Here is a 144,179-nt window from a genome sequence, read left to right as displayed (position 1 = left end):
GACAGCTCCCGCAGCTCTGCCAGTCCATTGAAAGCGCCGGGGGAGATATAGCCAATCTGGTTGCGGCTAAGGACCAGGACCTGCAACTGGCGGAGGTTGCTGAAGACGTTGTCAGGTAGAGAAGTGAGGTGGTTGTCATAGAGCCAAAGCTCTCGAAGGTTGTGCATGGGCCCAAAGATCCCTGGAGAGAGCTCCTTCAGGGAATTTCCAAAGAGAGTGAGACGATTAAGCTGGGGCAGCTGCATGAAGATGCCGGGGGGCAGCTGGGAGATGTGGTTGTTGGACAGATAAATCTTCTGGAGGTTACGGTTGTTGTGGAAGAGGCCAGGGGAGAGCACACCAATCTGGTTTTGCTGCAGGGCTAGCTCTTCGAGGTTGCCTAGCCCATCAAAAGTGCCCATTGGGATATCTGAGAGTCTGTTCTCACACAGCCGGAGGACCTGGAGGTTGCCTAGGCGCTGGAAGACCCTGGGAGAGAGGTAGGTGAGGCTATTCTTGCACAGATTGAGCTTGTTGAGGACCACCAGGTGGTCAAAGACGCCATCAGGGATGTATTCCAAGTAGTTGCCATGCAACTGCAGCTCCTTGAGGTTGCTGAACTGGGAGAAGTGTGCTGGCTGGATCTGCACCAGCTGATTGCTGGACAGAAGGAGTGACTCAAGGTTGTCCAGGCCCTGGAAGAGGTCGATAGGCAGAACCTGAAGCTTGTTGTTGGCAAGGCTGAGATAACGCAGTGAGCCCAGGTTGCGGAAGGCACCAGGCATGATTTGGGACAGCTCATTCTTCTCAATCCTCAAGGCGATGAGGGCCGAGATGTTGAGGAAGGGGGACTCATTGAGTTCGGTGATGTGTGTGTTGAGGATCTGCAGGCTCATGGCATTCCAGGGCAGAGGGGTGGGCACTGCCACAATACGTGCCCCAGTACACTCCACCTGGGAGGCCCTGGAGCAGGTACACTCGCTAGGGCAGCCATAGTAGGCCAACCCTACACCCCAGACTTGGCAGCCCACCAACAAAAGGAGATAATGTTTCAGTGGCATGGCCTGTGCAAGGAGAGAGAGCATACGAGTCAGGGTCATCTCACCGACACTGCAGCTGTTTTTAAACCAACGTCAATCTTTGATACCAAAAACCAGCTTGCCTTTGAACCCCATCACCACATACCCAACTTACGCTCCTATGGTCTGGTCAGCAAGCCTCTCTGCCTTCCCCCATGCCTTCCTACTTCCATGCCTTTGCCCAAGCAATTCCCCCCACCCGGAGCACTCCTCATCCTAGTCTTTCCCACACTTCCAAGTCTGGCTCAAATGCGGTCACCTCTCCAGATTCCAGGGGTCAGCATCAGCTACCCTCCCACACAGGTGGTCTTCCCAGCCTCCACTGCGGCCCACACCACAGCCGGCTCTGTTTAACACTTGTTCCCATCTGTCTCCTTCACTAGTTGATAAGCATTTCAAGGGCAAGGATATTCACTTTCATCTCCATAGGTTCCTTAAGGCAGGTACAGTTTTTTATCCATTTCTATCCCGCATAGCACCTGAACTTGCTATTTGAACATAGCTTCTTCAGAAGGGACAGAGAGGAAATAAGAACAAATAAATAAAGCCTGAGCCTGGGAAAGATGTTAAGGCCACAAACATGGTTGCCTGCTGGGAGGATCCATAGCAGCCAGCAGAGGCAGGACCAGGCTGCTGATCTGGTGGAAAAGACCACAGGAAGCTTGGCTTTTCCTCTCCCTGGACCCCATCCCCACCCCACCCCACCCAACCCGCCTCCACCCCAACACCACTAACAAACCTGTCTCTTTGTTAACCTTTGTTAACATGTTTCACATGTGCTTTATCTCGGTTTATTTCAAACAGCTTTCTCAATAAAAGGAAATTATCTGCACCACTTCCTGTCTTGCTGGAAGGGGCTGCTACCACTCAACCAATGCCTGGAGTCTCCCTTCTGGGGACTAGTCCACAAAGAAACATTGAGTGGCCTTGAGTAAGTCCCAGAAAACTTAGGATGCACTTTGAGCTAAAAGGTGATAGGTCCAGATACTCCTGTAGGCATGGTGGTGATCTTGAAATGGAACTATATTCACAAAGGTTTGGTGTTGGGGTCGGGGGTGATGATAATGATATGTATAATGTATAATGAACGTGGAAACATGAGATATGAAGACTGGTCCTAGCGCTGAATATCTAAGGCCCACTAATCAGCTGTTTGAATGAAATGTGAGGCCTCCTAGCTCAGCTCCGTCATCTGTTAAATGGGGATGGTAATCTCTGCCCCTTTTTGAGGCTGTTGTGAGGGGGAAATGAGAGAATGGGTGTGAGGTTGTCCTGTGCAAATGTGTGCAGTTGTTCTAAGCTCATCCACAACATGACCTTTACAGACAGAAAGGCCTCAAAGTGCTTCTAAGCTTGGCATTCTTAGACAAGGCACTAAGGATTTCTGTGTATATGTAGAGCCCTTGTCCTTTCTATCTGAGGTTTGAAGGGGTCTCTAACTCACAAAGGGTTAAGAACTGCTGATTATACATCCCCATCATTTTATGGGGAATGTAGGAAGCAGAGAAACTGAGGCTAGATGCTTAAAGCCCAGAGCTCCAGGTTCCTGGTTGAGTGTTAAGGCAGTGCCTCTCCTTTTAATGAGCAAAAATCCTGAGTCAGAGGAAGGAATTTCAGATGAAAGTATATAAAGTATAAACTGGCTGGGTAGAGAAGGTATTTCTCTCGTCTCTGTTTGTTACTCTGAACTCATAGAGTCCAGAGCCTGGCCCATAACTCAGAATGATCCAGGCTTCCCAACCTGGCCTCAGCTCAATGTGCCTCTCCCCTGCCCCTCAACAAGCTTAATCTGAGGATAAAACCCAAGTTCATCTCTCACCCACCCAGACCTTGATTTTTTATTTAATCACAGCCCATCCAAGCCCTGACCTGCTGTATTTTTGCATTAAGGGCTCGACTAAGTATGTAGAATAGTGGAGAAAAGAAAGAATAATAACTTGTCCAATGAAGTTCAGTACAAAGAAATGGGGCCAGATTAAGCCATGGAACACATCTATAAAGATGAACTTACATAGACAAATGTCAGGTCCAGACTTGAGAACAGAAAATAAACAGTCTAAACAGGGGGCAGGGAAAAAGTGACTCAACATCCATCCCAAGAGAATGACTTATTGATGGTAACAAAGAATGGAGACTGTCTACAAAAGGTAGTGTGATCTTAGACTGCATTAATAGAAGTATTAAATATAGGAAAAAGGAGGTTATGGTCTTACTCTACACTGCCATGATCAGGCCACCCTGATCAGTTCCACCCTGAACTTCAAGAAGGGCAATGACAAACTGCTCTCTTGAGGCCTTCGATGATAAGGGGACCTAGAAACCAGAACATCCCCTTGGAGTGACTTACAAAAGGTGAAGCTCTAATTGCTCCTGGTGACATGCTAGGTAGCACTTATTTATTTATAATGTATACTCCTATACTCGGTGTGCCTCAAAATGGTGCCACAGCCCAAATGTCAGAGACAGGCACTAAATTAAATGTTCACAACTTGGCAAGCCACGACATTCTCTGTTGAATTTACCATCTGTCAATGAGGGTGTGGGTGAGACTCCCTCTGAGGACCCATCTAAGTCTGCATTGCCCATCTAGGGAGGGGGCATCAGCCAGCCCCAGAAAGGGCCCAGGGCCAAGGCAGGGTGCCTCGTGGCTTGGGAGAAGGAGGGAAAAGATAATTCCTTTATGGGAACAGAGCCACTGTTGTTGGAAATGGACCACACTCAGCTTGACAAATATTGCAAGAATTTGCAGATTTTCCTTTTTATAAATCCTCATGAATGCAGAGCCCACCCCAGCACCACATGCAGTGGTTTCCTGTTTTCCAGTGTTTGTTACCGCACAGCTGGCACTGACTGCTCCAAAGGACCCCCAAAGAGCCCACCTCAAACCCAGCTGCAGAGCCCTCAGGGGAGGGAGGGGCTGCAGAAACCGGGCTGGAGAGCCAGCTGGGGCCTGGCATTTTCAGCAAGTGTTGCAGGCACAGGCGGCAGCCCTTGGCCCTCGAGCTCAGCACACAGCAGCCTAATAGCCCACGCTGCCCAGTGCCGCTTGGCAGCCATGACAAATGCCAGTTAAAGACCCACAAAGCTGCTCTAATTACACCCTCCTCTCCCAGGAGGCAGAGTGCGTCCTCAGTCACTGCAGCAACTCGGTCCAGGCCCTGTTCTGGGAGGGGGCACAACCTGGCGTCTGTCGCTGGCCTGGGAATTCAGTGAGCTGAGCAGACAGACAGCTCACCTGGACACTGTGACGCAGTCCCTCCCCAGGAGTAGAAGCACTTGGAGCAGGCGCTCAGGCTGTGGGTCTCTTCAGCAAGAACAGCCTGTGATTCATGAACAAACACATAATTAGCCTCAAAGTCCTGGGCTCTGTTGGTTGGTGGGTTGGGACTGTTAGGGTTTAATACCATCATTCACATTCTCTAAGCATGAGGTTCCCTGGGAGGAGACGGCCTCTTCTATCAATGCCACAGAGCAAAGCCTTTGGAAAGAGCCTGAGAGATAAATGTGCTACGCTGGTCTTGATACTAAGCTTGAATGAGTGTGAGTTTAGGCAAATTCTCCAGGTCTCAGTTTCCCCTCCTGTAAAGGCTTCCAAGGGTTCTGGGCGGCTCTGATATCTTCTAACTTGAGACAAAAGGGAGATTTGGCCCAAAGCCCCACCATTCTCTCCATCTTCTCCTCCTTACAGGTCACCCCGAACTGCCAGCAGTGCGATCTGCCCAGCCCCACCTTCAGGCCAAGTGGAGCTTGTACCCATCTTCCAGGCCCACCTTATGCCAGGCAGGGCAGTCCCACTTGTTAATTGGTGTATCTTCACACAGCTAATAGCCATTTCATGGTATCCGGGAGCTGAGAGAGGCCTTAGGGAGCCTCTGGTCCTGCCCCCTCCCAATGCACATGGGGAAACTGAGGCCCAGGGAGGAAATCTCCCACCCTGGCCAGTACCCTCTTCCCAGCAAAGTCTCCCTAAACATGTCCTCATCTGCAGTAAGATGTTGCTTGATCAGCTGACTGGGACAACAGGTTTAGGATGGTTGAGGGGTGTCTCCTCCCCTCACCCTGCCAGCCAGTGTCGGCCTCCATCAAGCTCTCACAGGTGCTCGGTCCTAAGGGTCTGAAGGCACTAAATGTCTAACTGGGAGGCTCAGGGCACCCAGACCGCCCCACCTCACTAAACAGGGGTAACTGCCCCCTCCAGGTCAGTACATAAAAATCACCTGGAAGTGCCTGGGAAGCTTGCTTATAGAACTGACCTCATGGCGTTGTAGCTGTGAGGATTAAATGAGTTAATACCTGTAAATCCCTTAGATTTATTCTTGGCACAAAGTGAGGACCCAATAAATGTTGCTTACAATTATTCATTCTGCTGTGGAGGAAAAGCAAGGTTTCTGGAGACTCCACCCTCAGAGATCCTGATTCCCAAGTCTGAAGGGCCCAAGACCTTGCACATTTAACAAATTCCTCAAATGACTGTAACATAGGTCTCCACAACCCACACTCAGAAGCTCCACTCAAGGCCCAGACAAGCTGGGCCCCCATGCTCTTGAACTGGATCATTTACTGCCAAGAACAGAAAGATGGACCTGGGATGGGAAAGGCTGAAGGTCAGGCCACAGGCCTGGTCAGCTCCCTGTATCATTATTTCCCCCAGTGACCTTTTCTGCATCCCTGTCAGGAATCAAGGTTTGTGCTAAGCTAAACCCAGACCTCTGCTTCCAGAAGCAGAGCTTAGAGCCCAGGGTATTAGAGGTGTAAGGGTCTTTGAGATCATCTGGTCAACCCATATGGTCATTTTGTACATGGGAAAACTAAGGGACCCAGAGGGAGGATGGGACTTGCCCAAGGTCACACAGTCACTTGAAGATTTCTTACACCTAGATCTACCTATCCATAGAGCTTGGTGAACCTCTGAACCTTGTCACAAGCCTTTTGGAACTTGTTAGATATCTGTCTGGCAGAGCTTGGAAGAGGAGAAGAGATGGCTTTGCTCCCTCCATCCTAAAATGACCTCAGGCTCATATACAATCCACCCTCCAGCTGCCCAGCATTATGAGCAAAGGTCAAGTCACTCTCCCAACTCCCAGGCTATATGTTTTGAGGAATGTTCTTCCTTGGCGTTGTTCTGATGCTTGTGTTTGCTGAATTTCACCTGAGTGGCCTGGGGCTGGAGGGAAGGAACAGATGGGGTCACCAGAAGAGTTGATCTCAATATACAGCCCCATTGAGGGGGGTACCCAATTAAGAATGCTCTACCCCAAACACAAAGCATCTCAGAGCCCAAGGGAAGACTGGCCACACCCTCATCCCCCACCTGGATCAATTGTTGACCCCATCTCTCATGACCCTTCAAAACCAAAATATTTTTCATTTGTTTAAAAAAGAAAATGAGGAAGAAAAAGCTAGTCCTTTCCAGCCCCGAAGTTAGAGAGATAGAGCTCCCTGCAGAGGCCTGAGTACGGCCGTACTTAGCTTGGCAAAAGCAGCAGGAGATACTGGCAAACTTGCCAGCGGAGCAGGGAGAAACTCCCACTCGGGGCTTTTGTTAAAGAAACCATGGGTAACAGCCCCTTCTCAGGGTAACACCTGGGGGCTCAGATTAGGTACAAATGGATCAGCCCCTCATCAAAGCATCTTGGAAATGGTTTCTAAATCCTGTGTCCCAGAAGCCAAGGGAGGCAGTGAAACCAGAAGCTGCAGCCCATCTTTCGTGGTCAGGGTTTAGGGAAGCAAATTGCCATGTGTAATCACAGCCTCAGAGTGCTTGCTGGCAGGATCGAGCTGGGACAACTTCTCTCCCATATCTTCTTATTTCTCCACATCTGGATCTATTCCCACCTATGTGCCACCCCACCCCTTCTGTTTATTGAGCAAGCCCAGATAGTATCCCCCGGACCTGGGAAAAACCTCCCATGGGCACCCTGACTTCCTGCAGCATCCGTTCAGAACCCTTTCCCATGGCCTGACCTCTCTCACATGCTAATGTCATCAAGGCAGAGCCCGCCCAGCTGACTCAGGACCACAGGCAAATGGGACCGTCTGGCCCTGAATGTATCCCAGATGTTTAGCTGATGCACAGTAAAAGAAATGACAGCCGTTAGAGAATTCTAAATTAGGAGCCAGTGGCACCAAAGTGCCATCTGAAAGCCGCCTGAGATACAGTGATATAATCCCAGAAAATCATAAAGGAGAAGCCAGAGTGTGATGGACAGGTATCTAGCACCTTCAGTCTGGATCATGTGTCATCCATGAGAGAGTCCCAGCCTGCCCTTAGTGACATACTTGGCCCTCGAGGTAGACTGGCTCTCTCACACGTTGACACAGGTAGACTCTGGAAGGTTCTGGTTTTCCACAATTAGTTCCTTGCCCAGCTCTTGCTTCTACATTTGAGCAGAGATGCTGGTAGAGGTACAACAGTCACAATTTTAAGTGCACTCCAGGCTTATCACAAGTCCATCTCCAGCCCTGACTCTCCCTGCTCAAAGCCACCGCCGAACACTGGCTGGTAAGAGGGGAAAGCTGCCGGAGTGGGGCCGCCTAAGCCACACACAAACTTAGAACCTGGAACGATTCTGAGCCCACAGATGAAATCCAAACTGGAAAGCCAGGCACCAGCACATCTGCTGAAGTCGCTTTTGTAGCAGGTGTGAGTGTGAAAAGAGCACAGATCCTCACCTGGGAAAATCCCCTGAGCCAAGGCCTCAGTGGTCCTGTACGGACTCAAATGCAGGGCAGGCCGCTGGCGGACACCCCAGTAAGTGCCAGGGACAAAGACACAGGTTTGATCAAGTAACCTGAATCTTAAGAAGAGAAACTCCTTGCCAGTGGAGCTAGAATCCGAGGGAGGTAACTCTTTGGCTAACTGGTGTGATAACTTGGTCCACTTTCAGTGCGTCCTGCATCTTAGAACATCTTCTCTGCACCCCAAGTTGACATCATGGGGCAGTGAGGGCAACTGAAGGCTAGTCACAGGTTCGCAGAGGAGGCTGGTGGCCCCGGGCGCCTGGGCAATGTGTGGACAGCCACGCATCCCTCCAGGGAGGGTTCTTTTTGGCAGCGCTCTGAGCTCATCCCCAGGCACCACGCCAGCCCTGCCCTTTCTGGAGTCTCTCCCCGGGGAGCAGGGTCGGCGGAGACGGGGTGGGGTATGATAACGGAGCTTTCCACGCGGGTAGAAGGGAGGGGTAGAGATGGGGCCGGCCGCCTACTTACCAGCAGCTCGGGCCTGCCCGCCCGCCGTCGACCAGAGGCGAGCCGTAGAGGACGTGGGACGGCTCACGGCTGCAGCATGAGTGCGGCTGGCCGCTCGCTCCCGGTATTTAAACGGTCCCGGCGTGAGTCACCGCAGGGGGCGGTGTCGGCGCGGTGGCGGGGAGGGGCGACTGAGCCACGCAGCGCCCCCCGACGTGCAAGGACGGCCAGCGCCTCCAGGGGAGCCACAGCCTGCGCGCTCAAGTGGAAGGGGTTTTCCACATTTATTTTTAGGAACATATCTTTGTCTTTTCTCTTTTCCTGCAGTGTTTCTTTTGGACTCACTCGCTGCATTGGCCATTGTGGCTCTAGAAAGGGCATGCATTCTTTTCTTTTTCTTTAAACTATACTCGAGAGTAATTTCAAATTTACAAAAAAGCGTGCAAGAATAGTACAAGGAGCACTCTTATTTGCCTAACCTATTGTTAACATTTTGGAAAAATTCTTTAATTCCAAAGAATAAGTTAGACCCGTGGTGTCCCTTCTAAAAACGATGTTTCAGTTCCCTCCTGACATCATCCAATGTCCCCTCACTGCCCCCTCATACGCAAAGAAGTCAAGGGACATATCTGAGATGAGGGGCTCCCTAGGCCCTTGCCTCGGTGTGGGAGCCCCTCACAGGCACCCCTGTGAGGGAGAATTAACCATTTCTATTCACGGTGTCACCAAGAGGGCTGGAAAAGAGGACTGAGCCATGTTTGGAGGGGACAGGCTGCCATACCCCTGCTTCTACTCCAGGAAGGAGCTTCAACTTGGTCTGAGCTGTGTTTGTTAAGCCACCTGCCCCTGGCTCAGTTTACCCTCTCAGCCAAGTGGGGAGAGTGATATTTACACGCAGGGCCTCATGGAATGCCAAGAGCCTAATTAATGTTTGCACCGTGCTTTGAGATCCGTGATGAAAGGAAAACATAAAAGTGCATAGTGTTATTACCGAAATAGTCATTTGGGTGGCTTCCCATGGTCAAGCCCTACCACCCGAGTCATGACACATGCCTCCTCACCATAGCACCGTGAGTCAGAGCCAGAAACAAAAAGTGCCCTGTCCATGAGCCCAAGTGACACGTGCCTGAGAGGGGTGGGCACTGCTTAGAGCAGGTCTCCACATGGCTTCCAGCCCAAGCTCTTCAAGCCAGTGTCGCTTTCAAATGATACTCCACATGGAGAACTCTTACTACCCTAGGGCTTCCACATCCCAATACTGGAGTCTTCAACTGCATTTGCATAGAACCTTCGAGAATAAGAATGTCCTCTCTTTACCATCTTTCTTTTCTCTCGAATCCTAACATTCAGACACTCTATGCCACACCCTGTGCTGGGAGCTGTGGACAACACAGGGATGAATCAGGTACATTTCTTGCCCATAAAGAGCTGACACTCAGTGGGGAGGGAGGAAGAATTTACATTAAAGAAGCACCTACTGTGAACCAGAGAGCCCACAGGTTCCTTATTACATTTATACATTATTTTATCTATACCAAGTTTCTCAGCCTCACCACTATTGACATTTGGGGCCAGAGAAGTTTTTGTTGTGAGGAACTTTCCTGTGTATTGTAAAATGCTTAGAGCATCCCTAGTCTCTACCCACCAGATACCAGTAGCATCCCTCCCAAGTTGTGACAATCAAAAATGTCTCTACACATTGCCAAATGTCCCCTGGGGAATCAACACACACACACACACACACACACACACACACACACACACCAGGTCTGGTCTACCAAATAATCCTGTGAGTGGGAGTAATTGCTCCCATTTTACAGATAGGAAAACTGAGGCCCAGGGCAGTGAACTAATTTCCCCAAAGCCACACACTAAGTGACACCACCAGCCTATGCATTGATTGTATGCTATTTACACCACTGTTGTTGGGTTGTGTGCTCCGATGCATGTAACTGCTGTCGATGGAAGTGAGACTGTGTAGATTAAGGATTGTGAGATGATGCAGGGAGCAAGCTCACTGATAGAACCTTCCTCAGGGTCAGGTTGATAATGTGGGTGCATCTGAAGGGATGGGGCTTAAGTTTCATGTAGAAGGTGGCCTCAAAAGGTGAGTGGGACCTGGAAATGTGGGGAGTGTGAGTTAAGGAAAATCATCAAATCAGAGCAAGGAGAGAGCGCTCTGGACCAAAGACTGAGTTTGGCTGGAGCCCAAGTGTGTGGCAGGCTTCATTGGGGAGGTCTAAGATATCCCCCTCAGGAGTTCAATATCCTTCTGCAGGTGATAGGGAGACAATAAAGGTTTTAGAGGAGGGGAGAGGCATGGTCAGAGCTACACTGCAGGAAATGTAGTATGGCAGGTTTTCCAGCTTGGAGGACCCTTGGGTGTCCACAGAGCACCAGTTTTCAAAGCACTCCTTTCATCCTCTTTGGTCCTCATGATAGAACGTAGGTTTCAATACAGTAACCAGACCATGAAGGAAGGGCCATTTTCCAAGATTAAGGGTGGCTATAGGGTTCCAACTGTAGGACTTCTGAGTTTCAGTCCACTGAGAACCCCTCTTTCATCAAGAAGGAGTTTCTCTCCCACAGAGAAAACAAAATGGCCCCAGTCTGCCCCCAGAAGTGTGATCTATTATTGGTGAAAGTAAAAGCCTGATTCACCACCCACAGGCCCTGAAAACCTCAGGGCTCACTCACTTCCCAGTCCCCCTAGGAGATCCAGAAGGGCCAGGATTCCCTCACGGCGTCAGGGAACTCTGATCCTTCCCACCCACACATGCTTCTCTAGTCTAGTTAATAAGCATAGAATCCACGGAACTGGAGGTCATGTGATCTAGCCTCCCCACTGGGGAGGAAGTCCTTCCATAGCACCCTCGAGAGATGGAGTTATGACCCTGCTAGGTTCACTTCAAGGATGGGGTGGGCAGTGCCACACAATGAGGTCCCCTTGGTAGGCTGGCGGAATAAAAAAGATGGAGAACACCTGGGGTTGGCAAGGATATGGGTGGTCTTTATTGGTGGGAATACAAATTTCTAGAGCCATAGTTATCAAAATTCAAAATGTGTAAACCCACTCACCAGGGTCAGAGCCTATAAGCAGACATGACCATGTGTATGTTTACAAAGCTGTATGTTCAAGAAAGCTCATTACAACACTGTTTGTAATAACAGATCATTGTAAATAATGCAAATGTCCATCCATAAGACAATGATTCCATGCATCGTGAAAATCCTTACCCAGTAACCAATTTGAAAAGATAGGGTACATCTTTATTTACTGAGGAAGGAAAGTATATGCATTATATTAAACAGGTTAATATATAGGGTGGGTAAAAGTAGGTTTACAGTTGTGAGTGCATGAAACACAGTTTATTCTTGTATTTTTATCAATTATTGTATTATTTTCCATATGAACAACTATAGACCTACTTTTGCCCCACCCTGTATATATAATAGAATTGTGCTTATTGGTTTTAGAGGGAAAAAACATAAATGTGTAACTTCTCAGTTGTATATCAACATATGGGAAACGTAGTGAAGAAAACAATTTCACTCTTTATCAGTCATAATCACACAAAAAGCCAGAAGATGGTACAAAACATTAGTTTTCCCATCAAATGGCCCTCCATTGCCCACGGAGATGGCTGCAGGTGGGCATCCAGGGTTCTTCTGTCTGCCTGTGCCCCCACCTCTCTCCTTCCCCAGGTCACCTTCTCTGCTCTCACCTTCTGCTCCCCTTGCAGTGGCACAGCCATGTTGGATGCAGAGATGGCCATGGGGTCCTCGAGCTCCCAATGGGCAGCTGTGGTTCCATCTCATTCCCACTGACTGTTCTCTGAAGGAGGAATTGTAGGTTGTTCCTCAGAGCTGTGAGTCTCAAAGACCAACAGGCATCCCCTGTGTTGATGTGGACAGCCTTTCACAGGGAACCTGAAGGAGTCCACCACCAAGGTCTCTGTCAAAACCTTCCCCAACACAGGTGAGGAGGAACAAAACAGAACTGTGCAGGCGGACATTTCACCCAGCTGTATGTCTATATTGATGTGCATGGATGTTTATACACACACATAACACATGTATCTGGGTATTTCTATCACATGTGCATATATACATAAGCACAAATGCATGTATAGACATACATGTATGTATATATACACAGGCATGTATATATGCATACACATATATACACACTTATCTACCTATATCTCAGTATTTAAAAAGAATGTGGAAGGATACACTCAAAACTGCTACAATAGTAGGGGGAAGCAACAGCGATAAATGAGGATTTTTTATAACTGTGTTGTTTATGTTCCATTAAAAAAAAATTGGATGCATCACTGAATTGCATCTAATTGACAACTAGAACAACCATTTCAAAAGACAAAAAACAAAGTTCTATTTTTTTAAATGTTTCTTTTTATGACACTGAAACTGCCTCCCTAAAACCTCCACCAAGTGGTTCCCTTCCCCACTCGGGCCCCATGGTGCCTGCTTCACCCCTGGGCCAGCCCCTCAGACGTTTGGGATCCACAAACAGGCTCACCCCATTCCAAAGCCTCGTCCTCTCCTGCACCGTCGGACACATCATGCAGTCCCTTCCTTCAACAGTCCTGGTTGGTCACTATGGAGGCCCAGCATCCACTCAGGGAACTGAGAGCTCATTAAGTGGCAGGCCCTGGGCTAGGTATCAGTACAGAGAAGTGAATTCATTCTGAGAGGGATTCAAACCCATGAATAGTCATATTCAACAGTAAGGCATGATGGGATGGGGCCACACGGGGAGCCACGGAGCCTGCCGGGGCTGTGGGAAGGAGGCTTCTCCGAGGGGGTAAGTAACCCTTGGACTGGTAAGATGAGCAGGTGCTTGGTAATCTGGGAAGAACAAACATTCGCACAGACTCAAAGGCATGAAAGACCACAGCACATTCAGCATGTGGCAAATAGTTCAAGGTAACCAGAGAGCAGGGTGCACATGAGAGCTAAGTGGAAACACTATCCTGGGGAGACTGCAGGAGGCAATGTAGGAAGGGTCTTACCAACTGGGACCCATTCGGTAAGCCGTGGAGGGCCACAGAAGGACTTAGCCAGGAAAAGATATGGTCAGATTGGTTAGGGCAGTGGATTTCGACCAGGGATTATTCTGTCTCCCTCCCAGGGGAAATTTGGCAATGTCTAAAGACATTTTCAGTCGCCACAACTTGGACAATGCAGGTGGCATCGAGTGAGTACAGGCTAGGGATGCTGCTGAAGAGCCCCCAGCATATAGGACAGCTGTTCACAACAAAGAATTTTCTGGGCTGAGACGTCAATAGTGCTGAGGCTGAGAAATGCTGGTATAGGGAAGATAGTTAGTTCTGGCAGCACTGTAGAGGATGGGTTCAGGGCAGGGGGAGGGGCAGAGAATGAGAAGGGGTAGTGATGGGGACAGGAAGATCTATTAAAAAATTCTAGTGACAGCTCAGGTGGGAGATGATGAAAGCCTGAACTAACACAGAGCCGTGGGAATGGAGAGAGGGGACTGAACCAAGAGGTAATATAGAAAGTGAAAATGGTAAAATGTGGTGATGGATGGTTATGGTGGTAAGTGGGATAGTCCAGTGGGGCTGTTATGATATGGATTAGGCCACCATAACAAAATGAGCCCAAAATAGCAAGTGCTTAACAAGGTGGGTGTCTGTTTCTCATCTAGGGCTGGATGGTGGCTTGACTCTATCAGGGACCAATATCCCATCTCTCTACTCACTCTGACATCCTAAATCCATGATTGCCATCTCATGTCCAAATGGCTGCTCCAGCTTCTGCCTTCATATTCACATTCCAGCCAAAGGAAAAGAAGGAAACGGGAAGTAAAGGTCTCAGCTCTTCCACTTAAAGGCATGGCCTAAAAACTATCATATCACTTCTGCTCACATTCCATTGGGCAGGACTTAGTCGTGTGGCTGCCCCTACCTGCAAAAGAAATGTAGTCTTGAGCTGAGCTCCATGTACAAAATTAAAACTCTTACAACTATGGGAGTAGGCCAAGTAGCCATTGGGGGACTATTAAGAGTCCACGCCAGAGATGATAAAGAGAAAAAATCATCAAGGGAAATGGTGAGTTTTTCAACATGGGTGACTGAGTGGATGAATGGTAGATACCACTAAGAGGCCTAGAGAGCAAAGTGGCAAACTCATTTTGAGCAGGCTGCATTTAAGCCCTGTGAAGCCACAATGTAGACTTCAGGCTGAGTCTGAAATCAGATCTGAGCTCGGGGGAAGGTTCTGGGTGCGAACAGAGATCTAAGCAGCCACAGATAAGAGGGGATTGTCCAGAAATGGGACTTAATCTGAAGTCGACAGACCGCAGCCATTAAAGCAGGCTCTATAGCTAAAGGACTGAAAGGAGAGATCAGCCTATGGATTTCCTGAAGTTGTATGTCAAAATATATGGAAATGTGCTGTGCACGTGCCCTTTTCTGGGGACACAGCTCGTGACTGTCATTAGATTCTCAAGGGATCTAGGTGTAGAGTGAGGTAAGAACAGGGGCCCCGGATATTACTGAGGCAGGGAGAGAAAGAGGAGCCAACTGACAAAAAAAAGAGCACTGAGGGGGTTATAAGTACAGCAGGATACGGAATTTGGAGAGTTGGGAGGGCAGAGATTTAAGAAGACTGCAGTGGCCTGTGGATGAGGTCCACAGGGTATTGGCAAGCCCGTGGGAAGGGCGCCATCAGTAGTGTGAGGGGTGATGGGGGGGGGTAGAAGGAGCGGGTGGAAGAGGAATCCCGGAGCAGACATGGGACTTTCCAGTTGACAGAGGGTTAAATATGCCTCTAATGAGTAGAAATGTCCAAGGGAAACAGAGGGATTGGGATGAGCAGAGACAGAGCAAAAGGGCTCAGGCTTCTGGGATGGTTTCCAAATCCCGGCTCTGCCTGCCGCTGGCTGGGACTTCAGAAAATGAATGCACCTCTCTGAACCTCCTCACCCCCGTGTGGACTCAGATATCAGTGCCTTGTGTGAGGGATAAAAGGCGCAGAAGAAAATCACGTGTGACACACCAATCTCAGGTCCGGATCACAGCAAGTGCTCAGCAAGTGGGGATGCCCTTCTCCCCTCTCCACCCTTCCCTTCTCACAGGCTAGTGTCTTTCAGGAAAAGGGCAGTCTTGGAGGAAATGATTTAGAATCTTCCTACTTGTCCCAAAGGGGCAGAATTTGGTCTATTTAAAGTATTACATAGCATCCTCACATGGGAAGAATGAAGCCAGAAACACTAAAAATATATAAAATAATAATCATGGGACAAACAAGCAGACAGTCACCTTCTTAAAATTCCCAGTGACAGCTCCCAGACTCATGTCCATTCACACCTGGTTATTAGTGGTGTTTCTCCTAATACAGGTGTTATGAGATTGCTCTTCGTCCCCAGCGTTCTGTTTCTGATGATGATGTGTTTAGAGTCATGCGTGTCCCAAGGAGGCTGTTTGTTCAGAGGTTGTCAAGCCTGGGAGCTGTGGGTGGAGGAGAGAGGATTTCACACGTGAAAAAGCAATCCTCAAACAAACAACCCTATTAAAACGCAGGCAGAAGACCTGAGTAGACATTTCTCCAAAGAAGATATACAAATGGCCAATAAGCACATAAAAAGGTGCCTAACATCACTAGTCATCAGAGAATGCAAATCAGAACCATCATAAGACACCACTTCATGCCATGGTGACCGGCTACTCAGAGCCAGAACACGCCTGTGCAGACTGCTACTTTTCCACATTTGAATATTCAATGAAAGCATCTGAATAAACTTACATGTACTTTATTTTGTCATATTTTATATTTATAGGTACAGCCAAAATAAGTACCGAGCAGGGAAGTGGCTTGTATCTCGCACCTCTTATAATCTGAGCCTAAACAAAGATATATAAGAAAACAGTCTGGAGTGCTCTTCTAAAACTCTGCATTGCTTTCAGACATTAAAATTACTTAAATTAATGTAAGTGCAGACATGACTTAACTTGTGACCGGTCAGCAATGTTCGGACATGGAAACATGAGTACACTCATGGATGGTCAGTAAGGTGTTTAAGATAGCTACCATCCAAAAAGTATAAAATAGTAAGTATTGAAAAGGATGTGGGGAAATTGGAGCCCCTTGTGCACTGCTGATGGGAGTATAAAATGGTGCAGCTGCTGTGGAAAACAGCATGGTGTTTCCTAAAAAAATAAATAAAATAAGTAGAATTACCATATGATCCAACAATTCTACTTCTGGTTATATACCCAAAAGGATTGGAAGCAGGGTCTCAAAGAAATACTTGTGTACACGTGTTCATAGCAGCGTTATTCACAGTAGCCAAAGGCAACCCAAGTGTTTATCGGCAGATGAAAGCATAAACAAAACGTGGTGCATACATACAATGGAACGTTATTCAGCCTGAAAAAGAAAGGACATTCTCACCCTGGACGGTGTTGCTCACTGGTTAGAGCTTCGGCCCACGCACAGAAGGGTCTCAGGTTTTATTCGTGGTCAAATCTCTCCCTCTCCCCCTCCTCCTCCCCACCATTCCACTCTCTCTAAAAATCAATGGAAAAAATATCCTCAGGTGAGGATTAATAAAAGACACATGCTACAACATGGATTAACCTTGAAGTCAATATATAAATGTAATAAGCCAATCACAAAAGGACAGATACTGTATGACTCCACTTATTCAAGGTCCCTAAAGTAGTCAAATTCATAGAGATAGAAAGTAGAGTGGTGGTTGCTGGAGGCTGTGGGGAGGAGGAATGGGAAGTTAATGCTCAATGTTTGGGACAATGAAAAAGTTCTGAAGATAGATGGAGATGACGGTTGCACAACAATATAAATATACTTAATATCAGTAAACTGTACATTTAAAAACAGTTAAAATGGTAAATTTTATGTTATGTATATTATACCACAATAAAAGCAATCCTCACATCATGTTATACTGGAGAATTGAGGACTATTATTTAACTGGTGAAATGTCTTTCTATGAAATTAGAAATTAGGTCTTTCTTAAAACATCAAAACTAAAGAGCACAGGGAGAAGAAGGTGGAGGGGGTGGAAGAGGGCATAGAGGGCATAAATGGTGATGGAAAAGTAAAATAAAATTTTAAATTAAATTAAATTTAAAATAAATAAAAATAAAGAATACAAAACCCCATTATGAGTGAGCTGGTCCCAGTCCACCTGGACGTGGGCAGGTTATTGAGCCCACCCCTCGGCTCAAGGCTGAACTCACTCCCATTGGTCAGTAGGCATGTCTGAGCTTTTAAGGAAGGCTGCCCTGTCTGGGTGATGGAAATATAAACCATTTTCCCTTCCTCTATAATTTTGTCTTTTATATATTCTCCACCTTTTCTGTAATTGACTTGGTGATTTTATAATGAAGAAAACATTCCTTAAATTCTCTGTATTTTAAAGGCCTTGTCTTCCACTCTTGGCCCTGTGAGCAAGAGCTCAGTGCTTCTCAAGAGGGACCTCCACTCCCAGCATTGGCTGCCTGGTGAAATCTCTTTTCTCAGGTGAATCACCCTGGTAGATCAGATGAATGGGCTAGGTTCACAGTCTACATGAACAGATGTCCCAGCAAACCCTGTGGCCAGCAGCTGGGCTCCAAGCAGATACTCTGTAGGAGTCTGCAGGGACAGATTGGGCTGCTTCAGCTCCCTCCCTCAAGGTGCAGTCTCAGGGGATTGAGATGAGTAAACAACTAACTTGAAGCTCCCCAAACTAAAACCAGTCCTAACCTCATGCAAGCAATGTGTCCTAAAGGGACAGAGGAGGGAAAGGCTTGTCCAGCCGGGAGAGATCACAGAAAGCATGGTGGGATGGATGCAAGGCTTTGGAGGCTGCATGGGATTCTGAAAGGGTTCAAAGGGGCGGGTGAGTGTTCCAGGCCAGGGCCATGGGGTGAGCAAAGGCTCAAAGGCAAGAAAGGGTGCTGTATTGGGGAGAGTGCGTTCTTACAGGGAACTGGATTATGAAGCCCTTGTCTGCCAGGCTTAGAAATTTGGACTTTTTTCCATAGGTGATTGGGAACCAGGAAGGGTGGTGGTCATTATTTTTTTCATTTATTTTATCAAGATACTAGTTCACCTGGATCTAATGACCTCAGAGTCTGCCTTCTCCTTCCACCAGCCTCGAGGACAGTCTGATACCAATTCAGGCAAGCTTGCCAAGTGTCTATTTAAACATCGTTCTTCAAAGAGTCCACCCATCTCTTTTCCTCAAAGGGATTTAGTTTTTGAAAATAGACAGTTAACAACAGGGGGTGGCTAAGGGGACAGGGCTAGTTTCAGGAAGAGGAAGGGAAAAGTTCTCTTTGGCCTGAAGCAATTTATTCGAGTTACATTTCATTGTACATTTTAATATGAGACTTCCAAATTTTATGCCACAGTAAAACAGAGCAACCTTTGAAATGATTAAACTAGCAACTTCGTAGTCCTCCTGGCCAGCGCAGCTTCCAGCGCGTCACCGCACCTAATTAAAGGTCAGGGATGGGTGCTGTGAGAGCTGCTGTGTTTTTCTTAATTATTACATGAATGAACAGGTCTGTTTTGAATGCCCTACATGACTGAAGACTGCAAAGAACTCTACACAGGGGCACGTGGACTCAACCCAGGGAGCCCCATTCTTCCCCTGCTCCCCACTTTGACAAGCCTGTCTTGCACATCACTCCTACAAATTCCTCTGTCTACAACCCAAAAAGGAACAGGTAAATGCTGTTATCTAGGTAAACAGGTTCAAGAACCCCTGGAAGAAGAGGAGCCTAGAAAATGGACCTTAGCCAGTCACTTCCTCCTTCGGGTATGAGCATTTTCCATCCATAAAGTGGGGACATTGCATGAGATAACCATTTATGACGGTTTATTATTCTATGAAAAACATCATAACTTGTCACCTTATCTCATCTGATAAAGGAAAAGAAAGGAAATGCAGGAAGAGAGGGAGGGAGGAGGCAAGATCTGTCCACGGTTCCCTTTGGCATCCACCTGGACTGATTTCAGAGCCGCTCGCCTTCTCGCGCCGCCCGCCCACTCGTCCGCGCCGACCAACTGGCTGTTCCAGAAACGCGGACTCCCCGCTCCTTCCGGCCTCCTCTCACTGCGCAGGCGCGCAAGGGAACCAAGATGGCGGCCCCCGAGCGCGCAGAAGCTTCTCTCGGGAAGCTGAGGGACTGTGGACAGAACTTGCGGATGAGGCCGGAGACCTGCAGAAGGAAAGAGACTGCAGGGGTCTGAGGAATGGTTTCACGGAGTCCCGAGGTGCGCCGGGCGCCCTAAGGCTGGTGGGGGCTTCCGGGACAGGAGCCGGCAGGGCTGGCCCAGGTAAGTGCGCAGGACGGCCGGCCCGCCCCTCTCTGACCTGCGGAGCCATTTTCACCGTGCGCGGGGCCTGCCGGGCCTCCGCTCCAGGTAAGACCCGAAGACTAGGTTTCCAACTGGAGCCCCTTCAGACGGCTGCCCGAGCCGAGGCCTCTGTGGTTCTGCCTCCTCACTTGCTTTGAAAAACTCCAAGTCCGGCAGAGGACTTTGAAGACAGGAGTGCCGCGTGCTGGTTACGCCTGGGAACCTAGAGGAAGGTGGGAATGAACAAGCGGTTAACAGTGGGGGTGGAGACCCAGATGACAAGTGCGAGGAGGAGAAGGCTGCTGTCAAGGCCAGACAGGGGTGACCCCTGGGCTCCCCCCGCTCGGACCCGCCGCCCTGTCCCTCCTGCCGGGTGTTGCCTCACACTGAGACAGGGTCTCGGCCCTCAGAGCTGGTGCCTCTGGTTAGATCAGCTTCCCGGTCATGTCAGAGTGAGACAGGCTGAGCGTCTCTTAGAGGGATGGGAGTCTTTCAGTTACTTTTTGAACCTCTCCTACAAAAGGTTCAAGTTTCTCGTGAGGCACTCCCCAAACCTATGAGTCTGCGCCTGCGCCAGGCAGTGCCCACCCACGGCGGGAACCTGGAGAACAAAGAAATCCGTTCTGCGCCGGCTCCAATCAAATCTGGAGAGCAAAGAAATTTACTCTGTACTCCTGCGTGAAGAACCCGGCGCTGTATCAGCGAGGCGCATCAAGCTCTCTCCCTGTCTCCTTTCCCCCACTCTTGTATGCAGTAAGCCTTCTTTTGAATCTTTCTCCTCCCCTCTTGATTTGTGTCCTAAGTGGGGGCGAGAACCCCTCTGCCAGTGACAAAACTGCATCCATCCACCCACCACCATCTATTTGTGTATGTATTCTTACCATTCTTTGTTCCAGAAAGAATTTGTGGAAGCTCAAATAAAATGTAACAGAATGACATAAGTTAAAAGTAGGAAGGAAAGTAGGAAGAAAAACAAAAGTGAAAGACAAGAAGAGATCCAGGAATGAAACAAAGCAGACACCTCAAAATTCTCTCTCTGATAACTCAGTCAGCCACACATCAGTGATTTATGTACTTTTCTTATGGATATACAGATAGCAATTTAAAAACCCGTTTTTTAAAAGGAGAAGACTAGGCTGGCATGCAGTTTTACCCTACTCTTCTCCCTTCTCCCCACCTGAAAGGCACATGAGGCAGAAGTGCTGTGGCCACCGGCCCGATTCCACAGGCCACAGATGGTGGAGTGGAAGAGGAGACAGGCCCGAGACATCGCTGACACTGTAGTTGCTACATGGCCCCTGGATGGCCTGCATCTGTGCTCACTGGCATGTGAACTAAGCCATCTCCTACTTGTCTAGATCAGTTTCATCAGCGATTCTGTTACGTGTCAACTGCAGTTCTGATGCAGAAGGCAACAGAAGCCAAGGCCTTCATGAAACTGCCCAGGCAGCAAGCATGGACTGAGAAGGGAGGAGGGCGTGGTCTTGGGGAGTGGGGGTTGTCTCTCAGCATTTAATGGCTGAGGTGAGGGGGCCAAGCCTGAAGGGGAAACCAAGGCAAAACAACCAGAGAGGTAGGAAGGGGGAGGGGAACCTTGCCAAAGTGGGCCTTATATTTGCCTCAAAACTTTCTAGCAGGCCATGAGAAAAAGGAAACCAAGTCTGCTTATATCACCAGATACAAAAACCAGTAACTGAGGAGGCATTTAATAGACCAGATGAGCATTTCTTATACAGTGGGCACTTTGTCACCTAGTCCAAACATCCTCAGCATCAAGCATCCTAACAGCAGTTGGAGCCATGAGCTCTTAGGGCTTGTTTCTGACCACATCCCTCCATGTGAGGCTGTCAGGAGGAGTGCATGAGCCACATGTCTCTGCAGCAACTCTGAGTGTTGTTCCTCTCACCTAAGCTTTTAAGCAACCTCAGTGGCCAGGAGGCCAACCCTGCTCTTTCCGCCAAGTCTCTCCAGAAAATACAGACCCAGCCACACTGGAGTTGACCTCCTATGAGATCAAGTTGCCTAAAAAGGGAGAGTCTCTCAATGCCCAACAAAAGGACCTGAGCAAAAGCAGGAATTCCTTGGGGAGAAAGGAAGATGCAGACATTGGGTTTCAAGTGAACATTTAAGTGACATCCTATAACTCAATCTATAAACCAAGCCCAAGGGCTGGGCTCTGTTTAAGAGGCTAGCACTGCAGGCCTGTCAGGAGGATGGCATGCTTGGGAAGCTGTGTCACCCATGATGGGGATGGGTCCCTGTGAATCAGCCCCACTTCTACCACAGGTACCTTCTCAATAAGGGAGGCCCTGGAGAGAGGCAGCCCAGGCAAGGATCTCCGCTGTCCCGCTGGCTCCCTCATTCAATCACTGAGCTGCCCAGGCCACTCTGGCCTCCCTGCTGTGTCAGCCTTGGTGACAGCCCAGGGGCTATGTGGCCCAGGAGTCACAGGAAAGTAGAAAAGATCCTTGAGTTCACAGGATGTCTGTGGCCTTGAGAGGAACCTTCTGACTTGACAGTTAAGGGAACTGAGTTCAGAGAAGAGGAGAACTTGCCCAAGGTCATGGAGTGAGGGGCACAGCCAAGTGAGGAGTTCATATTCATTCTCTCACTATCTCTCTCCATTCCTCCCTCCCTCCCTCTCTCTGTCTCTTCTCTCCCTCTCTCCCTTCTCCCCTCTTTTCTCTCATCAGGAAGCACTTGAACTCAATACATCTGACCCCAGGAGCAATAGTACCTGCTAACTGGACATGCCTCCCAGATGCTTCCGAGGAGAGACCAAGTCCCAGGAGAACCTGCCCCCTGGACCATGGGTGCCCAGTGGACCTTCCAAATATAGTGATTCCTCACACAAAGCTCTGCAAGTCACAGTGCACTTTCTCACCCACGTCTCATCATGGTTGTCCCAAGAACGCTTGTTTGCAGCCATCCGCAGAGTTAGGGCAGGACTACAATAGCCCAGGGACCTCTTGCTGTTGCACTAGGAAAAGTGAGATTCCATGCTTGTTGCCAGAGGATGAGCTTTCTCTTTGTGGAAAGAGGGACTGGGCAGTGGGTAGCTGCTGTGGAACACAAACAGTGTTCCCAGTTAGCCGGGAGCCTTGGGCCCAGCCAGGGCATGGACTGAACCAGGGACTCGGAGAGGACCTCACCAGGGTTCCCTCCAACCAGGAGTCATGAGGACAACTAGCCAAAATGCGTTTCTGCAAAGCGTGGTGCAGGCAGTAGGAACACACATGGGGACAAGAACACCAGGGCAGGCACACTGATTCTCCACCCAATCTGGGAAAGGGCTCTTTCTGTAGCCACTTCAGTGTTAGGAGGGAGATAAGCAGGGCCAGCCATTCGAATGCAGCCTGGGGTTAGGCGGAGGGACAGGTGACAGGGATTTTCTTTGAAAGGATATAGGTCCATGGACAAGGGAGGGAAAGTGATTTGACCTAGACTCTTGTGTTCCTGTAGCATCAAAGTGGGAAGGACCTTCTGATTCAGATCCCTTACTTTACAGATGGGAATACTAAGGCCCAGCGAGAGAAAGAATTCACTTGAACTTACCCAGCTGGTCAGTAGTGGGGATCCTGGGCATCTAGAGGGGGAGGTGGGAGAAAATCAGACACACCCTCTGGCCAGGGCACATGAACCTGGGAATGAGGTTTTCTAAAGCAATCTGGAGGCTTCTGTGGGCCAGTGAGAGGCACTTTCCTGGAAACAGCAAGCTGCAAAAAAGCCTGTTGTTGGGACGGCTAGTTTTGTGTGTCTGTGTTTGAGGATGTAGACTGACCCTGGGGCAGTAAGCACCCACGCCAACACAACATCTGCACGGGGCTGCTCAACAAGGCAGTGGCCAATGTCTCTAGGGCCAATGCCTGAGCAGCTGCTTATACCCATATCCATCCAGTTGAACCCAGGGCAGGGTGGATTAATCACAGATGGTGTGAAGTAGAAGGGAATCTTAAAAGAGTAGTTAAAAGCTTCACACCTGCCACCATCAGACACCAGAATTCCTTCCATCTGGGGGTTGCTGGCCACAGCCTTAACTCCTTCAGAGACAGCTCACAGCCCACATGCTGGCCACTCCAACCCCGGGTGACCCTAACCAAGTTCTTCTTGGACTCAGCCAAAATCTCCACCCCTGCTCACCCTGTGTTTCCTACATATTGGTCTTCATTCTGTCCCTCAAAAACCACAGGACACAAATCCCTTCCTCTTGCACATATCAACCTTGTTTACACACAGTGACCAACACCCCCAAATCCTTTCTGTTCCTGTAACAACTTACCACAAACCCAAAGTGAGTGCCACTGAGCACCCCCGACACTCAACCAGCTTCCTTGTGACTGGGTTCTACTCCTTCACCCAGCTTCCCTCTCCCCTCCCTCCTAGTTATTTTCTACTACACTCTCTCCACTTGGTTAATTGTGGCTCTCCGGGATTGAACATAACATTCAAGTTCAAAGACAACATCTCAAGTCACCCTCCTTCTAGAGACCTAAGAATGTGTTTTATCCACATGCTCCTTCTCTCCTGTTATCTAGTGTTTGGACTCCCAAATCCAAGCTTCAGGTGGGAAGGCCACATTTGCTCAGAGAGAGCAAAGTTATGGGCTCCTGTGCCCATAATTAAATATGTGTGGCAAATCCTGACATTCCAAAGCCTTAATAAGGAAGAGCATTTAAGGACAATGGGGTCAAAGGTGAAATTCCTCAGTAGTGCAGCACGTGTTGGAGCTAACCTCTGTCAGGTCTGGTTCTGAAGGCTGCTGACGCATTATATGTTCATTCAAGTGAGCACTGAAGTCTGTCTACTGAGCCCCGCAACGCCATGGTAGAAAGGCTGCTTAATATATAGCTTTTACCCCAAGGAGCCCAGTTAAGGAGGCCAGGTCGTAGAGAATTACAGTACAGTGTGCTAGATGCTATAAGTGAGGCATGGAAATGGGACCAGTTAGTTTCCTACTGCAGCTGTAACAAATTACCGCAAACCCAAAACGAGTCTCACTGGGCTAAAATCAGCGTCAGTGGGAATGGAAGCTCTAGGAGAGACTCGGATTCCTTGCCTTTTCCAGCTTCGGGAGGCTGCCCACAGCCCTTGGCCACCGTCAGCACTGTTGCATCTTCAGATCTCGCTAATCTCCTGCCTCTTTCTCTCATGTTAGAGGACTCCTGTGATTACATTGGGTCTGCCTGGATAATCCAGGGTAATCTTCCCATCTCAAGGTCCTTAACCTAATCACATCTGCAAAATTCCTTTTGCAAGTAAGATACTATATTTACATATTCATAGGTTCTGGGGCCTAAAACAGGAACATTTTTGGTGGCCATTACTCTGCCTACCACGGGAACAACTAACTTCCTAAGGGAAGGGGCATTACATTTGAATGGATCCTTTAAGGCTTTGCAGGAGTTTTATGCAGGACACCCTGGCAAGAAAGGGAAAAGAGATTTATCAAAAAAATTTACAAAGCGTGGAGACAAAAAATCCCGACTAGTTTTTGTTCTTGATTATTATTTGCTTGCTTTTCTTTCTTGCTTTTTCAAGGAAGAGCCAGTCTCTGCCAGAGTACCCCTACGGTTATGAGGCTCACTGCCTTTCAAGGCAGCTTGTTTCTTCCTGTTGACAGATACAAACAGAGAAGAATATTCCTTAAACTGAACCCTGATGTTTTCATCATCACTGGGAATGTTAAAGATCTCACCATGCCCAGGAGTTTCTTTTGTTGGACCAGAAGGGGGTGCTGGGTCATGAGAGGATCATGGCCCACAGGGACTGATCCATCCAGAAGGTTCTCTGACACAGGCCCTCCTATAGACTGAATGCCCCTGGGCAGGTCTCTAGGCCCATAACTTATTGGAGCAATATATTCAGAAGACTGGACAGTCTGCAGAACTTCATAGATGCCATCTTCTCTGTTCCTGTCCTGCAAATCAACTGAAAACTTGAATGGAGGCTGAATTTGAACTTGAGCTTCAAGAGGCAAAAACTCAGCACTACTAACATTTTTCCATTTCTCTTTTGATGTCACTGTGAACATAAGTTGCTGGTGGTTTGGAACCAGGGCACAGGCCCAACTCTCTGCCCTCTGCCCCGGTGAGCTGGGGTCTGGCAGGTCTCAGTTGGTGGTCCCTGCTGGGTCAGTCAGGAGGAGAGGGTGGGGGCTCTGGGCTGTGGGGCCAGTGCAGGGAGGTCAGTGCCACAGGAGGGACTTGCCGAGAAGACACATCCTGCAACCCTGTTGTCTTCCTGCATCTTCTGTTGACACTCTTTGTTCCTGGTTCTCCTCTGTGCCAGGTGGCACTGTTCTTGGTTCCACTCCAGTGTGTGGAGGCAATGGAGTGGACACCACCCTGCCCTCATGTTGTGCCAACAAGGGGACCCTTCACTGCTGACCAGGGCTTCAGTTCACAGCACACTTTTACATGCATTATCATCTTGGACTCTGTAACACCCAGCAAAGATGGGAAAACTGAGGCATGGCAGAGCTGAGACCCACCTCTGAGAGCAATGCTGCCCTTATCACCACAGGGGGACACCGCCCATAAGCTCTGGGCAGTTCCTGCTGGGGCCAGGCCCACACTTAGATTTCCACCTCTTTTCTCTCATGTCCTCTCCCTGTCAATTACCTCTCTCTCCACCCTTTTTTCTTCTGTATTCCACTCTCTTATTCTCCTCTAATCTCCTTCTCACCAGCCAAGGCCCCCACAAGTAGTGCTCAGCTCTCAGGGAGCCTCCGCTAGGCCTGAGGGACTAGAACCCCTGGATCAGATGTCACAAACCACAGACATGCGTGTGTCCTCCTGAGGCTTGCATCTCCCTGATCAGTGGTCCAGGGTTGAGCACTGACTCCATCCACATCAGAGGAAGCAGTTGGAGAGGGTCTTGACTAGCTCTAGACCAGAAGCCAGGAGACTTGGGCTCACATGATAGGTCTGCAGATCATACCTTAGGTACGTTCCTGCCTTGGTTCTCTCATTGGTAAAATAAAAGAATAACTTACCTCCCAGGGCAGTTGGGAGGGTTGGGACAATTGAATTCATGGTGCCAGCCACAGCCAGATGTTTAGTAAGGGTTGATTGAATGTAGTAGCAGCTGGAACACAGACCCCTCCCAAGGGTTGGACGCGGAAATAGTAGTGTCTGTGCTGGGGTAATAAACGCATCTGGAAGCATGGGCAGAGAGCTGGAAGGGGAGGGAGGAAGGTGTCACTGAGCAGAGGCTGTTCATTGTTTTTTTCCCCTGGGCATCTCAGGCTCCAGTACTCTGGATCCAGTCATTGGACTCAATTAATGCTTGTCTCTTCATGATGTTGATGAAATCACCTTTGTAACATTCCAGATGCCTAATGAGGGCGTGCACAGCAACTGGGCACCGAGTCCTGGAATCTCCCTGCCTTCGGCACACCCTGGTAGTAATGGTGATCTATAAAAGCTGGGAAGCCCAGAGTGACTTCTCCCCAAAATAGCCTTAGTCAGTCCCAGTCTCAGCAAAGATTCAGAGCCCAACCTACAGTGGTTCTAGAAAAATAAGCCAATTACAACATGAAGTAGGGTGGGGGGATGAGGGAGAGGCCCAAAGTGCAGGAGGAACCCAGGACTCAGGACAGGGCAGACCCAGTTTTGTCCAGAGGAAGTCAAGGAAACTTCCAAAACTGGAAACTTAGAGAATGGAAATGGACTTTCAGTTATACATGCAAATCATTTGTACCCAGTTGTTGTCTTTCCTTCCCTGAATCCAACTTAGATGGTACAAAAGGAATTGAAATGGTATAAACCCACAATATCACAGGGAGGTGGAAGGGATTACCAATGGACTGGAGATTTCAGCAAGTTTATAGAACAGAACAGTAGAAGGTAGCGAGGAAGCGGAAGCCATAGGCAGCTCTCCAGCTCATTCACACGGCTGGATACACGCAGAGCCCCATGAACAGAGATCTCGTTTTCTTTCTTTTTTAAAAAAATATATCTTTATTGATTTCAGAGAGAAGAAGAGAGATGGAGAGAGAGAGAGAAACATCAATGGTGAGAGAGTCATTGATCAGTTGCCTCCTGCACGCCCCCCACCAGGGATCGAGCCGACAACCCAGGCATGTGCCCTGACGAGAACTGAACCACAATCTCCTGGATCCTAGGTCGATGCCCAGCTGCTGAGCCACACTGGTTGGGTGAGATCTCATTTTCTTAACAAAGCCCCAAAGAGGCTTGAAAATTCATTACACTGGGTACAATGCAGAACAGGTCTGAAATCCAGGAGTGAAAAAACAGATCTGTGAACAGTTGCCTCTGCTTTGTTTCCCTAGGAAAACAAACAAACAATAAAGTTATTTAAAGAAATTTCAAGGTCCTGGAAAAAACAACCCTCCACAAACATCCTGGCATGTAGAGGTTCCCAGTAAATACTCAGTTCACTACCCCACAACCTTAAAACACCACCTGCCAGTCAGTAACCCTTGCTCATGTGCACAAAGCTCCCAAAGCTGTTTATTTTTATTGCCTCATTTTTAAAATATGAGCCAACAACCAAGGATTTAAGAGAAGCAAGCAAGCAACAATAACAACAAACATCCCAGAAAAAAACAAATATATAGCTCAGAAAGTACAAAGGAACTTTAAAAAGTACAAGATTTTAAACTCTACTATCCTAAGAAAAATCCAAAAGGGCTGCATCTATAAAACAATAAGTCTTTTTAAAAAGAACAATCAAAGAACAGGGATCACAGAGTTTTAAAATGCAATTGCAGAAATTAAAAATTTAATTAAATTGTTGGAAGATAGCAATGAGAAGTCTCCAGAAAGGAGAAAAGAGATAAAAGAGATTAAAGGCGAGGACGAAAGGTTATCAAGGGAATAGTATAAGAGCATTTCACACAACGTAAGGGCACAAATCTCCAGGGGGCTCTGCGTGTATCCAGCCGTGTGAATGAGCTGGAGAGCAATACATGGCCCATCACACTGAAACAAGGACAGGGAAGAGATCCAAAAGGCTTCCCCCCAAAAGAGTTCAACTATAATAACAAATTCTCACCAGCAATCTTGGGCTGAGAAGATCATTTGAATTTAGAATTTATGTCCAGCTAAACTAGCAATCAAGTGTGAGAGGAGAATAAAGAAATTTTAAATAAGTTTTCAGGCAAAGACTCAGAAAAGAAGATGTCCTCTGTAATCCTCCTAAGAAGATATAAAATGAGGGAGTAAACTGGGAATTTAGGAAACAGTGAAAGCAACCAAGAAAAGCTATGAAGAGAAGCTTCAGGAAACATCTAGGTAGCCGGCCCAGAGTGGTTTCTAGAAAAATGAAAGAGGTAAGTGCTTGAAAGGAGATGAAATTACAATGTACTATTTGACACTATAGTAAATAATATTTACAAAGGCACAATGACATCAACTCCTTTTTATTATTTTCAAGATTTTTCAACAATCACCAAAATTTTAATTATAATAAGAGAATATAAAAGTCATCAATCTTGACAGAAATTGGGAGGGGGAAGGTAAAAGGAGAGCTTGGGACAAATAGGAGCACTGATGTCAACTTATAGAACAAGGTGTTGATAGAGACCATTGAGAGTTAATGGAATGAAGCATAAAGGTGAAATTTCAAGTTACAAATGTAAAAGAACTACATATGGTGCTAGAAATTTAAGATTGAGTTACATGAAACTTGTTTTTTAGGTAAAAAATGGTTGAATATTAGAAATTTCATATGATTAAACCTAATATATGTGAGCAAAAAAATGCATAATATATCAATAGATTAAACTTAATTACAAAAAAATTTTTTTGAAAAACAAGTTTTAAAAGGTCACACCAAAAGTTAGATAACACCCTGGTCAGTGTATCGCAGTTGGTTGAGTGTTCCACCAAAGGGTTGCTGGTTTGATTCCCAGGCAGGGCACATGCCCAAGTTTCGGGCTTGATCTTCAGTAGGGGGCATGCAGGAGGCAGCCTATCAATGTTTCTCTGTCACATAGATGATGTTTCTATCTTTCTCTCTCCCCTCCTTTCTCTCTAAAATCAATAAAAATACATATTTTTTTAAAAAGATAGCAAAAAGATAGGATGTTTGTCTGTGTTCACTGAGCAGTTAAGACAGTAAAATCCATCCCATGTTTAGAAATAGAAAAGAAAGATTGAATCCTTTAAAACTGGTTAGAAAAATCGTAAATATGCGTGTTGAAAAAAGAACCACTGCTACAGCCCATGTGGCTCAGTGGTTGAGCATTGACCCATACCCCAAGAAGTCACCTCGATTTCCGGTCTGAGCTCATGCCTGAGTTTCAGGCTTGGTCCCCAGCAGGGGGCATGCAGGAGGCAGCTGATTGATGATGTTTCTCTCTCATCATTGTTTCTCTCTCTCCCCCTCTCCCTTCCTCTGTCTTTAAAAATCAATAAAAACATTAAAAAATAAAATAAATAAAAAAATATAACCACTGAAAGAATAATAACAAAGCCCAGCATATATGAGAGTAATATAAATTTATCAGTCCAGCAGAGGGCATGAAAGAAGGGAGAGAAGCAAAGAAAGAAAATGGAAAATAGAAAACAAACAAAAAATAATTTTGCAGTAACAATACATCAGTAACCAGCTAAAATAAATATAAGCAGATCAATTTTAGTTATTAACAGAAAGATGCTATCTAAATAAAATTCAGAAAAATCCCACATTATGCTGCCTACAAAAGACACACAGTAAAACTAAACTAAAAAGGCAAAAATAAAAAATGTTAAAACATACACTCTGTATATACTAACCAAAAGAAAGTTGGTGTAGTTGCAAAACAAACACATAAAATAGACTTTAAAAAGAAAACATTATAAGATTAAAGAATGACACTGAATAATATAACTTAAAAAAAAACATAACCCTAAAACCCTTTTTTAAAAACTACATAAATATATAACCCTTTAAAAGATTAAATTAAGCAGAAATTTTAAATTTCTGTGTGGCTAATTTTACATATATATATATAAAATATGCAAATATATAAATACATACAAAATATATAAATATATATAAATTGATAGAATTATAATAGGAATTTAACAAATTCACAATCAAACTTGTTCACTGTAATTAATCAGAAAACTAAAACATTAAGTTTACAGAAGCCTCAAACAACACAATTAACAAGCTTTATCCTGAACACAATTTAAAAGAAAATTTTTTCCCAAGCACGTAGAGAACATTTCCCAAACTTGACTATGTACTACGCCATAAAACAAATTTCAAAGAACTGGGATAACACAAACCACAATTGAGTTAGAAATCTATAACAAAAGGGTTAACAAACTTGGAATAAAAAGCATACTTCTGAGTAACCCAGCTCAAATTAAAAATCATAATGGAAATGAGAAAATACAGAACTGAACAACAGAATTAACATAAACAATAGCACAGCTTACAACTGGAACTGCTGCTCAAGCAGTACTTAGGGGGAGGTTTATATTCTGAAAAAGAAGAAACCTAAGAAGTCATGAGGAAAAGACAACTAAATAGACTCAAAGAAAATAGAGAAAAGAAATAATAAAAATAAAAGCTGACAATAAATGAAATAGAAAATAATACAATGGAGGAGTGGAACAAAGCCCAAAGTTTATTCTTAGTAAAAGCTAATAAAATTTAAAAATACATTGCAAGATTGATCAAGAAAAAAGGAAAATGGGTAAAAACAATGCTAGAGATGCAAAAAGGGAACAACTACAGGTACAGCAGAGATTTTAAAGCAAAATAGAAATAAAAATATGCAAAATGCTAGGCTAAGGAATTTGAAACTTAGAGATAAAAATGAACAACTTCCTAAAATATACATAATGGAACAAAAGCTAGGAAACAGAAAATTGAATAGATCTATAACCACTGAAAAAAATTAACGTGTGGTAGCCGGGCTCCACGCTGCCCCCCCCCCCCCCCCCCCCCCCCCCAGTGACCCTGGCCTCTGGTATTCATGCTCTCGCACAGTGAATAGGCTGACCTATGTAAACCACAGGATACTTTGGAAATGATGAAACGTGACTTCTGAGGCTAACCTGTAAAAGGCATTGTGACTGATGTCCCAGTCTCTCTCTCTCAATCCTTGTGCTGGGGGATTCCAGCTGCCATGTCAGGAAGGCACTCAAGCACACATATGAAGAGGTCCACGTGGCAAGGATCTTGGGCCTCCTGCCATTGGCCAGCAAAGAACTGCCAAGGCTGGTGTGAGGGAGATATTTTGGAAGCAGATCCTCCAACTCCTGTAAAGATTACTATTGTCTCAGCCAACATTTTGAGGGTAACCCCATGAAATATCTTAAGCCAGAACCACCCAATTAAGCTCCTCCCAAATTCCCGACCCTCAGAAACTGAGATAATAAATGCTATTGTTTTAAGCCACTGAGATTTGGGGCATTTGCTATGCAGCAATAAATAATACAATAAAACCAGGCCAAGAAGGTTTTAAAATAGAATTCTATAATACATTCAAGAAGATAATCCTAATTTTTCATAAACTGTTTCAGAGATTGTCCCCACCCACTTTATGAGGCTGTATAATTTGAATGGTACAGTCAAAATCAGTGAAAGATATTATTTTTGAAAGAGTTGCAAGAGAATCTCACCAATGAACAGGTAATAAAAGTTCTAAATAAAACATTAGTAAACCAAATCCAACAATGTATTTTTTAAATGCATGACTAGGCTCAATTTACCTCAGGAATGCAATAATGAATTTATTTTTCAAAATCTGTAAGTTTTATTTGCCACTTAAACACATTGAAGGAGAAAAACTATACGAGCATCTTAATAGATTAAAAAAATGTTGATGAAATGTAACATCTCATGATTTAAAAAAATACTTAACAAACGAGCTAGAAATGTCACATTTATTGATGAAAATTTAGAGGCATTTTATTTGCAGTTAGATGCTTTTAAGGATGCTCGTTATCATTTCTTTTTAAAAAAATTTTTTATTGATTTCAGAGAGAGGAAGGGAGGGGGAGGGGAAGGGGAGGGGGCGGGGAGAGGGAGAGGGAGAGGGAGAGGGAGAGGGAGAGGGAGAGGGAGAGGGAGAAAACGTAAATGAGGAGGGAGAATCATCAATCGGCTGCCTCCTGCACGCCCCTTACTGGGCATCAAGCCCAAAGCCCCCACATGTGCCCTGACAGGGAATGGAATCAGCGACCTATCTGTGCATGGAACAATGGTCAACCAACTGAGCCACACCTGCTAGGGCAGCTTCAACAGTTATTAACAGCTACAAGATTTGAGAAAAGCCCAGTGGACAGGTATAACTATTATTATGACCAATATTAATAGCAGACAGGTAAAGACAATCAAAGTTCAACATCAATTTGCAGGTATACAGGCCTTGTCAGTGTCTTGGGAAAGCTGTCTATCCCTGATGTCAACAGCTTCTCATCCTCAAGAAGTCTTTGATCTCTGCTGTAGGAGGAGGCAATTGTCAGAGACAGGGGCAGATGTCTATTGGTTGTTAGGCACCTGATAAGGTCCCTTCCAATGATGTTAGAGAGAGTCTTTAATTAATGTCTTTTCCATGGACAAAAACTCCTGGTTGTAAGTTGTGGTCTTTGAAGTCTCCGTCTGCCAGGAGCGCACTGTGAAATGAATGCCACTAATTTATCAGTCCCTATAAGCTGGTTAATAAGTTTTTCACAATAATTCAGAATGTCTCCTTTTAGTAAGGCTGATTTACACGCTCCTTCATCCAGATGCACAGAGTGACCAGTGACTGTTTAATGAGAAAAGCTATGTGTTTACCAAGAGAAGTAGATTTCAGGTTAAGGAGCACTATAAGGAGAGCTTTTTGGCTAAGGGAGATTAAAAGCTTCTGAAAATTTACCTAGTTGAGGTAGGTAAATGGTTTTAATTTTACTATTTGTATGTCCCACCAATCCAGAGAACTGGGGTGACAGGCACAATCAAAATACTATAAAATAGGCCAAATATTACAAATGGATTGCATTATTTGCCCAGTGAAGTGAGTCCCTTGGTCACTGTAATGCAGAGGGAGTTCCCAGTTGGGAGTTAATTTTCCCCAGTAACAATTTCCCTACCATTAAGGCTGTTTCTCTCTTGCAAGGGAATGCCTCCACCCAGTGGGGAAAAAACAAAAACATGCAAATCATAACTAACACATATTTGTATCTTTGCTGTGGTGGCATTTGGATAAAATCCAATTACTGTACTTCAGATGGCTTTAAAGGAATTGGGAAATGTCCTTGGGGCTCGTGGAATGAATTTCCAGGGTTATGTCTGGACAGAACATCTGCTGTACACTTCATAAGCTACAGCAGGTTTCCAGTAAATCATCTTTTTAGGACCCCAGCGTGTTAGCTCATGCACATGTGGAAGTACAGGTAATCGAGTCCCTGCAGATAAGATTGGTTTCTGATGGGGTCCAAGCCACATCTCTGTCTGGATCCAAAGCTCCCCCTTTTTGTTGTAATGCCCTCGTTCCTTCTTCCGCAGCTGTTCACTGCAACTTAAAGCAGCGAGGTTCAGGGTTCCCAGAAAAACTCATCCAAGCTCTCCCAGTGCAAAGCAGGGACACAGTGGGGCACAGTAGGAAGAATTTCTTAAACAAGATTTTTTTTTTTAAAGCCCAAACCATGAAGCTACATTGCTAAATTTGACCAGATTGAAATGAAAGCTTTGGTTCCACAAAAGACAGTGTAAGTGAAGTAAAATAAGAAGCCACAAACTGAAAAAGAACAGCTGTGAGACATACAGTCTACCGAGCATTCGTGTCCAGGGTATGTTAAAAAGTCCTGAAAGTCAGTGGAAAAAGACAAAATGCCCCGTTATAAATTGATCAGAGTATATGCACAGGTGATTCTTAAAAGAAATCTGAATGTTCAATAAATACTTAAAAATAAATTTAACTTCACTAGTTGTCAGGGAAAAACAAGAAGAAACATCAACCATTTTATACCTATCAGATTGACAGAAATTAAAAATTTTGACATTATTAAGAGTTGGGGAGGAAGTAGAGTAATGGGGAAATGAAAAAAAAAGAAAGAAAAAACACTGGGAATACATGTCCATCAACAAGAGAACAGATAAATTGTGGTATATTTGTCCAATAGACTATTATGCAGCTATTAAAATGAATGAACTAGTGTCAAACGCTTCATATGGATAAATCTCAAAAATATGTTGGCCCAGAAAAAAATTAGTTGAAGAACGCTACAGGCAGAGTAACATCATTTATATAAAATTTGAAAACAGGCAAAGCCTTATTTCAGCTTGTTCAGAGTTGTAGACAAATGTAGCAAGAGTATAAAAACACGCCTGGGGACACGTAACACCAAATTTATCAAGTAGGTTACCCCATAAGGAGAGAAGGGGAGCAGTGAGAACAGGGAAGGGATATGCACAGGAGCCTTCAACTTCATCTGTTGTATTTTATTCTGTTAGAAAAATACCTGAAGCAAAAAGAGCAAAGAATAAAGATTTTATAAAGTGGGTTCAGGTGACCAAAACTGTTCTCTTAACTTTTCTGAGCGTTTCAGGATCATGGTCAGGAGTTCAGGGAAGATGTTTTCATTGGAGGGGACACCAAAATGTAAACCCAGTGGCAGGACGTACCTTGTTCTAACCACTGCTCACCCTCCACAGAGAAGAGGGCCCGGTACAGAGAAGGTCCTCGACAAGTACTTGCTGAATGAATGAACATGAGCAAGGGCAATGAGACACGTTAAAGCACGGCGTGTTCCAAAGAGCTAATCACGACAGCCAACTTCTACTGCGACCCGCTCGCACCAGCCACGGACTTGACTGTGTGGCCTGGGTTGTTACCCTCCCTCCGCAGGGGGCGTGAGGCTTAGAGAGGAAGGCAGCTTGCCTGAGAGCGCAGTGGTGAGGGCCGGAGGCCGCAGTGCATCCAAAAAGAAAAAAAGCCTGGGTTTTATGCTGTAGGTGGTTGCGAAAGTTGGAGCAGCAGAAATTAATAATACAAGGAGGCGCATGAACAGACACACAGGAGCGTAAAGGGTGGCCAGGAGCAGACGGGGCGCGGAGGGCGCCTCGTGCCTGGGCCCGCGAGGGGGGCTCCCAGCAGGGGACACCAGGGTCTGCCTGGGCAGTCAGGAAAGGCTTCACCAGGACGATGCACTTGAACTTGGCCTTGAAGAAAAAGTGCACCTACAAACGCCGGGAGGCCAGCAATTCCTGCTCCACGGACCGCCGGCGGCGCTGCGAGGACCCGCGGCTCCGGCTGCGAGCGCGGAGCCTGCCCACGCAGGGCCCAGGGCACACGCGCGGGAGGCAGGCCGGCCGAGGGCGACCTTCCGGTTCAGAAAGGTGGCTCTCACCTCTCCGAGCACAGGGAAGGAGGGGACCTGCGCGCTTCTCCAGAGTCAGGCGGCAGTGCTGCGGGCAGTCACCGCGCCGGATCGCGAGCGCCTCCTATTCATTTGTGCGCGTTGGCCAGGCGTCCGCCCGCTGCCCCGCGCCCTGGGTGAGTAAACTCCGAAGGTGCCCCCGGCCCCGCGGGGCGCGGGGGACGCGGACACGGCCTCTCGCGGGGCGCACCGAGGAGGGCGAAGCGCGGCTCAGTCAGCTTACGAAGCAAAGGCAACTCCGCCGAAGCGGGGGGGGGGGGGGGGGGGGGGGGGGGAGGGGGAGGCGGGCTGGCGGGGAGGGGGGGAGGCGGGCTGGCGGGGAGCGGGGGGGGGGGGGGGAAGGCGGGCTGGCGGGGAGCGGGGGGGGGAGGCGGGCTGGCGGGGAGCGGGGGGGGGGGGAGGCGGGCTGGCGGGGAGCGGGGGGGGGGGAAGGCGGGCTGGCGGGGAGCGGGGGGGGGGGAAGGCGGGCTGGCGGGGAGGCGGCTCTAATGATGCTCTGGCCGCGTTTTAATTAACTGCCAAGTGTTCCCAGTGACTCAGAAAAGAGCTCTCTCTCGGATTAATTTTCGAAAGAGCCGGCCGAGGTTAATCATAGCGACCACAATGGCCCCGGTTATCACCGCCTGCGCGGCCAGAAGCAGCAGGTAGATTCCCCAGAACAGGCTATGGGCGTGACGCCCGCCCTCGGCCACCCGCTGGGCCCGCGCCCCGGGTGCTGAGCTGGGAGGCCCCGAGGCTGGGGGATCCGGGGCGGCGGGCAGGGCCGGTGGGGTGGCGGCAGGCGAGCGGGGAGGCGGGCCCTGGGTGGTCGGGCACCGCAGGTCGCTGGGGGGCAGGGCCCGGAGCGGGAGGCCGGCGAGCTGCCCCGGGGAGCCGCACCGCGGGGGCTCCTCCGCCCCGCCCGCGAGGCCCGGGCGCCCGCGCAGCCACGCCAGGAACGGCCCCAGGCCGCAGTCGCAGCGCCAGGGGTTGTGCCCCATCAGGACGTCCGCCAGCCGGGGCAGGGCCTCAAACGCGTCGCCAGGCAGGGTCTGCAGCAGGTTGTGCTCCAGCTGGACCTTCTCCAGGTTGCGGAGGTCGCGGAAGAGCCCGCGGGGCAGGGCGCGCAGCTGGTTGTTGCGCAGCGACACCTGGCGCAGCTGGCGGAGGCCGCGGAGCAGGCCGTCGGGGAGCGAGGCCAGGCGGTTGGCGTCCAGGGCGAGCTCCCGGAGCTCGCCGAGGCCCCGGAAGGCGCCCTCGGGGAGCGCTGTCAGACGCGGGTTGTGGGTCACCCTCAACGCCCGCAAGCCGCTCAGGTTGCGGAAGACGGCGTGGGGCAGGGTGCGCAGCCGGGTGCCGTTCAGCAGCAGCTCCCGCAGGCCCGCCATCTCCCCGAAGAGCGCCTCCGGGAGCTCCTCCAGCGGGTTCTCGAACAGCGTCAGGAGGGTCAAGTTGTGCAAGTGAAGGAAGAGCGCGGAGGGCAGGAACTGGAGCTGGTTTTCGGAGAGAGTCAAATATACCAGGTTGCGGAGCCGGTCGAAGGCCCCAGGCGCGAGGGGAGGGACGTGGCTTCTGTGCCCCGGATCCAGGGAGACCAGCTGGTTGGAGTGGAGCAGAAGTTTCTCAAGCTTAGCCTGTGCCCCAAGCAATCCTTTGGGCAGGTGAGTCAACTTGTTTCCCGATAAATTCAACACTCTCAGGTTGCCCAGGTGTGTGAAGAGGCTGGCGGGAAGGAAAGCGAGCCGATTGTAGCTCAGAGAGAGCTCCTGCAGGTTTACCAGTTTCTGAAACATGTTTTGGCCAAGGCCCTTGAGTTCATTGCGGTCCAAAAACAGCTGCTCCAGGAGCACCATCTTATCGAAGAGCGCATCTGGAAGGTGAGGGATCTTGTTGCGCGACAGCCTCAGGGTTTTTAGTTTTATCAGGTCGTCGAAGGTGCCGGGAGCGACGTCGGAAATGTGGTTGTCGTACATGATCAGGCGCTGGAGGACCTTCATGCCGCTGAAGCTGTGATTCTGCAAGGTGCCGCGGCTCATGTGGAAAAGCAGGACGTGCGTGAGGTTGGCGGGCAGGCGGAGCGCGGGGATGCGGCCCACGTCGCTGCCGGAGCACTGCGCCGCGTCGCGGAGGACACAGCTGCAGGCGCGCGGGCAGGGCGCGGGCAGGGCGCGCGCGAGCGCGAGCGCCGCGCACAGCAGGGCGCTCCCCAGCATGCCCGCGACCTGTGGGCGACGGCAGACGCCCCTACTGGCTCTCGTATCCCCGGGAATTTAATCTCGCAGAGGCGGGACTCTTTCGCCAGGACTGCCACTGACTTTGTAATCCGGGTACAGCTAAGTCCCCTGCTTTCCTCCGACGTGCAGATTTTTTTCCTGGGTGGTGAAAAGACCTTCGATTCTACACTGCGAGGTCTGATCCTTTTGTTTTTACTGACTTGCCGCTGTCAGTACAACGCACTGAAATTAAAGCGTTTTCAAGCTATAGAAAAGCCAAGACTTTAAAATCTTTGCATAGCGAGAACTCACTGAATCCTCATTGTCACATTCAAGCTCCAGATGTCGCAGGGCAGCGCCTCTGAGAAAACAGCTCAGCCTTGGACTTTATACCTTACCCGGCGGCGGCTACAACCAAGTTACCAAGGGCGCAGCACCGTGTAGCACAGCCGCCGCCTGGTTGCTTCTGTCACAACCGAGCTCTATCTGCAGTGCCACCTACTCCGCTAAAGCAACAAACGCCCCCCAACAGTGAATACCCTCAGCTGGCCCCCCGCGAACAGGGACCGATGCCAGCGCTTTATTTGAATCAGTTCGCTTAATTCTTCCCTAACCCGGGGAGGCAGATACTATTATCCCCAGAGAATGAAGCAGCTAAGGCGTGGAAAGTTTAAGTAACTGAACCAGGGTCACGGAGCTAGATTTTGAGAATAATATCTCTGACTGAACCATAAACAAGAAGCTATCATTTCTAAGATGTTTAAAAAATTAATACTCGTGGCATTGAATCATCTGTGAAATACAGTAATACTAATCTGCCAAAACAGTGTTTCTCAAGTGTAATTTTACACAAATCGTTTCTTGTAGCTGAATTTTCTTTCTTATGCACGCACGGACTAACCAAGCCCTCTAGTTGCCCGTATTAATTTTAAAAATATTTGGCCTTACCTGAAATGGTCCTGCACCCCGAAGCGACTGAAAGGCTTAGAGCTCGCCTGTGATTCTGCACTTTGCAGAGGAAAAGGGTGGTATCCCTGCATCCTCAGGATAAAGACTTCAACAGAGTAAGTCACGGAAAGGGCCCTATCTCAGAGGGCACATCCTGGGGTTTGATGACAAAGACTTTGAAACTGGAAAACCATATATAACATAAATCCTACTGTCAGAGCTGAGTGGTAAGAGCAGGAGGGAGAGAAGTTTCTCCATAAATGGCAGGATATAACTCTGTGATGCTAGAGAGGCTTAGTGACCCAGTTGGACCTGCGGAGCAGCCACACCCCTAGGTGGCCAGGCTTCCTGGGGGGCTTCCTGTTCATGCCACACTGTCCAGTTCTCTAGCCCAGTTCCCCCCTCCCCCTTGGAGGAAGAGTAAGGCTAAGACTGTTCTCAAAGGCTCCACTCAATTTCTTTCTTTTCAGAAACAGTAAGGCTGAAAACATTCTCAAGTATGTTCAACTGTGCACCACCGGGGTGGCTGAAGGGTGTTCCCATGTTCGACGTAACTTAGCAATGTCAAACCGCTTCCCAAAGCAGCTGTACCGAAGCGATGCCCCTGCATGTGTGACAGGCCCTGTGCTCCACAGCTCGGACTGCAGTTGAAATTTAAACTTAATTTTTGCAATTAAGATGAAATGATTGTCAGCGTGGTTTTAATTTTTCATTTCCCTAACAGTGAACACGAGCACCTTTTCGTATTTTAAGGGTCACTTCATCTTCTGAGAAATCTGGGTTTTCTTCTGCCTATTTGTCTATATGCAAAATACGTATGCTTACGTCAAAAAGAAAACTAAGTTATAGGCATCTTTATATGTTCTGGACACTGATTCTGTGTTGGTTATAGGTGCTACAACTACTTTCAACTAGTTTGTGGTTTGCCTCTCACCTTCTTTATGCGGTCTTTTGACATAAATCTTATGATAGGCAAAGCTATCTTTTCTAATTTGTGATTTTTGTGTCTATTAAAATAAATGCCCCTTCCCTCCCAAATCAGAAAAACATTTCCCTGTAATGCCTTATTAACCTCATAGTCTTGTCCTTCGCTTTTAGGTCTTCAATCCATCTAGAGTTGGTTTTTGTGTATGACGTGAGCCAAGCCCAGCTTTATTTTCTTCCCATTAGGATAACCAGCTGTCCTGGCCGTTTATATAAACCCCGACTTCCCTCAGCGCTGCAATGTCCGCACTGCCATGAACCAGCGTCTCATCGGCGTGTGGGTCTGTTTCTGAGCTATGTGATGATCCCCGCACCAGTACCACACTAAAATAACCTTTTAAAGTTCAAAGCCTGAAAATATACATTGGTGGGCATATAAATTAGGGCACACTTTCTGGAGCGAAAATTTAGTGGTATGAACCAAACTGAAAGTATACATATTCTTTGTCCAGCAGTTCCACTGATAAAAATGCCCTGTGGATATGCTCATTAAGATATATGCACAAAAACACTTACTGCGGGATTGTAACAGAAAAATAAACGCAAGACTAAATGACCACCAACAGGGAATGAGTGGCTTACATTATGGTACATCTGTGCAACGGGACGCCTTGCAGACTTCAAAGTGCATCAAGCTGAGCTCCAAGTGCTGACATAACTTTCTAAGACGCACTGAGTGACAGAAAGCAAGGGCGGCAGAGCACAATGGGATTCTACTTGTGTAGCATTTTAAAAAACATATTTACATGAGTATATATACATATTTTTTCTAGAATGATACACCCAAGAAACTTTAGTATTCACCTTTTGAGGGAGAAACCAGGGAATAGGTGGACTTCCTCACATACCTTTCCATGAAGTTTAAATTTTTATTAAACATGCCTATATTTAATATAATCTTTAAAAAATTTTAATGCAAAAATAAAGTGATTTAGAAAGGAAAATGGCATCGCTGAAGGAAAAAACATAAGGATAAAGGTATTAAAACATAACAGAGAAAGTCAGGCTTGAACCGTGTCAGAACAAACATTAACCTCTGGAATCATTGACTGGAGTGGCACAGAAGTGGTTCTTAAATTATTTTACCCTGGTTCAGAAGAATTTCCCCATCTGGGACATTTGCAGGTGTAGAAAAAGCACTGAAATCCAATCAGCCTTTGATGTAGCCAAATGTAGTTAAAGCCCAATAAATACTGAACTGACCGAAATTACCTTCTGAGTCATGAGCCCTAAACCACAGGGAAAGCCACTGCCAGGGACCGTGCGCTGTCTTTCAGCTCCAGTCCAGGGAAGGAGCTCCAGAGCCCAGAACAAATATTCTGGTGATGCAGTGAGTCACGCAGAGGCATATCGAGGGAAAGGCCCTTTGCCCATGAAAACGCCAGGGAGCAGACGTGATAGATTGGGAAGAAGTACTGTGGACTAATCAGTGACGTGGAGTCAAATTGTGGTGAAGCTTCTTTAGCCTGTTTCCCCAGGAAGACCTCCAGTCTGAACAGCCTCCAAGTTTTGTTCTTTGAAGACAGCAGGACATTCTGATTGTCTAAGAAGAGAAAACTGGGTACAGAGCTGCAAACAATGGAGCAAACACTATGAGTCCATCCACTGAACAAATAAACAAAGGTACTGAGAATTCTTTTGACCAATGAAGTTGATGGCTCCCAAGTTCAAGTGTTTGGAGCTGGAATCTGCTGTCCTAAGTGGCTTCTGGGTAAGTCACAGAACCCTGGCCTATGGGGTTTGGCCATTCAAAAGCAGGTGTCTGCCTGGGTGAGAGATGCTTTTCTTCCTCCACAGGGGAGACTCAGAGGCCAGGGCACAGCAGGGATCTCTGTACCTGCAGAGTAACCACAACTATGAACAGGGACAGTCTCATCCAAACTCCTAGAACTCCTTCTGCCCTTCCCTGCAATATGCACTAATAATAAAGCAACTGGCAGTGATGCGGGGGAAGAGGAAGGAGAGACGAGAACTGTGCCCACCCCAGCAGGCTGTGGGGACGTGATCATCCGCTATACAAACCACAGTGCACAGAACTTGAGCTCAAGCTGTCCGTCACACCACCCAAACCCATCAGAGCACGCCAGCCACACAGCCCACAGCGGAGGATGCACATCTGCAGAACAGGCCAGGCGACACCTACCAAGCACAAAGGCCCAACACAAACCTGCCTTCTGTGGGATTTCTACAGCCAGCAGTTAGCTCTACAACTCCTCTCTCCTTGGAGGGCTCTCTGCACCCATGGATGGCCCTTCACTTCGAGCATACCATGTCTTACATGGTATTAGCTTCTGGGTTCATCTTCCCAACCAGTAACAGACTAACTCCCTAACCTTACAATTCACCATTTCCCTCAGCTCTCCTGACACTTAACATTTGGCTCTACATTGTAGCCGACGGATAGGTTTCCGCGGATGGTCACAGACATAAATGTGGAATGCTGTATTCATTTCCTTCAAAAATCCAAAGTTAAAAAAAAACGAAATGGGAAAGCATTAAGCAGGAAAATAAATCCAGAGAGGGCAGTACTCATATACTTTAAAAGCAAACAAATGTATAAAAGAAAGAAAGAAAAAAGAAATGCTATTTCATTCATTTACATTTTTATTTTGAATAGCTTCACTGAAAAACAGATTTCATAAGGTTATTTACAGCGCTGAATGTACGATTACGAATGTGTGCCTTTTTGACACCAGGGTACCATTCTTGAGCAGCAATACAATTGTAAAAATATAAAGATGCAGTATCATTTCTGATATAAAGTCTCTTAAAAAAATTCCAAAGTCTTGGGGAATTAACAAATCATAACAGGAAGTTAACTATTTTATTAATTTAATGTGCACATAATTACCAAATTTAATACATTAAAAATATGTGTAAATACCCACAGACTGTACAAAAATTAACACCCCGTATTTTGTTAAAAGTTCCCAACCACCTCCCACCATAAATATACAAAAACCTATTCTCAGATATGTCAAAATTACATGCAAGGAATCTTAGAATGTTTTCTAAAGCTTGAATTTTGCTCTTCTTTGAATAGTGTATGTATAACTGTTTTGGAAACAGAATATATAAACACTGATATTTTACCATGCCTTTGAAACTGTGCAGCATTTTCATAAACGGAGGAAAAAAATAAATAGAGTAAAAACTGCAACAGTTTTGTTTAAATGCAAGTGCAATTTGGAAAGCTTTTGAATGCAAGGATTATAAAACTAATATAAAAAGTATTTATTTTGTTGTTGGCTTAGCCACTTTTATTCAAGCATTATTTGCAGCATTGCTTTACAGCAGTTGGTGCTAGAAGATATAAAACATAGTTACCACTATTTATATCTGAGGGAGGAAAAAAAACCAAAAACTTTAAACAACCCTGAGGGAGACACACATTAAAAATCTTGTTATTTATTTTAAAAGTTAAAAAGTTACATATCATTATTTAACAATTACTTTCCTGGACATTTCTGTCCTTAAGTATGTGCATAAATAAAATTTAAATCGTCAATATTTATTAATCTTAATACACCAAAATAATATATGTACAGATTTTAAAATTTAGGTCTGTATACACTCAAATAATTTAATGTGAAATTCAGAATCAAAATTACTATGTAATAGTGACCTACAGAGAGGACTCTATCTATGGCACTGAATAGGACCCACACCTGTATTCACAGACAGTCTTCAAATAATATTCTGGAAGCCATCAATTACAACATGAACAACCCACTTAGTCTACGTTCAAATCTAATTTCCTACAAATGCTTTTCCATCTACCTAAAAATCTTATTTCCTTTGCAAACAATATGGACAGATGAGATATAAAACCCTTATAAAATCTAAATGTTAAAAAAAGGGAGGGTGTAAAAAATATAGCTCTTTATGATCATGCTCTTAAAGATGTTAAATACAATCTGATAATTGGGTTTTTAAGCTGCTACTTAGCAATTACCTTAATTATATGCTTCAGCATTTAATCAAATAATAAGATTTACAATTCTGGGATATCACTGAAGAATAACACTTGTACATGTTGGAAATAAATGTGGAAATTATAAGCAATAAGCAATCAAAAGAATTAGTAACTATAGAAAACAGTGCTAATTCACAGCTCAAGAGGTCTAAGATGCATAGCTTCATAGAATCATTCATGGAACAATTGTTCTTATCATCTAATGTGTATTAATATCACATGATGTTTTTAATGGAAAGCTTCTATTATATTTTTTGTGAAAATCATCAGTGGCAATAGCAATGACAGTGATCCTGAGTGTAACCTACATTTCCTATAGTTACCAAACATCATTCATGTCTCTGCAACACAAAAAATGAGAACATTTGATTCTACAGTTCTGGGTAACATATGGTAAATGGTAAGTATAGATCAGGGAAATAATGACCAGCTAGACGTGAAGAGCACACGCATGCTACTGACTAAGGAAGGACACAGGGTAATGTCACATAATTTTAGTAGCTTAGTGTCCATATTACAGCAGTACTAGTTTCCTTGTTTATCATAACTGTGGGCTTTGTCAAACTGCTGGATCTTACCTATAAAGGTATTTTTAAAGTTACTTTTATTTTGTTTAGAATTTAAATGTTAACTAGGAAAAATAAAAAGGTAAAAAGTATTATCCACATTTCTTTTGGTTCAAACAATGTCTATTTTTTAACTTTATTTCCATTTTTCTTTTCTCCCAGAAAGTTTCACAACCAAAATATGTTTATTTGTAAACATCCAAAATAGGTAAGCTCTGACCTCTAGCGCCACCTAATGGCATAAAACAAACTCTCGCCAAGTTCATACTGCTTTGAAAAAAATAGCAGTGGTTCAAAACCATGCATTTTTTAAGCCTTATTATTGACAGGATGGACATAGAGCAAATCTTAAAAATTTCAAAAGGCAAAAATCTAACTCAAAAAACTCAAAGAAAAAACCCCAGCAAAAAACTATTATCCAATGTCTTTAGGAAATTAAAAAAGTAGGAAATAAAAGACATTAAAAATAACATAAAACAGGAGAAAAGGAGGTATGACGAGATGTCAGAAAGGCAGAGCCACATCTGTTACCAAGAGGAGTAGCCTCTTGTCCTGGTGAAAAAGGTCTGCGACGGTTAACTGCAGATACTGTGGACGCCAGACAACAGGGCACAGCTAACAGTGGGAGGACATCTCAGGAAGGCAGTGAGGCACCTTGCGGATCAGAAAAATAAAACCCAGGCAGTTTGTACAGAAAATATAAAACCATAAGTGGAAATTACCTGAGTTGTTCTATGAGCAACACCATAAAACCCACTCCTAACTCAGCTATCACAGGAATTGGGGGGGGGGGGGGGGGGTTACATAGAATTCTTTGAAGAGATGTTGGAATCGAATGAAAACAACAGGCTTTTTACCTATTTTCACTAGAGGCTAACACCCATTTTATTTCGCAACCATAAATTTTGGGCCTATACATAAAGGAGGGCTTTCTCTAAGGGTTGTGAAAATAAATTTAAAGGTGTAAACTAAGTCTCAAAAGCTAATGTCTAAAACCCTACCAAATACCAACTTTCTTCTATACCCTATAAAAGAGTACCACTGAGGGAACAATCCAGAAAATTGTGGAAATATAACATCCAGAGTTACTAAATCAAGACAGAGGACTTCACAGATTGATTATTAATTTACCTGGCAGGCCAATCTTTTATTTGTTTTTTGTTTTTTAAAAAAGCTCTGAAATTAGCTACTATATCAGAAGGAACACAGATTGAAACGATGCCATTCTGACACACAGGATCAGAAAGTCCTAAATTACATTCTGTTCAATACTGCTACTAGCATACCACCGAGACGATGCACTGCTATGTTATGGTGATGATTTGACATGATCCATTTTCCTTAACTAAAGCTTTAGCTTCTGTTGTTGTCTGAGGCTTTGGTGGCCATTCTGGATCAACCAGGAGCTCCTGAGCCAGATACATGTACTTTGCTTTCGGTATCTTCTTTCTACAGTCCAGGGCCCAGGACACACAGCATTTCCCCCAATAATCCACTGACTCCTAAGGAAATAAGGAAAAAAAACACGCCAGTAGATTAAAGGCTGGTTGTTTTTAACAGGTTTGTTAAAACAGAGTACATCAACAGGACAAAAATAAGAGGGAATGACTTCTGAGCACAAACAAATGAAAAAAAAATCCACGTAAAAAAGTCAGCTTTCAATTATTTAGGAACATTTTTTAAGATTAGATGTTTTAGTTATCAATGTAATTTATTTTATTTAGTTTTACATATCTATCCTCTTGCATTTGGGTTCATTTTTAAAATAACTTGCAGATCTGGATAACACAAAACATTTAATGCATTAAGAATAAACTACTTGGAAAGAGAAAAATTTTTAATATTTAATATGGAAACCCTCATATTCCATCCCAAACTATCCTTTGGTACTATTACTCCTAACAACTTAGCTACCTGGTCATTTTTGGAAGAAAGCAGTGTAAAAATATCATTACTGTTAATATTACCTTTCAAAACATAAAACATTATGAAAATATTGTTAGGTCAAAATCAGAACTTAGATCATGTTTAATGTCAATCACTTCTTTTAAAACCACACTTTCATTAATATAAAAACAATTTTATTTTATAATGATGGTTTCTCTTGGTGTTCCACCTTTAAAAAGAATTACATACAAAGCTATAAAGCAAGTACTATTTCTTAGTATTATTCCATTATAAAAGCTCTGCTGTCACTGAAACCCTTCTGATCAAGCCTGATGTTTTTAATGACTGTGACCTCAGGTAAGTAATTCTTGAAAAACAAGAAAGCAGAGTCCCTTGTTATTGTACAGATGTATAAATTCAACAGAGGCCCTCGGAATTTACCTTAACTGAAGTTTGCGATAAAGAAATGAAATAAGCGCTGGCTGGTGTGGCGCAGTTGGTTGAGCGTTGTCCCAGGCACCGAAAGGTTGCCTGTTCGATTCCCAGTCAGCCCAGGTTGGAGGCTGATCCCCAGTAGGGGGTGTGCAGGAGGCAGCGGATCGATGTTTCTCTGTCACACAGATGATATTTCTATCTTTCTCTCCCTCTCCCTTCCTCTCTCTCTAAAAATCAGTAAAAAATCTTAAAAAAAGAAATGAAATAAAACTAAATAAGCCCTACCCAGTTTGGCTCCAGTGGTTAGAGCATTGGCAGGAGGACTGAAGGGTCATGGGTTCAATTCCTGTCAAGGGCATGTACCTCAGTTGGAGGCTCGATCCCTGACCCTGGACAGGGCAGCTGTGGGAAGCAACCGATTGATGTTTCTCCCCACCCCACTCTCCCTAAGAAATCGATGGAAAAAATATCCTTGGGTGAAGACCAACAAACAACCTAAACGACCACACCAGGACCTGTAGGTACAGTCACCTCTAAATAACGGTCAACTTTTAATTATTTTGGCTTTCGCTTCTCCAAAGTAAAATTAAACCCCAGGCAGTTTTATTTTGCCATCAACACATAACCCAGGCTACAATTAGGTTTAATCTCAATGGAAGTAATCTCACAAAATGGAAGCATAAGGTAACTGAGAGGAGCGTTCTAATGTTAACATCCAAAATACCTTCACGATTAAGAAGGGCTGATTTGCTATAGCATGTCCTGAAACATGTTTCTACATTTGCCAGTGGAGAACAGCAAAATACTTTAAAATGAAAACTCTTTTAAATTTTTCCATATTTGGACTTGGTAGGTCTTCCCTTTTTTATTGAGACTACCACCAGGAACCCATTACTCGTTCCTTCTCCAAAACTGTGGTGTGGGCACGTGGCAGCACAGAGAACACTATAAATAAAAACTGAGTGTTTTTAAAGGTCTGCTTACTTTGTCAACAAAACACAGTAAGCTGCACTGCTACCAAGAATGTATAGGCAAAAACTGTGGTCACAAGTAAGGCATACTTTATAATTCTGGGGGGAGAGGAAAGGTACAGATTTGAAGACTAGCCATCTAGCTAAAATGGGAGTTATTACCATCACCTTAAAAGAATCCCAAAAGAAAATATTTTGCATTAAGGTACAGAAGAGACTAGATAAAGGATTTTTCAGGTGATCCAAATAACCGACAACTGCTTTCTAGGGTAGGCTCATACACAACAAACCTTAACATTTAATCTGAGGTAAGGGCTCACTACTTGGATCTATCTTTCTCCCATGTATTTAAAGTCTTCAATTTAGTTGCAGAAAAGATCATTGTTCCTAAATCAATCTGAAAGCTGTCACTTTTTACTTTATGGCATGTAACACTGTTAAAGGATCACAGAAAAAGGTTAATGGTGAATGGTGATTTTAAGAAAATAAAACAACAACAAAGCAGAAACATATAGGCCTTGTCTGTCCAGATGAGCCGGCAGGGTTGAAGGGCAATGCAGAGCAGGCTGAGTTAAGGAAAGTCACAGCCAAGTGGATTCAAATGGAAGACACACATACACAGCTCTAAATCCATCGTTCCCTACCTGTGGGAAGTGAGGCAAGCAATAAAATTAAAACCAATTTCACTGCAACCAGAATCACAATTGAATAGTATTCTTTTTTTTTTTTTCAAATCCTCACCCAAGGATATGTTTATTGATTTAAAAAAAATTTTTTTTTAAAGAGAGAGGAAGGGGGGGAGGGAGAAACATTGATTGGTTGCCTCTCATATAAGCCCCGACTGGGAATCGAACCCGCCACCTTTTGGTGTACGAGATGACACTCCACCAACTGAGCCACCTGGCCAGGGCCGAATAGTATTCTTTTTACATCAATGTGTATGTTTTTAAAAATCCTCATGTCCCTATTAAAAGCAAGGTACACTTGTTATTCAGAAAAATAAATTAAGTCACAAGAAACACTAGGGATACCCCCTCCACTGTAATTAGACACATATTTTGTTCCTGTGCTCTCGCCTTTCTCAAACATTATACACAAAAAATACACTATAAGCAAGCATAGGTTTGTTAGTTTACAAGCACAAACATACCATACACATCCTCCAACACAATATAATTCACTGGTAGAGAAAACAAAAGGTGTTACTGGCATGCTGGAATGAGAAATAAACCAAGGGAGAGAAGATGGCGGCAAGAGGAGAAAGGCAAGCACTGGGCAACAGGAAAGCGAAGAACGGGGGCATCACAGGACTCAGAGTGAGCACTCGGGTCTCCCCGAGCACCTGGGCACAAGTCTCTGAAGCAGGAGAACACAGGAGCCCCAGCAACTGAAGCTTTTGGTTTGCTCCTGAAAGGAAACCCCAGTTAAATAACCAAGTGTATCCCTCAGAAAAGGGAAAGAGGCTACCACAGACCAACAGAAAAACCACAAAGAACTTTCAAGAAGATCAACAGCTACAATTCTCCTGCTTCTCAGACCATTACAAACTGTTCATTCTAGAACTCCAATGCCAGTTTAGTCTTTACAGTGTCTTTTAGAAAATGTTTTCATGGGTAGCATGTAAAATATAAAGCCATGCTTGTAGGAAATGTTATAATGGTACTATGGTTTTCATAAAAGTCTTCTTCCATACCAATCCTGAATATAAAACCAATAAGGACAATCAGAATTAGCATTCTATCTCAATAAGCTCAAACAATATTCTAAGTGGCATATAGACTACAGCTAGCACTTGGATTTGCCCCCAAAAAGGAAAATGTAATCAGGCATAAATCCTCAGGCAGGACCAAAATACACGATTCTAGTTCTACATCTACCACTAAGCAGCCTCAGTTTACCAGAGGACAGGCACCAATGCTTCCCAGTAAGAGAACATGCAGTGCAGATCTTCTCCAACAGGGTAAAGCTGTACAGAAACAGATGATGAAACCCTCCACTGAAAATTTTTCATTCAGTAGAGGTCAAGGGTGAAGCTCAAAGGCATTTTTTGAAGAATACTTTTGCTTGAAAATCATTAATATATCAGTAATTTTTTAAAATTTTTTTTGGGGGTCACAGAATAAGTATTAACATCTGGGGGAAAATATTTAGCTACATAAAAGTTTTAACTTTGATTATTTGCACGTGGTTTACTTAACTTGTTTTCAATTTGATTCAGGCTACCAAACATCCTTAAGAAAAACAATCACTATGGGAAATAAATTAGTATTATGTAAAAATTCTTCCTGTATCTAAATTAGGTTCGCTGCATGAATGTTCAGTAGGCCAAGAACACAGTATCTAAAATGTCTACTATTAAGTAAAAAATTATACTTAAAAGTTTATTATGTCTTTAAAGGATAGGAGCTTTTGGTATAGAAATATAACGGAGCTGGGTCAGGATAAATCTGAATCTGGATTCCAGTTCTAACCCTGTATCCTCATCTGTGAAAACCAGGAGAGAGAAACTAAGGACATCCATATATCTGGAGGTGGTCGTAAGAATTAGAGAATTCATACAAAATGCCTCACACAGTGTCTACAATAGAACGTAGGTATTGAAAACAGTAGCTATGTCTGTCTCCATTTTGCCCTGTGATTGTCACATTAATTTACACCTGTATGGTCCCATGTATGTGAGGCAATGTGGTAGAGTGGGAAGAACACTCCTCCTAAAACCAGAAACCCTGGCTTCAACGCCCAACTCTGCCATTTCGTTAGATGCAAAACCTTGGCAAGTGGACTGAATTTTCTCTATGTATAAAATGAAATTAGAAATGCCTTAAAATTGGAAGGATCCTGGAAGTGCATAGTGCCTTGCAGGTCACCAGGTATTTCTGACATGGTTACTAGAGATTTCCAGGTGAGGTTTTTGACTTCCCAATTCAACTAAGGCCTGAAGCCTAGTCCAGGGTCTTTAGCTTTCCACCCAACTCAATGGTCTGGGTGTATATGGTAAGGAAGGAAAAGGAGAGAAAGGTTTTCTTCCCTGACATTAATACAGAAGGTTGGGAGCAGCAGTCTGAGAAGAGCGCATGGGAATCTTGGTAGAAAGTGCACAGAATGGGCAAATGTGGAACAGGAGTTTGGTGAGGGAAAACTACAGCAGCCCCAGAAGTCGTAGGTGTAGCTGGCCAGCCTTGCCTTTACTTTACTTTTCGCCTTATGGCAGAGTTTTTCAACCTGGGCACTACTGACACCTTGGACCACATCTTCTGGGTTGTCCTGTGTATTATGGTAGGATGTTTACTTAGCAGCATCCCTGGCACCTACCCAACTACATGCCAGTAGCAGCCCCACCCCACCCCTAAACTGACAACCAAATATGTCTCCAGGTACTGCCAAATGTCCCAGGGGGAAGAGAGATGCCCCTGATTGAGAACCACAGCCTTACAGTAATATGACTGATTAACTGGCTCTTGAAGGGTCACAAATACAGTGACACCATGTTACACACACAAATGTCAGAAGGCAAAAGTATATCATTCTAAGAGGTTATAAAAGCTCTTTTTAAAGCCAATAATTTAAAGAAGTGCTTTCTTAATCATGACCACAGAAAATGAAGACTAAAATTCTTTTCTAGTCAATGATCCTCAGAACTGGTAAGCACATGGGACATGCTGGAGCTACCTGCTCTAGACCACTCACTCTCTCCCTTCACTCTCCCCTAAACGCTTTAGAGGTAGGACTGCACATGAGAGACACAAACTCTTAAAAATAAGGACAGATACTTATTAACAAATGTTTAAAAAATAGAGATGTAGCAAGTGATAGAATTTTCTGCCATTTAATTTTGGTTGAAAAGTGAAGAGGGATTTCCAATTCAAATGTTTTAAAGGAGCTACTTGGGTTTTTAAAAAAATAAGTGAATGACCCAACTCAGCAATGCCAAGGAATCTTTTTGAACTCTACAAGCTTCCTTGCATGGCTCATGATGAGCAAAAGATTTAGATTCAGAAATCTTTGGTAAAAGATTGAGAATACCTCACCCACCTACACACAGATGGGTAAGAGAATGAGGGGGGAAACTTTGCACAGCCAAGTTCTCTGTACCCAAGGAGCTGTAGAGCTATATGGAATTCAATGGCATCAGTTTAAAAAATAAGACTAACCTATTCTATAAAAAACTATATGCCAATACCGTAACTAGGATATGGGCTTTAGTCATCTGATTCTCTTCTCTCTTTATCACAGAGCTTGCATATCTTTCAAATAATAGGCTATATAATGGGTCAAAAAGTAGAAAATCCTAAGCCATGGTTTATATACAAATGAGCACTGTCTGAAAATTTTTCTGAATGACGAGAGACATATGTTGAGCAAAGCCTAAAAGCTACCCATAATTAAGATACAGTAATAATAAATCAGAAATAATTGCTGAAAATTCTGACCTTTGGACTCTGATTCATTTAGAAATAATTCCCATTTCATAACTTTGTTTACATAAATCTCATTTAGCTTCTAATGGGATTCATGAAAACCAAAAACATAACATTTAAGTCAGAAAGAAATGGAAAAATTAACTCTCACCACTGAGGACAAGACCTTTACACACACATGAGATAAGGATTGGAATGGAAAAGAGACTTATGAAATTTCTGAAGTCCTGAAAAGCCTGAAACAGAGGTTTGCCATGAATTCTCTAGGACTCCTTACAGGAAATGAAATGCCAGGCGTAAGGAAAGAGTTGAAGCAACACACAACAGAACAGCACTCTGTAGAGTACACAACTGAAAGAGTCTAGATATACATGAAGAATTGAGAGCAAGTGCTGATTTCCAACCTGTGCTGGCTGTGTGGTGGTGAAGCGATACTCTCCTTGTCTGTCTCGATTGAACACAACTTTCCAAAGGACCATGTCAAGGCAGAAGCTCTGAGAGATATTCCAGTGAGTTAAGAATTAAAAATGACTAAGTCACTCTTTATAAATGTGCACATTTAAAAAGGATCACACAATGCTGAATCATCAGTGAAAAACATGATTTGACTTTTATATAGAGAATTTCTGTTAATATTGCAAAAGGGCAAAGAATAAAAACATGACTTTTATGACAAATATAAATCATCATAAAATTCTTGATAAAATGGGACCTCTAAATTTTCCACAAAACATGACTTTTATATGAATAATCAGGTCTTTCCCATATTAAAAATAATGCTTATAATCCAAAGTCTTTTTCTTAACAATGAGTTATTTCCATTCAGTATTTAAAATTAATTCTATACCTATGTGTAGCTATATCTATATATGAGTATGATTTCATCAGAGTCCAGCAAAAATAATTATTTTGCTAGTGAGCAAGAATAACAAATTACAAGGGATTGTGAAAGGATTCCCTAAAAAAAATAAAATGTTTTTTAAAAATATATTTTATCTTAAACATTTGAGTGAAAAGATGAACTTATCCTATAGAAAAAGAAAAGCTTTTAAAATATAATGTTTTGGGTGCACTTTCTATTGGTCATACAATAGCAAGAATACATTCCACTGGGCAACTTAAAAGGATCAGTATCATAATATACATGCTGCCCACTATGGTCCAAATTTAGATACCAAGTCATCTTTTAGAAAGATAACAAATTAAGCATAATTTCCAAGTCTAGAACTATTATCACTACAGTATACATTTTACAAATTACCTAATTTTAATTCAAAATCATGCCCTATGGAACCTTAACTTAAAAACCACAACTGTTATCTCTTCCCGTTTCATATACTGCTACTGTAGGACTGAATAGTAATAGTTTGGAGAACAGACAAAGTTATACTAATAAACAGCAAATGAGAACTCAGTAGCTCCTTTTATAGAAGTGGATCTAAAGGTGATCCTAACAGGAGAGTAACTCTACAATGTACAATGGATCAAAGAATACTTAAACCTTTAGAGGGAACTTAAAAGCAAATATCAAGGAGGAAGTTCCAGCAATCAATGCTGAGACTGGGTAAATTCATAACGGTCATTATTTTATATTCTCAAAAAACTCTCTTATTATTAATATTTACAACATTTCATGGAGAAAGCCCCCTTCCCTTTTCTTCCTTAAATGGGAGATTTTACTATGCATCACAGGACTTGGTGGTACCAGCCCATTCTGATTTCTTGGCCACCAGTTTATGGGCTGCCTGAGAACCAACACCCCCCCACCCCTAGCTTGGTGGTTTCTTCTTTATTGATGTGCCTCCTAACTTCCCCGGACAAGTCTGAGCACCAATCTTCTTTCTATCAGTCGCTAATTTCTGCTATCTCATTGCTTATTTTCTCCTATCTGTATGAGTGCAGCTAAGTGATATCCCTTAATATGACTACTATCAGTTAACAGAAAATGTCAGAAGAAAAGGCTAAATAAATTTAACTAAGATGAAACTGAACCTTTGTGGGCTTCCAAAATGCTACCTGTCCTCTGCCCCCATTACCATTAAATTACCAAGAATCCCAAAGCAGCAAGGTAGCTATTTGATTATCTGAAGTGCTTACCTCCATCATGATAGATACAAGGGCATTTACAAAAACAATGATGAGCATAGTTATACGCCACTGATATGGTACACACACTATCTGTAAGATAAAAATTTTTAAGTTAAAATTGTAGTATGTAGTTGATATTTATAGCATTATATCATAACTTTAAAATCAATCAAATTCCTATTATGTACCACCAAGCACCTTCACACAGAATACCTACTCAATTCTCAAAAGTGGCACAAGGGAGACATTAATTATGTCCACTGTTCAGATGATAAAACTCAAAGGGCAAATAACTTGAGGTTAAAAAATATTCAAGTGGCTGAGCTTAGTGTCAAATCCTAATCACTCAGACTCAACAGCCCTTGCTCTACTAGATCATAAATTTCGAACAAGTCCCCATTTTAAAAATAAAATCCTGTTTTTAAACAATGAGGCAGACAAATACTGATATAACAATGAAGTATTACTCAAAACACTATACTGTTATAAAGACAAGTTCATAAAAGAACTATACATATCAATTTAAGAAATATAATCTAAGTTTTTACTTTAAAATCTGTGATTAATTTATACGGCCTAAAAAAAAAAAAAAGAAAAAAATCCCATTCATGCATTCATCCTTTTAGCAAGCAAACATTCACTGAATGAGTACCTAAGATACTGTGCTAGGTGCTGTGGAGTGATATGACCTAATGTTTTAGAAAAACACCGATGACTCCAGCAAGAAGGATTTGAAGGGTGAAGACTGCTATAGTAATCCAGGGAAAAGACGATGGTAGCTTGAACTAGAGTGGTGGCATCATAATAAGAAATATGTATTTGGTCTCTGTCCCTGGTTCATGACACTTAGCTCTTAAAACTCTTGTTATTTCCTGAGTGAGGTAGATGACAGGAGTCTCTTACACAGAGCTTCTAAATCCCTTGGCATTTCCTGTGGATCAGAAATGTTTTTTGTTCTAATGAGGCTACTCTTGGTGGCTCCTGGATAGCCTCAGGATGAGAACTGGTCACCAGAAAGACTAAGCCATGATTAGAAGCCTGGACATTTCAGCTCCACTTCCTCATCATCAGGAAAGAAAAGAGGGGCTGGAGATTGAGTTAATAATTTATCATGCTTAGTGATGAAGTCTCCACTAAAAAAATCCCTTAACTAGAGGCTTTGGAGACTCCTGGGTTGGTCAACACATCATGTGCTGGGAGGGTGGTGCATCCCAGCTCCACAGGGACAGAAGCTCCTGTGCTCAGGACCCTTCCAGAAGACCTGAGTCTATGTAACTCTTCATCTGGCTGTTCATCTGTACCTTTATTATATTCTTTATAATAAACCAGTAAACATAAGTGTTTCCCTAAGTTCTTTGAGCCATTAAAGCAAATTATCAAACCTGAAAAGGGGATTGTGGGAACCAATTTATAGCTGGTTGGTCAGTACAGGTGACAACCTAGGACTTACAACTCGTGTCTGAAGTTGTGGTATAGTCTTGTGGGACTGAGCCCTTCAATTGTGGGGTCTGCACTAACTCCAGGTGGTTAGTGTCAGAACTGAATTGCAAGATACTCATTTGGTGTCCAGAGAGTTGGAGAATTGGCTGGTGTGGGAACAACTCCCACACATTTGGTGTCAGAAGTGTTGTGAGTAAAGGAAATAATAGTTTCCTTTTAGGTGACAAATGGGACTGGAGTAAAAAGAGAAACAAAGATTCAGCATAAGAAAACAGAGAAACTATCGACAGACTGGCTCTAAATGGAAATGAAATAGGCAAGGACACACATACACACTTCTGACTGGGTAAATGGTGGTACCAAGAAACGAAGACAAAGCCAAGTTGAGGAAGAAAATGATGAGCTTAGTTTAAAAATGCTGAGTGTGGGAACTGATGGGTGAACCACGCAGATAATATTCAGTATGTCAGTGGAGCTCAGTGAGATCTGAATATGACAGCTAGGCTAAGGGAATAGAGTCAGGGGTCTTCATCACATAGACAGTGACTATGGGTGAAGCCATGACTACAGGTGAGATCACCTGATGTACAGAGTAAGATCAGGGATAATTACAGAAATGTGAGGAGCACAAAACATGTACGGAGCATGTGGAGGGTTTGGAACCACAATGGAGAATGAGAAGGAGGAGTTACAGAAGTGGGGGAAACCACGAGGGAGCAAAGCATCACAGAATACCAGGAATGATGGCATGGTTAACTTGTCAAGCACTGCTGAGGAGTCAAGTAAAAATAATAAATAAAGAAATTAATGGGACGAGTCCACTGGACTTAAGAAGGAGGCTGCTAATTACCTTGGCAAGGGTAGTTTCAGTAGGCTAGCAGGTGTAGGATGCAGACTAGATGATGAGTGCGCGGGAGGTGGGCTGAATTTTCATAGCACTCTTTGAAGAAATAATTTGACTGTGAAGTAGACACGTGTGGCAGGAGAGAAATGTGTGTTCTGTTTTGTTTTCTGCTTTTGCTTAAAGTGCTTATCTAAATCCTTCAATGAAACGTGGGGAGACACACTCATACACTGCTGATAAGATTATAAACTGTCAACCTATTCAAAGGTCAATAACACAGTACTAATAAAAATTAAAAATTCTAGATGCCTTTTGACTGAGCAATTCCACTTCTGCACATTTAACCTCCAAGTTTATATATTTGTCCTTCTTAATGAAGTGTACAAAGATTTGCAATACAGCACTTCTTATAATAGCAAGACACTGGAAACAACCTAAATATCCATTCAAAGGGGATTAAATTATGGAAAAGTCCACAAAATGGAATACTCATCCCACAAAGCTCATATAACTTTGACATGCAAACCTCTCAATGACATACAACAAAGGAAAATTAAGTGTGATCTCACTCATGCAAACAGAAGCAAAAAATCCTAAACAAAATCATAGCACACCAAATCCAGAGAGTATTAAAAAAATGCATCATCACCAATTGGGTTTATTGAATGCAGTGTTAGTTCAACATTTAAATACCAATCAACTAACTATAATTCCCCACATTCTCTAGGGAGAAAAACTGTGACCATTTCAGTAACTGTAGAAAAAGCATTAGGTAAAATTAATCATCTATTTATGGTAACAACACTATAGAAAAAAGCTTCCACAACCTTATGAACAGTATATACCAGAAACCCAGCCCACAATATATCCAATGGTAAAATATTAGGAGCATTCCCTTTAGAGTCAGGGACAAGACAAGCATATCACTACCATTACAACCAACATTACCAAGGTTAATAGACATGAAAAATACATACAAGGCATAAGTAGTGAAAAATCAGAAACAAAACATTTGTCATTATTTATAGATGATGACTATCTAAAACAGAAAAGCCCAGAGAATCTAAAAATATTTAGAATAAACTTTGACAAGGCTGCTGTATATGAGATGAATATACAAGACAACTGTACTTTTAGTGGGCTTAACTGCTGTATTTACATTCTCTACAGTAATATACCACTCTTGTTATTTGTACCTGGAATGTACCACCCCACCTCCAATCTTTGGTTCACCATTTCTCATTCCCATACACTAAAAGACATGTACATAACAGCCCTGTTAACACAGGGAAAAGAAATAACCCAATTATTTAATGATGAAAAATGGAGAAGTGAATTAAACTATAATCCTATAGTGGAATACTATATAGCAGTGAAAATGAAATGCATTTATCAGCATGGACGAATTTTATAAACAACGTTGATGGGACAAAAGCAAGCCACAGAAAAATACAGATAGCAAGACACCATTTTCATAAAGTTCAAAAGCAAGCAAAATTATCTTTTATGACTTCATACCTATATAAGTGTATAATGAAAAAGACAATGAGGTAAAAAATTAGAATAGTGGTTCTCTCAGGGTGTTTGGAAAAAGGTACACAATACTGCCTTAATGGTGTTGGTAATGGTACCTTTTTAAGGTTTGATAATAGACTCATGGGTGTTATTTTGTTACTATTATACTTAACAACTTAAATATGGATACATACTCTTTTGTATAAAACAAGTATTTCATCATTCTTAAAGTTTTTAATGAAAAAAAGTATGGAGAACTCAATGGACAGTGAAGAAGAGGCAGTATGTGTAGACTACTCAAGAACTATGTTGGTAAGGTACAGATAAATAACAGAATCAAAGCTTTTTATTTTTAAAGACCAAGGGACATTCGTTTGTAGAAAAAGGGAAATGGAACCAAAAGCAAACAGAAGAAACAGGAAAGAAAAATAAAATAGCAAGTAGAGTCAATAAAAGCTACTGTTTTGTTTTTATTCTTTATAGGGTATCTTTGGGTTAATATAACTGTATCTTAGAAAATTCAGAAAGAAGAGATCCTGGAAAAAAGAAATGCAGACACAGTTGAGTCTCTTTCCCCCGTAGCACAAAAGGGATAGATTTTAAGCCATAGCAAACATCCAGAAGTCTCACTTGGCTGTGTAAATTTCATGTAATACTAATGTGTCATTTTCTGTTACTGTCCCAGAGACTATCACTCCTCAGACAACCAGCAATAATTGATGTGCTTAAATTAAGCCTTACCTGAAGAACCTGGTCAATAGAGGCAACTGGATGCAACATGATGAATAATATGAAAACATACAAAATAGTCACAGACAAAACAAAAAGATCTGAAAAAGTAAAACAATTAAATTAGTATGTTCCTTTATATAAAAAACCATATAATAACAACTGGTGCGCTGTCAAGCCTAAATTTGGTTCTGAATACTGAATACTGCTATTTAGGTTGATGAAGTATATAAAGTAGGCTCTATGTTACTTCCTAGAGTATGATACATCATTCTGGACCAAAGGAATCATTTATGTGATGCGAAAATAAACAGCATTTAAAAAAATAAGACCTTTACGATCATTTGTATTTCTCCCACACAGACAGCTACTTTGTAAGATAATCAAGCTAATAATAACTCACAAATAAGAGACTAGACTATGTATTGCAAAACGAGGTTATCATTTAAACATGTATGCAATGACAATTATTGTTGATTGTAAAAATGCTGAATATTTATTCTCAGTATTAGGTATGTTATAATCCTAAATAGAGATATTCTAAGTTGAATGTAAGTATATTTCTGTTAAGCAAGTCTCACTTTTTTATTGACTTTTTCCGTGAAAATGTTTCCACAGAAGGTGTTAGCTAAAACCTAAAAACTGAGTTGATTTACTATGTTAAATGTGGACTACCCCTATGGCTTGCTGTGATAGCTAGGAATGGTAAATCCCACCCAGTAGTACTTTGTACCATTTTCCCAACTCCAAAAACAAAACTTCCTGCTCATGGCCCTCTAGTTAACTGTGTGCATACATGCATGCATGTATACAAGCATATCTTTACATAATGAGCCATGAGAGAGGCTCAGAAATTTCCCAACTATATTGATAGTCCTCAACTTTTCTTCCCTTTTTTCTTGGGTCTGAATATTTATTTACAAGTTCCTCCTTGAGGTCAGCTTCAAACTCAAACTTTATTAAGACCATATATAACCAAAACTTTATCATGAAGTCTTCAGATTAGGTACAGGAGTCAACAACCTATTTTATAGACTGTAAATGAGGGGGTCTCAACAGTATTATTAAATGTGGGAATCATTTGTAAATATAAACTTTATTAATATGTCAGTTCAAAATTACAGGACAATATTTATTGTTCAATAAAAACAATATTATGTGTTATATATACATATTATATTATTTTGTAATATATAAGTTATATAGTCATTCAAATAGTTATTATTAGCATCAGTTAAAGAAAAAGTGTTTAGAAAATTCCAGTTGGAAGTACACAAACACACAAACTAAAAAAATAATAATAATCAGAAAAATGACAAAAAGAAATGTCAGAATACAAATGCCAAAGAGAAATGTGGAGACAGAAGTTTTGTTTCAATAAAGTAACAGACCATATTGAATGTTTTTCAAATCCTATTGCATTTTCACAAACTATAAGCAAAAATAGATTTGCAATCTAGTTCCTGGCATGTTGCAAGAAGAAAAAATTTACTCAGGCTCAGAAACTTCTTACATCTACCTCAACACTTTTTCTCAAATTTTCATGTCTTTCTCCTAGAGCAACCCCTTTGATCACACCTCTAAAACTCTGCCAAGATCTCCACGTGAAGGAGAAAATAATGGAACCTTTCCTCTGTTCAGCCAGAGGAGAAAAAGAGGCACTATTCAAAGGAATTTGACAGAAGAGGTAGGTGGCTGGCAGATTTAAATAACCACCCAAATGAAAAGAACAATACGGATTTCAACCAAGAATGGAAAAATCAGGTATTCATTTTGGAAAGGTAACAGTTTCTAGTGGATTGTGCTCTCAGCCCCTGGCTTGTCCTGGCCTTGTCAGTAATTTCTTAGTGATCCTATTGAATTACAAGCAGTACTCTTCACCAGAAGAGAGCTAGCAAAACAAATTCTGTGCTGGTGATTAAGGGACACGGAGAATGTTCCTCAAGTTAAAGGTTTAGATTGTTTTAGATTCTGCCACAAACCTACGTAAACAAACGCTAGCAAGTCATTCTGAGTCAAATTATTTTAACTATAAAATGGGGATATAATGAGGATCCCATAGGAAAGAGATTTAAGTACATAAAATGCAATATAATAGGTAAACTCAAATTATTATTAAATATATCTCAGCTTATGGTATAACAGATTTGTTAATGACACCAGATCCTTTTGATGGAATATTACACCACAGTAAGGCACCATAAAGGATTTCCTTCATACTCCCTTTTTTTATTCAAAAATAAAACCTTATATAGAATGAAAAAGCCCACAAATCACGTGGCAGAAGAGACTTAACTTCAGGTGGAGAATACACTATGCAGTATGCAGATCACGTGTTATAGATCTGTGCACTTGAAACCTGTATGGTTTTATTAGCCAATGTCACCCCAGTAAATAAAAATAAACAAATAAAAATTTTAAAAAATGCTATGGCAGATAATAAGTCTACCAGGCACAACTCTCCATTCTACTGGCCCCTCCTTCAGGATGCAAAGGTGACAGAAGGAAAGAAGTCCAAGTGAGCACTGGCTATACCCATGTCAAAAACGAAGAGCAGACAACTGTGCTGTGCAGACCCCAAAAGGAGAGTATTACAATTGATGAACCTGTTCCTGCTTCTAATTCTAACTCTGCAATGGGCTGTAAAAATAAAAGTTGGAGCAAGAAGTAATCAGATGTGAAAACCAGGAATGTTTAGAACTGGTGGCTTTAATTTTAAACTTAGGGTGGCAGCTACCAGGAGAATAAAATAAGACAGTAAACATCTAAATCACTAGGTTTATTCTATTTGTGAATATCTTTTACTTAGAAAAGACAGTTTCAATTCTACTCTTCTTCCATTATTTTTAAAGAAGGTAAGCAGGATGGGAATCAGAGTAAATGCCAAACTTACAATTCTTGTAGCAAGGTTGCCTGAAAGGTTTTCCTTTTGAAAAGGCAATTGCCACTATGAGGTACTGAAAACTGGAGATAAAAAACACTGTGGTATTTTCATAATTTTGTATATTATGTGGATCATCTTCAGTTTCATTGTACGAATGTGAGGAATTTCCATATAGGCTTCCTGTTGTATTACAAGCACTAAAACACACAAAAAATTTTTATGTTACTAAACACAATACCAATTTCCCAAAAGAAACAAATTTTACCTTAAGTGCCTTGAATCACTATCATAAAATAAATAGAAATGAGGTATATAGAAAAAGATCCAACAATGTTAAGGTTAAGATATATAAAACAGGTAGATGAACATTAAGAGTTTTTTCACCTTAGTCATATTCCAATCAGTTAAAAACTTAGAAGAAACTTCATTAATTAATAAACCCCTCTCGCTTTTTAAATTTTGGGAGAAATTTTAGCATAGTGAAGGTAAACAGACCTTGGGTTTGACCTTACCTCTACCACTTTTTAGCTATAACTGAGAAAATATTATTTCATTTTGGAGCCCGTGTCCTGACCTATAAGTGTGGATATCACCTGCTCATTCAGAGGGTTACTGTGGGGAACAAGTAAGAAAGGGTATGTAAATGCCCAGCAATGCACTTGGCATTGAGATGGCCCTCAACATTCTCCAGCTATGGCTCTACTTCTAGGTGGGCAAGACTGTCAAACATACATAGGACTAAGTATAATAGTCTCCAATATCCATTATTAAAACATCAGCTATAATAAGCACAGTTAAGCAATAACAAAATGTTAATCTGCTACAAACCTGGAAAGATTCTTCAGAACAACCCCATCTATTCCTTTTCATACCCAGTGTTTATATGTACATATAAGCAAACAATAATACTAAGTTTCTAAAACTTTAAAGACAAGTAACCTCTTTCAATCAAGCAAACTAAATGTTTGGATCTAGAAATTTAAATCTACGAAATTACCGTAAGAATAGTTTATGTTTAATTAATTAAAATATTATCATGATTTGTTAACTGTAGAACACTCTACCCATAAACAAATAATACTTTTTAAAAAAAAATTTAGGGGAGATATTAACCAAAGAACTTATATGCATAACCCATGGACACAGATAGCGTGCTGAAGGCCTGGGGGTGGGGGAGGAAGGGGGGGCAATGGGGAAATAAAAGGGGACATCTGCAATACTTTCAACAATAAAGATAAATTAAAAAAAAAAAAAAATTAGGTTTTATGCCGTGACCGGTGTGGCTCAGTTGGTTGAGCGTCATCCCATGCACCAAAAGTTCACTGGTTCAATTCCCTGTCAGAGCACATGCCCAGGTTGCAGGTTTGGTCCCCACAACTGGGGTGTATAGTATAGGAGGCAACCAATCAACGTTTCTCTCTCACAATGATGTTTCTCCCTCTCTCTTCCTCCCTCCCTCTCTCTAAAAAATCAATAAAAACATTTAAAAATCAATAAAGACAATAAAAAAGAATTTAGGTTTTAAAATGTCATTTCCTAAACTGGGATTAGAAAAGTTAGAAGCACCAACATTCTAAGTTTAGAAGAGACTCTAGTGATTAATTTCAACTTTCTTGATTTTACAGGTAAGGAAAGCAAGGCTCAGTAGCAAATTAACAAACTGATCCAACGTCCCATCTTGGTAGTGATTATTAAGATCTTGCCAGACTATCTTCCTATTCTTAAGTGTTTAATCAAGCTACATGCAAAATTTCTATACAAATATTTATATTTATTTTTACATGCATGTATGTCACACACACTTAGCACAGATTTTTAAATGGATTGACCAGCTTACTCTGAATGTGGATTCCATTCTTCATACCAAGGCTGCTGCTTGACCCAAAAAAACCCCCAAGATTGAAATCCAATGCAGATGATGATCTGAGACAAAACGGAGAAGAGAAGGGCCCCCGATATGAGACCTGAAGGTGGTCGTTGTGACACAAGTTCCTTCCAGGCAGGATTTAAACTCACTACATTAAAAAGAAAAACATGGAAGGTTTGCAGCTAAATTAACTTGTCACTATAAAATACATAAGCAGATTCATCAGGAACTTTAAAAATGTGTTTTTGTCTAACAAATCTTTAATATGAAAAATATCTGAAAACCAAGCCAAATGTCCATAAATAATCTGTAAACAATTAAGGTTTTTCCAAAAATGATTCAGGAGTACTTTTTAAATTATTCTACTGAAATTAGGAAACACTAGAATACTAAATATAAGCATATAAACTAAGATTAATCACCACCCTATCTATATGTTTAACTAAGAACTTATTTCTAAATCTTTAATTGCCAAACTACAGTTTAAATAATACAGCCCAGACAGCGTGGCTCAGCAGCTGAGTGTCACCCAATGATCCAGGAGATTGCAGTTCGATTCCCGGTCAGGGCATATGCCTGGGTTGCGATTTGATCCCCAGTAGGGAACGTGCAGGAGGCAGCCAATCAATGGCTCTCTCATCATTGATGTTTTTATCTCTTTCTCCCTTCCTCTCTCTGAAATCAATAAAGACATATTAAAAAAAATTATTAAAAAAAAGTAATACAGCCCGGCCGGGCGTGGCTCAGCGGTTGAGCATCGACCTAGGATCCAGGTGATCAGGGTTCGATTCCCGGTCAGGGCACATGCCCGGGTTGCAGGCTCAATCCCCACTCAGGGCGTGCAGGAGGCAGCTGATCAATGACTCACTCATCATTGATGCTTCTCTCTCTCTCTCCCTCTCCTTTCCTCGCTCTGAAATCAATAAAGATATATTGAGGAAAAAAAAAAAAAGTAATACAAATTTCTTCCTCTTAAGGCGACATTAACAAAGGTTTGAAGCAATATAAACATAACAGTAACATAAAAAAAGGCTTTGTTTATTAAGGTGGTATCCACTGAGTTTCTCCACTGTAAAGTTTCTATTTTTTTCTCTGTACATAAATAATTTGTATACTAAGGCTATGTAAAACTCTTGTTCCTCATCAAACTTTCATTCACTAGTTTTTTGGGGTTTTTTGAGGAGGGGGTAAGAGGGAGAGAAAGGAAGAGAAACATTGATTGGTTGCCTCCTATACTTGTCCTGATTGGGATTGAACCCACAACCCTTTTTAGGTGTATGGACTGAGACACCCAGCCAGGATTCAATCGCTAATTTTAGCATCCATTAAAGACTGTCTAGATCCTTAATAAACTGATGAACAGAATAGATATAATGACATGGAAGCATGGATCAGACTGATGAATCTCAGAGGGATGGAGGAACGCAGGTGGGTGGAGGGGGAGAGATTAACCAAAGAATTTATATGCAGATATGCACAACCCAAGGACACGGACAACGGTGTGGAGAGGGATTGGGAAGGGGGGTGGAACGAGGTGGAACGGGTCAATGGGGAGAAAAAGGGACATCTGTAATGTTTTAAATAAAAAAAAACAAAACAAAACAGACTGTCTATGACATATTATAGAACTGTACACCTAAAACCTATATGATTTTATTAACCAATGTCACCCCAATAAATTCAATGAAAAAGAAAAAAAATGGTCTAAATAAGTCATTCTCAACCAAAATGATTTTGCCCCTCAGGAAACACTTGACAATGTATGGAACTACTTTTGGTTGTGACAACTGGGAAAGTGTTACTGGCATCTAGTTGGGGAGAGACCAGAGATGCTGGTAAGAACCCTACAATGCACAGAATAGTCCCCCCCAACAACAAAGACTTATTTGGCCTAAAATGTCAATAAAACTAGACAGGATTTTCCAAGGTTTAAGTCCATCATTCCATTCATTCACTTACTTGTTCATTCATTCCCTGTCTGCCTGCCAGTAAGGACTTGCAAATTTTTATTTGATTAAATGGGTCAGATCCCATTACCATCATTATTTATTTTGGTGTGAACATCACCAACACCAGGACAAACCAATACCTTGTGTCTCCTTATACGATATACCAAAAAGACACACTGTCACGTTTGTGTTATTCCTGCAAAGAATTCACAAGAGTATAACAAGAATACATCAGACAAAGCCTGGTATATCTTCTTTCATAAAAGTCAACGTCAAGAGACCCCACAAAAGGTTGATGCAACATTCCAGCTTAAAGAACACTAAAGAGACATAATTATATGAAGTTTGTGAGCCCTGACTAGATCCTGGGCACAGGGACTAGAGAAAAAGATGGGTATAAAGGACATTATTGGGACATATGACAAAACCTGAATACCAGCTGTGGATTAGATAATATTGTATCGGTGTTAAATTTCCTGATTTTTATAACTGTGTTTAATAGTATAAGAGAATGGCTTTGTTTTTAGGCAATATTTTCTAAAATACTCAGAGGCAAAGGGGTATGATAACACAAACTTATTCTCAAATATTCCAGAAGAGTGGAGAGAGAATAAAGTAAATGGGGCAAAACATAGGCAGCTGGTAATAAAAGGGAATATTCACAGGAAATCTGGAGAGGTATGCACAGTTACAACTGTTGATATAAATTTACCAAAGTTTAATAAGTCACATTAGAATTTCATACGCTTTGAAATCAGTAACAAAACAAAATACTCACTTGTAAATACCACTACCAAAATGATTGCCAGATCAATGAAGAGAAACTGGAAGTCTCCTAGGTTACTTAAGACCTACAGAAGTAATTTTAAAAAATATAATTAGTTCTTAGGAACAATTTTTATACCAGTTTCTCCTGGTTTTAGCGCCCCCCCCCCCAATAATTACTACTAAATGACACTTGGACCTGCTTACAAAGTGAAATACATTTGCCTTTTGAATCAGTGAAATATAACATATTTGCAAACATTCAATGTAATACATTAGTATAAAAGGCATCTCCTAACAATTTATTCAATAAAAATCTTTTAAAAGTTTTTCTGGGAAAAGGAAAACACAAACTGTTACTCACAATATTCAATATTCTTGAAAATTAGTATCTTGAAGCTTCCTTAATATCTAACAACATCCCTCCTGATACTTTCTACAAATGATGAAAAGGTATAGTTTCACCAAGACTCCTTAGGATGTCACCAGTGTTCACTTAGAACTATATCTAAAGTGAGATCACTTCTAATATAAAATCTGATGGAGTACCACTGTTTATTTTTCTCCAAATCCCTAATTTCCTACAACTATTGCTATAACATCTTTTCTCATTCTGGCCTTTTCCTATAAATGTATAGCAAAGTTAATTACAGTTCTGAACTATGTCACATCTTGGCATTTGGCAGAATTCTAAAAAAGACGTCCAATCTGTGCTAAAGGCAAAAAAGAATACAATCATCTTTTATTCACAAGGTTCAGCCACAGCTGTCGGCCTTAAAGAAAATGTTATTCCAGATTAATGAGATTTTTCAATCTGCTACACGAAACATAGTAAACTAAAAAAAAAAATGTATGCCCTACCCGGTATGGCTCGGTGGTTAGAGCATCGACCTCAGACTGAAGGGTCTCAGGTTCGATTTCCGGTCAAGGGCACGTACCTCGGTTGCAGGCTTGATCCCTGGCCCCAGTCAGGGTGCATGCGGGAGGCAACCAATGGATGTATCTCTCTCACATCCATGTTTCTCTCTCTGTGTCTCTCCCCTTCCCTTCTACTCTCTAAAAAAATCAGTGGAAAAAATATTCTCGGGTGAGGATTAACAACAACAAAACTTATAACTGCTATTTATGTAAGCTCCATAATTAATGCATGCATTCAAAATCAAACATGTACGCTCATATCTTAATTTAAATGTCTTAACACTAAGTGCCATCTCTGTAGCAGTATCAGTACTCACGGAATACAGTAGAGTAACACTGAAGTACTGTATAATGCTGTACAAAGCCATAAATTTAAACACACAAAAGGAAGTCATTAAAGCAGCACGGCCTTCCCTGTGAAAACAAATGTTGGCATGTGAATAAAGGCATTTTAAACCCCTCCTCCAAGCCACAGTTATATCTTGACAGGCGAACATAAACATTCAACAGCTACAATAAAGCACATTTCTACTCAAAGAATTAAGCCAAAGTCGAATTAGAAAAGATGAGGCGAAACAATCAATCTGATGCTAATTAGTAACAGATTAAATATACCAAAAAAACCCATGAAAACAAATTCATATTACTTTCCATGATAATTTTTTTCTGTATTTATTATTATTAAAGCAAGCTACAAAGAGACAACAGGAAATTTTTCCATATGTCCCACCTGATAAGGTTTGGCACACAGGAAATACTAGGAGTTTTGGAGGTAAAGGGCGATGCCACTGAAGCCTCAAGCTCTGACAAGGAAATGCCTCCGTGTGCCCTCTTCAGAGCCTAAAAGTTTGAAAAAGGAAACTGGTTACATTTTGTGAATGTGACTCAGGCTAGAGAAAGAACTTTAAATCACAAAAATTATACTTACACCACAATCATTTGCACCATCACCACACATCCCAACAAAGTAACTAGGAAACAAAAATTATGTTAAGATTTTGATTAATTTCTTAAAATACACAATATTTCACTTAAGATTTCACTAATGCTGTATTACGGAGAGCTAAGAAACCAAGATTCCCCCAGTGAAACAAATGAATCTTTTTATTACAATGACCACAGGCATGTTGCTTTGTACCAGCCGGAATGTCAAATGACCTAGGTATTGTCCTATTTCTGTCACAAGATGGACAAATCAGTTTATCATTTTAACATCTCAATTTCCTAATATTTAGAGCAAAGTACATGGGCTTGTATAATCTTTAGCACACTTTTAAGGCTATCAGTAAAGAGTTCTCCCTTAAAAGCTTGAAACATAATTATTTACTAAAACTATAAAGTCATTTCTATCCAAGATGAATGAACTCTACCTCATAGATATTACCTGGAAAAGAAACTGTGGATATTGTACTTTAGCTGCAAGAACCTACATGAGCAAATAGACATTTAAAGTTATCGCCTACCTATCATACAGGGGACAATATATACATGAAATACTGGTTATTTTCTGGGTTTGAAAATGAACTACAATTCATTAAAACACACACACCATCAATACTTACTCTACATTTTGCAATGCTTCTACTAATTGTGTCTTCTGATCGGGTGCCATACGAGCAAACACAGTGCCATGCAACATCAACTGGAAAAAATACGAGTTTCTTTAAAATACTGTTTATAATATATTCATGTGAACACATACATAAACAGAAATCACTAACCTTGGGAACAAGGTCTTGAAAATGCTCCAGTATCACTGAAAATGATTTTCCATTCATTGCAAAATGATAACGAGACACCTGAAGATCTTCTAAGCTATCATGGGCCAATTTAATTGGAATAGCCTGTGTATACAACATCCAGAACAATAGTTAGGCACCCAAACCAAGTATCACTACCCTATTTTAAATATATTTGATCCAAAACTAAGTTCTTTCATTTGACATTTTACACAAGACACTGAAAGTTTAACATTTACTGAAAGTAAAGGGAAATTCAATTTTAAGGGGCTCTATGTTTATTTAAAAAAAAAAACTTAAGGGAGGTTAAGTGTCAGCTTCAATTTGAAATGATCCATGAATTGAGTATTATGGCCCACCTGCATCATTTATAACTACTTTTAAAATAGGATAAATCATTAAGATTCTTGTATTTTAAAACTGTACTTCTCATCTTTGTCTAAGTACCAAAATTTAAAACATTGAGATTCCTGGGCCTAATGAATCAGAAGCCCAGGCTTCTGTTTTTGTTTACTTTCTGTTTTGTTAAATCTTAATGCACCACATTTTATTTTTTTAGACTAAATTAAAACAAGCAAGTTTCAAATGGGAAAAATTCATCTTGACATTACCTCTGAGTCCACTGCTGATGAATTACTGCACTGTGTTAGGGTGTCAGCATAATGCCAATTTATCTTGGCAACTTTCCCATCCTTTGGAGGTAATGCTTCAGCAATAATAACTTTATCCTGAGGTAGTATCATTCCACAGTCTCTGGCCACAGAGAGAGCAGTCAACATGTTGTCACCTAATTTTCAAAATGTTGAAAATACATTAAAATTAAAATAAAAACATAAATGGATTAACCAACAAGGACTTATTGAGAATCTACTATAGTAGTCCCCATGACTGGGCTGGGCAAAATGAAGATAATGTATGATCTTTACTTTTGGAATTTAAAAATAATAAAATCAGGGCACACTTACCAAAGGAAGCCTCAAATAATTCAAGCATATATATACTAAATAGAACATTCTCACCCACAATTTTTAAAATCAAATACATTCTCAATCTTTTTTATTTTAATCCTCACCTGAGGATGTGCTTTTAACTGATTTGAGGTGGGGGAGAGAGAGAGACAGGCTGCCTCCCGTACGCGCCCCAATGGAGGATCAAACCAGCAACGTTTTGATGCACAGGACAACCCTCCAACCAACTGAGCCACCCAGCCAGAGCCACTGTCAATCTTTTTGAGTCATACACTAGTACTACCCACTCAACACTTGCCACAGTGCTACATACAGAGTAGGTGCTCAATAAATATTTGTTGAAATAACCTAGGAGTGACTGGTGATCTGTTTCAGAAAACTAGTATCAGAGGAAAAAAGAATGAGCTACAAAAGCAAGATTACAAAAAACTAAAAGATAAGCAAGGTAATAAGAATACAATTTGTATAAGATGTAAAGAGAGGCAACACAGACAACTTCTCAGCCATGAGAAAGAAAGAAGAGCAGCACTATAAGGACAGGTTCAAGAGAAGAAAATTAGCTTACAGGAGAAGCCGGCAAAGGTCTTGGGAGCCCACTGCTATCAGAACTGAAGGGCAATATTATTTTCCCCCCAACTCCCACACACTATTTCCCAGGGTGTCTTCTGGTGACTAGACAGACCCCTTAAGACAACAAAACCATAGTCAGTCATGGAAGAGAAAGAGGGGGAAGAGACACAGAGATGAAAAGTGCTTAGAAGCGGTCACTAAAACCAAGAATTGCTAGGATGCTAATCAATTTAGTTACTTGAGATGTATATTAATAATTATGCTATTAGATGAATCTCAGAGTCTAAAACATAAAAATGTGCTCAGGCCTTTACCATATAAGTCTTACTGAACACATAAATGCTATAAAGTGAATATCTTAATTTTGATTACTTACTAAGAAAAAAATCACTTAGAGCTGCCACAATTTCAAACAGCTAAGGAATGGCAATTATCTAATATTATCAACAGTACAATAACACCAGGAGAATCATTCCGCTATAGTAAAAAAGAAAAAAACAAACCAAAAAATGGCTACTTCCACTTTTATGCTGATTCAAGAGATTATAATAAATGTACTATCTTATACATAAAAATGTAATTCTAACAATATCTATTAATCATTTTCTGTGCATGTGGCAGAGTTCTGAAAATTGTAGAAAACCCCAAAATAACTAAAGATACTCTTAACCCTCAAGAATCTCATATTCTAGTAGAGAAAACAAATCTACAAATAACTAACACAAGGCAAGGTACAATAAGTGCTATAAGAAATATCCGATTAAAGAGAAATAAAAAGGAGCAGAGTTTAAATTTTTATACTGTGCCCTCTACTACCTTACTATACTTTCTAGAAACAGAATTTGTTAGACTTCAAAAGAATATTGCCAAATTCGCTTATACCTTGATAAATATTCAGAGCTAAAACAGGGCAACGTAGGATGGAGCCATTATATAATACGCTTTTATAACCAACTGATCATTCGTCAGTATTATATATCTTGAACTCTAAGGGTCGCACCCAATTTTTTCTGTGTCACTTTATAAAGTCTAACCTGTGACCATGACAGTGCGAATGTTGGCTTTATGCAAATCTTCAAGTACTGCAGGAGTTTCTTGCTTTAATTTGTTTTGCATTATAATCAATCCCATAAAATCCATGTTGTTTTCAATGGCATCTCTGTAGAAAAAGAATTTTAAATACATAATGGTTTAGTCAAGCGAACAGGCTATTCTCTCTTTATATTGATAAAGCAATTTTAAATATCTAAAAATTAGGAATTTTATATGCAGAATAAGCCACATATGTGTGTGTTTATGAGTTTAGTATAACAAAAAAAATTTAAACCTGGAAAAACAATTCCCAAGAAATACATTTTAAAATTAAATTTTACCTTTTGAAATGCAGGAACAGAAGGAACATTTGGAGATGCATAGTTGGCTCTTCATATCCCTAAGGGGGTCCTGGAACCAATCCCTATCAAGGGACCTTTGTAATACACTAAGTACTTGTACTACTACGGAATGTTCACCATGTACCCTATTCACCAAATGAGCAAGCATAGATAAATCTACTTTTTACTGTCCCCCATACAACATACACTAACTTAAATGTTAAGAGAAAAGGAAAAAAACTGTCCCATAAGCACATTTGATACAATTATACTAGATTCATTATCAAGTTTTTGATGAATTTTATAAAACTCTTGATCAAATTCTTGATCCTTGAAGTGTGATCTAAGAAGCACTAGAAATCCAACCAGGAGATCTACTTGGAAGCCAGAGATAAGATTTTAGAATATTCATATTCAATACTTAAAGACGCTATTCCTTCAAATAGTGGAGTATCTACAATGCACCAACTACTATGGTAATCACTGGGATGTCAAAGATGAAAAGGCATGATCTCTACTCTTCAATATGCTTTTGTGGGGAAACAGACATGTAGGCAAAGAGATGCATACAAAAATAATATGCACTTCAGCACTATAATGGACATGAAATCTGTTCAGTGATAGTTGTGTTAAGAAATCTCAAGCTACCAAAACTAAATCCCAGAAAAAGGAAGGGGGCTTGAGATTAGGGACCAAAATTTCACACTTGCAATAACTGAGTGGTTTTTCTACACAAAATTTGACAATAAAGGTCCTTTACATAGCTATAAACCTAAACATTTTTGAAATATAATTTAGAACAATGGATGTTAAAGGCATTAAAGAATAGTTAGAAAACTTAATACAAATGATATTGTTGGTGTTAACAGGAGAAACAAGCCTTGAAACCTGAAAATGCATTTCAAAGTGCAAAGCTCAACAAATGTGAAACTACTGGGTCAAGAACGCTGCAGCTATTTTCCTATGAGGTACTAGCAGTTTCTGGATGCAGCTGGTTTCCTAACTTTCCTATGATATAGGTCATGGAAACTATGCCCTCTAATTAATGAATAGCACAAAATTTCATTCGAGATATAAAGGTTCAAGCTGTTAAGAGAAATGCCAAAACCTATTCCCAGAAGGTAGAACGGACACACATGGGTCTCAGTTGAAGGATGAAGATGAAGGGGAGCCCGTGGGCAGGGGGGTAATAGAGAGGAACAGGGTATTCTGGGCAGAAGGAATAGCCTACCCAAGGGCATGGAAGGATGTCTGACTACAACAGGCTCAAGAACTACAGGCAATTCAACAGTTAGTCTTTAGGAAGGAAATGGCAAAAGGTGAAGCTGTAGAGAAAAAAATAGCCTAATATGCCCCTCACAGGAATCAGGATATAACATTTTAAATTTTGGCTCCCAATCATGTATACGCATCAGGTCATTTGGTTTTCACTCTTTTTGAAAACATTCATGCTTAGACCACACCCTTCAAATATTGTTTTATAATTAGAATTCCTAATTAGTTTTTTCCTTTTAGTTAATCTGGCTATCTACTCTACTCCTTTAGTTCTCACTCAGAAAACATGATTGCACTATAAACACTTTTTAATTAATGTGCCCGAAATAATTAAGAGAAGTTCTAATAGTCCATAATTTAACTACTGCTCTATGGTGAGTATTATATTATTTGCACTATTTAAACATGAACTTATGCACATGAAGAAATATTTCTTCAGGCCAAATTCCTAGAACTACACTTGCTAGGTCAAATTACATAAGCGAATTATAATGTTCTCTAGAATTTACAATAGTGTAGTAGCAATACGTTGTCAGAATTTTCTCAAACCTTCCCTAATACTTGCTATTACCAATCTTTCCAATTTTGCCAACCTTAGGAGAAATGTGATGTCACAGTGTGGTTTTATTTTGTAGTTCCCCAAGAACTGAAGTGTCTTATCATTTTCATGTGTTCACTGGCCATTTGTATGTCTTTTTTCTGATATTTATCTGTTTGCATCATTTGTCCATTTAAAAACTATGTTTTGTTTTCTTTCCTGATGCATCTCTCTGATTATGAACCCGTCCAGGTGATAGGAAGCCATTTATAAGAATTTCAGGTAGAAGACTGGTCTTACATCTGAATGTTAAAAAGTTCTCTCTGGAGGCAGTGTGGAACACAGACTAAAGAAAGAAAGACTAGAAAAAAGAGCTGATTCCCTGAATTAGAGACAATAGCTGTGGAGATGGAGGAAAAGGCTATTTCAAAGGCAGAATCAGGAGGAGAGCTAATGAATAAATATTCATTTCTGCTTGCTTACAAATGCCAGGTATACCATGACAGATTCCTAAAAAAAATGTTATCCTCAAAGGGTAGGTCTATATCCGTTAGTGAAAGTGACAATCCTTGAAGGTAAAAGCCGTATCTATACATGGATGTAAACGTGATGCTGATAATACCATTAGAACTTTGGGGTAGAGGGTGATTGCATATTGTGATTCATGATACTCTGACTAAATAAGTACTGGTTCCAACCACTAGGCAAAAGCAAGTTGATAATTTGGAAAAATAAACTTCTGTAGAATTAGGTTTACTAAAACATAATTACGTTCCTAGAAAATGCATGACACACGGCAGGGACTCAATAAGTATTTAACAAATAAATTGAAAATAGTTCCAAAGAGCTGTATTTTTATCTCAATCAACTAAAACAAGTATTGCATTATGTATATTTGCACACATTCAATAAATATTTAATAAATACCCAACTACATACAAATTATTATATGTGACATATAAACATAAATAACGTATCAAAAAACTGTAGAAAAATCATTTATCAGCCTTACCTGCTAATATTCTGTACTTTATGCCATGTCAGTTTTGACTCCAATTTTCTGTGCGCAAGAGCAATTACACGGAAGCCCTGTTTAGTGTAATCTTCTAAAACATTTTCAAAATCAACAGGAACTTTAAAAGGAAAAAAGAAATATTATTGTTAGAATTGTTAATATAAGCCTATACAAATATTAGAATTTTATTCAAAGCCCAGTTGGCTCCTTACCTGTTTCAGGTTTACAAAGACTGGCAATGACCTCAGGTGCTCCTTTCATGTAGGCATCCATTTTTTTATCCCCTAGCACCCTTGCAACCACACTCATACGTTGCAAAGCAGAAGAAAATGGGAATTGGCGAACAATCCCTATCTCATAAATAGCCTGTATAAGGTCAAAAGAGGCACAAGGCACTTACTCTTCTTTAAGAATTAAAACAAATATACTCAGGTAACAAGTAAACATTCTTTACTTACTGGAAGTTCAAACAGCTCCTAAAAACAAAACAAAAAGAATAAAGAAATAGTACCGATTAAGTCCATTAACATACTCAAGATAAAAAACAACTATGCATCCACAAAACATTATTTAGAAAACAGCAAGAAACTTTTATTATTTCAAGTCATGTTTCAAGATTGCTTCTCCTCTGCCTCCCATTTTTAAAAAGTATATTCTTGAATATTTTCAAATATTCTGCTATCCTAAAAATATATTAAGTACTAAAATAAACTACAGGAAACATATTTTAAAATTCACCTAAAAATAAAGCCTCTCACATATTCTTTTTATTAAACTCTAGGAATATAGTTGCAATTTAAAGAGATTAATCACCATGCCATCATATTATCTAAATCACAGGGCACTGAGCTGCTTCAGTAAATGGGAAGAAAAAGTAACGCTACTGAGAAATAAACCTCAGTGTTTTACAAAAAATACCTGCAATGCCCCAAGTGTAGTTGCTAATAAACACAGTTAAAATAGTCACATCTGCCTGAGAGTTAAAGGATATGTGATTTCATCTTCTAGTTATATTTCAAAGTGAGGCTTGAATGTGGGCATCAACAGTATAATCCAGCTTAAAGTGATTTCATACCATTTCCTGGTCTCCTGCAGGTGTAGGTTCAGGAAGTAGTTGCTTCGGAGGACGAACCACAGTTGGCATAATTCGATTATGAAGCGCTGTTTCCTCTTCAGTTGCTTCTTCCAGAATCTGAAAGGAAAATATTCAACATACTACTTCATAAAATTTAATTCACCGGTTCCATTTTTAAATGAAACACTATAGCTATTTTCAGTGACGTTAAAAAAAAATTAGTGTCCAAAAAAATAAATGAGCACTACTAGATTATTAACATAAATAAAACCAAATGTAAACACAGCTGGTTAAAGTCCTAGCAACTCATGGGAGAGAAGAGGAAGAGGTTAGAAGCAGAATAAAGAAATAGAAAAAACTTCTCTAATTTTGCTTCTATCACCCAGGGCTTCCTTTCTGCTAAAAGGAATGTGTTCAAAACAATATGGAACTCAGACATGGTTAGCAGAACCAAAGGATCGGGAACACACTGAGGTCCAAAGATTGGAGCTTATAGTTTCTGTTTGAACTCTTCTAGTTGGGATACTAGTAACCTGACCCCTTAAAATTTATTTTAAATACCCTTTTTTGTTTTTGGTAAAAAATTCAAATAAGAACTTGTACTGAAAATACACATACATGAAAAACAAACTAATTTGACAACAACTGGATGAACCATGGAGGAAAATGACAGGGAAGGGAACTATGCCCAATTAGCCAATTTTATACCCTTCTCAGACGCCCTTGAACATCTCCGAAATTAGGAGGCCTCTCACAGGGAATCAATCACACCGAACAGCAATCGTGCTCAGTTATGTGAAAACATTCCACTGATCCTTTCTGGTAAGACCAAGCATCAAAGCATCCAAGTCAATAAAACATGCTATTACACAAATTTACTTATTTAACCCATTTTTAAAATTCTACAAACAAAAAAACACTAAAGTCTACAGAAAATCTATTCAGTTGGGGAGAAGTTTTAGAGAACACAAAAAATGAATCAGTCCTATTTTACTTTACTCTCTACAAATGAAGTGGGCCTCCTTTAAGAAATTAAATTAGATGGCAGAACATTTATCTACTCATTCATCTCCTTCCCTTTCAAAATATCAACAAAACACACATACACAAAATAAACCTGTAAAAGTAAACAAAAAGGAAAGCAGGGAGAGGAGATTTCCAGTAAGGAGACAAAAGGCAAAACCAAAATGTACTGATGAATAGAGCGATGAAGGAGACAGGAGCTCAGAATAAACACAAAAGGACATTCAGGAGAGGCGGGAGCATTTCTGATCAGCCAGAAAGCTGAGCTAAGCCAAAAACCAAAAACCAAAAACCAAGATCAGGGAGTAATTCCTAGAGATACAGACTGCTATCTGAGAAGAGGAAGGGCTCTAATGTGAGAGTAAACATTCCAGAGCAAAGCCCTGCCTGTGCAAGCACTTGGGGTATGTGAGGAATTCAACCTAACTCTGTTCCTCTGACACTGAGGACTGCCTGCTGATGAGAACCCACCCTTGACAGAACACACAAGCTCCCCCTAGTCAGCCTTCCTATTCAGGGGAAATGCTTTTCAAGAAAACAGTTTTACATACCAACAGGCAAGGATAAAAACCTTACTGCAACTACCCAGAGTTATCAAATCAGACCTTTATTCTTAAATATGAAAGTATTATTGTTATATCATGCAAACCAAAAGCATGAAGGAAAATTAAGGGTAAGAAAGAAAACAAAAAACAATAATGACCCAGAAAACATACATCATTCAGAAGCCAGAAGGGAACTTCAAAAACAAAACTATTTTTGCATCTATAAAAGAAATGAATGCTGTGAAATGATTAACAACCAAAGAACATAAGCAAACACACAGAGAATAAAATTATCAATAGCTGCCCTGGATGGTGCGGCTCAGTTGAGTGTCACCTCATGCACCAAGAGGTCGTGGGTTTGATTCCCAGTCAGGGCACATGCCCAGGTTGCAGTCTCGATCCCCAGTACCGGGTGTGCAGGAGGCAGCCAATCGATGTTTCTCTCTCTCTCTCTCTAAAGTCAATAAAAACATATTTAAAAATTAAAATAAAAAAATTAAATTATCAATGGCAGAACATATAGAAGGAACAAACAAACACAAACCTCTGCGTGTGTGTAAGGACACAGGAAGGAGAACAGGGGGACAAAGAACACTGAAGATATATCACTACTCTATACTTTTTACCTGACCAACAAATTGTGATGCTGAAGATCATCTTACTGACTCAGGCTTACTGCCTCGAATTGCTGATAGCTGATTACTATTATACACATAAAGCAGGGGCCTGAGCAAGCCATCCTTTATTAAAGGCGTTTAAGTCAGTTAATATAACTAAAACAGACTTTTTTTTTTTTACACAATTAAAATGATCTCTCCAGTGATGCACCTTTAGAAATTACAGTTTCTTTCAAAACAATCAGCAGAAACAATCTTTCTGCAAGGTTAATTTTTACTCTATTTTCCTAAAGTTACTTATGCTTTAAAATATTAAACTTACCCATCCGATGGCTTCAAACATTTTCAAATCAAGTGGATCACCAGAAAGCACTCCTTCAATTTTTGTGAGTGAATGGCAAGTAGCCATACAAGCAACAAACTGAGACTTTACCAACATCTCATTGCAAACATTTTCTTCTGGCAAAAGAAAACTAAATAGAAAATGTACTGAATTAGATTCATGAATTCCAAGACTCAAAACAATATTCTAACAATATTCAGGTTTTGTCATTTACAAAAAATGTTTTTATTTCTGCCCTGGCCAGCGAGGCTTACTGGACAGAGTGTCACCCTGCACACCAGAGGGTCTTGGGTTTGATTCCCAGTCAAGGACACATATGTGGGCTGCAGGTTCGATCCCCACCCCGGTGGGTGCGTGCAGGAGGCAACCAATCGATGTGTCTCTCACATCGATGTTTTTCTCTCTCCCTCTCCCTTCCTTCCCCCTCCCTTCCACTCTCTCTGAAAATCAATGGAAAAAACATCCTTAGGTGAGGATTAAAAAAAAAAAAGTTTGCATTTCTTCATATTTTTACCTATAGTTTTAGGAATTCAAAAACATTTTCTCCCATGACTAAACATGACTAAAATACAGTATTATCTTAGATTTATCTAATATTTATCTAATATTTATCAGTATTATCTTATTATTATCTTAGATTCTGAATAACTAGGCCAGACATAACACTGTAGAAAACACTAAATACTAAATAATAATTAAGACTCCTGCCCATGGACATATGGTAGATTAGAATACATAAAGACTCTCTTACAAAAACATAAAATGAATGTGTAACACATAATCTTTTAAATGTAAAACTGAGCTCATATAAAACAAACAGAAATTTTCAAGTGCCAGAAATAGAGGGGAAGGAAAATCAGGAGTATGAACTTGAACAGATGCTGTGACTACTTGGGAAGATGGAGGAAGGGAGAGCCTTCTTAGGGAGCCGCCTAACGACTTGAGTTTTAATACCCACACAGGAAAAGGAGACAAAGTCTGAGCTACAGACAAGGTGGGGACTTGAAACTAAGATAGCCAGTGCTCTTTAAGAGCTACATCCTTGAAAAAAACAGCACACTAGAAAAAAAATTTATGCACAGACCCAAAGGTATAACTAATAAGCTTCTCTCTCCCCATCCCCTAGCCCACCTCCCAAAGTTCAAGAAAATAATATCTGTAAATTTACTGTGCACTAGGCACTGTTCTAAAACTTTAAATATATTTGACTCATCTCATCCTCACACCATAGAAGGTGTTTCATTATCCCCATTTTAAAGATGATAAAACTGAAGCAGAGTGGTTAAGTAACTTGCCAAGGTTACCCAGCACATAGGTGATACCAAGGATTCAACCAAAGGTCTGGTTTCAGGGCCTAAATTCCGAACCACTGCACTACTCGGGATGGGATTTGGATTTTACCATATATATTCTACTGAAAATTCCCAGGTTATGAAAGTAACATTAAAGTTTGTCTGGCACCATTGATACCACTCTTAGCCAAGCTCTTGGCCAAGCAAGGTCAAAGCTCTCAAGAGAAGAGCTCCCACAACACAGCCACAAAGCAGGGAGTCTCACAGGACAATCCTGCTAAGAATGAGTTCATAATTTAAAAATGCACCAGGAAACAATTCTCACTAGTCAACAGACACAAAAAATACAGAGTAAGAATCCCATAAATTTCAGATAACAGAACGGAAGTCTAAAAAAATGCAAAAAGGCATTTTAAATTAAAGACTTAGAAAAAGAACAAGACACCATGTGAGGAGAAAAGGAGAGCCAGATTCAGAAAGAACCAAATGAAGTTTCTTGTCCATTTTATGATTATGATTTCCAGATGAAGAGAAAATAAGAATAGGGGATAGGCCATAATGGAACAGAAAGTGACTGAAAATTTTCCAGAATTTATGAAAAGCATAAATCCTTGGAATCAAGAAGCAAAATGAGTCCTGCATAAATAAAAAGATGGTGAAACTGCAGAAATCAAACACAAAGAAATATTTTTAAAACAACAAAGGAGAAAAAACATTACTAAAGAGACTATGACTTCTCAACAGCAATAACAAAAGGAGTCAGCAGAAATAAAATAACATCTTCAAAGTTCTGAGAGAACACAACTGTCAACCTAAACATCTATACTGTTACAGCATCATTCAAGAGCAACAGTGAAACTAAGAATTACTAATGAATATAGTTACAGAAGATGGCAATTTAATCCACAGGAATGGGATATAAGAAGCAATAGTTAGCAAAGATATTTGTAAAACCTAGATAAATCTCAGCATGTAGATGGTAGAAAACCAAAATCATAATCTATGCAACAAATATATATATATATATATATATATATATATATATATATATATATATATATATATATATATATATATATGAGAGAAGGAAGGGAAATAATCAAAGTAAAAATATTCTATAGTCCGTGGGTTGTTTGGAGGAGTTTAAAAACAAATAAAGATACCCATGAACTTTAGACTCAATATGAATTATTAATAATTTAAGCATAAGTATTAAAGATTAGGATGCATAAATTCTGAGAAAAATATAAAATATATGAAAATGTGTATGAATATATCTGAAATCACAATAAATGTGAACATAATGGCATGGAAAGATTGAGAAGTAAAGACCTTGGGAAGTAAAAGATCAAGAACATACACAAAGCAAAATTAAGCAAAAGAAAGCTGGTGTGTAACTATATAAAAATGTCAGGTGAAATACAATTTAAGGCAAGATGCATTACTGGGGATAAGTAAGGTTGCAATGTGACAACCTATTTACCAAGAAGATGTAACAACTCTGAAATTGCATGAGTCAAACAATAGTCAATCAAACTCCCATAGACTTTTGAGAGAGAAAAATGACATGAACACAACTATAGCAGTAAAATGTGTAAGTATCAAAAGACAGCAAAAAACAAAGTAAAAAGGAGAGAGAGATTGGTGGAATATTTTTGCAATGCACAGTACTGAAAAAATTACCATCCAGAAAATACAAAGAACTTCTAACAAATGAATAAAATAAAGACTAACAACACAATAGAAAAAGTAGGCTATAAACTGACAATACACAGAAGAATGTGAAAATATGCCCAGCTTTGTAAGTAATGAAGAAAGTCCAAACAAAACCACAATAAAATATCATTTCACATATATCCATTTGGCAAAAATTACAAGTCTGACAATACCAAGTTTGGCAAGGATGTAGAGGAAAAGAATCTCTTACCCACTGAGGGAGAATGAGCTAGCACCACCATCACTCAGAGAGCAATGGGGCAATACCTACTTAGCCTGCAGCCATGCCTATGCTGTAGCCATATATATATATATATATGTAAGATGTCCCAGTGCTGACATTTTTAGGAAGCAAAGTTTACTGAAATTCAATTACATGCTCGCAAGGAGTCATGTATAAGAATGCTAACTGCAACACTGTTTGTGAAAGTTGAAGGTAAAAGGGAGGGAGAAAAACAAAACTGTCCTTTAGCAGAAGAACAGATACTATGGTTTAATCATATAATGAAATACGACACAACATCTAAGATTAATAAATTAGATCTATACATATCAACACTGATAAATCTTCAAAACAATGTTAAGCAGCAAAAAAGCAGCAAAAACACTTACAGGGTATTAATTGTGCATATTTTTTGATAGATATAAAAACATTCAGATAATAATAGAACACAACTGTAGAATGATGACTGCAGTCGGGAAAGGGGTAGATTAAAACCTTAGCAATATGTGTAATATTTTAAATCTTTTAAAAGATCTGAAGCAAATACAACCAAGTGTCAACTGTTTAATCTTCATGGTGGGTATACAAGCTGTCTGTTATATGTTTGAATGTTTCATATATTAAAATATTTATTAAAAATCAGCTAACAAATAATCAAGCCTAGCTAATATTTACCGCGTATTTTCCACTCGTTGAATCCCCCAAAGATCTAAACCATCTTCAGTAAGAGTTCCAGTCTAAAAAAAGTACATATACAAAACATGAATAATGCCTCCAAAAACAAACATCATGAAAAGCTATGCTACATATATATAATGGAGTACTATATAGCTGTAAACATACAAACAAACAAACAAAGGAAACAGTAAGATTTCCATATACTGATAGAGAATAACTTCCAGGACAAACAGTTAAAGTGGGGAAAAGGGTGCAGAACACTCCTTATGGTACGGCATATGTGTACATCTGTATATTTATGTGCATATATTATTAAAAAGAAAATTTTAGGACATTTTTTGAGAAAAGCAGGGAAATTTGAATATGAACTGGATTTTAGATAATACTAAGGAATTGTTAATTTTGTTAAGTGTAGTAAGCAGTTATAACAGTATTGTGGTAATGTTTTTTAAAAACATCTAGAGATGCATACTGAGGGATATGGGTGAACTAATGCCTGATGCTGCCACCTTCAAAATGAGGGACTAAACGAAGACCAACAGAATGCTAATAACTGTTAAATCTGGGTAATGGGTACGTGAGGGTTTATTATATTTGATCCTTTTTGCACTTCTGTGTCTGCTTAAAAATTTTACTAGTAATATTTCCAAAAAAGAAAAGCATAAGTGAAATTTTCTAAACATTGAATATGAAATTTAGTCTTGGGATATAATCTTTTTTTTAACAAAATATTTGTTAAAAATTATTTTGTTATCTTTAGATGGTAAGCACACAATGCAATATATAGATGATGTATTATAGAACTGTACACTTGAAACTTATATAATATCTTATTAACCAATGTCAACCCAATAAATTTAATAAGAAGTAAAATAAAAATAAAATGCAAAAAAATATTGACTCCTATTTTTTCCTTTAATGATGAAGATGCATAAAAATCAAATTCTTGTATCAGTTACCCAAGTTTAATTCTCAAAATAAAACTTTCAGAAAAAATTTCAGTTGAGAAAAGGCGAGCCCTCTGTAAAAGGTAAAGTATATTTCACACAAGTACAAAATTTATTTTCATATCAAATAGAAAAATCGGTGACCATTATTTTGAAACATGTTCAATAAATCATAAAGCTAACACTGAACACATACTTAATAGCAAAAATTCCAGTAAATATATCTGTATGGAGCCTATTCTATTAAAAACATGAAAGATCAGAAAAAGCCTTTACTACTACTACTAGTATAAGACATAATTCTGGATATGAATGATTAGACACTGCAGGTTTGGGCAAATAAGCAATATTCAAAGTATTAAAAATTGAAAAAATGAGAATATACAAAAATAATACATATGCCAAGTAAGTTGGAAAAGAGGAACATTAAGGACTCTGTAAATTGGTTGATAAAGAATATAGAAAACATATATCTAAGTATTTAAAATCTACAAAGTAACCTTTGAGAATGATTATGAAACTGAACTAACCTTGTCAAAGCAAACAAGATTCAGCTGTCCACATATATTTATCCTCTGGGGACTGATGCAGAAAATACCAATTTTTTTCAGTCTTCTTTGGGCATACACAATACCAGCAGTCATTGCAGCAGGAAGCGCAGGCGGCACAGTAATTGTAATGATATCAAGAGATTCGATAATTATTACTCCAACCTCTACCTATAATTCACACAAAAATAAGTGTCAGACCCCCAATATTGACTAATCTAGTAAGGGTATTTCTTTAGTGAAAAATCTATAAACCATTCTCAATTTTATTTATAATAAGTATATGTATATATAAATACATCTATTAGCCCTTTATAATCTTTTCCCTTTAGAGATTCTGCAAAATAGAAAACTCAAACAATTGTTAATGGACTGTGGAATGACAGCTATTTTTAACGGAAGTTCTCATTTTAATATCTCTACATACTTTACAAACTACACACTTCAAAGTTCAACAAACATTTGTCAGATATTGACTCTTACTACAAGCACTGTACTGTACCAGTCTCTACAGGGGATAGAAAAGAGAAATTTGATAAGGCCCCTTAGAAGTGCCTGCAATTAAGTAATAGCAAATAATTTTAATGCTGTATATCCCAGAAGTCAAACAAAAAGAGAAAATAAAGCTTTTGAAATGTGGTTGTCCCTCCTTTTTTTAAGTAACAAGAGAGCAAGTGAAAGACCACCTAAACCAAAGCCATTCAAAAGAACCTCCTGCTATGATGGAAATGTTCTGTATCTGTACTTTCAAATATAGTAGCTAATAGTCTCATATGGCTTTTTAAAGTTAAATTAATTTAACTTAACTTAAAATTTTATTTCTTTACTCTCACTAGCCACTTTTCAAATCCTCTACTGAGACACACGATAATTAAAACTCAAACCCTACTAAGAGTCTCATGTACGTACCTCATTTAAAATGCTATTGATAATAGTGTAGATAAAACCAATGGCAGCCACCGCCACAAGACACAGAAGAAACAAGTAGGCATCTCTGTAGAGTTTAAAATCAGTTGGTTTGGGATACAATATGGAACGAACGAGCTGTCCTTTGGAAGTACTAAATCCTTTTTAAAAATTTAAAGAAGAAAATGACATATTTTTATTTAAAAAAATGAGAGTTATCTCTCAAAACAGAATTTCTATTTATTTATTTATGTATGTATGTATTTATTATGTATTGGCATAGGGTATACAGCTTAGTGGTTAGACAATCATACAATTTACATAGTGTTCCCCTCGATTATTTCCAGTACCCCAACTGGCACCATACAGTTATCACAATATTCAAAACAGAATCTCTTTTTAAACACTCAGTAGGCATCAAATATGCTAAACCAAGAAAGAAGAGATTAAATATTTCTTACCTGTTCTAACTACTATGGCCTTGACAAGTTCTCCAGTGTAGAAACGAGTTTGAATAACAGTAGTCCCACAAAACAAAGTGTGTCGTTTATGTATTTCTGGACTATATAATTCATCTCCCATTCCTTTTATGTCCACTGAAGGATTTGGCAAATTAGTCTTTGTCACTGGAACACTTTCTCCTTAAAAAAAAAAAAAAAAAAAAAAATCATAAATTAAAGCACAGAAATCAGTGTCAAACACAACTTTAAGTGTTAAATACCTTAAATGCTATCATACCATTTACAATAGCTATTAAAAAGTAGTGTTCTCAAAATGGGCAATGTAACTTATTCAATTAGCTTTCTGCCTACCAATTTTCTTGCCCCAAAATATCAAAGCTTCTCTCTCACAATAATTCCTGAAAGTGATTTGTGATTCAATAATAATCATTTTTAAATGATTGTGTCAAGTTTCAAATAAGGAGACCAGGTAAGAGTTGCTATAGCCCCAGAACCTGTTCTCTTATCCCTAAGAACTGAATTGGAAAGCACTCCGCAACCTTAAGCACACAGAGATGTGAAGACCTACTCCTAACCCCCAGTAAATATACACATACACACACACACACACACACACACTAACAAGCATAAGAAAGAGAAAAGGCATCTAGAGAAGGGAGAGAATAATTACAATAACAAACAGCCAAATTCTTTTTAACACTGAAATTTAATTCTGTGTAGCATCCACACTTCTCGCTTCAAAGCCAACAAGTGTGTAGGGATTTTTATGTGTGTGAGTGTGTTTTAGGACAAGATTCTTAAGTTTGAAAACAATATATAGGAATCACTTTCTTGCCAGGTTGACTATGGCAATAAAAAAAAATCATGTGATAAAAAAGATATAAAAGCTCTGTCTTCAGATTGTGAATTTCCAAAAGGGAATCATTTTGAAGTCTACTTCTCCCCACTTGAAGAAAAATATAGCGTTTATTCCCACTTTTTACACATCAAATAAGAAACTAATATGCTGCATTCTCTGTAGGCTAAGGACTTCTTTCCTCTTCCTTTACTATAAAGCATTTCCTCATGTCCAAAAGAGTAGCTAGGAGCATGTCAAGAAATGCAGTGATGATCAACATAGTGATTTAGTATAGCAGCTGAGTAAAATGCAGAATTTGGCCCCCTCAGAATAAAAATAAAAACAGAAAACACTTTAATACCCATGATATTCAGCATGACCAGTGTGGCTCAGTGGTTGAGCATCCACCCTTGAACCAGGAGGTCACTGTTCAATTCCTGGTCAGGGCACATGCCCAGATTTCGGGCACAATCCCCAATGGGAGGGCATGCAGGAGGCAGCCAATCAATGACTCATCATTGATGTTTCTATCTCTCTCTCCCTCTCCCTTTCTCTCTCAGGAATCGATAACATATTTTTAAAAAATATATATGTCCAGGATACAAATGGCCCTGGCCAGTGTGTTTCAGTGGCTGGAGCATCAGCCTGCTCACCAAAAGGGTCAAGGGTTCAATTCCCAGTCAGGAGCAAGTACCTGGATTGCGGGTTCGATCCCCAGCCCACTGGGGCATGTGCAGGAGGCAACCAATCGATATGTCTCTCTCACATCGATCAATTTCTCTCTCTCCCACCCATCCCCTCCCTTCCACTCTAACAAATCAATGGAAAAATATCCTCGGATGAGGATTAACGGAAAAAAAAGGGGGGTCGGGGAGGATATAAAAGGCACAGCCAATTTTGAAATAGATTAATCAGTAATCACTTAATCCACCATCATTATCAACAACTCATCTAATTTTTACTCATTTTGTTTAGTTTACCTGTTAACATGCTTTCATTTACAATGCAAGTACCATTAATAAGTACTGCATCACAAGGCATGACTGTCCCATTTAATGGAATGACCATAACATCTCCCGGCACAAGGTCTGTAGAAAAGATCTCTTCTCTTTCTGGATTTAAAGAAAGAAAAAGTGGGGAAAAGTCTGAAAAGAATATTCTTTAACTTAGAATAAACATAAGCAAACAAAAGGTCACCTGATCTCAATAAGATGTTAAAAATATAATGGAGTTAAACAGAAAAATTCCAATACACAAAATGTTTCAACAAATAAGATGCTTATTACTTAGGCTAACTAAGTATGGTGTTTAAGGATGTCGGCTAGTTTATTCTGACAGGAAGTCAACCGTGCACAGGTGATGCCAAGTCCTCTCTGATCAAACAGGTAGGCTCTGACACTCATTACAACACTCAATGATCAATTTTAGCTAATAACTCTCTTAGAAAATAATAAGTCCTCATTAGAGAACCCTGCAATGGGTAAATAAACTCCAATTTCTATGATCCCTTGAAAACAGAAGCACTGAAAATTTTAGCATACTTTCTCTTTTAACAGCATTTTTTACAGCATTCTTCTTCTCAGTGCCAATATTTATAACCTATAAAATCTCACTGCCTTCTCAATATTCCTAAAAGAGTCCTAATATTTTAGATGTTATTTTAAATAAATTTATAAAATAAACATTGTGATATTTTATCTATTTCATCGTTTCCTTAGAAATTTGTATACTTAATGCAAATTAGCTAACGCTTTTTAAAAAGATCTTCTCAAGTAAAAGGTTTTTCTTTAGAATTGCCTTATATTTGGGCATTCTCTCTCCCTAATTCTTTTTCCCACCTAGGTTTAATACTATGCTCAGAAGACAGTTACATTAGTTTGTAAACAAAAATGGGTAAGGAGAAAACTATTGTTTGTGACCGTACACAAGAGCGTATAGGACACTCTTTCCTTTGTAAAAACAAACAAAAAAACAAAGAACTAGTTTACTTAGCTTTGAGGGAAAAAGTTTTAAAAGATTCTAATGATATTTAGCACACAGTAGGTATAATAATCTTTTTAAAATAAGACACCTACATTTAAAACTCTTTTAAAGCTGTTAACACCACTTAAAATTCAATTCCTCTTAGGTCTACCAGGAAGCAAAATATCAATGATCTGTTAGACTATACAAAGGGAACAGGATGATACAAGCTGAATGGCACATATGTCCTAGCATCTCCAGTACCTTCAGCAGTGGTGCGAGAAGAGGAGGAGCACCAATAAGCCGGAACATCTAAGACTGCAGCTAGGGGAGGCAGACAGATAATCCCAGCTAACGTAGCAAGTGACCAGGAAGCACAGGGAAAGAAGTAACCTGCTAGTCCAAACTATTTACACTTGTGTTGTACTGCGCCCAGGAAATGGAGACTGATTTGGTGTTCTTGATAAATCTAAGCGGCTTCAGCCCTCAAGACCCATTATGTTGTGCTACCTCCCCCGTATCCCCTTTACCTGTTCAGTATCTCACTAAACTAACTTGTCCAAAACATTATCCTTCCCTACAATTCTGCTTCTCCTTCTAATTTAATTAAATGGCACCAAAACCCAACTCCCAGACTGACACTGTTCTATCACCTTGCATCCAATGAATCTTAAAATCCTGTTCAATGCCCACATTTAAATAGCTTTCAAACCCGCATCATTTTTCTCCATTTCCACAACCTTCACCTTGATCCATTCCATGCCTTCAATAGCACTTCCCTCTAAACCAGTGTGAACACGGCAGTCAGAATAATTTTTTTCAAAAAGGCAAATAATGATCAGATCACTCCCCTGCTTAAAATCCTTCAATAACTTTCCACTGCATTTCAGAATAAGTAAAAATTCCTTAGCATGTCTTAGAAGGCTGTTCATCTACTTTCCACATCTGCCACCCTGAATTTCTTTCAGTTATTACGCAGGCAAAACTCCAGGCCTTTGGGCACTCAGAACCCTCTTCCTCTCCCTCGCTTACCCCACAATACCATCTTCTCACCTACCTCTTATGTGACTAATTCAACCATTTAAAAAATACTTTTTCAAAGAAGCCATCCCCGACACCTACAGTAAATGAGCTCTCTCTAATATCTAATAAGCTCCCTGTATTTGTCACACTTTATTTTCACTGCTTATCATCTGTCTTTCCAACTAGTCTGAAGTTCAGTGATGGCGAAGACTATGTTCATCTTTGTAATAATCACTGCATCCCCAGAGCCTAGCATAGTACCTGGTACATTGTAGAAAAAGAAAAATACAATTTTATATAAATGAATTAATTTGATATAAACTCAGAGATGAGTAGAAAGTCAAATACATAATTTTCTTTCTTAAGAAGTGAATATATATATATATATATATATATATATATATATATATATATATATATATATGAATGACATGGGCTTGCTTCATATATTAGTGCTTAATGGAAATCTTTTTTGGTTTATTTTTGTCAGGAGTCACTTGAAGTACTTACCTTCATTTACTCTGCAAACTGAAACTCTCACAGTACTGTGAGCTGCCACCATGTCATGCAACATAATATATTGCTGAAATAAGAAAAAAAAAATCAAAACTAGCTAATATAAACTCACTCTTCAAGATATTAAACAGCAAGGGTGCCATAAAATAAAGTTAATATAGTAAATACTTATAACTCTGCCTTTAAAAATGTCAAGATGAAAAGATTAAAAAATTATTCAATGTTTTAGCTAAAGACAAAATAAGAAGCATCCCTAAAAACAGTAGAACCACTAATCCAGTCTGTGATAATCAACTATAGATCCCTATGGCCTCTAAGCAGTCAAGTGATGATCTGACTCTAAAAAACATCTGCCTTCCCCACTTAAAAAAAAAAAAGGACATATTCATATAACTAAACGAAAATCTGTATGGAGTATTACTTTGTACCAACTACTATTCTATGCACCTTACAAAGTACAAATACAGTTGTGAAATTCATAATAAATCAGACTTACCTTTTTAATGGAATATAGGGAGCTTAGAATTGATACTACAGACATAATCACAATGGCTAGAGCATAGTAATAGTATTCATCAGTGCACCACAGTATAACACTGAACAGCTGGAAAATGTAAAATGGGTTGAGAACCTAAAAAAAAAGATTTTTAAGTCAAATTGAATGAGAGATATTTATAACTATACAGATTTTCCACCTTTTCTTTTAAGAAGTAAATCAGAAGATATGTACAGGATAAGCTCTATGGTACCCTAGGGCACTATGTACCACCCAAAGAGGAGGGCAAGACATTAGCGCAGTACTTTTATTTTTTTATCATTAATTAACTAGAATTTGGCTAAATAAGCTTGATTTAAATTATTTACATACACTTGGTTCACACCAAACCTAAAAATAGCTAAAATGTGTGAATTTAGTTGTTTCTCCTTTCTGCTTTAGCAATAAAGTACATTTACTTACAATAAATACTGGGTTACTAAAGGACACAGAACTTTTAATCAAGTGGAACAAATGTCTACTTTTTATGAACTCTAAAATATAATTTACTTATAAGTCAAAGATTTCCTGCAGCCCAAAGGGAAAACAAATATGAGATAATAAGTTACACTGTTTTGCTTTCTCTAAGGAAATTTTGCTTTCTCTAAGGTTTTAATTAAGGATTAAAACCTGAATGATAAAAGATAAAGGAGCCCTGCAATGGGCTTCATTTACCCAAATTTCATAGTATTTTATCAATTTCATTAATAGCACCTCAATGTCTTAAAATTGATGCTTCCGTACTTTTTAAGGCACTTCATATGTATAGTCCCATTTTACCTCCAAATTAAAAGATAATCAGAAAGGACTTACTCCACGCTCATAAATAAAGGAGCAACAAAGAGAGATTTTTTGATGATCAAAGCTAGTTACTGATGGAACCATACTACAAACCAGGCTTTCTAATTCCTAATCATCATACTTTGCTATGTTCTAAAACATTATCTGACCACGCTCAGGAACTGATGAAAAACAATCTGCTATTTCTACTAAAAGTATTCACCCAATGCAGGTAACTTGATCTTTAGCAAAAAATTAAAAGACTGGAGAGCCTAACTCTACTAGACAATATCACTTATTCCCTTCCTTTACATATACCTCTTCTATAGCGCTTACAACTGAACACTCACTACGATAACTACTGACATGTTTTCCTCCCAAACTAAAGTGCAAATTCCTTGATATGATCATCAGGTTATGTTTTGTATTCCAAACTTCTGGTACAATGTCTAGTTTCCAATAATGTACCACAAAATGCCACGTGAATAAATAAAACATGACAAAGTGTTTAAAAATCAGAAAACGAAAGGCAGAAATACACCTGTTAAGACAGGGCAAGATTTAGATGTGTAACTTCCTGAAAGTAAAAAATAATAATTTTTAAAAATCAATCTAAAAAAAATTAGACAAATAAAAAAGAAAGTCATAGACCAAATTATTTCTCTAACAGAGTTACTACTTTTATTTTCCAAGTGGGAAAAAAACACACAAAAAAACAAAAAGAACACAACAATAAAAAAAGTTAGAAAACAGAAAATTAAGAATGTCTTATTACTTAAATAATGGCTCTTTTCAAAATGACAAATCTATTGATCACAAATATAGAGACATGTACAATAGTCTTACCTCCTTAATTAGAAGCTTAAGAACAGAAGGCACTTTCACAGAAATTTCATTTATTCCATAAAGCAATTTTCTATGACAAGAAAATATAATAATAGTATTACATTAGATTACATAATAATAGTCTGATTTGGGGAAGGCACTTCATCACATAAGGCTCAAACCACAGACTGCTACTAAATCTAGAACTTAAACATTCATGTTTCTAGATACTAGTCTTCTACAATTCAAATTCTCTATCTATAGTATTTAAATCGAAGTAGTCAATACTGGATAACTATACTGTTATCATTTTGTTTCATGCTATCTCAGATCTTTTTGTGTGACAAGTATCTTTCCCACAGTCTATAATAATTGTGTCAGCAAAGGCTTTCTTTTTCATTCTTGAACACAACAGGTCTCAACAATTTTGAATTGTAATTAATTTTTCAAAAGACTAAAAAATAAATAAATTTGAGGGGCCTGGTACTATTTTTCTAAGAATATTGTACTAAAAATGTTTATTTCAAAACATTGTACACTTGACATTTAAAAAAAATACTTAAGAAAAGTTGCTTAAATCCTGCTTAAATTCCTTATAATAGAGTAATTTTTGCCTTTTAAGAAGTATAAGTCTAAAAGAATAAACTCTTATATACTAACACTTTGAAAAAACATGCTACAAGAGTATAAGAAAATTTCTAATTTAATTTGAAAATGGCATTTATTTTTAAAATATGCAATTCAGCAATATATTTTCATACTTTGGCAGAGAATAACGTGATAAAGATTATGCCTCCCAATTTACAAATTTTCACTATAATAAATTCTCATACTTATAATTCCCAATATATAGCAGTAAAATCTAAGGTGCTATCAATTATAAGAAATGTCCATTATTTTATGTACCATCAAGAAAGATAAAGAATGACGCTCCATCCACTGTATGACACATCCCCCGTTTAGAAACGTTAAAATGTGGGGAAATGTGCACCTTAGAATTGATGAAATATGGTATATTTTCAGGGATATCAACTTCAAAATATCAGCTTCAACATTATTATAGTTCTTAAACTGAGAGACAGCCTTACTCAAATAAAACATCAATAAGTTGTCAACTAGGATGTCTATAATATTTAAATATCTGTTAATAGGTACAACTATATGGTGAAAGGGTGGATATACTACTGTATTTAGGAATTTTGATAATAGATCTGACTTTAGTTGGATAAAAATTACCTGTAGGCATGCATCCCCTTTGTCAGTCCTGCACTATGCTTTTCATAAATTGACGTACAAGAAACACCTTCATCCAGTCCCCTAAATAAATCCAAAGTTTTTACTTTAAACAAAGTTTAAAATATCCAAATGTCTTAATGCCTCATTTTTCTATATTCTGATTTTAAAGTGTGACTTCCTTACAAATAGAAATCCTTAACAAAAAAATGAGATAACGAATGAGAATTTTAAAATCTCAAATTCCTAAGATAAGCAATAATGAAAGGTCAAGTTTCAAAAGTGGCAACTTCTAAGTTATACAATGTATCACATAATAAGATGGCTCTAAATCAGGGGTGGGGAACATCCAGCCCTCCGGCTGTATACCGCCCGAGAAATCACTTAGTCTGTCCCTGCCAAGGCCTTAGTTCCAGCCATCCCATTAGGGGAAGGTTAATTAAATGTCTGACCAAATACAGCAGGCTAATTTTTAAGTTAATAATTTTGTATGGGCCCCAAATGATGTTATAAATATCCAAATAGCACTTGGCAGAAAAAAGGTTCCCCACTCCTGCTCTAAATACTCAAGTTTATATAACGTTATTATCCTTTAGGTTGTGCACACCAAAGCTATAAGAGCTAATACTTAAACGAATAAAATTAAAGATAAAGTATGACTAGTCTGAGAACTCTAAACTAAAAATTAAGAAATTTTACTTTTTATTTAGTTTCCCCCTCTTCAATATTTTAAGTTTCACACTAAGAAATCCTATTCACTTATTTTCTTTCTACAAAAACATCAACCAACATCCTTCCCTAATCTAATACATAGAGTACAGAATTTATATAAGTCACAGGCAATGTCTAAAATCTGTAACAATTCTAAGTGGGATTCAATTAACCTATCTACTTTCCAAAAAAAAAAGTCTTAACTATGCTGAGATACTAGTTTTAACTTAGATACTAGTTATAGAACTCTAAAGAGACTCTTATACATCATTTAACTACAATCCTTTTCCACTTTTTTTCAGATAGGAAAATTAAGCTCCATAAGTAACTGTTATCATTGTGGTAAGTTTAAATTCTATAAGTATCTATGGTTGGCAAAGGCTGCACAGCAATATATTTGACATTTTTTCCCCCAGTAAAGTTGATGACTTCTCCAAAGGCAGCAGGGATCAGCTCCAAATCAATTTTTAAAAACCAAAATGGCAGCTCATTGATGGTATTCTATAAGGCAATGGGTTCTTAACTAGGAATGGTCTTCATAACTAGGCATGTGGAAATGTGCTGGTCCATTCCAGAATATTCCAGTTCTTTAGTGTCAGGGGGAAAAAATCCAGGTATGAATATTTTAAATGTTCATAAGGTGATTCTCTTGGTATTGCTAATATTAAGAATTCCTTTAGCAGTCTCAAGCAATAATACCTGAGTGTTTATAATACTTTTACAAAAGCAATAAAAATAGAATCCTAATTAATTTAGTACTTACATAACTTGAAGCCTCCACAAAAATAAATTTTAAGATACTCTAACTTGTCCTACCCAAGGTTTAACACATTTGACAATGTCCCATACTTTATCTACAAAGTAAAGTTAAATTTTTCTTTGTCTATCTCTTCATCCCTCAAGTACAAGTGGATAGAACTGTGAGCAAATTGGGAGGTGACAGTTCAGATAGAAAACTCAAAGTTCACTTGAGATGAAACCTCAAAAAGAAAAGAACTCAGACTCAGTGGATTTTAGGATCATACTACTTCTAACTTTTATGTAAATTTTGCCAAGATACAAGTTGCAAGTGAGGTTTATTATAAAATGGTTAATCAGTGTTCAAATAGCACTGGAAGTTGCTAATGAATAAGTGAATAAAAGTTCTTCAATAAAAACCTGTTCAATTCCATGTAACACTAGAATGAATTCTTTTCTATCTAGAACATTTTCAATACACTCATAATATAATCCAAACAAAATTACTTACTTTAAGAAATCAAAATTGTGAAGGGTATCATTCCAGAAATATTTTACACTATGGTGGGTGAAATAACGAATCTGTAGAACACACATAAATGTTACATCAAAAAGCATTATCATCACTTGTTATCAATTAAGTTTACTAACACAAATCTATCATATAACAACATATTAAAATTAAAGTGATCCACATGTGACATGTAATCTTTTTCTTCTAGTAATACCTAAACTGTTATAATATAGTGATAAATGGGTATTTTGTATGCATACAAAATTATCTCAAAAATAACTGTAAGCACAAAATTACTGACTATCCATGACAGCATAAAATATAACAATTCTGATTTTCAAAGAAACTTTGAAACTAAGATCACAATACCTGTTCTGATTGCGTCTGTGAATATTTACTTACCTCATGCCTGTTCTCTTCGGCCAGACTTTCGGTTAAAAGAACAGCATGGCCATTTGAAACCTTATTAGCCACAGATTTTGGACTTGAAAATGGATGAGTTTTCAGAGAAAGCAGGCGAATTTTTGCACAAAACCACATTCTGAATTCATCCTTACAAGAGAGAAAGATAAAGAGTCAATTATGTGTATTATACAATTGCCATATTTTTATTTGATTTCCATTTTTACAGATTATTTACTCATCTTTAATTGAGGAAGCATCATTTCCTAGTCACTAAATGTAAAAACATTTCATAAAGATGCATACATTCAAACACGAAGTGCTTTCCATGGCTCACCATTTAAGTGACATACTTCACTAACACAATATCTCATAAAAGTTCATGAGTAATTTCTTAATTTACTCATCAACATACTGTGACTAGATATTAAAGCATCTTATAACATGCTTCCAAGTAGGATAATTAAAAACAAACACAAAACCCTGGGATGCAGCAACATAACATAGTAGAGGCAGCAGATCTAGTGAATGGGAGATCTAAGATATAGTCCTAACTGTCCAGTGACCTCAACAGACAAGCATCAAATCTCTCAGTGCATCAGGAGCTTAAAAAGAAGGGGTGGATCTGATCATCTTTGAGATTCCTTAATACTCTAATTGCTCTGATAATCACTTCAAACACACATGCTTTAGAAATACTAGGATTAGTATTTGTCATTACATCTTAGTGATGTTCTCTTCATATATTATTTTGAAAGAAGTACACACAAAGACATTCTTTTATTCCTCAAATAATCTGCTACATGTAAACCCATGGACTTACAGTAGTCCTTAGCAGCACCACTTCACAGTCTTTAATTGCAGCTCTAATACAGGTCGCCTTCACCCGCCACTCAGGCATCCAATAGAGGAGGAGCAGGAGAAAGCCACCAGTGCAAACTGCTCCTACAGAAACTATGGCAAGCTTCCAGCGACACAAATTATAGCCATAAATTTCCTGCATGGACACAGTAATCATAATTAATTGTCAAATGATATGAAAGATAAATTCCAAAGTTCTCTGTTTTCCCGATGGTTGTTACTGTCTTTGTCAGATAAAGTGCAAATATTTTCCCAGCCCATAATTTCTCTTTAAATTTTGTTTCTGACAAGCCCATCATCAAAGGTATACTTTTAAATGACTAAATCTGTTGATATTTACAAATTATGGTTCTATATTTGATGTTATCCTTAGTAACATAACACTTTCCCACTGAAAGTATATTCACATTCGGTATACTTTCTTAGAACTCTCATAATGACATTTTTACATTTACCTTTTTAATTCTTCCAAAACTTACCTTGCTATAAGGTAGGTGTTTTTTTAAAAATGAACTTTTAAATTTGGAATAATTTCCGATTTGCTGAAAAGTTACAAAAATATTAAGAGTTCCTGTATACCCTTCGTCCAGTTTCCCGTAATGTTAACATCCTGGTATATTTGTCAAAATCAGAAAGATTAACACTACATTATTATTAAGTAAGCCTCGTCATTATTAGGATTTCACCAGTTTTTCCCGTTTTATTTTTGTTTCAGAATATAGTCCAGAATATCATGTTGCATTTAGATAAGATAGGTTTTACCTTTATTTTTTTTCCAAATCATTAACCAATTGTCCCAACACAACTGTGACTGATCTATCTGACCTCCTGACCCAAATTATTTCAATTGTTTCAGTTACCCGCCCCTCACCCTACCAAGGGCTGCCAAATGAAAATTCAGAGGGCCTAGCTAAATTTAAATTTCAGATAAAAAGACTAATAATTTTTTTGTTGCCCTCTGCAATATTTGGGACATGCTTATACTAAAAATGTATTCTTGATTATTTGAAATACCCATTTAACATTTAACAGGGAGCCAGGCCAGCACGGCTATTGGTTGAGCATTGGCCCATGATCCAAGAGATCACAGGTTCGATTTCTGGTCAGGGCACATGCGTGGCTTGCAGGCTCAATCCCTAGTAGTGGGAATGCAGGAGGCAGCAGATCCATGACTCTTATCATTGATGTTTCTATCTCTCTCTCCCTTTCCCTTCCTCTTTCTGAAATCAATAAAAACATATTTAAAAACAAATTTTTTAAAACAATAAAAACATATTTAAAAACATTTAATAGGAGTCTTATACAGGGTGGGACAAAAGTAGGTTTACAGTTATGAGTATGTGAAACAGAATTTATGCTTGTATTATTTATTAATTATTGTATTATTTTCCATATGAACTGTGAACCTACTTTTGCCCAATCCTGTATTTTATCTGACAACCCTATCTCCCCCCCCCACCACACACATGCACAAAAAGAGTTGAGAAGTTTTGTATTAAGCTCATTTTAAGTTTTTTTATAAATCAAAATTAGAAATCTTATATTTGGAATTGTATTTAAGCACTAGCTAGCATCTCAAATTACCAAATGAAAAAACATGCCTCTTTCCTCTAAGTTTTAAGAGTTTGCAAGTAAAACAGGAATTATTCTAAAACAAATAGATATGTTACATAATCCCAATTCAAAAACACAGGATGAGGAAAGCACATTGACTCAACTGTTTGTTTTTTTAATTTACTTTCCTACTTCCATGGAATAATAATTTGCAGAGATAAATTCTTCACACTTCATGAGTAAATTATAAATACTGGTTACCATTTCATCTTCCTGACCCTGATTGATAGTCTTCCTTTCTTCTTTGTCCATATCTACAGTGATTTGAAAGGTCTTGTACTTCAGAACGATTGAAGACAACTGAGAGATGAGAAGAACAAATGTTAGGGAATTATTACTTATCTCAGTCAACTATAAAACTTCATATTATTGTATTTCTTGTTGTGATACATCTATCAAAGTTTAACTGGTATTTAAGTAATCACTAAAAGTGTTAGCTGGCCCTAATAACATTTTCAATGGTGTGCCAGTTCTTGCATCTACATTATTTACTATCACAAAACTTGGCACATTCCATTAATGAATCGCTACAAAACAACTTAAATCCTGGGAGAAACTACTACAGAATCTTCCTTTGCCATTCCCCAAACTCAAAGAACTAACCAAGTTGTGCCATAAAAGTGCTTCACACAACTCAATTTATTGCTTGAAGTACAGTGAAGAGGTAAAGCACCAGCAGTGAAACCACCCCAAAACCTCTCAGGGATTAAAGTATCATCCAACAAATATTTACTGAGCAAGCATCTATTATGTGAATGACATTCCCTGGCCATGAGTCAATCCCTATGGCAGGTGTACCACTACTGGAGGTCACTCAACTGACTCCCCCATTCTGATTCCAAGCCACTAAGCAATCATGATTGTTTGTGACTACCCATGATGCTTATCTAGGAGAAAATTCATTGAGCTCATAGACAAAGCTTTTTTTCTTGTATTTAAAAAAATGAGAGGCCGGCCGGGCGTGGCTCAGTGGTTGAACGTCGACCTAGGATCCAGGCAATCAGGGTTCGATTCCCGGTCAGGGCACATGCCCGGGTTGCGGGCTGCAGCCAATCAATGACTCTCTCTCTCATCATTGATGTTTCTATCTCTCTCTCTCTCTCTCTGAAATCAATAAAGATATATTTTTAAAAATTAAATAAATAAATTAATTAATTAAATAAATAAATAAATAAATGAGATTCATTTCAGACAGACATCCGCCACACATTAAAGAGATTTGCAAACTGTAAAACAATATCTATTTTCTCATGAATTTTTTTGGTTTTGGCAAACAGATATTTTTCAGGAAAATGTTACTTAATATGTAATAAATTTATTACTGTTATGTCTTTTTAAACTAATATTCTCAAAGATATTATCAGTTTTAACTATCACTGAATCAACATATATAACGCACATAAAAACAAAAGCTTCTTAAAGTTCACAATAAACTTTCAAGGTTACCAGTCTGATCCCAGAGTCTGAGAGCCACTGCTTTAGACTAGGCTGATCTCTACAGAACAGTTGTGGATAATATAACCTCCCTCATTCCAGACACCATACTTCTAACTCACCTAGCTAGTGTGTAGCACAGGCCTGACACATGGTAGGCACTCAAAAAATGCCTGTTGAGTGAATAATACTTATTGTGCTAAAACAGCAATAGCTGTTTAATGTTTATATAACATGAATTAATAGCCAATTAAAACCTACTGTAGGATTTTAAACTAATTGCATATAAAAGACTATTGAAATCTCAACAAAATGACCAATAAAAATATTGATGCCTCCTATACCAGCACCCAGCACCTGTCTAACCTTCTGGTAGTCCTAGAGATGGGGTCAGAGCTTTCTACAGAATAAACTGCAGGAGTTTTAAGATGATAGATATATGATTGATAGATAGATAGATGATAGATACATACATACATACATACATACATACATACATACATACACAGAGACATAAGTAGGTAGGTAGACAGACAGACAGACAGATAGATGACTTAGTGCCACCTTGGAAAAGAAATTTTAGAGGTATCTGGCCCAACTTCTCAAAAACAAGCCACATTATCATACAAAACCCTTTGAAAAATTTTGTAATAACTTCTTTTTTGTCTAGGGTGGTGTTACAGCCCTGAAGCATGCTACTACCATGTTAAACCTTGCTGACTGGCTACTTAGTTAGAGCCAGAACTCGCCTATGCAGCTGGCTACTTTTCCTTTGTGACTAGTCAGCAAGGTGTTTAAAATTACTTAATTAATGTTAGTGCAGACACGAGTCATCTTGTGACTGGTCAGCAATGTTCGGATATGGAAACACGTGTACACTCATGTTTTAAGAACGGTCCATCAAATCAATATGACTTGAGGCAGTTATTCTCAAGGGCATAACCTGCTGCTATGGACTATGGGGAGAATGAACAAGCCCAACCTCTTTCCTGTAGAAAAGATCAGCGGCTGTTACCTGAGCGTATTAAGGGATAGCCCAATCCTGCAAGATTTAAATGTGCACATGCCCACTTTTAAAGGGTAACATAAAGGCACTCTGCCCTGATGCTGTTCCCACAAAAAAATAACAGTCTCCTGTTCTTAACCATTAGTCTATGGTTCTTTCATAAGTTCTGGACTGAATCTTAGGATCATCATTCAGGATTCATCAAACTCATTTTTGATAATTAATTTCTTATCATTCTAATCCCCATTTCCCATCACCACCACCAAAAATATGTTTCTTGAGGGGAGAAATTATTTCAAGTTCTTATATGTTGAGACTTCTGCTTCCAACCAAGATGGAAAAACAGGTACCAGATTTGCCCTCCAGCCTAAAACCACCACAACAAAATGGACAAAATATATCAAACAAGTTTTCAAGAAACTGGACATTAGGCAATGAAGGAAACTGATACAGGGATGGGAAGCAAACTAGATGAGCTTTACAATTATCCCAGTTTACAAACTGAAGAGTCTATAGGCTGTAAAAGTGGGAAGGTAGGGAGCCCAGGGGAAACAGAACAGTCTCTCATAGTTGAGGAGATGAAGATAGGAGTTTGGGGAGGCACCAAAGTGACGAGGTTTGCAGAGCAGATTTCCAGCGGAGAGATCTGTACAGAGAAAGAACACTGAAAGCCTGCAAGAAGACCTGATCCAGCTCAAGTCTTCTGCGTAGTGATCAGTGCTTACGTGTGAGGAAAGTACCAGAAACTAGGGAAAGAACCACCCAAAAGGATTAAGGGGGGGAAACCATTCGGGCTCACAAAAAGCTGGGGAGAGTGCCTGTTCCCACCAACCACAGTGAAAAACTTCGTTAGTCACAAGGAATCATGGACAGTATTCAGAAGGGTTCTGCTTCAGTAGTGGGATCCAACTAGCCCTAAACTAAAAGCTACTCTGGTGGTCCTGAAGAACAAAGTGTTTAAGGCTTGAAAGAATAAAATTGTTTCTAAGTAACTTAACTGTTTTACAGAATAAAATTCAAGGAGATTTTTAGAAATACAAAATATCTAGTCCAAATAAGTCACCATGTCTGACACCCAAATTAAACTTAAAAAGTTTAAGTATAAAAGAAGAAAGAAAATACAACCCATAATGAGAAAAACCAATCAATAGAAAAGGACCCAGAACTGACACAGAGAATAGAATTGGTTGACAAGGACATTAAAACAACTACTGTAATGGTAGTCTATATGTTTAAAAACCAAGAGAAAAGACTGAACATGCTAAGCAGAAACATATGAAGAAAAAATCAAATTGAACATGATATTAAAAATACAGATAAAAATATACTAGATGAAATAGCAGATTTGACACTGCAGAGAAAAATCAATGAGCTTGAAGACATGGTAACAGAATATCCAAAATAAAAAATGGAGAAGAAAAATACTAGGAAAAACACACACCACCACCACTATCACCAGTAAGCTATGAGAAAACTTCAAGTGAACTAATATACATGCAACATGGGGGGATGAAAAAAATATGTAAGGATATATTGGCCAAAAATTTTCCAAATTAGATGAAAAAATTATAAGCCCACAGATCCAAGAAGTCCAACTAACACTAAGCAAAAAAAATTAAGAAGTTATACCAAGACATGTTGTCAAACTGCTTATAAAAGTGAAAAAATCTTGAAAGGAGCCAGCAAGAAAAGACATGTTACATACAAGGATAAGAATGACATGAGATTTCTTGCTAAAAATAATCAGGTGAGAAGACAGCAGAGCAACATCTTTGAAATACTGAGAAAAAAAACTCTTCAAGAATTCTATACCCAACAAAAATATCTTCCAAAATCAAAGGTGAAATAAAGCTGAAAAAAATTCAGCTACAAACCTACACTATAAAAAATGTTTTTTAAAAAGTCCATAAGCAGAAAAAACAAAAACAACAACAACAAAAAAACTGATGGAAATATGAGTCTCCACAAAGCAATGAAGAACACCAGAAATGGTAACTATGTGGGTAAATATAAATAACAGCAGCACAAAGAACAAGAAGAAATGGAAGTATACTTTAGTAAGGTTCTTATACTATACATGAAGTAGTGTAATATCACTTAAAGGTAAACTGTAATAAGTTAGAGAAGTACACAGTAAACTCTACAGTAACCACTAAAATAAAATAGTGATAGCCTGGCTGGGCGTGGCTCAGTTGAGCGTCCATCTAGGATCCAGGCGATTGGGGTTCTATTCCCAGTCAGGGCACATGCCCGGTTGCAGGCTCGATCCCCAGTAAGGGGCGTGCAGGAGGCAGCCAATCAATGACTCTCTCATCATTGATGTTTCTATCTCTTTCTCTCTCTCTTTTCCTCTCTGAAATCAATAAAGATATATATTTTTTTTAAAAACACAAACATAAAACAGTGATAGCTAAAAAATCAACAAAGGATTTAAACTGAACCATAAAAAATACTCATGTGATTTAACAGGGGGAAAAAAGAAACAAAGGAAAGGTAAGAAAAATTAAAAACAAATAGCAAGATGACTGATTGAAGCCTAACCATATGAATAATCACATTAAATATAAATGGTCTAAACATCACTTAAAAGGCCAAGATTGTCATGTCATTTTTGAAAAGACTATAGGCAACTATATGCATTTTCAATATAAAGGCACAATAAGTAGGTTAAAGTAAGATGTACCATGCAAAAGCTATTAAAAAATAAAGCTGGAGTGAATGTATTAATATATCAGATACAGCAGATTTCAAAACCAAGAACATTACACCAAGGATAAAGCCATTTCATAATGACAAGGGAGTCAATTCATAATGATAACATAATAATCCTAAACACCTATACATTTAACACACCTTCAAACTACACAAAGCAGAAACTGATAAAACTGGAAGGAGATAGAGAAATTCACAATTACTGTTGGAGATTTCATTTCAATACCACTCTCTCAATAAGAGATAGAACAAGTAAATTAAAAATACTAGTTAGGACACAGAAGTTCTAAACAACAGTACTAATCAAGGGGTCCCAATTGGTATTTGCAGAACACTCTACTCAACCAGAGCAAAATATACATTTTTTAAACTTGTACACAGAACATTTACCAAGAAAGACCACATTCTGGGACATGAAAATATTCAAGTCATACAAAATATGTTCTGAATACAATGGAATTAAATTAGAAACCAAAACAGAAACGTAAGTAGAAAAGCCTTAATATTTGGAAATAAAATAATACACTTGTAAAAATCCATAAGTCAAAGAAATCAATGGGGAAAATACAAAGTATTCTGAGCTGAATAAAAATGAAGATGTAACATATTAAAATTTGTGGGATGCCACTAAAATAATATTTAAAACACTTATAGCACTACTTTCCAGTATTTGAAAAGAAAGATCTGAAATCATGACCTCAGCTTCTACCTTTAAAAAGTAGAAAACAGCAAAGTATACCTACAGTAAGCACTAAAGGGAAATAATAAAATTCAGAGTAGAAATCAATGCAATAAGAAACAGATAAATGGGGGGGGGGGAATCAATGAAACCAAAAGCTGATTCTTTGAGATCAATAAAATTGATGATTTCTAGTTTCTAGTTAGGCTTGAAGAGAAGGGGGGTGAGGGGGAGACATACAAATTACCAATACAGGAATAAGACAGGAGACATCACTACAGATTCTGCACATATCAGAAGGATAATTAAGGAGGGTGATAAACAACTTTACACCAATACATCAAATTTTCTGCAGGTTTGAAATTACTTGCAAAGAAAAAATTTTTTTAATTTAAAAACTTATCTTTATTGTCAGGGAATGTCCATGAATTAATGCTGCTAAAAGCCAAGTTAAAAGCTGAGTAACAGGTACATGAGGGTTCATTATACTAATCTACTTCTCAGTATGTAGAAATTATCCATAATATAGTTTTTTAATCAATAAAATAAAAGCACCCATCTGAAGCTTTTAAATAGAAAAATTTCATTCCTAGCACCGAAGTCCATAAATCTTGAGAACTCTGCCTCTATTAAGTCTAAAATAACTGACTCAACCTATTACGTACCAGCCATTATCCATAAACTCATACTGCTGGGTTTTGAATCTAACTCATCTTTGCTCATTTTTTTATCCATTGCCTAGAAATATAGATGTGCTTCCCAACTTCTGTAAATCCCAATTTTTCACTGTAGAATGTATTAGAAGATAATAAATTTCTAAATTTTATAATTTTAGAAAAATAATTACCATTAAAATTCAATGTTTTCATTTAGTCCATACACTTAAAACTATTTAAAAAACCCTTTCCTCAAATATATGACAAGACTTCACCTTAATCTAACATAGCTATATTTTCATCTTCTACAGTTAAAAACTGATCAAAACAAAAAAATACTTCAATTATTTTTAAATGAGTGATTATACATGGTGCACTGCCTAAAACAATCTACTTTTAAAAACACAATTCTTGACCAAATTATCTCCTTACTCTTTTACAAGTGTTATTTCTCTGAAATTTAGCTTCCTTTTAAAGATAAAATTCTTAACTCTTACCCAATTTTACCAAAGTTGAAATAGTAAACATAATTTAAATAAAAAGTTGCTCTAAAAACCATCAATTATTATTCTCTTTAAACATACTATACCTCATAGGAAATTACTAAGAATTCACTTTTTACATAAACTTTTAGTAAAATTTAATGAGACAACAATTTCAAGTTTACATTTAAAACATACACATATTATAAATGTATATTTAAATTTTAAAAACATACCTAAATAGAAATCCCTTAACACTTCTATGACTACATAAAAATAAAAATCTATATAGACACATTTTAAAACATACTGCTTATCAAGATGAAAATACATTTTAAATATTATCCTACCATATATCTAATTAGACATTTGAAGCATTAATATCAAACTTCTAAAATCCATTTAACTTACAGAAGTATAACTTTAGTGGTTTGCTAAAATGCATTTTTTTAATCAAGTCAATGTCTAGATCATAGAAAAAGAAATTTTTCTTACCAATAGCACTATATCATTCCTTCCAATTGTTGGACTAGCAGAGCTTTCAAAAGCTGGCTCTTAATAAAAATAAAATAAAACTAAGCATAAAATCCATTCACAAATGACAATTTTCTGTCAAACATTTGTTTTTGTTCTCTTTGAACTACTTCCAAAAGAAGACATTAAAATTTAAGATTTTTTAATTCACTGATTTTAAATGAGTTTTCAGAAGACATACCCCTCTGCCATATGACTACCACTGACAGAGCTCCTATTACTTGAATAAATATTAAGCTAACCACACTGAAGTCCCAACTCTACAGTGTATGGCTGAGTCTTGACGTTATCTAAATAGCAAGGAGCTTTTAGGCTATTGTGCTTAACCAAACCCTTCCTTGCATTTACAATGAACTTGATTTTTTGTGTGAGTGAAAACAGTAACAGAAAAAAGTGAAGCTATCAGAAATAAATATCACTAAATGTAATACTAATTTTTAAAGTTTCCTTATTTTTCCCCATTATATAATTACTAGGAAGCATTTAGAGTACATCTTTAAACTAGGATAAGAGTTAGTCATATCTCATTTCCTAAAACAAGATGAGTTGGCTTCAACAGGCATAGAAATCCCCAAACCTCTAAGTCACCTTTGCTTCAAAACCTGAATTTCCTACTAGCTGTACCAATAGTATTACAATAGTATGTGTGTGGAGGGTTTTCTTTAAGGATATTCTATGTGTTTGCCAAGAATTCCAAAATAAGTAATTTCACAAGGTGATTTAGAGAATGATCTACAACTCAAGTAAAACTTCAAGCAAAGCAATTTTGAATAAATTTTTCCCCCAAAATCTGCTAAATTTTTATTTTTAAAATTTTTAATTTAATTTACTTCAGTCAATATTTGCCAACTTCGGCAAGATTGAAGTAAAAGAAATTAAAAATGTATTGATTCAAAATTCACAAAACTAAATAAGTTAGTACACAAGAAATTCTCAAACGACATTTTTTAATAGTTCGTAACATATACCTCCAGTTTTATTTTTATTTTTGTTTTTTGTTAATCCTCACCTGAGGACATTTTTCCCACTGCTTTTCAGAAAGAGAAGAAAGGAGGAAAGGAGGGGGAAAGAGAGAGAAACATCTATGGGAAAGAGACACATCGATTGGTTGCCTCCTGCACGCACCAGCACTGGAGCAAACCCACAACCCAGGTATATGTCCTTTACTGGGAATCGAATCCATGCCCCTTCTGTGCTCAGGATAATGCTCTACCCACTGAGACACACCAGCCAGGGCTATACCTCCAGAGTTTTAAAATTTAAAACTGAACCAAGACTTTTGGTCCACCATGTATTGTTGAAAGAGAATGAATCTTCCCACTTTGTTTTGTAGTTCTACATTTTTTCCTGAGAATTAAACCCAGGTTAAATACCCAGATTAAATAAAAATTTGATAAGCCCATCTTTTAAGGACCACTCGGCAAAAGATGTTTTTAAAGATCCTGAAGTAATAAACAGCATGGCTAGCATTCTCAATGTTATTTTATTGTCAAATAAAGCAGTTCTACCTTCACAATTGAAATAAAAAGTACCCTAATACATATAAAACCCTTACTCTGCTCATTAAACCACTTCAATTTTAATATCTACACAAATATTTGTATAAAAGGGGGGGAGCCCAAGCTCCCAATTACAGTAACCGAACTGTGACAACTCTTTATGAGGGCAAAACTTAGTACTTCAAGTCAGCTCCTAACAATAAGAATGACATAATATAATTTAATGAATACATGGAAATTTTACAAGCATACCAGCTAAATTTTAACAAAGCTCCACTCAATACCCATTTTATCACTTCCCATCTTGAACTTTCTCTTATAATACGTGCTTTTGTTTCTGTGTTTAGGCTTAAGGAAGACCATTGTACCCAACATACACCAAAGCAAGACTGTATTTACATTTTTAAGGTGTAGTCTTTGTACAATTATACTTTTTTATATGTTACAAAACAATGTGATAGTTATAACAAAATAAGTTATAGTTAGGAAAGATAATGCAATTATCTGTCATAGAATCAATATTAAGAACATTAAGAGTTATAACCTAGTTAATAGTGGTGACAGTGTGTTTGGGTAGAAGTGAGGGAGAAACTCTAGTGCTCTTTGAATGTTTTCACCATCTACATGTAATAATATTTTTATACAGTAAACAACTAATTCTACAATGCATGGCCAACCTTTGGTCTGGACTTGCAGGAATCTCCAAAGCACTTCACAGTGCTCTAACAGACTATTCTCCAGATTCTCTGGATCTCACTCTTAATTAAGTTACTTTAGCCCAGGAAAATTTGCTTAAAATATTTTAATTTTTCAATTATAGCTGATATATAATATTGTATTAGTTTCAGGTATACAACATAGTGAGTATACATTTATTTATATAACTTATGAAATGATCATCCTAAGCAATAGTCATTTTGCAGGTTCCTTTAACAAGTACATTTCTAGTAAACTACAGCTAGCTGTTTATATTTCTTTTGATATCCCCTCCACATTTTGGCGCCACTGAGAAGTACTAGCCAGTGACACAGCATAAGTACAATAGCAGCAAATTCAAAATTATTTTATCAAATTAATTCATCTATAAGCATTAAGTGAACATATAGGCCATATTCATTCCCATATTAAGAACACGAGATATACAACCTTACCCCAAAATACATAATACAAAACAAAAACAAATGTAAAAAGCACAGAACTCAAGAGTCAGCTTTAACTTGTCCTTAAATGAAAATTCAACATGAACTATTTTCAAGCTCCTTCAACTGTCTTGGTTTCAACTTCTTCACTAAAATGAGGTAGTTATAATAATTCATATGATGCAGTCCAACCATGAAAAGTTTTTGAGCTAGGCAAGTATTGCCTTTGTATACAGCCTGCTGTTACATTCCTCCACCAGTAGGTGACATTCCAACACTGGTAAGGAAGGAGGCTGACCCTTTCCTCGCCTTCGCAGAGCAGCTGCTGATCAAGAATGATCAAGGGTAAAAAGATATGTAAGATTTTTTTTTTTTGGTAACATTGAAGGTACTAATATGGAAAAATAGAAGTTTCCTATATAATAGAAATATAAGACATGCAATAAACACAAAACAAATGATAATGGGGAGAGGAAGACATTACTCCCTTTATAGTATCGATTACGCTCAAATTCACAGGTGTCTGAAATTAGAATTTAGGGATCTTACAATATTGTGGAGGAGGGGGGAGAACAATAACAATTAAAACGCACATGAACCTATAAGAAAACAAGATGAGGTAAAGTATGAAATTACATGGTAAAACATTACTTGCTCATAGATGGCAAAAAAAAAGGGGGGGGGGCAAGAAACACCCTTATATGTTGCTGTTAAAAGTATACTACCTTTTTGGAAAACTGATATTAATTAAAATTTTAAATCCCCATATAGTTTGATCCAACAATCCCAATTAGAAATTCATGTCACTTGTACCTATACATACATGTTACCATTAACCATTTCTTCAAATTCCTCTGCATTGTTAGACTTATGAAATAAATAAAAGTTTGTGTGTGTGTTTTTTTCATTGGGGGCAAGAGTAAATAATCTAGTTGAAACAAACGGGTATTTTCAAACAAGCACAAAAGAAATTGTGTGGCATGGGCATCTAATACAATAGGAACTGACAAATCAAGAGTTCTAATAACAGCTTGTATAAGCAAACCAAATTCATAAGTGAGCCTAATTCCCTAAGTTACACTTTTAAGTTCAGATGTAAGATAAGGTTTTTTGTTAATATATAAATCAATATTTATTGCACTGTAATGCAAGTTAGTGACTATTTCTTCTAAACTATAATGCTATTAATCCAAATCCCTAGTAACTTGACATTTCAATTAGCAATTTAAAAGATGGTATTTGAAATTTAAACATTCATTACTAAGATTCAGACTTTCCACATTTTAACATAGATAAAAGCAGCATGCAGTTTAGAAGAAATTATTGTTGCTACTGGCAGGTGACCGTCCTGATGCAGTCGTCACTGCATGCACATGCTTAAAGTTGGTCTCAACTATTCATAGTATTGTCTATTTCAGTTGAGTCAAGTGCATTCTTGGTAGTACAAATCTGAGTTTAAATTGTTGATTAAACTATTAAAAAAGATTACATTGTAGTTGCATATTGAAACAAAAAGTAATAGTGTAAAGAGATAAGTAACAAAATACAGCAAGAGTAGACAAGGGCGAGGATAAGAAGAGAGGTGGGGGTAGGGGGTGGGGTAAAGGGAAGAGGAGAAGAAAAAAAGAGGGGCGAACAGAAGAAAACTTTCAGGAGAATTCTATTTCTAAGTCTTTAGTGTGCTAAGGAGTCACACATAGATCCCAGGGATGTTCCTTTTTCTTATTAACAGCAAACCCCAAAATGATTTTATTCATTACTTAGCATGGTTCACTTCAGGATTATTGGGTGTTTGCAAGAAAGAAAAGCCAGTTTTATTCATGATCTATACTACAGTATTTTCACATTCCATTCTTCCAGATCTTATAAAGACACAAACTAAAGAAGCACAAATCACTAGGGAACTATTCTGCACAAAAAAATGCAATCCTACAAATTTACAATTATAAGTGATAGGCATTTAGATCAACTTTTTAAAATTATGTGAATTAGCCTTTTAGACTTTATTCCTTTTTCCCAATTTGGAACCCAGCCATGCTGACTCAGCATAGGAAGAAAATACAAAGGCCTTTAGCATCTGCATTTAAAAATATTTTTTAAATACAGCATTTTAAATTGCTGTTGAAGAGATAATGGTCTTGCTTTATGGTACAACCATTATAGAAATCTGAGCTTTCTCATTTTCTGTGGTCATTCTGTAATCTACTATTAAGGATTTTTCAACAAATCAATGTGCTTGGGTACTGTGCCAACCATAATAATAGTAACTGGCATTTATACAGGAACTTTTACTTGACAAAACACTTCTATAGGCATTATCTACTTTACTTATCAGTTTCCAATAAATACTGCCCCTTGAAAACAGAAAAAAATAATCTTCATTTAACCAAGATCAGCATTTTTCACATTCCGTAGAAAGTCAAGTATGGAGGGACTTTATATCAAAAAACCTTATCAACAAATTAAGGAATGATATGCAGACAGCACCATCTTTCAAGGGTCTATTTTCCAAAAGTACATTTGAAAGCCAAGTATACTTGAAATGCATTATTTCATAAGAAAAGTAGTGACTAGGCTCCCAAGATGACCCATAAATGACCTTTTTACTCCCACAATTAAGCTGAATTATACATCGTATTACGCCAGCCTGGGTTGTGGGATAGGTAGCCAGATTACCAAGTTTCTACTTCCTCTGCCCACTTCTTAATTATTAATATTTCCCAAGCTTCCACTTCCTCTGCCCACTTCTTAAATATTAACCTTCTCCAGGTTTCTCTCTTTGTACCATCACCAGGGCCCAAGGATGGCACTATTGGCCCATCTACAGTGGCAACTACCAATCAGTTCTTCCAACACTGATCTCATGAGCTCCAGAGCCCCAGATTCAAACATCTACCATACGTGTTTGCATACAGCTAAACTTCAATAGGTTCACTTTATCTTTCTTCCCCAAAACCTGCCCCACCATGAGCCACCACCAGTACTTAACAAGTACAATTTGCCTAAAAACCAATGCCAGGAATCTGGAAATCATCCAACACTCCTTCTTATCCCATACCTTCTATATCCAACTGGGCACTAAGTCTCATCATTCCTACCTTTCTCAAATCCACCTCACCATGCCCTATTCTCCATTGGCATTGGTCAGGTCCTGATCCCCTCTCTAATATCTCTCATTCAAATCAATAAACAAACCACATATGACCATTTCTCTCTCTGCTTAAAATGTCAATAGCTTCCCATTGTCTGCAGCAGCATCTCCCAAAACTGAAGAAAAACACAGTATTAAGCAAAGTTATGCAGTCTCTTGCAAGACTTTGAAAAGTCTTACAATACACAATACGATGTGTTTCCCTACCAAGAGGAATTGGGGCAGAAGTGAGGCCCAACTGGGCTGCAAGGACAAAGTTGCAACTAACTGGAAAACAAAATCCTTCAGAATCTGGCCCCGCCTAGGTATCAACACCATCTGCCATTCATCAGTAGTTATCATTCACCTCTCACAAACCTTATATCCCATCTACGTAGAACACAACTTGTAATTCCACAAAGAACCTTTTCCTGACTCCATTCCTTCTACCAAGAATGGCCTTCCCTAACTTAGTCTTGCTGAAGAGCTCCTACTCATCCTTCCAGACCCTGATCAAGCATCTCCTCTACTAAATTTTGATTGTCCCTTCCACCTCCTGGTAGAGGACTTTTCCCACATTTGTCCCTTCTCCATATGTGAGAGCACTTGACCCACAATATTGAACATACAAAAAGCTTTAAGGGTTGGAAACCAGGCCAGCACCCAGCAATTGGCTGGATGAATGAGACAGGACAAGACGGGGTGTGAGGAAGGAGCAAAATCCTTCCTCTTTTTCTGGGCCAAATTTCACAACAAAGCACATTTAGCCTTTGGCATGCCCCCACATCTCATCCCTATGCCCCTTTCCTGACTCCCCCATCACCTTCCCCCAGGTCCCTTAGTGACTCATGCAACCCTACACAACCACCACCACGGCACTAGAGTCATCACTTCTTCCTCTCAATCAAGAATCACTGTTCAGAAGTTAATACATAAATGAGTTACAACTTCTTAAAGCTGACATCACTAAGATAAATCTCTAAGTAACAAAATAAAATAGTGTGGAGCAGATGTGGAGAGTAGGCATTGTAGTTCCACTTAGAGGCTGGCCCATAAGAGTCTGGAAGTCTTCCTGACGTGGCTTTCCTGAAGTGCTCACTTCTTCACATCATCCGCTCTTGCACAGTAGCAGCAGTGAGCCCTACCCGCAGAAACAGAGATGGAACTGGTGCTACACAGATCCTATGGATCACCTGTTCTTCTTGGATTGAAAAGCTATCTTTATTTGTTGTAGAGACCATTTATAGACAATTTTCATTATTATGGACAGACTGTCTCACCGACATGTTCATCAATGAACTTAAAACAGTGCCTCTGTCCTCACCAAATAGTATCCTGAAATCTAACTCCAGACCATTTCTTGATTTAGGAAAAGACAAATTAATGGAGAAAACCAAGACGCCGACCAAGTATCCTAATATTACAAAATAAGTCTATTAATATTAAGTTAGCATTCTAGCAAAAGTCACCACTTCTGATTTCATAGGAAGTCATTTGTTAGAATGTCACTGCCTTCATGTGGCAAGTTCTGTGCTTTTAGCTGGAGACTACACAGATTAAATTTCTAACCTCAAGGAGCCAATTCTAAAACACAAGTCAGGCAAGTAAGCAAACATGTATCAAACAAAATGATTGAGTGCTGCAATAAAGTAGGTATCATGGGAGCAAGGAGAGGAACAGGGGAGAAAGAGGAGGAGAGGACAGAAGAGACTCTGGAGAACTGGCCTTAATCTAAGACCTGAAGGGTGTGAAGTCCATCAAGCAAAGCACAGCCAAAAGAGGGGACATAACAGAGGGGTATAATCCACACAGAGGAATTACCATATGCAGAAGTACTAAGTGAGAAATCCTCAAAAATGTCAGGAATACAAGTTACTTAAACTGTCTGGAGCATAGGGTAGACTCTAGGGAAAGTCCAGAAATGGAGCTTAAAAAAAAGAAAGATTATTACGCTAAGTGAAATAAGCCAGTCAAAGAAAGAAAAATACCATATGATCTCACTTATATGTGGAAACTAATGAGCAAAATAAACTGACAAACAAAACAGAAACAGAAGCATGGATACATGGAACAGATTGACAGCTGTCAGAGGGGAGGGAGGTTGGGGGACTGAATGAAAGATGAAGTGATTAACCAAAAAAATCATATATATATATAACACATAGATTCAGATAACAGTGTGGTGATAGCCAGAGGGAAAAGGGGTTGGGAGTAGGTGGAGGTGGGGCAGTGGACACATGATGCAGTGTGCAGATGATGTTTTGTTGAGTTGGACACTTGAAACCTATGATCTCCAATAAATTCACTTTTTAAAATAAATAAATAAATAATAAAATAAAATAAATGAGCACCTATAACACACAGACAAAAATGGGACAGGATCAGATTATAATGAGGGCCTTATCTAACATGATATAGATTAACTTGTACTCAATGGAGATTCTGAATATTTCCCAATTGAAAGAGACCTGAGGCCAGGCCAAAGGCCATATTTCAAAGAATACAATATAACTGATGTCCTCTGGACTTGTGCAATGCAGCAGCACAATTTCTAAGATAGCAGAATTCATTCATCAACGTATACCCAGTATCTAGCCCTGTGCTTGGCACATATAGGAACTAAAAAAAAATACTGAACAGTTAGATGTACCAACACAATTCTAAGGGCATAGCCAAGAGGACCTAACCAAGCCTCCTTCCTTACTAACTATAAGATCACAACTCTTGCACATTACAATAACTGGTAATTGCCACAGTTTTAATGGAACATGAGGGTCATTCACAATGGGCTGCACCAGAGACAAGAAAGGATTCAGGGAAATAAATTAAGATGCTTTCAAACTCAGCTACATGAAGCAGGTTATTCTCTTCTTACCAAAAACTGAAGAGAAAACAACCATGGGTTGTTAGCTCAAAAGTATTTATCAACTGACTCTAAGACAGTAGTGATAACTACAAATAACCTATTTTCATATCAAAAGGATCCATGAAATAAAAATTTATTTTAACTAAGGATTTTCTGGGTTATTCTAGTCTTTCAAGTAATTAAGTGCTCCATGCTCGGCTGGCATGGCTCAGTGGTTGAGCGTCAGCCTATAACCCAGGAGATCGAGGTTTGATTCCCAATCAATGACCCTCTCATCACTGATGTTTCTATCTCTCCCTCTCACTTCCTCTCTATGAAATCAATAAAGACATATTTTTAAAAAATAATAATTAAGTGCTCCAGGCACCAGTAGGCTACTTACCTGTAATACTTTACATTTTACTTACTAAACTAAATTATTATAATTGACATGTAAATAAGGATTCCATCTCTTATACTTGGGAAAATATAAGAAAAAAAGAATTTTTAAAGAGAAATTTTAGGAAATCATGGACAGAAATTAATTATAAATGAGCTTTAAAAACTAATGCCTTAAAAAGCTAAAGCATAATCTAGAGATGAATGAAAAATCTTCAGTTTATGAAGAACCAGTAACCTACCTTTTAAAGAAATCAATCCAAAGGCCATAGAAGTAAAATAAAATTTCAAGTCTTCTTTTTAAAGAAAAGATGTAGCCACATTTCACTATTCGGGATTTTTAAATGAAAATAAGGCACACAAAATGCTATTGAATACATATAATTAAACATGCTTTTTAATTTTATAATGTGGCCAAGGAGAGATATAATAGGTAACAGTAGCACAGAGAATGGGGGGGGGAGTGTTGCTGCACACACACACCCAGAGACACAGAGAGAAAGCAAAAGTACAATGTACACTAGAGATACATGAGATAAATATCTTGAATTTTTTAGGATGTTGTTACCAACGATGCAAAATCATGGTATTTTTGCTATGAAAAGCCTGAATATAACACCATCTCATTATTGCCCGCTGCTCCACTAAAAAAAATTAAAAAGCAACCTTCAATCACAACCCCCCCACACACGCTCTCTCCTCCGCCCTTCACATATACACGCACACATACACACACACACAACTTGTTTTGAATATATTAGATACTTCTAATAAAATAGTAAATTACCATTTACTGAGCCTCTTATCCTCATAATATTCAGCAAATGAAAAAACTAAAAAATGTTAAGTGACTTGACCCAAACTGCAGTGCCAGTAAATGATGAGACTGGAATTCAAAGTGATTTGTTGATAGCTCTGAAGCCTACATTTTAACCAATACACCATGCCCTCTCCCAGGACATCTTTAGCCACCACAATGTCTTTCTAAAGACTGGTATTTTGCCCAGCCAGGCGTGGCTCAGCAGTTGAGCATCGACCTAGGATCCAGGCGATCGGGGTCTGATTCCCGGTCAGGGCACATGCCCAGATTGCAGGCTCGGTCCCCAGTCGGGGGTGTGCAGGAGGCAGTTGACCAATGACTCTCTCATCATTGATGTTTCTCCCCCTCTCCCGTCCTCTCTCTGAAATCAATAAAGATATACATTTTTTTTAAAAAAAGACTGATATTTTTCTTACTGTTCTAGCCAAAGAATGATGTTTAGGTTCAGGCACTTTAAATTCCATGGAAAACATTAACAACTTATATAGTTCTTTTAAAATAATGAAGATTTTGCTAGCAGTAAGGAAGACAACTCTTAAGACTGAAAGTAGCCGAGTATCAACCCAGAATTATACAAAGTACCAATAGTTCCCCAAATTTATTACTTAGCCTTTTAATTATATTAGGTTCTTTGTGTGGTACAACCCTGGGGAGATGGGAGATTTTCATAAATACCTAGTTTCTTTCTCCATTATTCAGTGTGGAGTCACATTATATATGCATTTAATTACATTCATTCAACTATCTGTGCTGCAGGAGAAAAAAAAAAAGAGAGAAAAATGCTTTAAATAATGGTGGCAGGATGCCTGCCTTCCATCCTTGCACCAGAGTAAGCATGCAATGGAGAGGAAATGTGCTGTTCTTCAGCCAATCTAAAGACCTAATCACCTGTCCAATGGTATCCCACACAGCTGATTATGATCCACTTCACTAAAAGAGTAACCTGTTCTAAAAGATGGAGAAAAAACTGGCAGCTGGAATTGAAAAACAATATATCAGTTAACTATTTTTTCAAACTGGTGTCTTCCTAAAGGATTTTTTCAAGGGTAATTTTGACAAGATTTTTTCCTTAAGTGAGAATTTAGGCCCAAAGCCCCCAAAGAAAAGGTGATTTCACTTTACTCAGCTCTTTAGGTCAGGAAAAAAACCGGAACCAAACCACTTGTCAGTTATATCAAAGTAAGTTAATAACTAATGTATTTTTCAACCTGTTGCACAAAAATAGAAAAAGAAATAGAACAGGGATATGTATGTGGGAACTATTCCATGACTTATTTTTTAAAAACTAAAAATGTAATAGAAGTCTGTCAAGTAATCAAACGCAACCCTTAAAAGTTGATCTTCAGTAGGAAAAAATAAAACACAAACACATAGAGTTTTGAGATATGCCATTACTAGAGTACAAAATAAACGCAAAGGTGAAAAGAATACCTAACTAAAAGGAAGCTTCTAACCCCAGATACTTTTTTTATTTTTAAATATGTTTTTATTGATTTCAGAGAGAGGAAGGGAGAGACAGAGAGACAAAAACATAAATGAGTCATTGATTGGTGGCCTCCTGCACGCCCCTTCCTGGGGATCGAGCCCGAAACCCAGGCATGTGCTCTGACCAGGAATTGAACTGTGACCTCCTGGTTCAAAGGTTGACACTCAACCACTGAGCCATGCCGGCCAGGTCCCAGATACTTTAATAGTATCACTTACCTCTCCAGATATCAGTTTCCTTTTCTGTAAAAAGAAAGGACTAGTCTATGACCATTTAGCATTATTGTTTTCCAGTCTCATACCTCTTTATTTCAATGCCCAACTCACAAATTCCTTTGTGAAAAACTAAGAAAAACTAAATAGGAGTCAATTAATCTAGCTTGCTATCACTGAGGTAGAACTGTCTTTTATGTAACAGTTATAAATATTTTTATTTAAAGTTTCTGAGAAAGAGTCTACAGACATCAGCAAGTTCCACATTATATAATGAGGAAATTCTACTTTACACAGTTAACTCACTTTTCCCAGAAATTTAATTTCTCACCTAACTAGTATCTGACTATCAACAGATCATTTAAAAGCAAGATCCACAGGGAATAAGTGAAAGTCAACAAAAGAGAGGAATTTTGATTAAGAGATTAATTACACCTCAATTTACCCCATCTCACCCACAGACTTCAAACACAGGGTACTTCTTGCATTCTCAGTTCATACTAGTATTAGTGGCTTTGGTGATAGGAAACAGTAAAAAATACAGTTTCACCTGTACCTTGAAAGGAGCATGCCTCAGAAGAGCTCTGTTTCCATAGGTCTAATATGGCCTCTTTCTTTGGGGAGACAGCTTGTGATACATAAGTCCTTTTTTTAATTTGGCAGTCTTAAAGTTTGCTATTTGAGTTAATGTTTTACTATCTTAGACCTTGCAAAGGCCCCAATATGAGCCTCTGGGTCAAAGATGTTACTAGATTTGGTGTTGGTATAGTTCTCTCTGGAGAACTGTTCTATGAAAACTTCACCAATCTCCATCCTCAACTTTCCTCATTCTCAGACATTCGATTAACTTAACAGTTTTCCCTTTCCTTCATTCCACTTTTTTCCCTTCTTACTGATTACCATAAAATAATTTTTTAACCCATAACAGGGATCATTTTTTCCAATTACCATTTTTCATGACATCTCACATTACATCAATTTTTAATCTTACTAATACAAATGTTTTTAACTCATAACTTTTATAATTACTAATTACCATTAACTTCAGAACATTCTGCCTTATAAATACCACCTGTTTTTCTCGATTCAATATGCCAGAACCTTACACTTTTTTACCTAAATCTTGAAATATGTGCCCCAATTCTGATCCTCTCTTATTTCTTTACTCTCAAAATATGAAGATTATTACAAGTCAAGTCAGGCTCTAATAATTATTTCCTTGCCTCTTGCATGTTTCCGGGACAAGCCAGGTGAGTTAATTAGAACATGGTTTTGATGATTACAGATTTATGCTCTGCAGGCCCATTAATTTCACTTCACACGGACAAACTATGTTCCAAAACCAAAGACTAAAGCCCATCAGCTATATCTTGGATCCAGATTTAACCAGAGGAGCTATATGATGCATTCAGAATATCGCTGGAACAAACATTCTGATGATGTATCATATCAGGTAGATGTCAGACACTACATATCCTCCTTTAGCTTACCACTGTGCATTGTTTTAAGAATTTTAAGAGTGGTGTCTTTAATAAGCGATAAGCTGGTATGCTAACTCCTAATCAACTTATGATCCCTTCACAAGGTCTCCCCCTTAGTACTTATATAGTTAGTTTAGGTTACCAAGTATACTCATGAACAGAATCCAACTTTAGATAAACCAAGTAATCAAGATCATTTTGAAATTCTATTTCTGTCTTCCATGATTTTAAAAATTACAACCACCTTGTTGTCATTTCCAGCTTAAAGTTTTTATTTTCACCATCACCCAGGCCATTGGGAAAAAATACAGGATAAAGACAAAGTTTCACAGGATGCCCCCATATCACTGATCATAGCCCATCTCCTAGAACTGCTATTAATCTTAGGAATAAAGTATATTCACATTTTAAAACCTTTTATTCACAGTAGTTGCAAAACCACCATGCTATATAAGCACAGCTTGATTCAGTAAATGGAATGGAAGAGTGAAAGGAACTATTTATTATGTGACAGGAAGAGTGTTACTTTCTTTACATATGTCCTCAGCTAATCCTCAAAACTCTGAGGTATTAGTATTCTTTGCTAACTAAAAAAAAAAAAGGAAGAAGAAAAACAGAGAAGTTAAGCAACTTACAATATAAGGGGCTTGAAGACAGCCAGAATCCTAGCTCTCTGTTACTGTATGTGACCAGAGGTTTCTATTTCTAGGTTTACCAGGTTAACTGTATGTGACTGGGCAACTTAACATCTCAGAACCTGAGTTTCCTCATCTGTAAAATGGGGTTTAAGTGAGACACTTCATGTCAAGTGTTTAGTTCAAAACCTAAAATACAGTAAGCTTACTCAATAACTATTAATACTGGTCAAAGTCAAACAACTAGTTAAGAAAGTCACAAATCAAAATCAGGTCTGATTCCCAAGTCCATGCTTTTTCTACTACAAAATGCTATAGCTGCCAACAGACAGTTATTATCCACATAAGAATTCATTCCTGAAACATGACATAGATGGGAAACTGATGTTACCTAAACGGGATAATTATTAAGGGCTAACTAAACCAACAGAAGTATTTTAGTTCTAATATCTAATAAGCAGAACCAAGTAGAAAACTCATCAGAAGATACTGTTTAGACATTCAGATTTTGCTCTGACTACTATAAAATTATTCTCCTATGTAAAACTTACCTTATTTATCTCAAACCAATTGTAAATTAAAAATTTAATTACCAGAGGTACCCCAAATAAAGCTTCCTGGTTGGCTTGGACAAAGAAATCAGCCCTCCTACTACATAATTTGAACAACTTTATTTTAAAAATAAACTGCTACTTAATATTGTTATTTATTTATAACTGTACTACTTATAAATTGAGACAACCAGTGTCATCACTTTTCCTACCCAATCCCCTGACCCCACACAAGCTTTGTTGTAACAATGTTAAAAACCTCACTTAATCTAAAGGTGGATAATGCAAAACCAAGGGCAGTAGCAAAAGTAAATTTCCATAATAATTATTAATAGGCTTACTATTTCAACCAGCTACACCAGTCAGGGCTCAATAGGTTTACTATTTCAAACAACTTCCAGGAACAGATTTGCCCTTAAAAAGGGTTGCTAAACCAGAATGGGATGCCTGCATACATTTATTTTGGCAACTGTAGCGTATTCAGCAAGACAACAAGCTTCCTGAGAAAAGGATGCCACTTATATTCCAGTGAAACAAAATTAATACATGTGCCTTGGTAAATGGGCTGCATTCTAACCAAGGGTAGAACATTTTAACTATGTAATCACGTTTCAAAAGACAATCAAATCAGAACACCTTCACTTTAGCAACAAAGCTTTTAGAAGATAGTATTCATTTTGCAATAATATTTAACGTTTCTGCATTTCAAAATTCTAACTTCTGACTCATAGATCTAAAATAGTCATTACATACACAAATGTTCTACTCATTTAGTTCAGAAACATGTGTAGGAAACATTGGTTTCTGTTTCTAGGTTTACGACTCCATACCCATTCATTTTTCACTAATATAACCACTAAATATAGCTCTAAGACACGATGATTAAAAGTAGTTAATTATGTGAGTGATTCATACCTCCTATGTCCAGACACCAAGATCCACAGATGTTTCTGTCAGAGCTATGGGAAGAGGAAACAATAAACACCTGTCACAAAAGCTTTACAAACCGGGAAGCCACTGTCAATTCCCAACCCGATTCATTGGTCAGCACCCCCCACTCCTCCAAAAGAGGTCTAGAGCCTAACTTTGTGAAGGGAATGGGGAGAAGGAAAGGCTATAGAGTAGCCACCTAAGTACTGGTGGAAAGGGCCCTGGTTTTTCTAATCCTCACTGTGAGAGTCAAAGCGATAGTCAAAAGTCATTTTTTTCCTCTCTGGGCCTCACTTGGCTTACCTGGAAAATGCGGTGATTAGCAAGGAGCTTTACTATTTACTACCCCGTGGCTAAGGGCCAACTCAAGATCCCTTCAGTCAGCGCCCGCATACCCCGATCCGGTGTCCTGCCAGTCCCCCTACCTTCGGCCACACCGTCTCCCGGACTTCCGAAAAGGGCTGGAGCACCACCCCACTCCCGTGCCCAGCACGGACTCGCCCTCCCCGCGAGCGGCGCGTCCAGACCAGGCCTCCACATCCACAACGTGGATCCCTCCTCCCCTCACCTGTCCCAGGCAGGCGTTCCGCCGTCTTAGAGATCTCCTCCCGACTCCACACCCACCTTCCCCGAGAAGTGATGCCCAATTCCGGCCCGAGGACGCTGACCACAAGCTCACCTGGTACCCGCCGCCCCCGACAATACCATTCGCCTCCTCCAACCTCCCCATCACCACCACCCGCCCGCTCCGCGCCCCGCTCGCTCTGCCCTCCGGCGCCCAGAGAAAGCCCGGGCCACTCACCGGCCGCCGCAGCGCCGTCTCCTCGGCGGCCTCCCGGCCGGAACAGCCCAATGGCCACCGGAGCCGGAGCCGGGGCCCGGGCCGGGCCCGCCGCTGTCGCCGCCGCCGCGCCGCCTCGCCTCAGCCCAGCCCCATCGCCCTCGGCCGGCGCCGGCGGCCGCGGGTCGCTCGGGCTCGAGACGCCGCCGCCGCCGCCGCGCGCTGCGGCCCGGGGTGAGGGGAGCGAGGCGCCGCGGCGGGGGCCCGGCCGCGCCGGGCTCAGGGACGTCCGCGCTGTCCTCCTCCGCGCCCGCGGCGGCGGCGTGCAGCCGGGACGGAGCGAGAACAAGAGAGGGCGGCAGGGCGACGCGGCAGGGGAGGGGGGCGGTCTGCGCTTGGAAACGGCCTCCCGCCGCCGGCGACGTAGCGATCCCCCCCTCCCCTCCGCGGCGGCGCTCGGATCACGCTGCGGGGAGAGCCTGCGGGCGGGCGCGCGGGCGGGCGGGGGAGCGCGCGGAGAGCTCGGGACTCCCGCGCCGGATGTGAGGTCACGTGATTGACTCACCCAGCGCCGAAGGCAGGGGCGCAGAGGGGACTATGGGAGGGGCGGGGCCAACGGCGGTGGGAGGGGCCGTGGGCAAGCCCCGCCCATCCTTCGCCTTTTTAGCGCCCGGAGCGTACTAGGAAGACGGCGTAGGGGAGGCAACGCCCACGGAGCCCGGGGTCTGAGGGGGCCACTGGTAAAGGCGGGCTATGGGGGGCGGGGGCGAGAGGAGGTGCAGTTTGCCACCTGGCCATGCAAAGACGAGATCAGAGTCCAAATCCTCGCTTTATGAACAGGGAAACTGAGGCCCAGGGAGGGACCTAGGCTTACTTGACTTGCCCGGAGTCAAGGTCGCGGAGGAAGCTCGTGCTGACTGATGGAGGGGAGACCAGCTGGCTCTCCAGGTCCCTTTCATTCCTGAACAGCACTCCCTGCCCTCCAGAAGCTAACAAAACACTCCTGCACCCGCGTGGGAGAGCCGGGGGGCGCGCCCCGGCCCCGGGCGGCAGGCGCACCCCGAGAGCTCCCACGCGCCCGCCACGCCGTCTGCGGCGGGAAGCAGTCCCTTCCGACAGCGCAGGATGCGTCCTAAATGCTTCCCTCCGCAGAGGATTTATCTCCCGGCAGGGCCCCGGCCGGATGTACAAATCTCGAGTTTGGTTTCGCGGAGTCCCCTCCGCGAGGCGAGCGCGTGTCGGCCGTCGCCCCGCGCTGAGTCCACGCGGCCCGCGCCCGAGGCCGGCCCGCGGCGGTGTTTTGCTCCACCTGCCGCTAACCACACTCCTAGCAGGGCGAGCACCGGAAAGGGGAGGGACGCCCCGGCCCACCGCCTGGAACATTTCCCTGGAGGCGGGGAGCGCTCGGGCTCGGGTTCGGGACACCCCTTCTCTGGGGCAGCACACCGCCCCTGAGCCCAACAGCGCCGCTGTGGGCCCCCCGGGGCCAGAGCTGGACGGTGCCGCGCGAGGCGGGCGGCGTGGACAGCACCTGGGCTGGAACGGGTCCGCACCTCTCCCAGCACCTGGGCGCAGTCTCACCGAGTGTTTGCTTGCTTGCTTGCTCGTTTGTTTCAAATCTCACAGGTGTTCAAATGATTAAATGGGATAGGGCACGTGGAAGTGCTGGGCAAACAGTGAGGATTTGTCTCCGTGGAGTCCAACCCTTAAAGCCGCCTCCTCCACCTCTCCCAGGTCCTTGGCTCCTGGCTGTTTCCCCTCAGCCTTTAAACAAGCTCAAGTCTCTCTCTCGAGTCCTACAAACAAAACTACCCAGCCAGCCCTCCCCTCCCCTCGAAGCGCCCTCTCCAGTTAGCTTCCAGCCAGTGGTCTACCCTGGCCGTCTCCACCTCTTCGTTTATCAGCACTTGGCAATCTAGCCTCCCAATTCTCACATCTCTGTAAGTAAGGCCTCTTCCTCCTTTAGGTGACATCCTTAAGTGACTAAGTGACGCCCATTGGGAATCTGCGCACCTTAAATGCAAGTCTCCACTTTACGCCCATAGCTCTTCTCACTCCACTCTCAGGGGATCCCCTCCAACCTCGTGGTTTCAACTACCAAATCTCCAGACCAGATCTCTTCCACCAATGTTAGACCCAAATATCCAAGCACCTGCGAGGCGGTTCTATCTGGATATCACAGGCACACCCCACACTCAGCGTGTCCGAAACTGAACTTGTCCTGTACCTCCACAACCGCCCCTCCCTCAGCTGCTGGCACCACCATCTATAGTCCTCAGAATTAGAAAGCTGGAAGTGAGTGAGTCATCCTTGATTCAGCTCTTTGCCTTACCTGATCACCCAGTCCTATCCAGTCCACCTCCTTGATAAGCTCTGAACCCCGACCCCCATTCCCCCTGGCGTGCCTTCCGGCCACCCTTCCCATCCTGACCTGTTGCAGCAGCCTCCTAACCACCCCCTTCAGACGGGCCCATTCTCCACTCAGCCTCCAGAATGAGCTCTGAAATGCACTCCTCTTTAAAATCCAGCAGAGGCTCCCCTGGCTTCTGGCTGCGTGTGTACATCCAGGGAACCCAGCATCAATCTGTCAGTGCACTCCTGATTCTAAAGGACCAGGGCGAGCCCCAGACTTCAAGAGGCAGCCAAAAGCCCAAGAGTAAGGCAACACGCACCCAGGCAAGGGGAAACTATAGGAGGAAAAAGAGCCATTGAATATTTTCAAAAGTTCCCTGCTACAGATGTTTTGGGTATGGAAAGAAGAGAATTTGGATGCAGATGGGAGGAGATGCTGAGTCACCGGGAAAGGCTTGAGCATGTTTATAGGCTGCTGGAAAAGACTGAGCCAGAAAAGGAGAGAGAGGGAGAGTGGGGCAAGCCCTGAGAAGTTCTGGAAGGCTTATTGATTCCCCGCACATGATGATTCTGGGCTGGGCTGCTGTTCGTGCTGGGTCCAGCCCTTTCCTCCTCCGATCCTACTCACTCTTTAAGACAAAGCCCATGATCACAACCCTCCCAGTTAATAGATAGCAAATAAGCAACAGCCTTCCCCGTACGTTCTAACTCTACTTTCCACAAAGGCTATTTCAACCTCCTTCATCCTCAAAACCCCCATCCTTGTATGACTTCCCCTCCACCATCATCACTTTACCTCCTATTTCTCTGGGGGGAAAAACAAAACAAAACCCTACCATCAAGAGGGACCACCAAATAATATACATATTCCCCCACACCTGCATCCAGTATTTCTCGCTCCCTGCAGGTTTTGCAGAGGACCAGTGCCTCCTTCTGGGAGAGCGCTAACCCTTCACAAGGACCTCCTGTAGGTCACTGCTGTTCCCAAGGCTGGTGGACGCTTTTCAGGCCTTATCTTGCTAGCCCTCTCAGCAGCATCTAGCTCCCATTCTCGACACACTTTTCTGTTCGTTTGATAACTCTCTCTTGGAATTCTCCCTCCTTTTTATTACCCCTTCTCAACTTACCTTGGGTGCTTCCTCTGTCCTCTACATGAAGCTATTCCTCAGTTTTATTATTTTGTTTTTTAAATTTGTCATCTATAAATCTACAAGAGTTGTGGATGGGCTTTAGGGGGTCTATAAATTCCTTAAACTTGAATGCAAATACTTTTAAAGGAAGAAATACAGCTTTCGTCAGCTTCACAAAGGTGTCTGGAACCCCCCCCAAGAAAAAGGTTAAGAGCACCGATTCACATGCACTCTGCCCCAGCTGACCTCATCTACCATGGTTGTAGCTAACAGCTGTGTGGACATTAATAACTCTCCACCGCATACCCACAGCTCTCTCTTTGCAGTCCCGGGCCATAGCTCCCTCTCACCTTCACGTGATGCTTCACTGGTATTTCATAAATTCACTTATCCAAAACTCAGCTCTTGCTCTGCTTCTCCAGACCAGCTCCTTCGACAGGCTTTTCAACCTTTGCAAAACACACTGCAACCCACCCAGCTGCTCAAGCCAGAAATCTGGGAGCCATTCTTCCCAATCCAATACCTGGAACGGCTGCCTTAGCCCCAACTCATTTCCCCACTTTCACCCTTCCCCCCTTCCAACCCATCTCCCATGGCAGCCAGAGTGTATTACTGAGTGCGACTTGGAGTACAGCTCTTGATTAAGGCTTTCGATCGCTTCCCATTTCACTGAGAATAAAATGTGAACTTCTTTGACCTAGAAGGTCCAGTGTTGGATGTGGCCTGCCCACTCTCCCCCTTCATGGGTACTCCTCCACCTTCACCCCCCTCCCACTCCCTATCTCACCTCATTCCCACCACAGTCAGGCCTTCTTTCAGTTCCTCAAACACGGCAAGCTCTTTCCTGCCTCAGGACTTCTGAGAGAACCTTCTTTCTCTTCCCTTTTTCATTGCCTGGCTAACTTTTACAAGTTTCAGCTCTTGGCTTAAATGAGTGTACCCCAGTTCTTGGGAAAAGTCCTTCCCCAGACCTTCATTTTTTATTTTCTGATGACTTCCACTTATTGTCTTTATAACAGTGATCACAGTTTTAACTACCTGCGAGTTTATGTATGCATTCAACACCTGTCTCTCCCATCAGACTTCAAGCTCTGTAAAGATGAGGACCAGCTGCAGCTCCAGATTTTTTTCTAGGTGGGGCTTAAAAGTGGTAATCTTTCTGGAAGACGAAATAAGTGTTTGTCTTGAGGCTGTATTTGCATGGCGCTTTATTAATATTTTAAGAAGTATCAGTTGTGCATTTCATAAATGGAGGAAGGATTTTTGGAATTACGGGGAAGGGACACATAAAGGATCCCGTCTCCCCCCAAGCCACCTCTTATTGCTGCTACTGGCAGATACTGAGTTGGTTTGACTTATTACTATAGACCCAGCACTAGAATGCTGGGCATGTGGTTGACTCTCCAATGTCTGTAGTCTGATGAGTGAATAAATGAATTAATAAATTTACATTCTCAAACGTCATCTCCTTCAAATACTTTCCCTGACTCCCAGGCTAAGAATCCCTCTTCTGCGTGTCTTTTTCACTTCATTTACAACCTTGAATAAGTAGTGTCTGTTTATTGATACTGTTTAGTGTCTGTGCCTTCCATTAGTCTATGTCACAGTCATGGTTTTTATTCGACAGTTCTGAATATTTTATGTCATTTGATCATCATAACATTGCCAATACTAAAAGTAGCAGTTACTATTATCTGTATTTTTTATAGATGAGTAAACTTTACAGGCATTAAATCATTAAATCTTTAGAGTAATCCTAGGAAGTAGGTACTATTATCTCTATATTTACAGATGAAACTGAGGAAAGCTTAAAATTCCATATTATGGAATAGAAAAAGATGTTAAATAACTCATTTAAGGTCACAGAGCTAATGAACAACAGCACAGCCAAGATTCAACCCAGGCAACTTGGCTACAGGCCAGATTCTTCAGCAATATGACCAAATGAAGCCATAGGGATTGATCTTCGGGATCCAAACTCTGAATTATCTGTTTAAGCACCCAGAGACTGAGCTGCTCATGAGCAAGGACCTAACTCACACAGCTCTGGGTCCTCGGCCCCTAGCAGAGGACCTAGTACATGATGGTACTCAATAATAACTACGCCAAGTAAGTAAACAACAAGTTATTATTGATTTTCACAACTACTGTGTCAGACTAGCAACGGAATGGTTATGATTCCTACTTACAGAGACGAAAAGGGAGGTTCACAACTTCACAAGAGGAAGTGGCTCAAACTGTCCTTTTGACAGACTCCAGCCCTCTTTTGTATTTCCTCTGCTGCTTCCATAAAAGGTTAGAGGACCCGTGTTCAGAATTGGAAGACTTCACCTTAAGAAAAGCTTAAAAAAAAATCACAGCACTCACTGTCTTTCCTAGAAAAAGTAGCCATTAAAAGTATTTTATTATGATGTTTGTCTAACAAGCTCTTTCCTTTAGCTCCTCCTAAACCATTCTGTCCCTATTTAGCTTGAACTCCATGCAGGTGTCTTCTCTGTCTCTCTCTCTGTCTCTCTCTCTCTGTCTCTCTCTCTCTCTCTCTCTCTCTGTCTCTCTCTCTCTCTCTCTCTCTCTCTCTCTCTCGTTTCTCGCTCCACCCCTCCCCAGTGTGTGTGTGTGTGTGTGTGTGTGTGTGGTGTGTGCTGGAACAGGAACAGGGGGCAAAGCTGTGAGTCAGATGGCTGGAAATCAGAGTCCAGGGGCACCACTGAGTAGTTTCTGTTGCTAAGCAATGTAATCTTTTTTTTTTTCCCTGGCTCTTCAACAAAGCAATAGCTGGGGCCCAGCATTCTTCTCAGGCTGTGGTGCCCTAGGATATGGTGTGTCACTGAATATTGTTTACCAACTCTCTATTTAGGACATAGGGCCCCTCCTAGAGGAGTGCTCGCTGTTGGCGAATAGCCAGTCATGTGCTAGTAAACTGGTTTTCCAAGACCAAAAAAGCCATGATTTTTAGCATGTGCCAATTTCGTAGTAGTATAAATACTCCCCCTGCAGCCAATTTCAAGTACTAACAGTTTAAGCTGCTCACAAAATTCCTGAAAATTTAGCATTCTATTCTAATAAGCTGACACAATCTGGCTCCAGCACATTGATGCTGTAGTAACTCCTCATGTGGATGGGGAAAGAACAAATACAAGTAACCCTTTAACTGATGGTTTCAGGGGCAAAGCCTGACTCATAGGCTGTTACAGGGAATTTCATAATGTTTGATGCAATAATTTCACCTATGAGTAAAGAGCAATTGTACTAGAGACAGGAAAATGAGGTTCAAAACTTAGCCTTCTTAGAAGTAATGTATTTATTTCTTTGAACCTCAATTTTAATAGGAATTATATTACCCACCTCACAAAATGGTTGATTATCTAACAAACACATATAGAACTTACTATCTGCTAGGAATGTGACAGGCCAGTAAGCCAGGATTAATGGAAAAAGGGAAAAAGGAAACTGAGACAGATAGCTAAACAAATTGCAGAGCAATTTACAGCCAGATACCTCCCTAGAGAAAGCAGTTGTATTTCAGCTCCAGGCCTAGAAAAGCAGCAAGACCAGGTGGGAGACACTAGGACCAGCTGTAGTGACTAACGACCCCCTGCTCTGACACTGACCAATCAGTAGAGACCTCGACCCTGGAGGAGCACACCTAGAAAACTGACTCATATTCTTCTGAAACCCTCCCCTGAGACCTCCCCTAAGATTCCTAACTGCCTTCGAGAAAGAATTAAAGCCTCAAGACAAAGGACCTAGCACTGCTCCCTCTCTTCTTCCCCACTTCTTCCCCTACAGGCATGCGTCTCCTAAACTCTAAGAGTCCCCACATGACTTGCGACCAGGGGAGCAATGGGCAGCAGCAGCTCATCCCAGCCTAATCCTCTGAACCTGTCCCAGGGCCCCCTCTTCCCAGAGAGCTAAGGCAGCCCAGCCTAGGCTCTCCTGTTGCTTCTTCTATGCTAAGTCCTTTCTTGTTTCACTGTCCCCAGCTTTAATAAACATTTCTCATAGTCGTCCAGACTCGTACTGTGAAATTTTTTCTGCACGAAGAACCCACACACACGCTAGATCAGCCCTAGGCAGACCCCCTCAGGGCCTGATCCCCTTTCCAGCAACAGGAACTACTGAGTATTTTACAAATTTACTTATTTAATCTTTATAACAACATTGTGGGTAAGTACTACAGTGGTACCTTGGTTTTCAAATGTCTCTGTTGACGAACATTTTGGGTTACGAACACCGTAAACCCGGCAGTAAATGCTTCGGTTTTTGAACTCGCCTCGGAAGTCGAACATGCCGCTTGGCTTCCGCTGAGGGCAAGATCCTGAGGCCTCGCTGTTGGCTGTTGATCCCTCAGTTTTTGAACGTTTCAGAATTCGAACGGTCTTCCAGAATGGATTACATTCGAAAACCGAGGTACCACTGTATTATCAATTTAGAGATGAAAAGACCAAAGCACAGAGAAATTAACTAAGTTCTCTAAGGTCACACAACTAGCAAACAACAGAGTCAGTCTTTGAGCCTGATCCAGAGCCCATGCTTTTACCCTCTAGGGTCCCTAGTCAAAGCCAGTCACCTATTTTCATAGAGTTTTATTAGAACACAGCCATGTTCATCATTTACATATTGCCATTGCTGCTTTTGTGTTACAGCAGCAAAGTTGAGTAGTTGGGATAGAGACCATATGACCTACAAAGCCCAAAGTATTTGCTGTTTGGCCCTTTACAGAAAAAGTTGGCTGACCCCTGCTCTTTGGTGTCCTGCCTGTTTGTATGAGGTAAGACAATAATTATTAGGAGCCTAATAGTCCCCACACTCAAGCTGGCTCTGAAGTTGCATTTTGGGCCAATAATACCAGTGAAAAATAATGTCAAGATTGTAACTCTACCCTAACATTTGTACTATAACAATTGTGTCAGTGAAATAGCATTCAGGTATAAACTTCAGTTACAAATGATCCATGAAAATATTAATAGAAGCATATGTTTGACTTTATGGGATCCCAACATCTGAGGGTTGGAATTAAGCCAGAGATGGTTCATCCCAACCTTGACTCTTCACTTGGGGATACTGTATTGGGTTTCTGAAGTTAATGCTAGAACTCCCTCATGATCATTCCTGGAGTCCTGTGAGATGATTCCCCCATATCAACATGGGGTTTTGCACAGCAGAGCAAAGGTGCCTCTTTTGTGGGGTCAGGTAGCAGGCTCACGTCTCCAACCTGTCATTCTGGCTCCCAGGCTGCTTCAGCGTGTGGCTATTTCAGATACCAAGCAGAGAAGTCCTCCAAGTCTTTCACTCACTGGCCTCCTGTATCGTCGTTAAAACTTTCCCTGACCTTTGCAGCTACTTCCTATAAGCCTCTCAGAGACTACCAGTCACTTGTGACCTATTTTCAGATCTGGCAGTTCTGGCATCTAGAGCCAACGAGGAACAAACCCAGCTGCAGGTGGTTGAATGTTTCCTTTGCGCTCCTGTCAGCAAAAAGGAATTGCTCGGTGACATGGCTGTAGGTCTGACAGGCTCCTGGTTGCCTCACTCAGGCTGGTAGATTTTCCCTGCACTATGAACCACAGGGCAATATCTCAAGATCACCAGAAGGCTGTTTATCTTCTATTTGCTAAAGACAGTTGCTTCCCTATGGTAATAAAGAAAAAGAACCCATTTCTTCTTCTCTGTGTCTTTTTTCTTCTCAAAGCAAAGATGCCTCGTCAGAATTGGTAAATTAAGGCAATCCTGATTGCCCTCCCATGCAGAAGTTTCGCTGCCGAAGAATTCCTTTCATAAACATTTCAAAAGTGAGTTGATCCAAAACATACCTCCGTCATGAGGTTACCTGTAATGTAATCCAGTCTGGGAAGCAGAGTCCAAACAGCTTGAGGTTCTGCAAGTCCCCTGAGGGCTGCAGGCAGAAAGTGAAATAGGACAAAGTTTCGAGACGGAGACCCCAGAAACATCTTGCTAGTCCCGTGATTTCTTTGTCACTAAACTCCTTAAATACACTTAAATGGCTGATATCACCAGCAAAGACAACCAAAGTGAAACCTCTTGGGGCTTTACTAGAGGCTTGCTTCCCTTATGATCTCTTACGATTATGTGATTTTTAGGGTATCTTTAAATAAATTTATAAAACTTAGTTTTATTTTTAAATAATAATAAATTTAAATAAATCTAAGGATCTCAAATATTCCTTCAAAGGTTACCTAATAGCTTTCTGGGGTTCCTGAAATACTTGATTTTATCTTTCCATTAGAAATCATGTGTTCCTACAAATAAAAATCATGCCCAGCTCCACCCTCCTCCATATCAATTCAAATACTCACAGAAATAATTACAAGCTCCAAGAGAAAAAATAGTCATGTTCTACTTTTTATTACCCCATAACATGTGGCCGCAGCAGTAGGCGGTCAATAGCTGTTATTATTGATACATGACCTCCATGAAGTGAGGAACTTTCTTGGTGTTGTTTATCCCTATAACCCCAGTGACTAGAACAATAAGCACCAGGTAGCAGCCACTCAATAAATATTAAATAAATGAGCCTATAGCTTTAATAAATTTAAGAGAAAACAGTTTAACATTCTTAACTTTTTTTTTCTTTTCAGTAAATTTGGCCCTCTTTGCAAGAGTAAGGGAACAACCAGAGAAGTAGAATCAGTAGAAGATAGGCAGATAGATGATAGATGAGAGGTGGGGGGGAGATTTATTGTAAGGGATTGGCCTATATCAGCAATTTTCAATACCTGGTGTGCTGCAAGAATTTTTAAAACATGCAATACCTGACGACTTAGTCGGGGGCACTGACCTCTTTTCCCTTGGATTGCCAAATAAAAAATTGACAATAGCCAACACAACAATAGCTGTCTGGTGTGAATGCCCTGTCTTGAACTGTAATTATATAGGTCATATAATAGAGTTGCATTTTATTGATCACATCACATAATAAGGTTGCATCTGATTGGTTAATTTTTTGTACTAGAAATTTTTATATACAAGTATAGGTACCTGATTTTATTAAAAGTCACTTTGGAGCAAAAAGGAAGGGTAGGTAATTACTATTATTTTTATTTTTATTTTTTGTAAATCAATCAAAATTATACCTTTTTTGTCAGATCAGCAAAAAATGTAATATATTTTTTGGCGTGCCACAGAGTTTTAATAATTACTTTATGTGTGTCATGAGATGAAAAGGTTGAAAATTGTTGGCCTATATGATTGTGGGGTTAAAAATCTGCAGGGCAGGCGCTCGGGAAGGGAAGACTGGGACTCTTAGATGGAATTTCTTCTCCAAGGAAGCCTCAGCTCTACCCTTAGAGCCTTTCAAGTGATTGAATTAGTCCCATCCACATTATTTAGGACATTCTCCCTTACTTAAAAGCCAAGTGATTATGAAATTTAATACCTTTTTCCCCCTATAAAATACCTTTTTAGCAGTACCTAGACCAGCATTAGAGTGAAGAACTGGAGAGGTAGTCTAGCCAAGTTAACACATAAAAAAAGACCATCACCTCCTTCAAACACCTAGCTGGGAACTTTGGAAGTAACTCCTTCCATACATATATTTATTTCCTTTTCTTATTTCTTATTGGAAGGGCTAATTTAAAAATGTTCACATCTTTAGAAATGTTCACATCCTCTGCCTTAGATATTTTAATTATGGAACCCTAATAACATAGCTTAGGTACCTAAGAAAGGGTTGACATCCTCACGTTACAGATGAAGAAACCCAAACATGGGTAACTTGTCCAAGATCACATAGTTGGGTAAGTTGAAGGACCAGTGTGTCCCTCCAAAGCCACTTCTCCTCTATTACCCTATACAAGAATTTAGAATAGAGAAAATACTTATTCAGAGACGGTCACTTAGATATCTTTTATAATGAGGGAAAAGGGAAGAAGGGAAAACCTAAGGCTCCAAAGACAGTCAGCAAAGGTTGGAAAGGTTTGACATCCACATGATGGAACATTGTGCAAACATATTTACAATGGGCAGAAATAATAAGGATTAGAGGAGGAATACACTGAATGGAGAATATAAAAACATTAGAGAAAATCAATGTAACCAAAACTTGATTAATTTTTTAGTAAATTTATTGGGGTGACATTGGTTCGCAAAACCATACAGGTTTCAAGCGTATGACTCAACAAAACATCATATGCACATGTCACCGTGTGCGCTTCACTCGAAGTAGAGTCTCTTTCTGTCCCTTTGCTCACCTCCACCTGCCCCCTAACCTCCCTTTCCCTCGGGCTGTCACCACACTGTTGCCTGTGGCTAAGCATTATGTGTGCATGTTTTCTGGTTCATCCCTTCACCTACTTTCATCCGGTCCCCCAACCCCTCTGTCCGCCGCCAGCTGCCAGTCTGTTCCATGTGTCCACACCTCTGTTTCTATTTTGTTTGTTAATTCAAAACTTGATTCTTGGAAAATTTCCACAACACTGACAGACCTTTAGATAAGTGACCAAGGATAAAAGAAGGGGAGACTCAAATTACTAAAATCAAGAGTGAGAGGACATCATTACCTTACAGAAAAAAAAAATGTAAAGGAATTCTATGAATGATTGTATGCCAAGAAACTAGTACTAGACAAAATGAATCCTTCCTAGAAAGACACAAGCAATCAAAATTGACTTGAGCAGAAATAAAAATCTAAATAGACCTATAACAAGTAAAGAGATCAAATTAATAATTTTTAAAAGACTTCTCAAGAGAAAAGCCCAGGACCAGATGAATTCACTGATGAATTCTCTAAACATTTAAAGAATATCAATTCTTCACAAACTCTTCCAAAAAATAAAATAGGAGGGAACACTTCCCAACTCATTCTATGAAACCAATATTAACCTGATAACCAAAACAAAGACATCATAAGAAAATTACAAGCCAATATCCCTTATGAATCTACACACAGGTATTCTGAACAAACTACTAGCAAACCAAGTCCAGTTACATGCAAAAAGGGTTTTTCACCAGGACCAAGTGGGATTTATCTCAGAAAGGTAAAGGTCGATTTTACATATGAAATTCAGTAAACATAATACACCATGCTAATAGAACAAAGGACAAAAACCATCTCAATAGATGTAGAAAAAGTACTTGACAAAATTCAACACGCTTTCATGATAAAAACCTTTATGTCAAAGTTCCTAGCAGCATAATTCATAATAATCGAAAACTGGAAACCATCCAAATGTCCAACAACTGATGAATGAATAAGAAACATGTAGTACTATGTGCATACCATAAAATATTATTTAGCAATAAAAATGAAATACCGATTCATATTACAACATAGATGAACCTTGAAAACATTATACTAAGTAAAACAAGTCAGTCACAAAAAGCCACATCTTGTATGATTCCCTTTATAAGAAATGTCCAGAACAGGCGAGCCCATAGAGACAGAAAGTAGACCAGTGTTTGCCGAGGCCGGGGCAGGGGGGTGGGTGAAAGTGGAGTGAGTGAGTGCTAATGAGGAGGGTTTCCATTTGGAGCCATGAAAACATTCTGAAATTAGATAGTGGTGATGGTTGTACAATTCTGTGAATATTCTATAAACCATTGACTTGTATACTTTAAAAAGGTGATTTTTTTATGGTATGTGAATAAAATGTCAAAAAAAGTTATTTTTAAAAATAGTATATTTACAAAACATTTTAAATAATATAAAGGCTCCAGTCCATGGTTCAGTTGTGCCTTAACTTAAACCTTATATTCCTCCAGGTACCATAATTCAATTTTTTTCATCAAATTAGACCACCGGAAGGCTTCAAATGAAATCATATTAATCTAGTGCCTCACAAAAATGCCCTAACAGCATTCCATCTGAATATTTTCCCTGTAATTCTCATCTAAGTTGCTATAATGAATAGCCATATGGAGCTTACTTCTGCATTTTTCACACAAATACTGAGAATATTGCCCATCCCATCATCACATCACTCATTATTTGCTGATATATTTCAAGTACCCAGAGCAATGTGTGGCACAGAGAAGGTACTCAATCCTGGAAATGTTTGCTCTCTGCAAATCAGGCCTTAATTTCAACTTAAGTCTTAATAAAGAGGACCACAAAGAGTGAAAAAAAAAGTTATGTAGAAAGGTGGGGTGGGGGTTATACTGGATTTTTTCATTATTTAAAAGGCTGGATTTAAGCTTTTGGCTTGATGAAATATATGAAAGGCCAGAGGACAAGTAGCTCAGCCCTATTTTGCACAATATCAGCTAGCTCTGCTGTGTGCACGAAACAGATTAGCATCATCTCTTCCCGCCTGAGGGCTTATATGTTGCAATTCTCTTGTAATAAGTTCCTAAATATTTAATATGTGAATGGCTTCCTAATAAGGTGTTGATTTACTACATCACAGGCATAATTAAGAGGCATCACTTCAGGTCTGTCAGGATTAAGTTTAAAGCCTGAAAGCTTAGCTACCAGAGCCAAGCAAATCAGAAAACAGCATGTGCATGAGGCAGAGGAATATTTACACACAAGCTAAGACTTGCAGCTGTGTTTTTCTAAGACCCCACCCTTTGCGTTGGGCCCACTGGGTTTCATCTTGTTTTGAGTGTGTGATTGTAGCTCAGATGAACCCAGAGTGCTGAGCCCACTGTGGGGCTCGGTGGTGGGTTCCATAAACAGTCACTCTGCAGTTTGTTTGTTTTTCTTTCTATTTTTTTTCTTTTTATTGAATTTTTGGGGGTGACTCTTGTTAACAAAATTGTACAGGTTTCATGTGCACAATTCTACAGCACATCATCTGTACACTGTATTGTGTGTTCACCACCCCAAGTCAAGTCTCCTTCCATCACCATTTATCCCTCCATACCCTCCTCCACCTCCCTCCCCCCTCACTCTGCAGTTTTTAAGCTTTGGAGGGAGACCATGACCTAGTATTTCTGAAGGCTGGTCCACTCTCATCTCCAAGTGTAGATGCGAGTATTCATTGCTAAATTTCACCAGAAACTGAGGCTAAACCTCAGAGTGGAAAATGTGTCAACTAAACACTCTGACTGTTTTGCTAGCAACTTGTCATTGTAAACATGTGTGTATTGTCTTACTGTGACCTCAAGTTGTAAATGAACCAATGGACTGGCTGGTAAGGGCCTTGAAAAATTAGGACAAAATGTGGCCAGGTTTTCTTTCTCCAGCCTCAGCATGTTGCACACCTGGGCCTTTCAGAAAGTTTTCTTGTCCTGCCCAGTGGTTGAGCATCGACCTAGGATCCAGGAGATCATGGTTAGACTCCTGATCAGGGCACATGCCCAGGTTGTGGGCTCAATTTCCAGTAAGGGGTGTGCAGGAGGCAGCCGATCAATGACTCATCACTGATGTTCCTATCTCTTCCTCTACCTTCCTCTCTCTGAAATAAATAAAGATATATACTTTTTTGGTTTTTTTAAAGAAAGTTTTCTTAAATCACAAAATTCCTCTTTTCCTTGTGGGCCAATCTCATCCCTTTTTGTGGTGCAAGGTTATCTGAACCATTACTGGTCTCCATTCACAGTAACAAACCATCGCCACTGCTCACATATTTCTGGATTGCCAGACAGAAGGAAAAGAGTTTAATGAGAAGTTAATTTTTTTTAAAGCCTTCTTTTTTGTGGTGTTGTTGCCGTCATTCACTAAAGAACTATTTACTGAACGACTACTGTATGACTACTGTGTGTTTTAGAATCAGACATGTGCTAGAGAAACAATGAGACAAAAACATGGCTCCCATTCCAATAGTTTATATTCCAGTCTAGCAAAACAGAGAAATAAGAAAATGGGAAATTTCCCTGGTTGGGTAGCTCAGTTGGTTAGAGTATCGTTCCGATGCGCCAAGGTTGCAGGTTCAATCCCTGGTCAAGGCACATACAAGAAGCAACCAATGAGTGCATAAATAAGCGGAACAACAAATTGATCTTTCTCTCTTTCTCAAAAAAAAAAAAAAAAAAAAGATTCCAGATTCCCAGGCCTTTGCCCTAGAGATTTAGCACTTGTTTCAGGTCTCAATCACTGTTAGGCTTTAGCAGCCCACTAGTTCTCCAGGGAGCCATGAATATACTTTTACATGCAGTCACTTCTGTGCCCTTTTCTTATTTAGGTTCCTCTACTATCTCTTCAGCCTTCCTTGAAAGACTTGGGCTCCTGGGTCACAAGTTCATCCTCAGAGACACCAGGGCATGCTATTCAAATGAAGTACAAATAGAAATTAAGCACTTTGGGTTTAATTCTCAGTGTCCTCTCTCTTGAGTTAGATTATCAATTACTTGCATGTCTCATCTCCTTGAATCATCAGAGCCTGGCGTTATCATTTAAAATAAGGAAAGATGATTGGTAAGTCTTTTTGCTTCCCAGGGCCTCAGTTTCCCCATTTGAAAAATGTGGGGCATGATACTTTTTTGGCATCTATGAATCCACCAGACACAATAACATCTTTGAAGAGGACTTTAAAGTGTATAAAATACTTTTGACAATCAGGATCTTATTTAATATAAAAATAACCAGTATTAGCTCAGCTGGTGTGGCTCAGAGATTGAGTGTCGACACAGGAACCAGGAGGTCACAGTTCAATTCCTGGTCAGGGCACATGCCCAAGTTGGGGACTCCATCCCCGGGGGAGTGCAGGAGGCAGCCAATCAATGACTCTCATCATTGATGTTTCCACCTCTTTCTCCTTCTGTCTTCCTCTCTCTGAAATCAATAAAAACATATTTTAAAAAAAACAAACAGTGCTAGATCTTAAGAGTATCATGCTAAGTGAAATAAGTCAGAAGGGAAAGGACAAGAACCATATAATTTCATTCATATGTAAGATATAAAACAAAAAGCAATAGATGAACAAACAACCAAATTCATAGACATATAAAACAGAATGGTGGGTGACAGAAGGAGACTAGACTTTGGGTGGTGAGCACAGAAGGGGGAGTATACAGATGTTGTATTATAAAGTTGTACACCTGAGACTTACACAATGTTATTAACCAAAGTCACCTCAATAAATTTAATTAAAATTTTAAAATGTTTAAACGCTCAATAAATATTTGCTGACATGAATGACACCGATGATTCTGTGTGACCAGAAAGAAGCTTATTTAATATCAAAGTTTCCTCTAATCATTAAGTCTGAGAACCAATTAAAGTTTTTTAAATGACTATCAGTCACAATATGATAGAGTTAATTTTTAATTCCTAAGTTTAATTCTAAATATTGTCACAACCGGAGGAAAATGGTTTAGGCACAGACGCCAGCTTAGAAAAAAAAAAAAACGGAGGAGGGGGACCCTCTCTGTAACACTATCCTGCTCTGCTGTGTAAGTGGTATTGTATTTGAAACACATGTCTCCCCAGGTGTCTCTTTCTATCTAAGTTCATTAAACGCATTCAACATATTCATTATTCAGCCTGGGTTTTTTTACCCTATTTTATGTTATGGGGAACTCTATTTCAGAATGGAGCCCTTCGAAGAGGGCCTGCTCCTTGGCCTGCAGCCGCCCTGAATGGAAGGTGCTAGGCACCCGCCCAAGGCCAGTTCCAGACGTGCCCTGGGCACGTGAGGCTCGGCCCTCTCAGGTGCGCCTCTGGGTAAACACAGGCCTTCAGGGCCACCGCCACCGAGGGTTCCGGTTTCACTGTTGCCGTATCTCTGATGCCAGGGCTAAGGACAGTGAACTTTAAAAACAAACTTCCCTTTCTTCTCTAATCTGGTAGGAAAACACAGCCCAGTCAAGAACCGATCAGGTGGAAGAGAGGGTAGCGAAATGAAATAATCCATGAACTTAACTTTCTCTGATACGGGTGCCCAGGATCTCTTGACAGCTGCTAGGCTCTATGGGTCAGGCTGTTTTGGAGAGCCTGGCTGAGGGGGCTGCTGCAGGGATTGAGGCGCAGTACAACATTTAAGCAGGCATGAGGAAAGATAAGGCACAGGGTCCCCTACTTATATTACTACCTTCCTCCTATCACCTGTCCCTGAACCTTAAAAAGCTTAAGAGCCAGGCTGTCAGAATCATTCCTCCTTCAGGGCACTCCCAGGCAAAACTGGAAAATATCTAACTTGGGGATTTTGAGATCTCAAGTGAAAAGCTTCATTTTTACTGATGGGAAAACAGGCCCAGAGAAGGAAGGAGACTTTTGCCAAGGTGATAAGCCAGCTGGTAGTAGAGCCGGCCATAGAACCCAGGGTCCTGTTAACACCCCCCATGCCTTCCCAAAGTGTGGCCTTGCCCCCCAAAACTAGCTTCTGTCCTAGCTGTCCTGTTGCTCTCAGGAGCCCTTTTCTTTCCATTTAGTGAGACTGGGGATCTGAGAGCCATTAACTATTGCTCTGTATCCCATATTTCCAGTTAATGAATCCTACTGAATCTTACTTTAAAATATCTTGCTCTCAAAGCTGGATTTCAATAATGATAATGACATTCCACATTACTTTATAGCGTAATCTGATCCTTTCGAAAGTCCACAGAGGAAGTGCGCGGTGTGTTTTATCTTTATTTCGCAGTCAGCAAGAAGTTTGTTCAGCGCTAACCACGTGCCCGGCATGGTACACGCATCCTCACGTTTGTTCCCACAAGCACTCGCAGACGCAGCCAGGGCCTCTCTCTTTCACAGTGGCTGAGAGCTGGGGCTCTGCAAGGTTAGAGGACTGCCAGGTCCCCGTGGAGCAAGCCTTTAAAGAAATAAAACATAAAAATAAAATATCTTACTTTCTATTCCACTTGCCATCACCCTGGGGCTTCAGTACCAGTTCCTGTGTCCTCCCTGCCTCTGACCTCTCTCTGGTCCAGCCAGCAGATGGCTAACATACTGACCAGAGCTCACATTTGTCACACATACCATCACTTCGAAGTGCTCTACACACATTATCTCAGTTGCTCCTCAAAAAACTAAAAGCTAGATGCCTTTGTTACCCCCATTTTATAGATGAGGGGGCGGTAGCACAGGGTAGTTAAACAGTATGTCTGAGATAGTACAGCTGGCAACTGACAGAACTGGAATTTCTAAACACCAGGCAGTTCAGTGCCAAAGTCCAAACTCCAGACTATAATACCATATTGCTTTTTCCTGAAACACCGATATTACCATGTCACTCTGCTCAGAAACCTTCAGTGGCTCCCCTCTGCCTGTGGCAGGTCAAAGTCCCCATTTGACATTCACTAAACGGTTGGGCTCTTGCTAGCCTTCAGGGAAGTTAATTAACCTCTCTGTGTCTCAATTTCCTGACCTGTTAGTTGAGGATGATCATAGTAGTAACCACCCCATAGGGCTGTTGTGAGGATTAAATGAGGGGTCCAGGGAAAGCACTTAGCTGTTCCCAGCACACAGTGAGTCTCGATTAACATTAGCTACCTTTGGACTCTATTTTCCACAACTTCCTTATAGGGCTCCTCTGACTAGGATGTTGTTGCAAACAGTGCTCGCTGTCAAACTGCCAGTGCAGTTTTCCCCTTCCGAGAAACTTTCCCCACTCCCATTCCCACGTGCCAACGTAGCCAAGTCCTCCCATCCTCCAGTGTCCCTTCTTCAGGGGCCCCTCCCGGGCAGGAATCTAAATTCCTGGAACACTTATTCCCACCATGGTTTTTTTTCACACTATCTCATTGGTTTACTCATTTGTTAATTGCGTAATCAAGTGCTTCTCTAACAATAACAATAATTGTATTTGATGTCATACTTTACAGAGGACTTCGTGTCACAACTGTGCCTCTGTAAATCTTTATAAGAGCCTTGGACGGTCCCATTTTAGAGTGGCTTTAGTTTTCTCAGCTGTTCAGTCCCAGGGACCATGAGGTGCAGGGTGCTGATGCAGATAGGATCCCCATCTTCAGGAAGCTGGCAGCTTTGTATGCCAACCAAGGTCTCTGCACATGGCGACAATCCAAGGCAAACGGTGGCAAAGTCTGGTGGAGAGGATGAGAGATGGTGCCCTCTGTTTTCAGGTACAAGCGTGGCTCTAGCTGGGCCAATCTACACTTCACCAAACAGTGCCTGCAGCAGGCATGAACACACCCTTGTTGAAGGGAAACTTTCATAAACAAAAGCGGCTTGCTCTCCAGAAAACCTTTGATGTCATCAGAAGCTGAAAGAGCAGCTCTGTGGGAAACTCCATCTTTCCACTTGCCCTGGGTTGACCTCTCCCAACGTAGAGCTGCAGGGCACGTGGCACAATCTCCTGATCTCGACTTTGTTTCCTGAGGGAGAGAGCTGACTGAACTTTGATAAAAATAAATTATCTAGGACATTTTACTTTATGCAGCTGATTCTGCTTTAACATGTCTACTGACTTTCTTTTATGGAGCCGGTGAGGCAGGCTTCAGCGACAGAAGCAGTGGGCCCTGGGAGGTAAAGTGGCACCTGTCTTGGGAGAGGATTTGGGAGGGGCCCTCCTCAAGGAGACCTGGGGAGCACTCCAATCATTTCAGCAGCTCTGAGCAAACCACCTGTCAAGGTAGGTCCCTCTGTGAAAGAGGTGGATGTCAGCCCTTCAGGGAGTTCTTGATTTCCTCCCTACTCGTCCTAATCCCTTCACTGTATTTTTACAACTGTAATTCAATATACAATAGGAATCAGTTTCCTGGGTAATGTGGCACTTTCTAGCAATTTTACATAGACATTTATACCCTCTGACTCCGAAATTTTACTTCTAGGAATCCATCCTAAAGACATATGGTCAAAAAATACAAAAATGAAGTAATGCAAGCAAGGCTATTCATTGCAGCACTATTGATAGTAGTAAAAGACTGGAAATCAGCAATGGCTATAATAGGAGACTGGTCAATAAACCAGGGTGCCATAACAACGGAATGCTATGCAGCTGGGAAAGGAAATGAAAACTATTTCAATATTGTATGGAGTGGCTACCAGGATATATCATTATGTGTAAAATGCCAGATAAAGAAAATTATTAAAGTATGCTATCATTGAGGAGGGAGATATGAATGTATTATATATATATGTTTATTTAGCGATAGAAAAAATAGAAGAATTAGATCATAAAAAAATTTTTAAGGTTATATATGGGAGAAAAAGAGAAACACTGAGGAGATTGGAATAAAAGCTAGACTTTTCTAAATATATCTTATTTGGTAGATTTATTTTGTAGATACATTAAAAAATCATAAAGCAAACTTAGATTTGACTAAATAAAACAAATAAACTTGTTTATCAAGTTGGTGGCATAACTACACAGTGAGGAATTATTTCAGTGGCCTTAATCTTCAGGAATTTGACTGTATAGCCCTGATGGGATATCCCCTAAATACCAAACCAAACCAAACCAAAACCTTACATTGTTTTTAGTACTGAAAAGTGAAATGTGCTAGGGTTGGTATTGTTATGCTAAGACTATTTTGTACATACAGTGGAATAGAGCAATGAATAATTATATTGCTTGTTTTGAAAACAGATTCTTAAAATGAGAGAATGGAGATATGGATGTAAGATAAGTCATTAGTCCTGAATTTGAAATTGAAATATCAATATGAACTCATAATGTATTTCCTTGCAAAAAACTTTTTTTTCCTAGAAATCGCCACCCATTCAGGAGCAAGAATTTCTTGCACCCAGAATGCGGTCTCTTAATGCTATTCACTAAAAGGACACAGGGCTCCTTGGAAAAATGGTTAATTCTAGGTCTAGCGTCCTGGGAAGGAAATATTCAAGATGAGCCTGGAATATCACATTACACACCAGATAGCAAAATCCTATCAAGGACAAGAGGGTGACATCAACAGGGAGGTGGCCAGCTTTGTCCTGGGTTGTCCTCAAACAAACAGCTGCAGGACACATCAGGAGTCAACCTGAAGAGCCTCCCACTAATCAAAGATGGGACAATATAATTCAATAAGAATTATAATTGCAATGGATTGAAATTCACTAAATATGTTTTAAACCATAAATTAATAATAATTATAATTTTTTACTTTTAAAACTTATTGGGGTGATGTTAGTTAATAAGATCGTATAGGTTTCAAATAATGTTTTTTTTTAAATTAAATCTTATTGGTCCCCTTTGGTCAGTGCAGGAGATTCATTCACTATAGTATTTTGAAAACGTAAATAGAAAGAAGTAATTATCTTACTCTTCCAGTGATAAATATGTCTTAGATTAACCACATAGGTGATCAGGGAAAGCTTCTCTTTCTGATGTATTCCAGCTATTAAACGAAAAAGGAGTAGAAGGATGAATTTATCACCACTCTGCAATCCCTAGTGAAGTAATGGACGTGGAATTTGATCATTAATGACTATCAAAGGACAAATAGTCAGATATTACGAAATACTAGGTTCCTCCTAATGAAATACCAGTCATGAAGTAGTCTTGTGAAAATGGCAAATCTATATCTGATCAACTACCTAACTGCCAGCATCACTACTCTTGCGCTTTGGGACCATTATTGAGCTAAATAAGAGTGACTGGAACCCAAGCATCTCAGTACCCCCACAGTGGATCTGGTAACAAGTGGCTACTAAGTAGCAGACGGATGGGCAGCCCATATAGCATGGAGACGCCGCACAAAGGGATGATTCACATCCTGGGTGGCAGGGAGCCAGACGGCGAGAGATTTACTCAAGCTACTCAGAACAGTGAGCAAATTAAAATTTATGAATTGTTTATTTCTGGATTTTTCCACTTAACATTTTCATTTTCAGATTGCGGCGAGCTTGGGTAACTGAAACTGTGGAACTCTAAACCGAGGATAAGGGGGGAGATCTTTGTGGATGACAAGGGTATGATGATATGATCTACCTCGGGGTAATCCAGAGAGGGGTTAGTGATAAAACATGAGTTATTAATTGTTGTAGCTAGGTGATATGATCTTGGGGTTCACTGTGCCATTCTCTCCTTTTGTTTATGATAGAAACTTTCCATAGTAAAATAAACAGAAGAAATGAGAAAAGAAAGGAGAGAGAGGGAAGGAAGGAAGGAAGGAAGGAAGGAAGGAAGGAAGGAAGGAAGGAAGGAAGGAAGGAAGGAAGGAAGGAAGGAAGGAAGGAAGGAAGGAAGGAAGGAAGGAAGGAAGGAAGGAAGGAGGGAAGGAAGGAGGGAAGGAGGGAAGGAGGGAGGGAAGGAAGGAAGGAGGGAGGGAAGGAAGGAAGGGAGAGAAAGTGAGAAAGAGAGTGAAGCCACAGAAAAGCAAAACAAAAATAAAAATAAAGACCCTTTCTGGTGATGAGGACCCCTGGGTGTATCCCCCCTGCTAAAGTCAGCAGCAAGCGCAGGGGCGCTCCTCAGGCAGCACTTGCCGAATCCACTGAGCTCGAGGGTTAGCTTCAGTAGAGAGGGCGCCCTTTCTCCTGGGTTTAGGGAGTGTCCCTCTCGCCCCCAGACCTGACTGCTGATTAGCAGTGGTAAGGAAGAGGAATCGTTCTGCAGGATGCAGGCATAGGCTCCCTAGTAGCTGCTCCTCTTGGTAAGTTTAGTCCTTTATTCTTTCCTTTGCACTTATTCACTAACCAAGTACTAAAAGTCTGCTAGGGCAGCCATGCGGCATAGAGAAAGTGAATTTTAAAGCCAAAATTGGCTTCAGTCCTGGCTTAGTCATTTACTAGCTGTGTGGCTGTGACAAATTCCAGCTCTGAACCCAATTTCCTCAGT

General features: G+C 40.2%; 3 protein-coding genes across 7 annotated transcripts in view; all 3 read right to left on the bottom strand.

Moving 5' to 3' along the window:
• The window catches only part of LRRC15 (leucine rich repeat containing 15), a 1,804-nt gene extending 764 nt beyond the window's left edge, over positions 1-1,040 (bottom strand). The window contains exon 1 of the mRNA XM_016200170.2: positions 1-1,040. This exon is cut by the window's left edge and continues 764 nt beyond it. Within this exon, the coding sequence (XP_016055656.1) occupies positions 1-1,040 (1,040 nt within the window).
• A 35,425-nt stretch (positions 1,041-36,465) lies between these two features.
• GP5 (glycoprotein V platelet) lies at positions 36,466-38,121 on the bottom strand. Its single transcript, XM_087817813.1, has one exon. It carries the CDS (start codon positions 38,119-38,121, stop codon positions 36,466-36,468), a length of 1,656 nt encoding a protein of 551 aa, XP_087673939.1.
• Positions 38,122-42,639: 4,518 nt separating this feature from the next.
• Positions 42,640-121,222, bottom strand: ATP13A3 (ATPase 13A3). Of its 5 annotated transcripts, XM_087818236.1 has the most exons (35): positions 121,142-121,216; positions 120,325-120,368; positions 105,174-105,232; positions 97,911-98,009; positions 96,058-96,231; positions 95,235-95,384; positions 94,830-94,900; positions 92,873-92,953; positions 91,658-91,727; positions 89,993-90,127; positions 89,491-89,563; positions 86,976-87,107; positions 85,158-85,337; positions 84,700-84,857; positions 83,773-83,961; positions 82,293-82,354; positions 78,366-78,516; positions 75,859-75,975; positions 75,242-75,259; positions 74,996-75,149; positions 74,781-74,901; positions 71,617-71,741; positions 69,656-69,831; positions 69,027-69,149; positions 68,868-68,947; positions 68,234-68,276; positions 68,036-68,145; positions 67,623-67,719; positions 66,401-66,473; positions 63,644-63,821; positions 61,816-62,003; positions 58,935-59,023; positions 54,404-54,484; positions 52,711-52,800; positions 42,640-46,097 (listed from the first exon to the last, which is right to left on the bottom strand). In XM_087818236.1, exons 4-35 carry the CDS (start codon positions 97,959-97,961, stop codon positions 45,900-45,902), a joined length of 3,738 nt encoding a protein of 1,245 aa, XP_087674362.1. In that variant the 5' UTR covers positions 97,962-98,009; positions 105,174-105,232; positions 120,325-120,368; positions 121,142-121,216; the 3' UTR covers positions 42,640-45,899. The 5 variants fall into 5 exon arrangements, with proteins under 5 accessions (XP_087674362.1, XP_087674361.1, XP_087674364.1 ...); XM_087818235.1 differs by lacking the exon at positions 105,174-105,232 and having other exon boundaries at positions 121,142-121,222; XM_087818238.1 differs by lacking the exons at positions 52,711-52,800; positions 105,174-105,232 and having other exon boundaries at positions 121,142-121,222.
• Positions 121,223-144,179: the final 22,957 nt, after the last annotated feature.

The sequence above is a fragment of the Miniopterus natalensis genome, chromosome 6, assembly GCF_054644295.1.
Source record: "Miniopterus natalensis isolate mMinNat1 chromosome 6, mMinNat1.hap1, whole genome shotgun sequence".
Classification (NCBI taxonomy): domain Eukaryota; kingdom Metazoa; phylum Chordata; class Mammalia; order Chiroptera; family Miniopteridae; genus Miniopterus; species Miniopterus natalensis.
The sequence above is the reverse complement of the archived record's forward strand: the minus strand, read 5'-3'. Positions and strand labels throughout refer to the sequence as shown.

What these genes read in the sequence shown, in the direction of transcription:
- GP5 (XM_087817813.1), bottom strand. Translation starts at nt 38,121, where the DNA reads ATGCTGGGGAGCGCCCTGCTGTGCGCGGCGCTCGCGCTCGCGCGCGCC.
- ATP13A3 (XM_087818235.1), bottom strand. Translation starts at nt 97,961, where the DNA reads ATGGACAAAGAAGAAAGGAAGACTATCAATCAGGGTCAGGAAGATGAA. An exon ending in CCGAAGAGAACAGGCATGAG is followed by an intron (nt 94,901 to 95,234) that starts GTAAGTAAATAT and finishes TGTGTTCTACAG; the next exon opens with ATTCGTTATTTCACCCACCA. An exon ending in ATGGTGCAAATGATTGTGGT is followed by an intron (nt 68,146 to 68,233) that starts GTAAGTATAATT and finishes TCAAACTTTTAG; the next exon opens with GCTCTGAAGAGGGCACACGG.